At 37.1% G+C, this 144,179-nt stretch overlaps 1 protein-coding gene across 2 annotated transcripts; it reads right to left on the minus strand.

The window, feature by feature from the left end:
* Positions 1 to 18,542: 18,542 nt before the first annotated feature.
* On the minus strand, positions 18,543 to 72,333 carry KITLG (KIT ligand). Of its 2 annotated transcripts, XM_068190352.1 has the most exons (10): positions 72,016 to 72,327; positions 46,903 to 47,016; positions 37,747 to 37,809; positions 32,990 to 33,169; positions 30,988 to 31,150; positions 30,013 to 30,108; positions 23,298 to 23,407; positions 22,693 to 22,769; positions 21,134 to 21,217; positions 18,543 to 19,936 (listed from the first exon to the last, which is right to left on the minus strand). In XM_068190352.1, exons 1-9 carry the CDS (start codon positions 72,028 to 72,030, stop codon positions 21,178 to 21,180), a joined length of 858 nt encoding a protein of 285 aa, XP_068046453.1. In that variant the 5' UTR covers positions 72,031 to 72,327; the 3' UTR covers positions 18,543 to 19,936; positions 21,134 to 21,177. The 2 variants fall into 2 exon arrangements, with proteins under 2 accessions (XP_068046453.1, XP_068046454.1); XM_068190353.1 differs by lacking the exon at positions 30,013 to 30,108 and having other exon boundaries at positions 72,016 to 72,333.
* Positions 72,334 to 144,179: the final 71,846 nt, after the last annotated feature.

Here is a 144,179-nt window from a genome sequence, read left to right on the forward strand (position 1 = left end):
CATTCAAAGCTAATGGCATATTATCTCATTTACTAGAAAATCATGCAGGAGAAGAAAGAAAAAACACTGAATTTTTTTTTCCACAGACCAAATTTTTTTTATATCTTCTTTTATTTATATTTTTACATTATTGTATAAAAACACCACAAAAGCCTGTACAGCTACAAAACCTAGAAACTCTGAAAGCTGCTTCTTGAGAAGGATTGTCTGCATGGGGAGAATTTCCAAAAGGCATTAAAGCCATAGTCTGTGTTGGGGAAGACAACAGCAGAAAAAACGTGGCTCAAAGAGAGGCAAGGACGATCCCATCAGCCCAAACACCATTTCATTCTTGTGAGGATCAGAATATTTGGAGGATTTCAAGCACCTGGATGCAGCATCACCCCTCCTTCATGCAAGAATTGAGAAAGAAATCTAGTCCAGGAATATGATTTGGGGGCCCAAGCCATAAACAGTGCCTGAGCTTTCCTGAAAACTAGCAGGCTTGGGAGCCCTTGGCTCACCCACAGAAACCTTCTGGAGGTACTGAGCCAGGATGTGGTATCATACCCTTTTGGAACAAATTCTTTGGGTAGCTTTTGCTCCCTTACTAGGTAATAAAAGCCATAGTTAAATGACACAAAACTAAGCCTACCCAATAATTATTCATTGAAAAGAATTTTTCTATTTAAAGGGAAAACTACTTTTTGTATTTTCTTTGGGCGATCTCAGAGGACTACTCTTTATGAAAAGTTCCCTCAAGCAAAGAAAACAGCAGACAGCAGAAGCCTGTCTGCAAAGTTTGTTTTTGATATAAAAATATAATCCTAAAAATAGAAACATAAACAGGAACTGTGAAAAATGATGCAGACTGTGTTCTGCAGTGCCAGGTTTTGGTAAGTGAGTGACAGGTTCACAGATCTTTGGAATTTGAAAGAGACAGGTGGGCCTCTAGCTCAGAGCAAGCAGACAGCTATTCGGGAGGACAAACTGCCAGTGACTTCACTCTGCTTTTTCCTCAGGCCTGAACTTCTTTAGCACATAATAAACTTGATAATTCTTTCCTAAATTCTTGTTTGGAACAAACTGGTCAGTTCTCCCTCTGTGATGGAGCCCAGGAAGTGCTTTGGTCCAGTAATGATTTCTCAAAATTTCTCTGGACAAGGTTTGAGTCTCTGTTCCGTTCTGCCTTCAGCAATGCACCAGCAGGTTCAGAGTCCTCCACTAACTCTTCTCACCTTTACTCCACACTACAGTGTATGGAATGTGTACCGTGAGCATCCCACCATCCTGCTAGGCTCTTCAACAATCTCAGTTTGGTGGTTTCAAGGGCACAATCACAACAAAATAATACAGCTTTCAGCTGGATACTGCCTCAGCGTACATACTCACCATACTTGGCATGCATACAGCTTGTGTGCTTTAAAGTGCATCACCATCTGCAGTCAGAATGTGACCCTTGCTCAGCAACTTGGCATGGGTTTCAGGGAATGCTCCCAGGGGACATTGTCACTGGCAGTGTAGATGAAGCTACAGTCCAGTAATATGTGCTTTCAGTGAAAACTACTGTTTAAAAAGCTGGGTGCTGTTTCATGGGCAGCTTCAGAGTTCCAGTTGATACATGGTGGGGCTGAATGAAGGCATGAGAGAGACAATTTTATTCAGTGAAAAAACATCATGTAAGCTAAAGTGAATAGATACATTTCATGCTTCCTTCTCAGGCATTAATGAAATGGATTTGGGCCAGCCTGTTCTCTCTCTTTTTCTTTCATTTTCAGTAGCAGTGATGTGACATTTAATAATATAAAACTTCTAGGGATATCTACTTCTTAGATTTAGCTCAATGTGTATGTGAATATTGATGAGAGTTCTGAGTTTTCACAAGGTTATGAGGGAATTATTTCCATCTTGCATCCTCAAAATAATAGCCAACATATTTTAACAGGAAGTACATTTTGCTTTTGAAATGCAGAATTATTCAAGCAATGACTGAAATGCTGTTTACTTCATAGGCTCTGTTTATATCACATGATGCTTCTGTATATTTCAATGCTGTTTCATGTAGTGAAAGATTATGTCAATTTTGATTATTGTGATGTGATTTTTTTGGTATTCAGGTAAGACTCTGCAAAATATACTCTTTCTGATGAAAATTATTTGATTCAGCTTGTTAGCAGGCAATGCTTGAATAAAAAGAAAAAGCTGCTTCTATTTGAGGTCGAGTTATTTTTAGCGTGCTTTCCCTCGAATCTAAGTTTATGCAGCTTCATTCACGCAAGAGTTTTTATAGATTTTTCTGATGGGGGATGGGAAAGGGTGGGTGGGAACAGTGTAGTAGTAACTCCCTAGTTATTTGCAGGCTTTCTGACTAAGGTATTTATACTCTCTATCTGTAGTGATTCCTCCAGCTTAGCACATTATGGATTCAGATAACAATATTGTTCATTTAAAAATGATCCGATTATGAAAACTGGCAAAAATTGTGGTTTTCTATATAAAAATACTTTTATTGTGTTGGCATACCCAATCCTTGAGTTGAGCAAGGGAGAAAGGAGTTAACAAGCTAAACATATCTAAGTGGCTACTGTTGGCTGTTCCTCACTCTATTTCAGAAATATTCCATATGGAAGGAAGCAGATTTGATAAGGTTCCTCAAGAAGGAATCAAAAAATAAGAGGATGAAAAAAGACAGAGAATCTTCTGTCATAATTAGAAGCATTTGGTCCCTCAGTTTTGACAAGTTTGCCAAGAGAAAAAGTAAGTTTCCTATGAAGGGATGGTAAAGAGGAAAGTAAGATGACAGAAATTCTGTCAGTCTGAGATTCTAGAATCAGAAAAAGAAAAAATGTGAAATCAGTCTTTGACAGAAAGATTTTTGAAGAATAAATACTAATGTATGTGTTTGAGGTCTTTTTGTCTTTGTCTTGTTTTTAGGGTGTTTTTAAATTTTATTTTGTAGTAATTCTCCAATGAAATTATATAGATTTAACATTTGTGTGTGGAGTTTGTAAATAGAAAAGTAATTCCATATGCAAACAGTTTCATACAGACAATTGTCATTATTGCATTAATGCCATACCTGAATTAAATTTGAATTCCGTTGTAAAAGAGTTTGGTTTGATTTTGAACAGAAGGCTATGTGTATGGTCTCAGTTAATGGGTCTGTGCATTCGTCTTTCACCTGGCCTGTCACAGTTCTTTATGTTTTTCCTCACTGACTCGTTTCTGTCACATATCTCTTGCAATCCATGGAAAGTATTGCAGAATCCTACTCTCAGACTTTATATTTGCATCTCCCTAGGTTGACGCTGCATGCCTGCAAGCATCTGAGTTGATCTTGCAGCCTGCCAGAGCACGTGGAAGTCAGTTTGTGCCTCACCAGATCCTCTTCCTCATTCCCAGCTCCTCTCACCCAGTCTTGCCTGGGAAGGGCCCTTGTGCTGAGTCCACCTCACACCCTTCCACTTACTGAGCCAGCTGCTCCTTTATGAGAGGAGGCAAAGCTTTTTGGGAGCTAGAAAGAGTTAGGTGGAAGCACATAAGAGAGACATGGCGTGCTGAACAGTTTGGTGGGGATGAGCAGAGGAGAGGGCAAAGGGAGATTTTGACATGTGCAGGATGTGTATGATTAAGGGCAGTAGGAGAATAGAATGAGGGTTGGGGACAACATCATTGAGGACAGAAGAGAGGATGGTCATGGAGGACCAGCCAGAAACTCTGAGACTCTTCTGGTATTGTTTGTGGAAAGAGCAATGCTGGGAACTTGAGGCAAACTGTGATGTGGCCAGGAGTCCACCTGAGCTGAGAGCTGTGCTGGCTCCCTTCTACCCTTGCTGTGCAAAGCTTTCATTTGCTCCCAGCTTTCACTGAGATAAGGGAAAGCCTGAACATTAGCTGAATGGATATGCCTTTCTGTTTGAAGTCTGCTAACTGCTAAGCTGCCCTGAAATGTACTTTTGATCCTGTAAGCTTAGTGAAGGCAGAAGATAGGGCACGATTATAGAAAGGTCTTGATTTTCTCTTGATACTTGGGTGTTACCTTACTAAGTAGATTGCCAATTTGTAGATTCCCTGGTCTACAACCTATCTCACCCATATATGTACTGCCGTTTTGGAGTATGCCCTGCTTCAATGCTTGTTGTGACTACTAGCAATAGGTGATCATTACATATTTTTTATTTCAATCAAAAAACAACTTTTTGCGTGAGAAGTTTCAAACTTTAAGTGACAAAATTATTTACATGGTTATAAATGCATTAAAATATTAATAGAGGGAGCAGCTCCAAATCTCTAACCTGGGCTTTATGTCGAGGTCTGCTTTTCAGAAGTTATGGAGAAGAAAGCTACCTACAGTCTTTGATGGTTGTATTTGATGCTCAGCAGTTAAGTGGGGTTCTGAGTATCTAAAGAATGGGTCTTGTGATCAAGTATGACAGTTAATTTCTGGCAAACACCTTTTAACCTAGATATTATAATTTCTGGTGTATCTATAAATAAACTATATCTATAAATGTACTCCTATTTCACTTCAGAACAAATTAAAATAAGTTAATTACGTCTATTGTGAAATAATATTGCATCATAAAATTTTGCTGAAATTTTGATAGTAAAAAGTTAATTTTTACAAAATATATATTGACATTATTAGAGGCCAAAAAAGAATTCTGCTCTTTTTTTTTCCATTCGGTTTAAAAGTTTATTATATGAAACTGCTATAGTTTTAGTAAAATTTTTATTCACAATATAACCACAGTGTTTTGCTTGCAAGACTACAGAAATAAAATTACCAGCAAGCCAAAACTGCCAACAAGACATTTTTCTTGCTTAGAAATATTCAGGTATGACACATTAGTAAGATTTTTGCTGAAGAAGCTTTGGCTTCTTTCCTTCTTCCTAGCATCATGTTTTAAGTCCATCTGCCTTTGCCCTCTCAAAAAGCCACAGTTGCTGTTGATACTACCAATCCTACACTGGATCCCAGATTAGATTTGGAAAAAACTCATGATGAAGTGCTTGAACAGTAACTCTTTTCATTTGCATCTTATTTTGTTCTGGGCTTGTTGTGCAGACATGATGGAATACCAATCTAAATGAACACTTATGAAAATCCTCATTGAGTGTTAGTATCTAACATCTCAGTACTCTGGCATTTCCTTCCAAATTAGTTGTTGGTTTAATATTCAAAAGAGATTAATTGTTCTTTTGTTGAGCCTGATGATGTGTGGCTGGGAAATTCACTGGCTGTATGAATTTTGGTTCATGAACCTGAATCAAATTGCAGCTGTTTGCCCCCTTCTGCAAAACAAGATGTTGTAAATAAACATAGAAATACTACTCTGAATCTTGGTAAGATAGTAAGATTGATTCATTCACTTGTCATACATACAGCACAACACCTTACCACAATGCAATGTAAACTCTCTCTTTTAAAAGGTTGAAAGCTCTTTCTTTTCTCAGTCTCTCTAGTTAATGCACAAAATTATTTTATGGCTTGGTGCCTATGCAGAAACAAAAAGCAACCCTCACAGAAATCTTGAGTGTAAAGCAGGTTGTGCATCGGGTCTGAGTCTTACAGCTCTTCATCTGAAGGGTGAAGTATTTATGTAGTGCTTTGTATTCTAACAAATTTCCTATTAAAGAGGAGGAATGTAATCACTGAGTATGTTTCATTACATGAAATGAAGGGGACAGGGACACACAATATGAGGCAGAAAGCAACAGGTCCTAAGAATCCACTCACTGTGGATATTGTACCCCTCTAAAAGTACACTAAATGTTGGCAAGCTTTGGACCAGACAATCTCCATGCAGCCCTTCCAACCTACATTTTCATCCTGTAGTTTTGGTCAGAGACTGTGATTTAAGCATAGACATGTAACTGTTAATTCTTCCACTTTGGGGACTGAACTGTCCCTTTTATGGGTCTATTACTGGATCTGAGTTTTTTTATGTGTGATAACACATGCCTGAGAAAACAGATATTCAGTTGCTTCCCTGATAATCCTTGAGCTTTCTTAATGTACTATAGGAGAAAAATCGAGAGCAAAACAATTCACATCCCCAAGTGCTCTCAGTATTTTGCTAACAATGGAGAACTTGTCCTTTCAACCTCCCCTAAAACCCTTTCTATGAGACAGTCAGCCTTGCCTTCGCTTGCCTTCAGTTGAGACCAGTCTGCTGTGTCCAGCCACTGAAAGCTGGCATAGGCGCAAGAATATTTCATGGGGCTGTGCATGTTCAGATGAAATATGTACACTTCAGTGTGTTCTGCTGCACTCATGTCTCTGTCCTGCTCAGTCAGGAGGAGATGAGCAGCTTCCCAAATAATCTGTTCTGCAACAGCAGAAAGTCCATTTGGGGATCTGTCTTCCTGGAAATACAGTGAAAAACAGGGAAGTCAGAAAGGCATGTTCTGAATCAGACTACAATACTAAGCAACAGTCTCATTAATGGTGTTTTCTGCCAAATGCTGTTTCATTTGTCTTCAGAACTGTCTGCATTAATGACTACTTCCACTTGCTAGTTATTTAAATAAAGTATTGTTCCCATGTCACTGCTAGCAGCCAGATAGCTGCTCCTTGCTAGGTGAGATGAAAAAGCTAGATAGACCAAGCTGCAAATAAATTCAGAGAAAGCTTAATGTGCTTCTAGGAAGGATGAAATATTCCTCCCATAATGTCCCCAGCATGCGCAAGGTCAAATACATCACCACTAGGAATGCCCTGACAAGAGACTCTCACCAGTAGGTGAAGGGGATGAGCAAAGGAGTCTGTGCTTCCCTGGACTTAATCTTATGCGTTTACTTGTTTCTCAACATTTCCTGGCAAAAATGGGTGCATCTATGGGGATAAAAAAAAAGGATTATAGCAAGATTCTGGAGGAGAAGACATGGGAAGACCTGTAGACCTGCTCAGTGTCTGTAGTAGGTATCACTTTTCCAAAGTCTTTGGTGGACAAGCATGGTGTCTTAACCCTCATGACCAGCAGTGAAGATCTTCATACAGTTAGAGAGGTCACCAGACAAGTCTGGTGTTGCCACACTGCTCCCACCCATAATTTGAATCAGATTCCTGATGGTGAATAAGCAAATACAAATCAGTCTGAAACATTGAACCCCTCTCCTGAACTTCAGTTTCTTCCCAGAGAAAACCAGACCATTCAAATGCATTCATACAAATTCACACGCTTTGGTGTGATTTAAATTCTGCTCGAAAGGACCTTCTTTTGTGCTTTTGGTCTATGGCACAGAACTGGCTACAGATCCAGAGGTTTTATCTGAGAAGAAAACCTTATCATATGTATGTCCATTGATAATACAAGTCAGTTACAGGCAATTCTAATATACTTTGAATAAGTTAGAACTCCAAAGGGTGCTATATTGATGCTGCAACTTGATAGTGAGTGACTCTTCATCTAAGCAAGAGAAAAACTGATTGTAAAGCCCATGTCCAAAACCAGGTTTTACTGCAGTTTGGTGCTGAAATGTCAGAGCCAGATGATCTCATTCCAGTGTGACTCAGACAGCTCTTCATTGTTTTGATTAATCTGCCCAAAAATATAAAAACTAATGACTTAGGATGGCTGTCAAGATTGAATCCCAAAAGTTCAGAGCATTTTGACTTAATTGGACAGGTATTTGGGGACATAATTACTATATAACTTATATAATATGCACTTTCTGAAGGCAGTGAAAAAAAACCACAATATTTTGAAAAATTCCTGTAATGATCACATGCATTATTAAATCTTGATTGAATAATTAGTTCCCAGGTTAATGCATGTCTTCCAGCTTTGTACAACCCATTGATCTAAAGGATTTTGATACTTTTCCATTTTTGGCATTTTCATTGCACCAGAAATGTGTTTGCAATGGTGACTTAGCTGCAAAAATCATTCTTATCAAAGTACAGTTTAAATTAAAGCAAAAAACCCCAAAAACTTATTAACCCAATTTAATAGACTTTAAATGTATAGAAGGCTTCTGAAGAGAGAGAGGTAATAGTCTGTTCTCCATGCTTTAGGAAAGCAAGTAACACAATGCAGCAAGGGAGCAATAAGTGAGACACTAAAGGACATTATTTTAAGAATAAAGATTGCTGTTATTTGAGTAGACCCAGACAGATGATGAGCTCTTTAGCACTGGCAATTAAAAATTACTTATTTCAGAACTGATGAAGATAACACTGACTCTGTACTGGATAAAGGGTGGGTTATTCTTCTAGCCTGTTTTCCTAAAATACTAAAGTAAGAAATTGAACAATTTTAAAGCTTTACAACATAGTAGGAACTTTTGATAGAACATTTCATTTTATATTTCTGGACAAGTGGGAGAGGAGAACTTAGAGATAGTTATAAGCAGGGGGAAGAAAAGAAGGTGATATGTCAAAACCTGAAATATCTGCCTTTTATTACTTTGAGGATTATTAATATTTGTATCTTGGTTATTCTACCTACTTAATATAATGAGGTTTATCTAGACCCACCTTATCATGCCAAACCTGAGTTAGATCCACATAATATTAAGTGTCTTCCAAAAATGGGATGATTTCTTTTTAACTGAAAATGCTTTAATATTTTTTTAACATTTTCATTTGATGAAATGTTCTAGTTTTTCATTCCTACAGGTAGGCAGACAAGGTCAAACAAGATTTGAAGACACACACAACCAAAGTGGGTTAGATTTAAGAGAAAAAGATTTCAAACTATTGTGTAGAAGGAAAAAAAATGTAAAAAGAAAAGTATGCTACTCCTTGTAATAAACAATGCAGATACTATGCTTGGCTGAATTCTAAATGTAACATTTTTGTAGAAAGTAATCAGTTTTGGACAGGGCAAAGTGAATATTCCCAGTAGATGGATAAAATGTAACTGATGTTATTTTCTAGGGCAAAAACTGAGTCTTTGCCCTCAAGGTTACTGCAGGAAGCAAAATCTGCACATCAGTGCTTGCAGCAAACAACCCAAGTGACTCAAAAGCTTTTCTTGAACCCAGAGATATAATGTTTTAGAAAAATCAGTTTAAAAATAATTTCTATTCCATATCTCTTCCCAGCTGCAAAACCCAATATGTTTGGTTATTTTTGCCCCACTGGTGCTCTGAAGTCCTGGCTGCCATTGAGAAACTGTCTGGAAAGTGTGCTTCACTGTCCAGCAAAAGTGTGCTTCAAATAGCAGGAAACTAGGCAAAAAGGGAGAATTTAATTTTCTTGATAATTGTAAATCTAGTTTCTAGGGAATTATTTCAAAACTGGAGCTCGTCCTTTGATGTTTCTTAACATCTTGTAGTACGAGCAAGTATCAGCTTTTTGTTGCAACACTCAGTTTGTTCTCAGGATGGCTGATTTGCCAGCCAACTCTGTCAGCATGTTTGTGTGTTTATTTTTAGCAGTAGACTGCAAACAGACAATTGCTATTGGCTGTGGTGTGATTTCTTCACAATTTCTAGTGTCCATTATCAGTCCTTTGCTGGATGTTGCCTCTCCCTCCAGAACTGGCAGAATGTATGATGAGAGAAGTCATCAACCCTTGTAGTGCTCTATCATCCACCTCAGCTTCACTCATTAAATAGCAACAGTTTTTAAAGTGTTTCAAGTTTTCCTGGTTGATTTGGTATTGAAACAGTGAGAAAGCCTTACCTGAGCTGTTCTGCCAGTTTTGCTCTGAGAGTAGTAACCTCAGGCAGAGGAACTATGATAAATGGTGGGAAACTGTAACATACAACTAGAGACTTCTCTGCAAATAAGTTTTCACTAGAACCATAGCTTTGGTTGATTTCCAAAGTACTTAGATCCAAAACATGTTGAAACAGAAAGAATCTTGTAATGAGACTGGAAACAATTCATAAAGAAACTGTTGCAGTGGAGTTCAGTTCAGAAATGTGTTTGGTGGCTGTGAAGGCAAGTTGCTGACATTACTGGTAGAGCACAGAAGTATTTAAGGTCATAAAAATGGTTGTTAACAGAAAAGATATCTTGCAGTCTTCAAAGAAAAAACACTTGTGTTCTTTTGCTGCTTTCTCCTCAAACATATTTTTACATTTTCACGAAAAGTAACATCTTATCAAGTAGATGGCATGTTCTGATATTCCAAATGCTTTATTTAGTTGCCAAAATCAAATGATACTTGCCTCTGTGTCCTGCAGTTGAACTTTGCCCTTACCAGAGCACTGTTATCACTTTATAGAACCACACAGAAAAGTTTGAAGTGGAAATTATATATTTTTTTTACATAATGACACTTAATACTTTTCCGCATAGTAAAATTGCTCTTATCACTTTCAATTCAGATTAAAAGGTTATTTGCAATGTAAAATGTCCATTATAAATTGGCAGATTGAATTTGGGAATCCCTGTGTAAAATTCCATGGTTTATATGCAAGTGTTTTATATAACTTACTAGTAAATATGAATTAATAATTTGCTATGATCTCCTCTTTGTTTATGCTTATTCTGCCCTCCAAAGAAGTCAAAGATTTCCAGAACCTGGAAGTAATTTTGTCTAAAAAATAAATGACATTCACACCTCCAAAACTTGATCTCTTGAGTGCATAGCTGCTGTATATGACTTGTTTATTGGATGGGTTTTTTTAAGCTTTTGGGTTGCTTTCTGTCACTATTTATACAGCTAGACAGTGGAATTCAAAACTTTACCATTTTTGTAAGCGCTACTTAAATTTTCTGCTGATGTACAGTTTCTCAGAGATATTTCATTTTCCTAATGTAGAAAAGTCAATGTTTCCAGTTTATTTTTAAGCAACTGTCATGATATTTAAATATGATACTTACAAAACCATCAGGGAATTTGACAATAATCTTGGACTGTATAGCATTATACTGACTTCCTGCATTGTTGCTTATCTTTACAATTTCTTTAGAAATTATGCTTTTATTTTGCTGCTTTCATTTTTAATATTGGGCATGAGGGACCTGCTACCCATCCCACCTCAGTCCCATCATTGCACACAAGGAGAATATATTTCTCCTATTACTCAATAGTAAAATCCTTAAAGCATTTGTGAAAGAGGGAAAATTAAATAAAGGGCTTCTCAATACCCTGCTCACCAAGTTGGGTACATGGCCATGCTTCTCCCTCCCTTTGAATCTGGGTTGCGGTGCAAAATGGAATACAGTACTCCTGAGACCAGGGTAGATGGAAGCCTAGGACTGGCACTGCATGGCTTCCCACAGCCTGTGGAGCAGCCCTGCTGTTTTGGCATGAAGAAGCAGTGGACAGTGTTTGCCTCCGAGGACATATGCCTTTGTGTCTGACTGGTCAGAGCATAGATGGCCATAAGGAGGTACAGAAGGTGTTGGAATGGGTGCATTGCACGTCTTTTTTCTGAAAACATGTGCTCCTCCTCAGCCTTGATCAACAGAGCAAGGTTTGGCAATGGACACGGAGCTTTGGGTGGGAAGAGCATATAGCTTGAGTTGACCCACGGTTGGATAGGCAAGGGCCACAGGAGGTGGTGGGGATGCAGCAAGATGAAACCTAGCAAAATGGCTGCAGGCTGTAGTCAGTCTGAGTAGCATCAACACGAGGGTCACCAGAAGGAAAGGTCAGACTTCAGTCAGTCTGTTCAGGAAGTTTTATCAGCAGGAACCCTATGAGAGAGGACTGCACGAAGAAGCATCTGATTAAACTGACTAGCTCTTGCTATCTTAAAATCTGATGGGCAAATATTTTTAGAGGAAAACAGGGTTGACATATTTATTCAGCATAAACTGTTTGTTCCTCTGAGGAAAACTGTGGGAATTTTTGTGCTCGCAGCTGGCACGCATACTGCTGTGCAGTGCATTTTGCAGTCAGACTAGCAGTACCCCAGTTATAGCTGACCCCAGAAGTCTAATCTTTTGCTAAACATTTTGAAGTGTTTTCTTCCTAAATACTAACCCAATTGTTTACTGTCTACATAAAAACTGCTAATGGTAGGGCTGCTAACTGCAACCAGGATACATGATGCTTTAATTGCAGAGTATGACTCAACAGGAGAGCACTGGGAGTCAGGGTGGGGGCTGAAGGAGTGATTGGATAATAACAGGACACAAAGGTGTGTGTATGCAAGAGAGAAAACCTGGGGCTTTGCCGAGTTTCCAGTTATAGTCCAGGTTGAAATACAAAAGACCAGTTATGCAACCCTGAGCCGGATTTTTGGCTCTCAATGAAATAATGTTGGTGGCCTATATGGAAATATAGATGGATTCATTACCTGAACCCCCAGGGAACATGGTAGGTGTGTGTGGTTCTGGCACAGACATTCATGGAGCAGGAAGGGCGATGGTGCTGAGCTGCCAAAGGCTGGGGAGCAGAGCACAGCACAGCGTGGGATGCCCAGCGAACCTTTTGATCAGTGCATGGAACTTGGCAATCCTGACGCTCACTCTTGCCAAGGTTTGGATTTGTGAAGAGATTCTGTGATATGCAGCCATTCCTTCAGGGTATATGATTGAAGTTCATGGCAGTTACCTGATTTGCTAAAAAAATTTGCTACATTGAAGCACCACCTCCTCCTTCACCCCCACCAGCACGCCTCATCCCACACATGTGCACACTACATTACAGGTACATTAGCATGCCCACTTAAACTTTGCTATGTAGCACTGATTGTATCACAAATTTCTATCTGAAATGCAGTGAGTACGCAATTTTAGCACTTAATAGCATTCTTCATTCCCACAACTCTTTGTTTGATCCAAAGGTTAGAACATTTAAAATACCATCAAGAAAACACCGTGCTTACTGACTGAGGCAATTGTATCCCTCTGGAACAATATGAAACAAGACTTAACAACAAACTGCCAAGTGGTACCACCATGTCAATAAGATACTTTCTTCTCAACTTCTGGCAAAGGAGCAATTGTCTCTAAGAACTCATTGCTTTATTCTTGGGGATATTTAAAAGATTTAGATGCTATAGTCTGCCTTCAGTGATGCTATTAATTGGTTTTGAGACACATCCCCATTTTTGTCATTTCTAAAGGTGAAGGCTGTTCTGTGTTTTGTTAATGATGACAGCACTGCTGAGAAAAAGGAAGGTCTAAAATATTTGACTTTAAGAACATGACAGATTAAATAACCTGGGGGGTCCTAATAATCATCATTCACAATGTAGGAGATGACAAGGGGAAATTTCTAAGATGACATTTTGTCACTTGTGGTAGTCACTTAAAATGACAAAAGCTATACATTCTGCTCTGCAGCTTCTTTACTCTAATTGGGCCAATTTTGCTATCATGCTATTATCCTGCAGAGCAGAACTGGTGACAAACAAAGACGCTTTTGTGATCTCAGCTGAATATTCTTCCATGAGCTCAAGAAAATATCTTGCCAAAAAAGAATGAAAAGTGTTCCCACATTTTGTGACTGGCCAGAAGCCTAAGGCTCATGTTTGTCTGGAAAAAGTCTCATCTGTATTTTTAGTTCCTGCTTGCTTGTGGTGGAATTTTGCAGAAGGGTCCACAAGTCAGAGGAACTGACAGACTGACTGACTTCCAAATTGAATTGGAATTTTTCCTATTACGTGAAATAACTTACCTTGGGATATGGCATGTGAAAAAGAGGGCTAAACTTCTCTTCCTCGCTCTGCAATTTTGGCAGTCTGCTTTAATTTAACCATATTTTCCACTATGCACCATCACATAATAATTCCTTTTAAGTATGTAATGACATAAAAGTTGATTGTGTTAGCACATGTTTCTTTGTAGCTATTGGGAAACTTAATCCATTTTAAAAACGTTTGAACTTTGGGAGAAAAATTTTCATAAACAGCTACATGAAGAGTAGTAAGGAAGTGGTTCTATAAGCCGTTAATGTAGTGCAAAATCCTGAAACAACCCATCTTGTTAAGATGAAAACATATCATTTATTATCATTCAGAAGCTTTGGGCAAAAATATGTTTAGTAACACACATTTGTTAACATGGAATAAAATTACACTGGAGTGTAGCATGGAGTGTATGTGGAGTGGGCATATATCCAGCTCATCTAAAATACAGTCATTTCATGGAAGTGTTAAGCTGTTAAAACATATTGCTATCAAGAAACAGTTGTTTATTACAATAAGCATTGTTTTTCTGCATGACAGAAGTAGGAAAATGTCATTATTAATGCTGTCCATGATTAGACAAAGATAGCCTTTGTTTCCATCTACTGAACAACATATTTATATTCATTGTTTTGGATAAACTAGAATTGGAAAACTGAAGGTAAATATTTCTCTCAATCCTTTAGCACATTTAAATCTGCAGGGTTCAGATTAAGCAGTGATGGTAGTGTGCAGTTATTCAGCATTATGTAAGGCACCAAACATTGTAAAATAGACCACCAAAAATATTATCGTCATGTTACTTTGGCTGAAGAGCTGCACATTTTCCCAGACCTTCCCTCTTGCCATTTACTCCATCTGCATATGCTACAATTCATAGAATCATACATTAGTTTGGCTTGGAGAAGTCCTTTAAAGAAAATCTAGAACAGCCCCCCTGTAATGAGCAGGGACACCTTCAACTAGATCAGTTTGCTCTGACCTCTATTCAACCTGATCTTCAATGTTTCCAGGGAACATCTCTGGACAACCTGTTCCAGTATTTCACCTTTCTTACTGTAGAAAATCCCTTCTTTATATCTAGTCTGAATCTGTCCTCTTTTGGTTTAAAACCATTGCCCTTTGTCCTATTGCAATGATTCCTTCTAAAAAGTCACCATCTTTCTTGTAAGCCCTCTCTAAGTACTAGAAGGCTGCCATAAGGTCTCCCCAGAGCCTTCTCTCCTCCAAGCTAATTAGCCCCAATTCTCTCACCCTTTATTCACAGGAACATATTTCATCCCCCTAACCATTTTGGTGTCCCTCTTCTGGACTCTGTCCAACAGGTCCATGCCTCTTGTGTGCTGGGGGCCAAGAGCTGGATGTAATACTTCAGGTGGCATGTCACCAGAATGGAGCAGAGCAGAAGGCTAGAGTCACTTCCCTCAACCTGTTGGCCATGCTTCCCCTTTATGCAGCTTGAGGTACATTTGGGACCACTCAGATTGGTGTTGTCTGTAAACATGGTGAGGGAGCACTTGATCCCATTAGCTGTGGCATTGATGAAGGTATTAAACACTACCCTTCTCAATACAGACTTTTGAAGGACACCCCTCACCACCGATCTCCATCTGGACATTGAACCAGATAATGAGTTACCAGCTCTTGACTTCAGCAAGAGTTATTTTGTTAGCTGAGAGTCCTCACATCTCATTTCTAGGTACCCTGTTGTACCCTATTGACTCCTGCTACACCATCAGTGAGTGCTGTTTCATGGCCTTCTTCAAGCCATCAGCTCTGCACTTCTGTCCAGATCAGCAGCCACAGCTTTCATTCATATCTATACCCCAAATTCTGGCATCTCCAAATTCTGTTCCTCTGTGTCCCAGTCCATTAACTCTGCTCTACTCTTCTTCATCAGTCCTGTCTCTACTTTATTCTTATTTACAAATCCCTCTGTATCTGCCTACTGCAACATCCCCTCTGTCTTCCGAGACTCATTAATGCTCTCTGAGGCAGGCTGAAAGTCTCAGCAGGTTTACCTCTTCATCTTTAGCTGACATCTTTTCATTCTCTTTCAGGAATGGAGAGGTGCCAGAGCTCCCTGAGAAGCTCAGTTTTTACCACCCAAACTCATCCCATCCCAGACTTCTTACAGAAAAGCCACATTAAACTGCTGAAAACTTAAAGGAATGATGCCATCCTTATGAGGATAAGCTCTGGTTTCTATTGAAAGATCCTGGTAAATACTACTCCCTGTGAAAGAAGTGCATCATCATGAAATGTCTGCATCAAGTGAAGGAGTCTGCATCAAGTATCATATGTTCTGACAGAGAATTCTTTCAGATGATGACAGGACTTAAAAATGTCTTAACTGGGACTGACACAATGCAATATATTAATTATTTGACAGTGCATAATATCTTTATTTAGAACAATAAAGCATATATGTATATAGTGTAAATTCCAAATCTGAACTGGTATAAAAAGGTATCTGGGAAAACATCTATCTTTAAGAGGACACATATGTACATACACATCACATTTTATAAATTTTGTTGATTACCTTCAGTCAGAATGTAACTATGCAAAACTGTACTGACATTTACATTGAAATAAATGAATTTGCCCATAATGCAACCAGCAAACGTCTGTGTCTCTATCACTAAAGAGTCTGAAGTTCCACATTCCATTAATTTGATAACAAAATAGCAACATGCCACCATTACTGTAAATCTGCATTTAAGACAGTTGAATCAGATTCATGAATTGAAAAACATTGGATAATTCTTAAATATAAATCAAACTCAAAATATCAGTATTTTATGTGTGCTGTTAAATTTTCAAATTAATAATTCTGTTTTGTGTACTGAACAGTTTCAGCATATTATGCAGAGCAACAGAAAAAACAGAGCTGCTGCAGTTGAGAATCTAAAACATGTGCAGGCTGTACACATACTCCATAGTAAAGCACATTTTGTATGCTTATAAAATGACCTGGTGATGAAATGAAGTACCATTAATGCATTCACGTAAACACATATCTAAAGTAGAACAGTTACTCAGTATAAGACTATCTCCTTTTTTAATCTCACAAGGCCACTAGTAATTGCATGCAAAGTTCATCTATTTCAAAGGAAACCTAAAAATGTTACATTTCTCACAAAACCACAGATATCCAAAAGCCAAATTTGGTTGACTTTTATGCAGAAAAATAAAACATCCCTTTTTCCCCCAGTTTTATTCTAAGAGGGAGTGTGTTGCTTTTCCAACTCTGTTAATGCATGGGCTTTGTTGACCCAAAAAGAAGACTGAAAAACTGATCAGTCTTCAGAAGTTAAACTTCTTTGGAAGAAGCAATTAAAGGTCTGTTTCTGCCACCCCATCTCCAACTGGAGAGTACATTACTCTATTTCCATTGATTTCAAAGATGTTTCACAATTCAGTAGTCTTTCAGAATCTCACTATGTCCAAAGTGAAGATCTCCTCAGTGGGCACAGAAAGTTTCCAGTAAATTCACGATGCCTCTTCAAAGTGCCCTGCCACCTAGTGTATCCTCGAGTGTCCAGAAGTCTCCTTCGGGTTTGCAAAAGGATTGAGAACACCCAATCAGATCTCTCTTGTGTTTAGATCAAAGTGAGGGCAAAGAATGGGAAAACCATGTGGTCCAACAGGAGTTCTGCTGCACCAGGTGTCACACAACTTTTGTGCACATTCAAAGAACAATGTTCGTGATGTGAAGGTCAAAAGTATACATGACCTTTCTTTCTGTTCTCATATAACTTAAATTTACCTTGCTCCACAGAAGAGATAAAAATGTCTGACATTATTTGGAAGTGACTTTAAGATGTTGCTCCTGGAAAGTGAACATTTTGTCATAGTCAATTTTTATTTATGTTTCAATTCATAAATGATATTTTCTATAGTATTGAAGATTAAGAAGCCTAAAATATCATGCTTTGGAATATCAAAGTATAATTTGGGGCACACCAATGTGACCCAAATTAAATGTTATTAAGTATTTGATTTTCTGGAAAGAATGCATTTAGAAAAATGAACATTTTTTATCAACAAAGAACATTAATCAATATAAGATTTTTGTTTTACTGAAGCTAAGGAAAAAATCCAAACCCTCAAATGCATAAGCTAGCCTCAACAGTACATTGTATGAAGTATTTAAGGTTTTTGTACAACGTGCAAGGATAATTGCTTCCATTTAGTGTGGATACTTTTCCATTCAGTCAAAACCAATACACAGTTATTCTCTGCATTAGCAATAAGGTGCAAATTTCCATCAATTAGGTCATGCTGACATTTCTTTTAGGGCATCTCTTAAAAGAGTTTGAAACTCAAAGTCTGAGGACCTTGTGAGTAAAGAACTACATAAAGTCAAAGGAGACTCAGCTTTATCTGGGGAATTCCATTGTTTGAGGAATGTACTTACTTTTTAGAAGTGATGAGCAACCCTGGCTATTAACTGGTGAGTGCTCCAGCATCTTCAGAATAAACATGAAGGCCTAATTCTGACACTAAGCTTCTTCTGATCTAGTCTAAGAGAAGTTCCTCAGGTGATGCAAACCGCAAAGTTCAATATGTTCTTAAAGGAACTATGCAAATTTATACCAGCTGAGTAGGATTTGAAGACCCTTTTCTGACAAACAGAAAGTGCAAAAAGGGCCTGAGTATAAAAAAAAATTCCGCATGATCAAATCCTTCCATCAGTGAATTCATGAGAAATTTCAGCCTTATTGCAGTAGGGTCAAAATTCCACGCAGTGCAGCTACATGCCACATCATCAAGTATGGTAAGGTTCTCAGATTTTTTTTCTTTTCACAGGTCTGAAAGATAGTTTTACCAATACACACACACACACACATACACACCCACATACACACATATATATTATATGTATGACATATTCTTTTTATGCATAGTTCTCAGAAAATTGAGCAGAAGATTAAAACTTCCACAAGGACTCTTAAAAAAATTAGTAACTATACATTTTAAGGAGAACTCCAACTTTATGCAAAACTTTAAAAGGATTTGGTGGGTTTTTTGGTGTTTTGTTTTTTTTTTTTTTTAAGTTTCCAAGTTATTTAAACTAAAAGTCTTGCTGACCTGGTCAATATAATGATAGATGACAGTTTGTCACCTCATGTGAGCCCTTACCATTTACCCTTCTGAATTACAACCCCTAATACAGGCAAATAATTCATACTCATTATCTGGGAAGAGACAAGATGAAAAGATGCACAACTACATTTGTAACTTTTATCATGGTATTTTTAGGATTTACTTGAAAATGCACATCTGTACATCAGTCATGTTCATATTCTATGGATACTGTAACAGTAACAGATGCAGAAACAGGTGAGAAACAAAGCCTTTCTCTTTTGTTTCAAAATAATTAACTTTCAAGAGTGGAGAATGCCAGGATATTAAAGCTTACTAATCACTTAAAACACAATGCAAACATTAATTACAGCTGATGTAAGTAAAAGCTAAATACACTCTCAGGATCTTTCAGATTTTCTATGCTATATATTTACAGACAAGATATAAATGGCATGCATCTTCAGAATTTAAAATGCATTTCAGGGGTTTGTCTTTATTGTGACGTTTGAATGCAATTCAGACTCTTTACTTTGCCTTAGCATGACTGGAAATTTCACCAGTGTTCACATACCCAGCAGTTACATTTAATTCTTCGAAGCTCCACGAGGTACATTCACCTCCTGTTTACTTTGTCTTCATCCAGTATTTGGTTCTCCTGAACAGAGACCACCAACGCTGATGAATTCTTGAGGCTTTCTGGGGTGGGCAACCAGCCACCTGGCACCCGATAGAGACCACGTGTTGCTGTACACACAGCCTTTGACAGGCATAAACACAGCTCCTTATAAGTCTAAGTCTAGAACACGAGTTCAGGGCATGACTTTGCTTTCAAGTTTTATATACAATATTGAAGAGTATGTTATCTGTATCCATTTCTGCATTTTCTCTCAGTTCAGAGACCTTCATCTGAAGACACCAATTTAAGGTAGAGGACACAGAATTTAAATTAAGGATGCAAAGGTATTTATGACTTGCAATGATTACATACTGTTGGAGGCATTTGAAAGATGCTTTTTTTGTTCAGGACATACTTTGTTTGCCAGAGTCAGCTGAAAGTACTAATGCAATTAAAAAACCTCAAATGTCACACAAGGTAGATATTCACATAAGATACAGTCCTGCTAAGTGCACACTCTTCCTGTCATTGTTCAGTTCAGTGTTGGTTTCACAGTAACAAACACAAATTGTCCTCATTTCTGTATCATGTCTATGGAGTCATGGGCAGCAACAACAGATGCAGACTCAGTCTGTCACTCCAGAAGGAATACGGATGTGCTTAAAGCTGCTTCATTTATGAAGCGAACATTGAACTGTTACCTGCCTGAAGAGAAAAACAGAAATTCTGATTTTGCTGATTAGTTTTCCTTTCAGTATTACTAAACAGTAGATCTTTTAAAAAACATACAACATAGAATTTTTTTCTTATAATTTTGAAAAAAAAATGTAATGACACTTGCATAGGGATTTCTTTACTCAGAAGGAGAAATGTTATAAGATGCATTTTCCTGATGCGAGAACACACTTGCCTGCAAAAGCTCATTGATGTCATCTAAGGTAATGGAACCACTCTCATGTTTTACAGAACTGTTTTGGCATTTTGGTATTGGCAATCTCTGGCAGCAAACTTCCTTTTGAAGTCATCTGGACAAACCAAACTGAGTTTTACATCTTTGGAAAAATGGAACAACTTGTCCACTGCAGTGACAGCTTTGCTTCTCAATGAGCATATGGTAGAACAAAGCAGTTAAGGAGAATGAAAAACCTCTCAAGTTGTAGCTAACTCAATCATATCAAACACCTGAGAGTAACTGTTACGGGATGAACTGCAAAACTGAGATTGTCTGTTACAGTCTTATACTGCTCTTTCCACTCATGATAAAAAATGAAGAGTTCAGCGCTGTCTGAATTTTCCAGACTCTTACACAGATGCCATGGGTTAAATACAGCACAATTTCAGTGGTAAGAAGCCTCTTGTGAGAGAAGTGCTGCTCTGCAAAGGACAGCTGGGACTGAGAAACCTCACTCACCTTTGCTGCTCACTCTTACATACAAAAGCAAGACTGATGTATCTGATAAGGCTACAGAGACTACAGAAATGTGCTAAGCTACAATTATATAAAAGCTCAGCTCTACTTGGCCTGTTCTCCTACACTCACCTGCTAATTTTCCCAGATTGTGTTTTTTAGTTCACATTGCTTTGAAACAGCTGTAGTGTAACAGCTGAAGGCTTCTCTGTATCAGCTCTAACACCAAAAAGGAGAAGCAGTAGCTGTCCTTTATTCTGGAATTCTTGTAAATTTCATTTTGAAGCATTCAAGTTCAAAATCAAAGGTCTACATTAATGATACGGGATTAATGAAATTAGCTGCTAATGATCTTATACACCTACTAAATGCTAAATGAAACCTACTGATAGCAAGATTTCTTTTCTTCCTGAAAACGGACTCTGAATCACTTTATATTAAAGCAGCTGAAAGTAGTTAAGTCTATGGTAAAACTCTCACCATAACCAACTTACCAGTACATGAAACAGTAACAGTGTTCAGAGAGAAAAAGCAACAGCTACACTTGTAGATGTTCCTTTTCTTTTTGCTGCAACATACTAAAAAAAAAAAAATAGATACTTTATTACTACAGTAATAGCCTTCAAAGCAAATAGAAGTGAAGGGTTTATAAGCTAGTTAAAATTTAAAGAAGGGAGCCCAAAGAATTGTAATTTTTGTTTGATATTAGTTCTTCCTACTTATAGATGAATATTCCTAATTTCTCAGGGAGGAGAAATTTGCAATAGTCATTTATGCCATGTATTCCAAAACACATGCCATATATATATATATATATATGAAGACATCTGATAGAGAATGCAATCTGGTTCAAGTTCCTGCAAGGGCCCTCCCCAGCATTTAACTGTGTCATCTTTTCTTCATATAAAAATGTTTTGTATTTTCTGTGAAGTTAAAAGGAAGATGTACGTTCCATTTCACAGGTTTTAACACCTATGAGGATGACGTGCAGAATGAGTTATTTGCAGGAACTAATGTAATTGGTAAAATGAATACACAGCTTTCCATTCTATATACTGTATATGAAGAAATTTTTTTTTAAGAATTTATTACTTTAGCAAGCCTAAACACAGAAAATTTCAGCTCCTGTGACAAAACTGCTAGATCAGAACCTTGCCTATTTGTCTCTTCACCAATGGGCAGCACCAGGCATTTCACACAGTGTGAGAAGACTACAGGACAAGTTCTTCTGCCACCTGTATCAGATCTTTCCCTAAATCATAGTTCAAATCTGACCAAACATCATTAAATATGAAGTTAAACAATACTCTCAAAATGCTTTAACATGGACTATTCTTACTTAAACATGTCTCTAAGTCCTTTCCTGGATTTCACAGAATTTCTTGCCCAAGTCATGTCCAAGGAACTTCAAAGCCTTGAACTGTTATTTCTAAGGCATATTTGATTTGCTGAGAACTTTTTCTCTTTAAAAATCAGATAAAGCAGTGTATAAGTAGGAAGAGAGCAGTGAATAATTTCAGGATGACCTTAGGAAGTTATTAGCATTTGAACGAGTTCCCATTAATTTTTCACAAATATTAAAAAAAAAAAAACAACCAGAATATACAGTACCCTGGGGAATGTAAAAGTGAAAGAACATAAAAAATATTATTGTAAAAGGTATTTAAAAGGATTTAGGAGCACAACCAGAAAGACATTGCTTTCTATTTATTTCTATAACTTCAACCTAGCTTTACACCACACAGCAAATAACAATATTTACTTTATTTTGTTGGTTTTCCTATAGATCTCAGCAGTCCTTTCTCACAGTGGGAATAAAGACAGACAAAATAATGTCCCCAAAATAAAATGCTGTATGCAGAACTATCTTCGATATCAGTTTCTATGTTTAAACCATAAAGTCCTTTAAATTGCACACTCTAAGCACATATTTTACCTCTGCATCAAGACCTTGTGTTTGGGGTTTTTTGTTTTTGTTACACAACTAAACAGTAAGTAGTTCTCAGAGATAAAATTACATCTGTAAATACAAATTTTAAGTGAAACAATATACCTTATCTCATTTTCCTCTTGATAGTCATGACACTGTGTAGTTTCATCATTTTCTGGTCTGGATTTGGGATGTATTTTCTAGGAAGAAAATGCACTAAATATAAATATTCTAAAGCCATAAATATTCTAGAAGTATAAATATTCTAAAGTTTTCTTTAGTAATTAAACAACTGTATGTTTCAATTTGCCTCTGATGTTAACAATCAAAGTCATCTTGCAAAATGTAGGCCAAACCTTGTTCTCTAACATACATCTACTACTGATATAAATTTTACTATTGAAGTTTTTGTATTGTAGGTGGGGGCATAGGGGCCAAAAGCAAAGAAAAATCCTTTCTCAATATTCAACAGGAGAAATGGAAAATTGGGTGAGTCACACAATTTTTGTTTCCAATTAGAGACGATCATGCTGATAAAACAGAATTTGCACTTTGATGGTAGAATTCAAGAATTTGACACACAGATTTACATCTGCAAGTCACAGTTAAGTGGAGATCAAAAGAGGTATCTCTTGCTTTCAAATACAGAATGGTTCTCTTATTCGCATCTCCCTACAGCTAAGAAAAGTAGCATCACTATGTAAACAATTATATGTAGTTTCTCTTACCTTCCAATATATGGCTCCCAAAATAAAGCCAATAAGGAGAGACAGCAATGATGTCAGTGCTATGCTGATCCCTTGCAGGCTGGAGCTGCTAATGAAGCCAAGTGCTTCTTCTGTAATTAAAGATACTCTCATTAGTGAAGACACATTTATAGCAGAAAACTGTCTTCAGGGCAACACTATTAACAAGAGCATTTTCATGCACCACCTACATAACAGCATCTTAAATAGCAGAACAGATACTTCAAAGTGCAATGTACAAGAGATGCACTTCATAAAAAATCTTACAGGAAATTTTTGACCACAAGGATGCTCCAGCCACTTCTGAAACAACAGTGTTGAAAAGTACCAACACCAATTCTCTTTTTGCTATTTGTAGAGAATTATCTCTTTCTCACACCTCAAAGTTTTGGATTTCTTAATTTTTGTAGGTCTTACTTTGAAACACAAAGCAATTATTTGGAAAAGAATATATGTCAATTTGTGCATTTGCATGATTTCCATCAGACAGCTTCCACTGACTGCAGGCACTTTGCCTTGCCACTAATCAATAATCAACATGAGGGCTCTCAGGGGAGGTTAATTTAACAGAATAAACCTGATCATTTCTAAAGCTTCCTGGAAAGGTACCACTGACTTCAGCACGATGAAACCCTTGTACCTTGAGGTTTAACTTTGTGTTATTTGGTTATAACCATTTCTTGATAGCTTTTATTGTTTTGTATAGAAGAGCACCAATCCTGATCTTTTATGTATACAAACAATTCCATTCTCCTCACTGGGAGCTGCCTGCATACTGAAAATAAAATTTGTCCCTTCAGTTACTTCATCAAGAGCAGGATGTGGGAAGTCCAACAGAGTCACCTGGGGACCCTCCTTCTGAAATGCAAAGTGACCCTCAGCAGACTGGTATTTTAGATGTCATCCACCCAGGTTTGGTTCATTTCAAACTGGGTGTCTGCAGCTCAAATAGTGGGTGTATTTACAGATTACAGGAAAAGAACCAAACTGTAAGTACTGGATAAGTGTAGGTGATTGGATACATAGAAATGAAAATGAACTGACAACACTCAAAATTTGCGTGAGTCATGCAAACAGCCAATGTCTAAGCACAGTATGATATTCTGGGTCAAACAAGATGTGTTTAGTACATTATTAAACAGCCTCCAAGAAAATACGTTAGTTTAGAAAGAAGTGCTCTTATAATTAACTACCAATTCATTTTCAACTCTCAGATTTTCTTGTTGACATTTTTCAAGTTTTAGACAAATATTCTTTTTATCTCTGAAATTCAGCTGTGTTTTCAAGGCTCAACATAGAAATAACAAGACAACATGAGTCTGTATCCTATATATTCATATACTATATATATCTCTGTGTCTCATACACTGTTTACAAAATCTAGGTTCTGACTGTAGGGGCTTGATTTTCACTTATATCTGGTAGATTCAGCACACTAAAAGGAAACATCAGTCAAGCAGAACTGATGCCAGCTTACCATGAAAGAAATCTGTCTACAGAAGGGAAAGAAAGCAGACAAAGTTCTACAGAGGTGAACATCAGCTGAAAAAGAGAGGCTATTGATTAGTCTGCCTCTATCTGCTCAGACAATAAAGCCAAGCGCAGACATTAACTGGGGAGATATAACCTTTCTTTCTGTCTCAGATTAGGCACAGAGGGTGTTTGCTTGCAGAACTGATCTGCAAGAAAACTGGGCAAAATCAAGTGGATAGAGCTGTTGCAGTAACGAGCAGCCGCGTAGAGCCAGCCTGAACAACTCTAGAAATGCTCTCATGTTGTTAATCGAAACTGTATTCTCAGAAGAAAATTCTGATATTGCTCTTGTGCTCTAAGCAAGTAAAAAGCAATCCTCATTGGCCTAATGCCATTCTTCTCAGTGAGAGACTGCTGAGTTTTACAGCTAAATTATGTAAATCTTATGGGGATGGCTATGTTTTTTGGATTCCACCCCACAAACTTAAGAAAAAAATTAAAAAGTGAAATAAAAATCAAAGGAAAGACTCTTCAGGTCATGTAGAGCATAATGCGTTTGATAGCATGTTATGGTAGAGTATATAACCTCGAAAACTCTCTGCCTACCCACAATGCTGGGCAGCATGTCATGGCAAGCATGCTGTTTTTTACATGAACTGCTAGAGAAATGTTCTGCATGCAGCATACTCGGTGATAATTTTGTACCTTTGTTTTTAACAGTATATTTCACAAACTTAATGCAATTTAAGACAACAGAAGAGACCCCTTTACAATGAGGTATCTAAAACTATAAAAATATGATTTCTGAAAAGTTATCTCCAATGCAGATGATTTCTTAATCATCTATGGAAAACTGAAAGGAATTTATAATTATCTTTCCATGTATGGACATGCAATACAGGGATCAAGCCTAAATACAGCCTCATTGTGACACTCTCCTTAGCCTACCTTTTAAAAATCACAACAGATTTTCTTTTCCACAACCTGACAGTGTATGAATTAATTTGAAAGTTAAGTAATCCACAACTACCTTAAAATGCAAGCAAAAACAGATTATTTAATTTCACTTTCAAGTCCAGAAAAAATTCTCTTGAAAGATCTGGGGAGAATGAAATGAGTCATGGCAGGTTTCTTCATGTGCCTTTTATTTAATTAAAATTTAAAACAGAATAGGCTAAAGAATTTTCAATCTGGAGAACCTCCCAGGGACTTGTCTTAATGAAGAAAAGGGAGAGAAGGAAAGAAAGCTGGCTACCATAGGGACCTTTTCCAAAGTTAGAAACTTTGGAGCTCTACACAGAAAGATTCTAATTCCCATCAGTTGTAAAGGCAGAGCAGGAGAAGGAATAGCAGGAACCAGGTCTACAAATAACTTTATGAACTCTTTGGGCAATGCCAGAGGAACTGCTGACTCTATCCAGCAGAGTGAAAAAAGGGGAGTGGATGCAGGCCAGCATCTCTCAGAGCTCTCACTCTGCATCTTGTGGAAGATTCCCTAAGGAAGTGAGCTCATTTGATGCTGATTTATGTATAGTCTTCATGAGCATTGGGATGTTTAGCTGCAAACAAAATATATTTACATTAAAAGCCACTCAGCTACACAATGAAGTTATTGAGCCACTTCCTACCTTGAGCCATCTGTGATTATGATTGAAAGCACTGGCTTTTTTTTTTTTTTTTTTTGCCATATATGTCTCAAAGGAATTTCCAGTTTACCACTGCTCAGTTCCAACACAATTACCACAAGATCTTATCTGTAAAAATGCAGAGCAGCTCTCACCTGTTCATTAGGGTTTTCCATTAACTATTAAGTAAGAACAAAGGAACAAAGGCACAGAAGGCAGTACCAATTGCATTAAGCCATGGGTGAACATTTTAAAATTGTTGTGCAATTACTGAATTAAACTATGGTATTTTTTGCTTAATTAATAAAGGAGACCTTCTTCCCAAAAACAGTTACAGAGATCTCAGTTTACATATTCTTTGAGCTATTCAGTACTAAATAATAGGGCTAAATTATTGTGAGGAAATTACAGACAAGAATGGAAGGAGGCAACACTGAACTCTTCATGAAATTATAAAGAACGTTATGGCGTTCTCCTTCAATTGAAGGAGAAGTTTTAGTCACAGCTAGTAAGTTCAAGCTTTGATCAGAGCAACATGAAATTCATCTGATGGCTTCAACCACAGAAAGAAGAGATTAGGACTCAAGACTTCTTATCCTGAATCTTCTTCTTTACATAGAAACCATCTCATCTACATTCTCTAGACAATGTGTGGTATAATCATGCAGAAAAATATGAGCAAGACTGAAACTTTAACAGCTAATTGGAACTTCAGTGGATTACAGTCAGGTAACATAAACAGGAAAAAAAGAAAGCAGCCTAAATATATCTGGGATGGTGGCGGTGGTCTTTTGAGAATTTTATGAGAAATAAGAAAAGATCTTTCTGCTTGTGAGTAAAGATGAAGCAGAAACATGTTACAAGTCTACATTCAATTTACAAGAATAAATAAAGCACTATTACCATTCAAAAAACAATTAGAATAGCATAATTGTTCTATTTTTCATTTAGCTAGGCTAAGATTTTTTGTGTATATTTAGCTGAGATTCTACTCTATTATTGTAGTTTAATTTTATTGTTATGTAAGAGCAATGGAGTAATGAAATATGACTCAATAAAAATAGCAAAAAAAATCCCTTAGTTAATTTATATACAGCTTCTATGATATTTCACACATTGTTTAATTGGATGATGCACTTCAGGTTTGTCCAAGTTGAATTTAGAACTGGGGCTGTTCAAATCATCTGACTACACAGACTGTATTAATAGATTCAATATATATTAATCTGGAGGGCTTCTTTTGCAAACACTGAATGCTTCTAAATGCTCTACAAACTATTAAAACTGAAAAATAACCCAAAACTGTTTAAAATTAAAGGGTTAATTAAAAAAAATACTGTAATTTGTGTCTGAAGATGCTTTTTTTCAGGCTTCCCCTCTTCTCAATGTTTTCCTTTTTGAAATTTTAATTTAGTGGTGCTTTTCTGAGAACAGTACTGAAGCCAGGGGAATGCTATGCCAGGGAGTCTTCACAGGGGAAGTACTAAGGTTTATTCACTGTTGTTCATTCCAAGAAGGTAAGGATTAACTAAAACCAAAATTTCCTCAGCAATAAAGTCAAGACAAAACTACAGTTGGCACTAAAGGCCATTTCCAGGGAAAAAACAGTGATGTCAATAAAGATTCTACAGCTCCCTCCCTGCAAAAAAAACTCCAAATGAGTAACTACAGTGTAACCAGTCAGCATCCAAATTAATGTAATTTAATCTGATTATGAGTTCAAACTGTCCCCAGACCCAGCCAGACATGCAGTCCTCATGTCATTTCTACATAAGGCTGTTAACTGATATCCAATTTTCCAATAAATTGCTTAAGAGAATGATAATCAGTTAAAACACACCTGTACAGCATATGGTAGCCAATCAATTTACTGCATTATTTTAATTAGGCTTTTTTCCTACTTGATTATCAGTTCCAATTATAAAACAAGATTAATAATCCTGCTTCTGCACTCCCCTCCACAGTACAGACACAGGTGCCATACTCCACTGCACTGCCCAGCACCCCTCCTGTTACTGCACTGAGTCAAACTCCTTTCATCTGAACTGCTTCTGTAATTCGTCTGTCTTTTGGCTTCTTGATCCATTCTCATTGCTTCAGGCTGTGGCTGAATAGTTTTCCTCTAGCAATAGCAGCAAAAATTATCACATGTTCAAACCTGAGAGAGAGACAGGTATGAATTCTTTAACCCCTTCCTAGTGCCTCAGAGTTGGCCCTGGGCTCATCAGGTTATTTGCAGACAGCTCTGTGATATCCTAGCAAGGAATCTATGGCATTGAGTCTTCTCTTTTCCAAAGACTCAGGCTGGCAGCCAGGAGTGGAGGGGGTTTTTTAATTCCTTCTGCTCTGAGGGTTCTGGGCTATGATGACTTAAGACCTACTCCTAATTAGAAAGCAATCAAGAAGGGCTTCAAATCTGATAGCAGCTGTGAGCCAACTGCAAGGTTGTATGCATGGTGCTAAAAGCCCAGAGGGTAACTAGATTACATTCCAAAGAGAAGGAGCATGAGAAAAAACTCAGGCCTAGTAGCAACTGTGTCACCATCAGAAGCTACCATTGTGCCCACTAAACTACACCAGGCTGCCCCCCTCTGCACATGTTTCCTTAAGCACAGGGAGTACCAGTCACATACTCCAACATCACACATTCAGATAACATAGATGTTTGTGAAGTAAAAAGGGGAAGTTGTAAAGAGAGCTAGATATACACATTGTCATCTTGATGTGTCTGGGAAACGAGAACAAGGAAACAACAAGGTTAAACTTTGATCACCATTTCAGGAACCTCTGAGGAAAATCCCCTCTTGTTCACGTGGGAAGCTCCAGACAGTGTTCACCTTGTTGTACATGATGTCACTAAAAGTCCCTGAAATTTCACTGTTTCCTTTCACCTCAGTTGCCTATACCCTTTCTGACCTCATGACAGGTAATGTTGAGGCTCTTACAGCAACCATTCTGCACTCTTATCAGAGAGGTGTCATATAATACAGTGACCAAGACAGGTAAGAAAGACAGACATGAGTATGCCAGAGAGAAGATTACAGCTGGCCAGAAAGGCAGTGACTTTGTCACTGACCCCAAGCGAAAGCATGCTGACTGTGGAGGTGGCCCTACTGTAACTACACAAAACAAGCACGGGGACTGTCCTCAGGGCTGGTGTAAATCTTGGTTGGGACTGACAGTACTCTCAAAATGCAATGTACAGGTATTGTCTTTGTTCACGTGAGTGTCTTCATCCAATTTAGGATAGCTATTCTGCTCACTTGGAGCAACTTCCTTTTCTGAGAGTTAAAATGAGGTGTCTGGCCAAATTTTCTGAGGCCATATGACTAGTGAGACCTCATGACAGCCAAAACGAAGAGGCCTGCCCTCTCCAAGTTGTAGATTGCTGTCACACAATTGTAACTTGATAGCAACTCCATATTTTGATTAGATAAGTTCATTGCATTTCAGTATGACAGCTGAGAAACACATGGTACACCATCAGGAACATGTAACTTCCCATTAATTTGCACAATTAATGACATTCTTTTCCTCTGAGCTCTCACAACCAGCTACCAGAACAAAATTGAGACATATATTCAATCACTTGTACTTACTGTTACTGCTAGTGCTACTGCCAATGCTGTCATTCCTAAGAGAGCTGGCAGCAACAGGAGGAAACAAAAATGTTTTTGTGACAGCGACTCTGGAATCTAAATAGAAAATGAATGCGTCAGAATTATGAAACTTAAAATACAGTTCCCTCTATATAAAACGATGGGCTACAGGACTACTCTGATGTGGCTATAGGGCTGTTTCAAAAGCTGGCTGTAGGACTGTTCATAAAGTGGATTAAGCCAAAAAAGGCAGTTTTACTAAGAGGCAGAAGTGTCTACATGCTGAGCTGCTGCTGAATTGCTAATCTGGAAAAGCAGTTACTGCTTACATGCTCTTAGGTTATGGCACTGATTTGCTTCTAGTTACTACTGATGTAACTGTACAACTGGACACATTGCCCTAATTAAAAGTCTAATATCTGTCACTAGAGAAGAGTAAAAGAAAAGGTAATACAAACTCTCCATTTACTGGAAGGATAAGAAAGAGCTGCAGGAGCTTGACCTGAGCTTATTAAAATGTTCAGATGAAGTAAACATTTCCCTGTTCAGGAAAAGTAGGATGAAACTGAAGATGACTTGAGGCTGCTGCAATTTACAGCTTATCCTAACTTCTTCTTCTTCAGTTGTGCAATCTTAGGCTCTTTTGCCACCTTATAAAACTAAATAGAGCATTAAGAGAAGATAAGAAGAACAATGTAAAAAAGACAATTCAGGATATATTTTGGATGAATAGAAACAGAGCAGCATAATGTGAGGTTATTTTGATTATACTGAGAAATTATGTATCTAGGAGTGATGGCACTAGAAGTTGACTTTGAACAGAAACAAAACCTTTAGTGTCAGTAGTCACTTTAATTTGCAGTAAAAAGGTGACATGGAGGCATGGTATCAGATCTTTAGCATCTCTGAAATCTAAGGAAAATCACACATTTATATCTGCCTAGATTCTGCTCCCCAAAAGGAGACCCTTCTTACCATTCTCCGGTGTTCCTACTGTTGAAGGCAGAATGCAGTCATTCTTATCCAATCTGTCTGCAGACTCTTTGTAGACCTCAATGGTACTATTAAAGTGCCTAAAAAAATCCTCAGGAATGAAGTGACCCTCTTCATAAAGGTGACCATTTTCTTTCACAAAATCCTACAGTAAAATATAGAATTCAGCTTGAAAGAAGGTCAAGGGAGATGCTCATTTCAACACCTCAACAAATGATAAAAATCCCCAAAGATGATACAAAATCATTTATATTTTTAACCTGCAGACAACCAGATTAGCTGTATACAATCTTCATAAAACAAAGAAGATTTCTGATCTGAGGATTTCAAATTAGCTTTGCAAATAGAAATGAATTATTAATACAGTGTTGCAAAATTGCTAAGGAATGAAAGACAGTCTCCCTTCCTATACTGAAAACCAAGAGACTTTTTACAATTCCCCTCATTAAGAAAAACCCCTTGGTTTCACAGTACTTTGCAAAGTTTCACATGAGTCTTTTAATCTGAACACACAAACACAACAATCATTGGTATTGTCATCAAGAGAATGGGGAACAGAATACAATAGCTCGGGTACACCACTGCTCAGAAACAGGCTGAGATCCCTGATAACATACCTAAAAATAAGAGCAACGATAAACAAGGAAGCCCAGCCACTCTGAGGTCTAATAGACAAGTTTGTTATGCCAGACTAAACAACATGATTGAGATCCATGGTGATGATTGATGGTTTTCTTCTTTTTTTTTTTTTTTTTTTTTATGTTAGCAAGTCAAATTTGGCCTGGGATTTCTCTGTACTTTTAAGAAAGAGAACATGGTCTAAGTATGTCCTAGGGAAAACCTCCTGGTTTTGGCTCCAAAGTTATTTTATGTTTGATGCTGAAAGTACTAGACTTAAGATCATCACTCTCTAAGGAAATCAATAGCTAGTTGTTTTACTGAATTACAGGATATTTACTTTTCCATTCTACAAAATAAAATTCCTCTTCCCCAACCACATCCCAGCTGAGTGCTTTGAATCATCAGGACAAAAATAGAAAAGAAAAAATATATACACTGAAGATTGGAGATAATTCAGTTTGAAATGGAAAAGTAGGGAATATCTAAATACTCGCAGCAATGCAATGCAAATACATGGCAAACTTACAAGGTTATTCCGCTCTAAAGGCACCTGAGTGTTTTACTTATTTGATTCATTCTGGTGTTGAAAAGCTGCAATTACAAAAACTAAGGACTTGGCTGATAAAAATAACCGTATATGGAAGATAACTACTTGCTCTGAAAGACATGATGGATTTTACCCGTTTTATTCAGTGGGACAAAACCTACAACTACAGAACTTATTTTTAATTACTGATAGTCTGGTCAGATCTGGGTAACAGACTATAAAATTAATTTCTTCCCCTCTTCCCTGCCTGCACAGATAATCAGACATCTCTTGAGCAAGAATCCTTCCAGCTGCTGTCAGAATCCAGAAACACATGGAAATGGACAAATATCCTCTGGTCTTTGCTGTGCCTTTATATAAAAAGTTAATTAAACCATGGAGAAGCTTTCAGAGCTTCACACACTGTGATACATACTAAGAGTATATTAATAACTTTAACCAAATAATCTTTAAATTTATATTAAGACCACTGGCAAAATATATAATTTAACCGGGATACACAAGGAAGATTTCTGCTAGTTTCAAAAATATTAGAATGGATTAATTATCTTGACTTTAAATACCTGCATACACATCATTGTATATACTGTAATGCCTTCTAAGCCATTTTTCTTTGAAACAGGAGATAAAAATTAACCGATGTTAGCACAGTGCACTCAGTGCATTTCTGAACAAAGTGGGATTTCAGATGCACAGGAATAGAAATGAAAACAAATCTAATAAAGCCTTGGAAATTCCTAAACTATTACCAAATATTGTGCAACAGAAAGTATAAATAAGTATCTAGTACAAAAGCTGAAACTGTATAAAAATTACCTTGTTTTTATCAAAAGCAAGGCATGCCATAAGATCATTAATTATCCTTGTGAGATTATTGATTATTGAATAGTTGCTTAAAACATCCGACATATCTGGAATATCTGAGAATTTCTGAAGAAGATTATGTAGACTCCTTGAAAATTCAGGCACCATCAAATGCAACCAACAGTGACTAGGCTGTCAGGGGATAAAAAGAGAAAGAGAAATAGAGAAAAAGAAAAAGAGAAATTAAATATCAGGCATTTGTAAAGACTGGTTAAACATCTCAATGTGCAAAAGTAAATTAGACTGTTCTTTCCAATTTAAACTATCTCAGAAGTATAAATTACAATTCTTCTTTTTTAATGTGACCAATTTTCTCTTCAGTCCTTTTGGTAATATTTCTATTCTCACTGATACTGACATATCTATGGTTGTCTGTTAAATGCCATCCCTTCATTAAATTCTCAATGAATGCCAAGTGTCATTGTGTTGAGCATTTGAGCATTGGAACATGTTACTATGAATCTTAGTCCATGCTTTCATTAACCTATTTGTTTTCTTTTCAATTCCTACTGCCTTAACAATTCTTTAAATATCAGTTTTCATTTATTGTTGTTACCTTACATGAGTCAGTTTACCCCAACGATCCTTGATTTAAATTTCTTTTCAGGAGGGTTTCCATAAAAATTTTGCATGAAATCTCTGTATGCTTTATCAACCTTTAAAGTAGTTAGCTGAGTTAATTCTTTCTCTTCAGCTTTTTTGCTAAATGCCATTACTGGGAACAGTTTCTAGATCTAAAAGCCTTTCTTCTTCCTGAGTCTTTGATAACAAAAGTGTTCTGCACAGCCTGTCACTGTATACATTAACACCTATGCAATTAGTTTGCAGACAAAGTTTGTACAGCTGTTCACATGACTGAAACCTGGTAATTCATCTTGCTGTCTTAGAGGAAGTCATTAACTTCTTTTACTTAGATATATATATAACATATATAACAGTAGTCAAATAAGAGAAAAAAAGTCACCCAGCCCTGGAAAATCCCTAACATGGCATGATCAGCAAAAATACAAGTAATGCATAAGTCAGAACTGCAATTTGTACCTGTAAATACCTTCTCAATAAAAGCTAATTTTTTAATGGAAAATGTTGTGAGAATTTATTCCACATATGACATTATTCTTCCAATACTAAAAATGTCTCATTAAAGCCTTCCAGATACAAACATCTTGGCCCAACAAACCCTATGTACTCTCAGTATCACTAAACTAGTTTCCAATTGCTGCCCAGTGGATAGGCAGCACCCACTGAATCCACCTTCTGCAACACACTGCAAATGTTAGGCAATGTACATACACACTTCTAGGCTTAATCTCATTTATTCAGTTTCTTCAATAAACCTGCATACAGTTTCTTAAAAAATCCACAGGTGTTGTCCTGGTTTGATGTGTAAATGTTTCTGACAAGAAAAAATACACTTCACATTTCTGAAGACTAATCAGACTACTAGGCTTCCAGGCTTAGAGAACCAAATGTAAATACATTGTTCAGCTCCACCTGAATTTCCACTTCTGTGTACAGCTCTCTCACACAATGATAACCTGTGGCAAGTCAGTGATGCAACCTTTTGCAATTATCTCAACAATGACTTAAAAAAGAAAGAAACAGAAAGTAAAATGGATAGCATTTGGCTTGAGTCTGCTTCCCCTTTTTCCTTCGAGGACAACAAGGTGAGGCGGGGAGACAGAAGCAAATAAATCAGAGAAAGCTTGTTGAAACATATTCTGTTCAAGCAGCGTATGTTGTGCCACATCCCACCACCCCCACAAGACAGGCAATACATTTTCTTTCCTATGCTTTGGAGTAGGAACACTGATACAGAACTAACTACTGTGCCTTCCTGAACTGGAAACCTCGAAAACCTTTTCCTTTGAGGTTTTGTGGGTGAGCATTCTCCTCTGGCAGGGACTAGCATAAGCTTGCTGCTTCTCCTAGTGAGCATTTGGCAATTCCAGCAGGGAGTCTATTTTGTTGCTCCTGTGGTTTAGTATGCGTGTGGGAGTCTCCTCTAACTGAACTGTTCTGACCTACAAAGCTGTATTTCACAAAAGCTCTAAGTTCTCTTTTCAGTAATGTCAAGCTGTGCAATCATTTGCTATGTCAATACCTACCAAACAAAGAGATAAAACTGATCTAATTGAAAAATATGGCATTATTTGCAAAGAGAAATGGAGGCTCAACTCTGATATTTTGTGCAAACTTTGATCAAGATTTACATTCTAGGGCAACTGCAAATGTAATTTCCCTTGTACTTCCGGTTAGCTCTCATTTGGCTTTGACTTTCTACATATGTGTAAAAGTTTGAATGTTATCTCCTCTTCTGAATTCAGCCCTTTGCTGTCATCTCTGCCTTTTAACCTTCAGGTTTGACTACACAGTTTACTCTATACAAGACTACTTTTAACACCGCTCAGTTGCCTTGAGCTAGTGCATAATGCAACAACCCTTCTGTTTAATGGATGGGTCAGTCTGTTCCTGTTACATGCACTACACTGGCTTCCCGTCTGCTTTGTGTTCACCCTGCCTTCCTACCTTTAGTCATCTACATTTGGGACTTGCTGCCTTGGGTACACTTCCCACTTAAAGCATGCACTGAAGATTGAAATCTATTGAAAAAAATTGCAGAGCACCATTTCAATCCCTTCAGAGTTGAGCAAGGGCATTTACTTTAGGCAAAGCCATGGGTTTCCCAGCTTGCACGAACCAGAGCAAAGCCTACTTATTCAGCAAGCCTTGCTGTTGTATGCATAACACAAGCTGAAATTCCCAGAGAGGAATGTGGCAAAGTGGGATCTGAATACTGCTGAATACTTTCTCCTGTGAAGGCATGTGGCCAAGACCTGTACCTGCCATTACCATGACTGAAAGGAAACATGGAAGTCTCAGCTCAACTTCTCTTCTTCCTATTTATTTCTTGGCTGCTTATTGTAAATGTAAACTGGATCTAAATTTCTGAATATGATGCATCAAGATGACACAGCACTGAAAAGAATGGAAAAGAATCTGCATACTGCCAGTCAAACCTGAACCATGGAGAGAGGCAAGAGTGAGAACAACCAGGACTCATTGCTCAAGCAGGTTCCCTGGCCTTCTTCATTTGCCAGCACCCCCAGGAGTGTAGTGTAGGGAACAGCCTCAATCGAACCCAACAGTGAATGGGCTGGAAGCTGGGGAAACAGCTCTCAGGCTACAGCTGTCCTCCACAAATGTGAATATCATCACATCAGACACCAATAACAGTGAATTTCAAAAAACCCAGCAGTCAGGGGATGGTGACAGCCAGTCTGGCTTCCTTTTTCTCTAAATATTGGATATTCTAATAAATGGAAAATTTTCCATTAGTTTTATTTATAGAGGATCTAGTACCTGACCTCCATAGCATTTATTCTGCAGTTTGCCTGTCTAAAGAACCAACTTTAAACTGGGTTTTCCAAAGTATTCTAAGTTTTGGTGAAAGCCTCAAACTTCCAGCAAAACTCTTAAAAACATTTCTACATCTGACATAACCCTTCATAACCTCATAACTCAGGGCCTTTCATTATCCTGCAGCCTCCTTTTCCTCCTCCAATCTTCTTATTATTCAGGACTGAATGTTGCTTCTGGCATCATTTTCCAATACCAATAGGGAATATTGCTAGATTTGCCACGTTGTAGGGTGTGGTAAGTACATGCCAACATCTACAACAGTAGGGTAGGATGCATTCTTATATGTGTCTCACATACAAATTGGTTTTTTACAGTGAAAACTGTACAGACACAAAAACAGCTTCTTATATCTAGCAGATAATTTTTAGCTACTGATGTATGTGTACAATGATTAATTCTTGAGACAGGCACAGTATTGTTCAGTTTAACTGACAAAATCATAATTTTCTTACTTTTTTCCTTGCCTTAAAACAATATACCTTTCAGCATAATTTGTACTTTCACCTTGTTTCCTTTTCTTCTTTTTAGTGCAATGTATGCAACAACCAAGTTTTCAATACATAATTTCAATTTTTTTTGTTAAATTGAGGAAAACCAAAAAATATTTAGTAGATTAAGCACTAAAATATATGATTTTTAAATAAAAATGTTATAAAATTTTAAGATGTATAGATAAGGCTTGTTTGAAACTACCACTTATATAGAGGATTATATAGAAATACCTACTACCACTTATAATAATACTACCAGTTATATAGGGATTATATAGAAAGAATAACACAAAGTACGTCTGAAATCCTACTGGTTTGTTTAGTTACTGACGCCACCATTTGCTGAACTTGGCTGGCTACTGGCTACTTAGTATTTATTGTGCTCGAATGGCATTTACACTGGCTGAAACGAGAAGGACTTCTACAGTATGTTCCAAAGTACAATTACAGAGAACCTATTTCTTTAAGAAAGCAATATTTTTCAATTGACACAATGAAATAATATTGATGAAATAATAACACAATGAAAATTTGACTTTTCCCCAAAAAAAAAAGTTAAAAAATTTAATATGAAGAAATACTTTACTAGAATTCCTGTAATTAAAAAAGTTTTAAGGGATTGCAGGAATTTCTCTACATTTCTTTTAAATAAATACTTGGGAACCATATGAAAAGTGAAATAAACATTATTTAACTGTAATTTGCTAAGACATAAGACTAGGTACAAAATGTTACAGCCATCACTGGTTCCAGTGGGCTATTTTATTGGGAATAACTTGAAGTGGTTGTACATACCAGACTATCCATCTTCGGGACATATTTAAGGGTTATCATATAATCATTTGGGAGATTTCCAACCTACAATAAACAGATAATAAAAAATGTTATTACTTACTACACAAAGTAAGACTTCATTTCCATTCAACAAAATCTACCAAATATTCAATAGAAATTTTCAATACTTTACCAGGTGCAGGCAAAAACGGTTACTTACATACTCACTTTCCTATGGAATTGTTATTGACACTTATTTACTCACAAGTGAACCAACCATCTTTCCACAGCTCTGCAATATGCCCAGATCTGATCTGATCTGATGGGAAGCAGAAAACTCAACAATGGCTTGAGAAGAAGTGATCTGACCTTTTTCATTACTGCAGAAACTCCACTGCTCTTCCATCTTTTAATGCCTTGAAGTGTTTATACGACAACTTCTGCAGTAGACAGTAGAGGACCCAGAAATATCTAGACCTTTTTCCTTCAAATAACATCCAACTTCAACGTGCATCTGAACCTAAATACTTGCCTAGTGCTTAGTTATGTACCAGGTCAGAAAAACACTTGAGAGTTGTGCTTCTTACTAATGATGAGCAATATCATTATATCATAGCAATGTCCTGGGGCAAAGGAGAGCTTCCACACATGTAAGCTGCAGCTTTGCAGATGGAGGTAAGCATGAAGTGTGCTGCAGCAAAGACAAGGAGTGGAAGAAGGGCTCTCGCTGAATTATCCTATACAATCGGCCACAGCTGGGTTCCAACACTACTGTGAGACATGGCTGAACATCTGGGGAATGTGCTGGCTTGGGAGATGAACAGTCTAACAGTCACTGGGCTGCCACAAATCCATAGTCTTTTGAAATATTTTTTCAAAAGCGTCATAATATGACGCTTAAATGATACAATAAAACTATCTTCTATCAATGAAAACGTCAATTGATAGTTCTCATCCTAGTTTGAAATCCACGTGGTCAAAAACAGTATGCACAGATGTAGCTCCTTTGGTGCAAAAGCATTTCTACTTCAGGTTAAAGATCATTCTGTTATGGCTGCTTTTGATTCTGCTGCTATAGCAACCAGCACAGGCATTTCTTTTCCTCCTGAGAAGTTTTTAGGTACTATTTTGTTTGGCAAAACATAATGTTTTCTTTCTTAATTAAAAGTTTGTTTCAATTAAAATTAAACCACTCGTTTCAAAACATTATGGTTCTAGAAATGATCAAGGGCAATGCTTATACACAGCCAAACACAAGTGAATTACAAACATTTTTTAATTTATGTGGGCTAAGCTACAGTTTTTCAGCTAAATGACATCTATCTTTCTCCTACAGCTTTAGAACACAATTACTGTATAAATGATACTTAAAAATTCCTTCGCATAAATCAGTTTTGTTTCTTCTTTTATTTTTCTTTTATTTTTACACCTACACATTCCCAAAGCAGAAGCACCACTAAAATTCTCTATATTAATTTCTATTCACTTGGCATTTTGGGGAATTGATCCAAGATACTATAAATACTGAAAAATATTTCAATATATTTGTTCTTTCTTTAGAGCATCAGATTTATTCTAAATCCTCATCCAAAATTTTTGCCCATTATTGCTTTCTTTAAAAAATAATGGCATACTAATAGGTATTTAATTTTTTTTCTAGCTTCCTTTGCATGCCTAGAGAGGTAGGATTTGCAGCACTTTAAGCAGCACAGATAGTGAAGATGCTACTCTGTGTGCAAGGTTTCCCATATTCACTCTAGGGGGATTCCACATTTAGCAATGCCAGCAAAACCACTGTTCTTTAAGAAAGGTCACTGGAAGATTAAATTTGTTCCATATCAATGAACACTACAAAAATTGATATGTATTATGTATACAATCTACTTTCCTAGCATCAGAGCCTTTCAAGCACTTTTCACGCACAGTTAAAAAAAATTTAAGTGCCCAAGAGCTCTTACACCTTCTCAATCAGAGCTGGAGCAAACAGCTCAGCCTCAGATATTTCTCTCCTTGACAGACTGTGAATCAGATAAGATATTTTTGAATTTACTACTAAAAATGAAGATCACTGGGAGGAGGGTGTCAAAGACAAAATACATGCACTGCCTCAAGACAAAACTTGTTAAAGTTTTGTTGACTGAAGTCCACACGTCAGATGCTGTGCTGGTAAACGATGGATCTCAGTCAAAGCAAGGGAGTTACGTTTGCGTCGAACTTGGACTTCCCAATTCACACACAGAAAATAGGGTAAAGCCCCTGATGTAGGAGTGAAAGATATGTCTGTACTAGGTCTGCATTTTGTACTCCCTTGCTCTGCTGAAATGTATCTTGAAATTTTGTTGAACACTAACCACTAAGATTCTGATCCAAACCCAAGCACTGGAATGAATGAATGGACTCTGCACACCCACTTGGTGCAGGGTGCCTGACTGCTGTGGCTTCCAATAAGGAGCAGATGACAAGGTGGCTTTGACCTGCCTGAGCAAAGGTGTTTGGAAAAGAACTGTCCCTTGAAATCACCTGAGACCTGGAGTGGCTTTTTTATTAGTTCCTCTGCTCAACTCCATGAGTACAGTGACAAATCTGGGGGGCCACAAAACACCTGCCTGCACAACTTACCTTGGTTTAGACAGAAGTTAACAGTTTTGATTATTATAGAGAATGTCAACTGATAATCTTGCAAAAGAACATATAGAACCAAAAGCATTGAATTGCTATTAAAATGTCATGAAATTTTTCTCTGATTTAGTGGCTGTGTGTGATTGCAGATATCCTAACAGGATGAGAAGAGTTGAAGAACAGGGAATCTAGACTTATGCATTTAAGTCCATATAAAACCAACAGAAAGTGCTGTATTCTCAGTTGTAACAAAATCTCAAACTGGGGAATGTAAGATTACTTTTGACATAGAGATGTCTGAATATTTAATACAGCACTGTTAACATTGCATAACCCAAACATTTTTTAAAAAATGCTCACGGTCACATAGATGTGGAGATGAAAAAAGGATATAAAAGTGATTTGGGTTCCATAAAATACTCTTTCATTGCAACAGCAGACACGAGAGATGGCCTGTCTGTAGTCACATCCTTTGAAATGAGGGCTACTGCTCTTGAAAATTCCTTTTATTGTGATTGTTATGAAAATTATAAGGAGACAAGCACAGATATATTTTTTTATACACATATAAAAGATAAAGTGTGTTAATAAAGTAAAAATACTGTTTTCCATTGTCAGTGTTTTCTTTTTTACTCTGAAGCATATGATGGGAAAAAAATACTTTCCTTTTGGATATAATATCTGCCTTGAATTTCTCTATTTATTTCCCTTTTCCTGTTATTTTCATAGAATAATACAATGGTTTGAGTTGGAAGGGCTCTTAGAGACCACCTGGTTCCAACTCCCTACCATGGACAGGGACATCTTCCACTACACCAGGTTGCTCAGAGCCCCATTCAACTTGGTCCTGACACTTTTCCAGGGAAGGGCCACCCACCACTTCTCTGGGCAACCTGCTCCAGTGCCTCACCACCTTCACAGTAATGAATTTTGTACTTATATCTAATCTAATTTTTTCTTCTTTCAGTTTAAAGCCATTTCCTGTTGTCCTAGCATTACATGCCCTTGTCAAAAGTCCCTCTCTAGCTCTTTCTCACTGCTTCCCTGGCTTTTCTTTTCCTGCAGGAGCTTCCACTGTCTCTCCTTCATCTCTGCAATCCATTCTATCTCATCTGCTAATGAAGCAGTTAATAAAATCTTCATCATTTGGCTTAAGACAACATGCTAACGATTTCCGTTCACACTTTTTACAGTCATAGTGGCAGATTATTTGCAGCATAACAACTCTGGATCATTTTTTACAACCCCTTCACTCAGGAGAGTTAAATCCATTTAAAAATAAAAATAAAATGTGGCAGAGAGTGTAAAGTACATATTTACAGCAAAGATGTAATGTGAAAGCAAAGTATTTGACAGCATGTCTCAAGCAAGGAACTGGTCAGTAAATCCTGACTATTGTTTGGCCTTCCAATATTCAAAAGAAGAAAATTGCTTTAGAGAAGTAGTTCATGGGAGAAGAGGTATTTTAGTTTTTGTTAATGTCAAAACAAAAATATGTAGGTATATTCTGTAATTACTGCACAGCTCAGTGAAATTGAGCTATTTATACCGAAGAAAAAACATAAACATATAAACATATATCTAAATATAAACATAAACTTATAAATATAAACCTATTTATATGTAGGTTTTGATGTTCATATTTAACAAGCATATATACAACTGATTCCTAATTTTTATTCAAAATCAAATGCCCAGTTACAAAGATGTAGCTTTCTGCTGACCTGCTGTGCTGAAAAGAACAATGGGGACAGACTTTATTGACAGGTGCTGCAATTGCAGTTTCATAATATGGAACATTTACTCATCAAGTAATGTGCTTTCCTCCAGACATCTTCATTACAAAAGAAGCAGGAGATCACGTGATGAGTAGTGCAGAATGAATACTCTCTAAATACTTTCATTCTCTATAGGTATGAAATTATGCTCTTTTAAACTTCTTACCATTAAAAAACAAAAATGATTGTTCAATTGTTCTTTGCTTCTTAAGATCATTTTACTTAGGATATATTCTTCATATGACAAAATTATATTACCTAGATGTGAATAAATTTAATCTTACAGAATATACAAGCCATTTTTTATGAAGAGATACCAGTCTGGTTTGGTCTTACACTGATTAATGCTCAGAAACCTTATAATTACTGAATTTCTTTCTCTCCAGTTCTTTCTTCTGGTGTGAGTCTAGCATGGTGCTAGTGAAATCTAGATTAAAACCACTGAAAACAAGTTGCACCACATATCTTTCCTCAATTTATTACTCAAAACAAAGTTGATTAGGCAAATTACCCACATTTTCAGGCACTGTACAGTATGCCTTACTTATTCTCCAATAGCTTAGGCTTAGTAGACATCTAACATCTATATTCACTGAGGGTCTTGACTGAGGCATGTTCTCACATCCCTATAGTACAATAAAGTTGAGCAGAACATAGCCACAGTCAAGCTCAAGAGATTTCTACAAATGATGTAGAGGGTTTACAGTACTTGGAGCAAGCCCAGTACTAAATAAACAAAGACTAGGTAGGGAATTGTGGCACTGTTTAGCAAGCTGCAGGTGCACCGCAGTAGAAGTGTGTCTGTGGTGGGGAAAACATGCTGGACAAAAAGCCAAATGACGGATATGGATTCATAATGCAAAGAATTTTAGCAGGAGATAGGAAGAGGATGGGAATCTACATGGGGTTCATCAAGGAGCATTTTTCCTACGATCACAAACAGTGTAACAGATACCATGGAAATAATGAAGAGAAGCTGAGGGCAAACTCAGCATGTGTTATGACAACACAGGTAGGGTTAATAGTACCTTTGAAGATAAACCCAAGAAGCTTGCCATTGATAGTGGGGAAAAAAGAAGGAACAGCTTGAAGGAAATAAGTAGAAGATAAAGGGTCAGAGCAGTATGTGAACAGACAGAAGAGCAAAATTACAGAAGCTGAAGCTAGAAAAAGATTTTTCATAGACTGGATTTTTACCCACCAAGACTTTGGAAGAAAAATGTACTTGTCTGTCCAGAGAACTACAAAAAAAAATTCTGCTATTTTGACAAGAAAAACAATGAAAGTGAACTTTGAAGGGTCCATGAAGCATCATGAGCCAAATCAGACACCTTTGTTGAAGACCTGAATGGCTGGGGAGAGATGGTGATGCAACTTTACAGTGAGGAGAAGTGGCCCAGGACAGACTAACATTTTGGGGAGATGAAAGAGGAGAATCCTCCTCTGCCTCTGAGAAGGATTCATGCCAAACTGAATCTAGGCTCTAGACTAGTTATGTTTGATAATTTGTGATGAGACAGGAGGAAGAGAGGCCAATATTCTTAAGTGATGGGATTTGTGCACTACCACTGAACAGACAGTTTATTGCACACAGAGACAGGACTATACTCACGAATGTGGACAAAAAGGGTAAAGAAAATGACAGTCTGGCGGCAAATAAAGCATTTAGGAACAACTACACATTGTATCCAAATGTGACAGAGTTTGTGGATAACATCATAATAACTATGAGCAATAACTGTATGCATAACACTTCTGTGAAATCCTCCGGGCTACAATTTGTTCTCAGTGTGAAAGGGAAGGATTTTTATTAAAGACCCTCTGTTCTACAGGCACAGATTCTTTGGATGAGCAAAGAAATAAAACTTTTACTTAAAGGCCCATAGAATCTCCAGACAAAGGGAGAAGGCTCTGGATGTTGTCTACCTGGATTTCAGTAAAGCCCTTGATATTATCTCCCACAGCATACTCCTGGAGAAGCTGGCAGCTCATGCTTTGGACAAGTAAACCTTTCACTGGGTAAAAACTGTCTGGATGGCTGGGCCCAGAGACTGATGGTGAATGGTGCCAGAACCAGGTGGTGATTAGTGTTCCCCAGGGCTCATTATTGGGGTCAGCCAGTATCAGTTTATTTACTATCTTTATTGATGATCTGGACAAGGTGACCAAGAACAGTCTCAGTCATTAAGTTGGGTGGCAGAGTTGACCTCTGTAGAAGAAAAGAAGGCTCTGCAGGGGGAGCTGGACAGGCTTCATCAGTTTACTGGGACCAGCTGTCTGAGATTCAATAAAGCGAAGTGCCAGGTCCTGCACTTGTCACCACCACTCTACCCTGTGCTACAGGCTAGGGGAACAATGGTTGCCTGGAAGAAAAGGACCTGGGGGTGCTGGTTGAGAGCTGGCTGAACATGATCGAACATGTGCCCAGGTGGCCAAGAAGGCCATTGGTATCCTGGCCTGTATCAGCAATACTGTGGCCAGCAGGACCACAGGCCAGGGAAGTGATTGTCTCCATGTACTTGGCACTTGTGAGGCCACAGCTCAAGTCCTTTGTCCAGTTCTGGGCCCCTCACCTCAAGAGGAACAAGAGAGAATGGCAACAAAGCTGGGGAGGGGTCTAGAGAGTGAGTCATATGAGGAGTGGCTGAGGGATTGGGTTGAATTTTGAAGATACACATCATCAGAATATTACTCCTTAATTCAATGAGTATATTGTGTTTCAAAAAGCAGAAATGGTACAAAATTTTTACTTCTATTTGCAAGAGTTATAGGGTCTCCTGAACCATATTTTTAAGTAATATAATGTTGGAGTCCTTTTTATATGTACTAAGGATATAGTTCATAGAGCACAAAAAACCTGCACGTGCTACAAAGTAGTGTGATCAGTCAGTATTCTCTGTAGGCTTCTCCCTTCTCATATTCACACTGTCAGCTAACAAAGTTTTGTTTTAAAAGTACTTTAAAACTTATTTTGTATTTTTAAAAATTTGTTCTTAATGTATAGTTGCCATGTTGCAGAATTTCAAAAGAGAATGATCAACATGCAATTTAGTCACATTAATTGAAACAAAGAGTTATTATACTAAATTGATGGTACTAAACTTATTTTCACCTTATCCTTTTAATTCTCAAGTGACTTTATTGAAATTATTTCTGCAAATATTAACATAGACAAAATAGGAAGACAGACTTTCCTCAAAACATTCTCAGAACAACTCATGCAACTCAAGACAGAGAGAATCTATGTGTCTGGGGCTTTGTCTTTTCTGCATCTCTCTGTTATTTCTTCAACCCAAAGTATCTTTGAACTTGTTTGGAAACTTGACCTCAGTTTTGCATTTGTAGGATGATCTGCAAGATATGGGTCTAAGTCAGGAGAATGATCACACAGCATCCTCATGGAGGAGTGTCCAAAGAAGCTCAGCCCAACCCCACTCTACTCAAGCTTGGCAGTAGCAAAAGAACAGTGTAACCTGGACAGTGTGATTATTCAAGCTGCTTGCACATTTTTTGAAATCTGTATTTATACGAACTTGAAGTATAAATTGTACTAAAGGGAAAGTTAAAGCATTTATTCTCAGGACACAAAATTGACAAAAAGTTGTTACTATCCCTGCACTACACAATTTCATCAGCCCTCACAGGAATTCTGTTGTTCTTGTATGCTTTCAACAGGGTTACATCAAAGCTTAATACTCTTCCAAGAAATGAAATATTACCTGGAATAAATATGCCAGTACTTCAAAATTCTGCCTAAAGGGACTAATTTAGCACTAAACATTTAAGTAGGACTATAGAGCACCCCTAGAGATTTACACTTTGTGCCAATGTATATAAAAAGGACCAAAGAAAACAAGTTAAGAACACTGCACAGGCAGCAAATGCTAGGGGTTTTAATATAAGTGCTTGATAATAGTAACACTGATGTTGCAACTTTTTTCCCACAATGAAGCCACAATTTTCAGCTAGATTCAACATGCAGATGAAGATATGTTTGCTAATATATTATTTCTTAGAAACTTTGGTGTTATATCCTGCATAATATTTATATAGCATGAATATTTAAATAGCATAATTATTAACTTCAGTGGAGGTAAACACCAATTGACTTCACAAGCAGATGCTGTTTTTCAGGTTAATGCAGTGGTACTTAATTTACATTAAGTAACAGTTAAAACTTCCTTAAATGAATTTTTATATGAAGCTGTGAGTCCTTCAGACTTAAACTTCTGGGTACAGCAAGCAGAGAAACATGTAACGCGTGTAACCCACTCACACCCAAAGACTGCAAAACCTGTACAATTGTTATCACTTTGATTGTTACAATGATGTCTAATATCACACTATTTTTATATATGGCACTTGTTTTTCATATATCCGAGGTAAAGACTTCTGCTTCAATTCAGCTCTGTTTGCTGCCAGTCTGCTCCATGCAAGTCAGTAACACAAAGACAATAATCTTTCATCTTCATAGGGAACAATCTGCTCTGAAAGAATGTGTGAGGAAATAAAGATTTTTGGCAATTTTTACTGAAGTTTGGAGTCAGGAAACTACATATGTACATTTATTCTATTTTGGTCAAGGTAATCTCATCAATTAACACTGGAACTACTTTCACGGCAAAAAAAGGTTTTGTTCAAGTGACAGGTGTTGATGGATTTTCTTTTAATATTCCCCTATTTCCAATACAGATTTACTAACTTTGCTTAGAAACATAAGTACCCTTAGACACTGACTGTTTTTTAACATACAGAATAATGTAAAATAAAAGGTACTTACCAATTTTGCAATGTCATTCACATCATCTGTGACTGGATTCCCGCAGGAACTCTGGGCTTTGACAAGAGGATTAAGTAGGAGGAGTTGAAGACAAAAGCAAGTGATAATCCAAGTCTGTTTAGTAAAAAATAAACAAGAAACAAGAAACCCCAAGTAAGCAATCGCCAAATATGAAGTAACAAGAGATTGTAGTAATGTTTTTTGTATGTGCAGTCTAGAGGCAACAATACTCTTTATCCTTCATGGAGGCATAATTGTACCATTACAGTATCATCTCCATGGCAGGAATCCACTAAAATGCACTTAAGTGATCTTTTCTGGAACCAAATATCTTTAGAATGTTAATGGAAAACCTAGTGTTGAGCCATTAGGTTACTTGCACAGGATCATGCTTAGCTGGGTTTTTGCGAAGTTTATGGATATCAAAGAAGAGAAAGATACAAACCTTGCAATATTTTTTATCATCACAATACAATTGATTACATACTTGTCATTCACTTGATAGATCTGTGGCTCTAATGTGATAAATGATAGAGACAAAATTACACCTGACTACATCAAGACAAAAGGAGAAAGTTCATAATCACAGCCATTTCATTTGAGTACTTAAACTGCAAGCAAACCCACAACTGGACTCTGCCCAAATACTGAATCTCAAGCAGCAATACAGTACATCTTCTCCAAGTGACGTGCTCTGGCCTCTCAGAAGTGCCAGCTTGGCTTTGGCACTACATTCCCCTCCTAAATCCTGTTGGAAACAGCAATGCTATGTACTTACACAGGCTTGTGAGACTCACACAGAAAAGCACCAGATAACTAGCTGCAATGCACCTGGGTGTCTCCTTGGCTACACTGCCTGAACTTCCTCGCCTTCTGTTGTTCCTTGTGCTTCACTGGTTTACCACAGAGCCCTGTGCCAAGTTTAAGCTGCAGATCTTTATTTCCAGAATGTTAAAGCATTTAAGTTATGGATAATCAAAAGTTGCCTCGGGTTGTGAAGCTTCTTCTGCCAGCTGACTGAAGCTGTCAGCAAAAGCCGAGGATGGTGTACATTTATGGCAAGTATGGAATTTGCCTGTGCAGGCTCCTCAGCCTCCATAAGGGCAGGACTGAGATCAGGATTTGCTTTTGCACAAAGATACAGCTCAGCCCCATCTGTTCTGTGTGACAGGTAGAGAACTCCAGCCTCCACCCTTGCCATCATGTGCTCTCCAACCTTTCAATTTAAGACCAAAGCAAATGAAACAACAGCAACACAATTCTCTAGGGAAAACAAGAGAAAAATCACAGATTAAAAAGATGTATCATTATAGTAATCTAAAGGGCCTAAGAAAGAATGGTAATAAAGATTGCTCAGGAATTTCATAAATTTGACAGAACAGTGCCAAGCAGTTTAACTAAAAGAGCTGTTAAATGACAAGAGTAATCTCTTTCTTGTATCTTTTATCTCTTAAATCTTGTACCTATCCTACAAGTAAAACTGGTTGTTTGCTTTCTTAGAATACAGCTTCCTGACATATTTAGGTAAAACCCATGTGGGCTTCTGGTAGAAAAGACAATCCAGCTTCCTCTCCCTACCTCTTGCACTGGCAGTGATGGTTTAGTCAGTTGTACCAGGCAGACAACTTTCATTTTTGTTTTCCTGTAGTATTTTTCAGCTTTCTGATCCAAGTAACTGACACAGCTGAAATGCTCTGTCAAAGATGAGACAAGCCAAGACTGCTAATTTCAGTGGAGCCTGCATTTGCCTTTCCCTAAACTGTACCCTCAGACACCACAGAGGAAGAAATCAAAAGTATTCTGAGCAAAGTGTATTTACAATATGCAACATGTCTTTCAAGAATGTCTTTTGCTTCAACAAAACTAGCATTTAGAAACAATTTTAATATTTGTACAAATAATTACTGAGAATAATTACCAATGTGAAGGATTGAGAATAATTAATAGTTCATCTTACAAAATCTCTGTGTTTTAAGCTACAGAAAGTTTGCAATTATATATATATGAACAATTTGAGCTCTGGGGAAATGCAAAGATGCTGCTAGTTTTAGAAAGGACCTTCGAGAGCTTCTTGCAGTGTATTAGAGCTCAAAGCCTTTTCAGAACTGGTTTCAAGTGATCAAGAGAAACGTCTCCCTCTCCTACATAAGCTCCAGAATCACAGAGGAAACAAAAGGTGACATCAAGTTAACAGGCTACCTCCTCATTCACAATTTTTGGAAATAAATTGCTGTAAAAAAGGCAAGAAGTTAATGACAACTAAATACTATAACCATACTATAATAATAATGTTAACTATACTGCTTTCAAGAACGAAAACTGAGTAGTTCAAACTTTGGAGTAAACCAGTGCATTAGCAGTTACACTGGCAGGGACTTTTCCCTGACGTGTTCATTGGAGATGGAGTTCACACCAGAAGCTGACAATTTCTTTATTGGATTTGTCAGTATTGATTAGTATGTGAAGATGGAATTTGTTGACTGAACTGTGACATGGTCATAGGATGATGTTCAACCCAACAGTCTAATAATTAAAAAAGTAACAAAATTCTTTAAATAGAAATGCTTTTTCAGCATATCAACTAAGTGATATTAATAAACATAGTAGCACACTCCAAATAAAACCAGAACTTTGATGCACCTTGTCAATTTTTGTACTTCTGAATATAAAGACAGCCCATACATGAAGCTTAAAATAACTCTACATTATATAATTTTGTAAATAAATACTTTTTCTCCTATGTAAATAATGGATGGGATTTAAGAGCATAATAATTTTATAACTGCTATTAAAACCAAATGATTTGTAAATTTTGAGATTATTTAGAGGTTTTTCTTCCTTATTTTCTCCCTGTGTTATCCAACAGGAACTGAAAAATCTTCAAAATACTGCTAGTTTCAACATGTCTATTATACAAAATATTTTCATTATTTGCACTTACAAAATATTTACATTACGCAAGCCTTCAGGCACATTATATGTAAGGACTCTACAGATCAAAGGGCTGAGCTATTTTTGTGTTATTTACTAATGACCAAACCTGCTGTTTGAGCAAAACTTGAATAGACTGAATTAAATCAAGGACACAACAAATGGGCACCATAAACAATGGCTTTATAAATAGAGATGCCCATTCTATACTTTACTAAGCATAAATAAAAGTTACCTACACAGCACTCACAACAGATTTCCATATTTAATTACCCCTAAGTTAACATGGGATTTTGCAAAGCTGGCCTCAGAATTTAATCACATATCATTTACTAGCATTAAATTGAAGATATATAGCAGACAGGAGGCAGACCTGTATACCACAGTGCCTCTTCCTATTTTTGTCTCAAAAATTATTCAATTGTCTTTAGATTCTGAAGTCTCTTAAATGCTGAATATTTAAGTTTGTGCAAGGAAAAAAATAATGATGAGACTCAAAAGGATAATTAAAACTAAGGATTACAAGTATAAACATTTGTTTATTCTGCAAATGATTTGCACTATTGCTTGTAAACCATAATCTAAAATTTCAGCAAACAGCATTTTAGAAATATAGCTAGTGATCCAATGTGTTGAAGACCACCCTTTCAGTTGTAAATCAACATCCTTTTCATTTATTCACTTCATTTACAATCTGAAGTGTTGACAAAGGCTGCTGAGTGAGTGGTTTAGCATCTCTTTCACAATATGCTATGAAAGATACTCAATCATATTGATGTTCAGCTAATTCCTTAAGTGGAAAGAAGCAAGGGGAATACCACATTGCTAAATAAACCATACTTTGGAAATTCTGGACATTCCCAAATATCTAGTTTGTCCTGATAACACTTCTAATCACAAGAAGGGAGAAGACATTTTAAAAAAGCAAATAACAAACCACAAAAAAACATTAAGCACAGGGAGAGGTAGTAACTACATAGATGAACGGGCTCTCCATTTTAAAATTTCTTGTATTCAAATCATATTAGCCATGGAATTTTTCAGCTCAGTTTCCTGAGAAAATCACTCAATTAACCACAACCAAGCCACAGCTGAAGGAGGTTAGCTGACAATGTGGAACAATGTTCACCCTGGGCTAGGCTTCCCGAATTTATTTTTCACTTCTGTTAACGTTGGAGTAGAAACATCTTTCAATATTAGCCCCTCAGACAGTGTTTACATGCTGCTTTGCTGAGACACAGCTTGTGAACTTCTGCCACGGATAACACTGGTTGGTCAGTCATGGACAATTAACTTAATGTTCATACTTACGCCTTGAAAAACCTTTTGTAAGAAGATTTAGAGAAAATGCAAATAGCAAGAAAATATATTTCTCTGGTTTTGTTTTTTTTAAAACCACAAAGCATCCAGATGCATAGAAGCACAGTAATTCTTTCCTATGTCTATTTAGTTATTTAGCTGTGATAGAGATTAAATAACTAAAGTCATGGAAGAACTGTCTTAAACCAATTAAGAAATTAACTGCCAGCATAGAAAAATCTTTAAATGAAAGAAGAGCATTTATACAGAATGTAATCCAATTACCATTTCCATGGTATTCAGTGACACCTTCACACCTGCAAATGGCAGTGCTAACTTTAATACCCAACTTGGCCATGCCTGAATACTGTTCAAGTGCTAAACATTGTTCAAGCCCCCAGAAAAGTGAATTAAGTGTGGGAAAAGAAGTCATTCACTCACTACCACCTAGTTCTGGAATAATGAAGTACTTGGCAAGCACATTTGGAACTGGCAATGTCCCTTGCACACTCTCAAGTACCCAGGAAATTACTTCAGAGTAGCTGAAGGAAGCACTGCTGAATAAAGCATAGTTAAGGATTAAGTGTAGTGTACACCCTTTGACCATCAAAACTGGCACTAGTCTCACCAAATACAATAGCCTATCACCTAGAGTGCTCTCTAAATGACAGACCTGGGTTACATCTCCTGCAACCAAGGTAATTCCAACTCATGGGAGTTGAGCTGAGATCCTCTGATATATCTACTTTGTAATTACCATAGAATCATAGATTCATTTAGGTTGGAAAAGACCTCTAAGATCATCAAGTCCAACCATAAACCCAGCACTGCCAAATCCACCAGAAGACCATGTCCCTAAGTGCCACATCTCCGCATCTACCACTGGAGCTGATTTCCTTTCTATCATGGCTTCCTGGCTAAAAGGGGCAAACGAGGGGTACACTGGTACTCTTGACCCTTGTTTTTCACAACATTTATGCATTTTACATTGTCAAGCCAATATGTAGAAAAATAGACATGTTCACAGAACAGGTATCAGAATGTCTGTGTGTAACCTGTGTTTAACATGCTCTTCTGTCTGGGCACCCTAACTTCTGCAAAGCTCCCCAGTCAACTTGTGAGTTTTCTTGAACAACCTTTTGGCAGTCCAATGAACAAAATGCATAACTCCAGCTCAGTGAGTCACTCCACATGGGTGAGACACCTAAAAATCTCTGGATCACACCCTCCATGCTTTGTTATGGTTACAAAATCCAGATACATACTTTTCTAGTGACTGATACCACTCATTTTTTTTAACAATGATGTGTAATAAGGAGTATGATGATAAAAGTAAGCAACAGAGAGTGTCAGAGTTATTTTTCTGCATTTTGATTTAAACACAGACTATAGAAACAATAATCACTCTTTTTCACAGTAAGTTTTAGAATGTTTTGGACACAAAATATTTGAAAATATATTTGGTTGTTTACAAAACACAGTATATTTTCTACTCAGTTCTGCATATAATATCAAAAACACATAACATGAGGGTTAAGGGGAAGGAAATTAACATAACGTAATTAATACATAACAAGGAGTTAAGGGGAAGGAAATTAACAAGTTCATGCTACAAATATAAGCAGGGAGGTAGCCACTGTTACCTATATTCAAATGAGTTCAACAGGCAAGCTTCTTTCATAGCTGTTTCATCTTTTTGTGGCAATACTGTATTTGCCTTTCTGTGACTTTCCCCAATCCTAGAAGCTCTTCCCCCATACCTTTACAAACACTTGAGTATCCACAGGGGACTCCAAGAATGACAAGAATGGGAGGTTTCATCTAACTTCATTTGGTGGCATAATATTAAAGTGGCACTTGCTAGAGTCCACCAGCCTATGTGCAAAAGTAAAGCCAATTGCTGTATTCAAATGCTTATAGGCCAGTTCCCTTCCTAAGGTACACTCTTAAAGAACTGGAAATAATTCTATTCAAGTCAGTGGATAAACGGTAGTCCCAAACCTGTTAAGTGCTAATGCAGAACTACTTTTTCTCCAATATTTTTCTTTTTGAGCTGGAAGGAAAAACCATTCTCTAGTTCTGCCAAGTTATTCACATCTTTCTCCTGAATCAGACAAATTTAAGATACATAGTCTTACAGTGCTGAGAAAATGATGAGTCACACCATTCTTTCCCACCATCCAGACCTTGGGAAAACCAGGAAGCTGTTTAAGACTATATGCCAACTTCATTTCATATGACTTCAGGCCAGTTGCTATCATCCCCTACCCCTCCCAGCTCTTCTTGACAGATGTAGTTGGCTGCTCCAGCCAATGTGCTACTGTTGCACTTGGTAAGGAGCACCCAAACTCCTGCTGAGTTTGGTTTGTGTGTTTAGCTGAAACCAAGATGAACGTGATAAGCAAGAACTGTAAATTGATAGAGAGTTTTCCTTGCAAATCAATGCAATTCAGGTATTTTGCAACTACATTCAGTAAACTTCAAAAAAGTATTTTTAATGTGTAAATTAACATATTTCTTTTCAATCTCTATAAGGATACCGTTGCAAAATATTTGTCTGTTCTAAAAATATAAGCTCTGTTTCTTTAAAAATGTTATCTGATCCATAATAAATTTTGTCCACTCTTTAATCTCACTTGACAATCAGGGATTCAGGCAGTTTCCATGCATCCTAAACTTGTCCTGGATGACAGCCAGTTTGTTTAGTTCCCAAGTACTGGGAAGTGAAGTTACCAAGAGACAGGTAATTATACATGAATGTTGCCTCTGGAACTTGTGTTAAAAGCGTCTGAATAAATATTTACTGATAATAATCCATCAGGTGGCATTCTAGTTCAGTAAAAGAGCCAGAAGATTTAAAGGACAAAAGTGTTTCAATTGGAAGGATAAGAATTTTAAAAACTTCAATACTTGGAAAGAAATCTTCCTATTAAATCAGAATCAGAGATTATTAGGATCTCCAGAGGTCCTGCACTTAGCAGTCTTTTTAGGACATGTGTACTGGCAAGAGAAATTTTCTTTTCCACTTGTAAAATTCCACAGCAAACATCCAGGATTGATACTGAAACTTTTAATCTTTCTATCTGTAGATTGATAAAGGCCAATACTTTCTTGTTCTGTAACAAAGACACTGATACATGCACAATCAAAAAAGAAATTAGCAGAAGACCAGATTTCAGCTGAGAAACAAAAATCTCAACAAAACCTCCCATAAACTTCAAAGAGGAAGTTGTCCTTTTTCCCCTACTGGGAAATTACAAAATTCTAGCATAGATCCAAAGGCATTTTTAAGTAATTTAAAGGGGAAATCAACTTAAGATACAAGATTATCTTTGCAGGGAGGACAAGCTCCTCACACTATATGGAGGTGGATGATCTGACTTCCTCAGGGAATGAAGAGACATTCTCTTAGATAAAATACTTAATTAAAGATTTTTTCTAAAGATCTATTTCAGAGGTCTTGCTTGTTTGCCAAGTTCATGCAAAAAAAAAGTTCACTATATTGAATATTCTTTTGAATTATAATGAAAATATATATCAAGCAATCTTCTTTAGTCTTGGACTTTCAAGCACCAGTAAAGGAAAGGAAATAAGACTTGTTATATAAATTCTGTACTGGATCTTTAATTCTTACCATCTGCTACAAATTATATGGTGTTTGAGTTGGAAGAACTATTACACTGGCAAAATAAATTAAAATAAATAAAATCAACTAGAAAAGTGAAAACAGCTATTTAGATACTTGGCATATACCAGAACCCATGTGAATGATGAAAATGTCCTCCCTTCTATATCATTCTTAGTATGAAGCAAATCATGTTAAGTGGATTCTTACTCATTCATGCACAGAAACTTTGCTAGATAATAAACTGCATTATAAATCTGAAGAGTTTTCAGTTCATGCTCAAGCCTGTAGAAAGCAATCATCAGGAAAAAAAATCCTTATACAAAATGAAAAGGAGTTTAGGTACTTCTGTTTTTTCTTTCTTTTGAATTCTTTTATACTTTATATAAGCAGGGGATGATTTTTGATATTTAAATCACAGAATCATCAACTTGGTTTTAAATCAAAGACATTCTCAGAAAGACACTGTTCTGTTTCTGGACTCTGAATTTTTTGATAACATCTGTGACAGGCTGTATCTTTATGGGGATATAAATCCAGAACTAATTTCTCTGACCTGCTTGATATGAGTTACAAAAGGGTAATTGCTGAACACAGACTGAAAGTAGATGCCAATATAGTCAAGACTGTGTTTCATGCAGCTACCTTAACTGTATTACATTTTTACAATTACAAGCTTAGCTGTGATTAAAGAATGCTGTTTGGAGCTCTTCGACATGCCAACACCAGTATAAGCTTTGATGTGTTGACAGATTACAATTTTTCACATCAGTATTTTACTACATATTGTAAGATTTTTCATTTCCTGACTTTTTATAGTTGCTGTCTACATTAGTGGTCTACAAGAACACTCAGAATAAGGTGAGGAAATAGAGCTTGCATTAATGATATGGTTTTTATCATGATAAAGATCATGGGATCCAGCCCCAGAAGCTTTCCTCAGTCCCTTTCTCATTGTGAAGGTCTCATGACCAACATCAGGCAAATGTGGTCCTCTGAAGTCCATTCAGAATGGCTTTGGCATCATCTGCTACTAAAGGCAAATGGTATCAGTAACCTAATTCCAACATACAGGGATAGGTCTAGCCAGTCCTCCTTGACAGACATTCGGAAGATTGGTATTCTTGGAGCATGAATCTCTTCACTGACTTTATCTGTGCCATGCCACAGCAGGTATCCGTTTTCAAAGGCACTGTGGGCTTCAGATAACACCTGAGATAGGTAGGCTCCGTATAACAGTTTTTTGTATCCCACTCCTTTGATAAAATAGCTTATATTTTTAATAGGACTGGATAAAGCCAAATACAAAGAGGGGAGTAAAGTGGGATTGGAGGGAATAATCAGAGACTCATTCAGTCTGGAAAATAAGATTAAGTCCAACTGTAAACTGAGCATTGCCACCACTAAACCATGTCTCTAGGTATCACATCTATACATTTTTAAAATACTTCCACAGTTGATAACTCAACCACTTCCCTGGACAGCCTGTGCCAGCGCTTGGCCACCATTTTGGTGAAGAAATTATTCCTAGTGTTCAATCTAAACTCTCCACAGCACAACTTGAGGCCATTTTCTCTTGTTCTATTGCTTGGGAGAAGAGATCAATTCTCACCTGGCTACAAACCTTTCAGGTGACTGTAGAGAGCTTATCACTCTCCTGAGCTTCCTTTTCTCCAGGCGAAACAGCTGCCGAGCTCCCTTAGCTGTTTCTCTTAAGACTTGTGCTCCAGACCCTTCACCAGCTTTGCCACCCTTCTCTGGACACATTCCAGTACCTCAGTGCCTTCCTTGTAGTGAGGTATTCAGGACTGAACAGAGGATCTGGAGTGAATCTTGAGAAATTATCCCAGATCATCACTGTTCTGATGGTTAAAACCTGGTACTGTTCAGTGTAAGTGACAGTGGTTTATATCAATGCATTCTCATGGAAACGCTGCTCCTTTGCTTGTGCATTTATACTCCCATCTTTCTGGTGTATTGTCTTCATGTACTTATGAAATTCAACCCTACTATTTGAGTCTTTGCAATGCATAATGAAAAAGTCTTTTTGATTTTCATTGCTTCATGACAAAAAAGCAACATAAACTCCCCCCAAACCTCATGGAAATAAACAAATGTTTCTCTCTTACCTCTTCTCAGATTACAAATATTATTTATTTGATTTTTATAGAACCTTAGTTTCACAGATGCTCTTCTCCAGAAAGTGTAAATATAGGATTGCCCTAACTCTTACTAAGTATTGTTACAACTGTCACAGTGGGTGCAGCATCCAACCAGGTGGTTGCCTCTGAAGCGAAGACAAACAAACCAAGTCACGCAACCTTTAAATGGGATCTCTCCTCATTAGTCAGAGCAGTTTCTCCCATTGATAAGTAACTGTTGACATAAAAAGTATACACAATCTACTTTTCACAAAAGCTGGCTTCTTTGGATATATTCCAGACAGCAGCACCTGCGTCAACTTAAAAAGGTTTGAAATGGGAAATAAAAAGTTTTCACTTTGATCCCCCAAAAAAACCCAGCTAAGAACTTTCCAAATTATGATGTAACATGTATGTTGGTGAGGAAAGTGATTTTGTATTTTGAAGACTGTTGTGGTTTAACCCCAGATAGCAACTAAGCACTACACAGCTGCTCATTCACTCTTCCTCCTCAGGGGGATCTGGGAGAGAATCGGAAGAGTAAAAGTGAGAAAACCCAAAGGTTGAGATCAAGACAGTTTAATGGGACATAAAAAAATAAAACAATAAGGGTAGCAATAGTAATGAAATAATTAGAATATACAAAACTAGTGATGCACAATGCTCACCACCTACTGACCTGCCAGTTCCCAAGCAGCAGTAGCCCTCAGCCAGCTTTCTCCCATTTATATGGTGAGCACGATGCTATATGCTATGGAATATCCCTCTGGCCAGTTTGGGTCACCTGTCCTGGCTGTGTCCCCTCCCAGATTCTTGTGCCCCTCCAGTCTTCTCACTGGCAGGGCATGAGAAGCTGAGAAGAAGTCTTTGACTTAGGGCAAGCTCTGCTTAGCAACAACTAAAAACATAAGCATGTCATCAACATTCTCATACTAAATCCAAAACACAACACTATACCAGCTATTAGGAAGAAAATTACATCTATCCCTGCTCAAACCAGGACAATGAGATTTAATAAAATAAAGCAACAAACCAATCAGATAGTTAGCCAGGTCTGTGGTGAAAGTTTTCAACACCGATTAAACCACTGATGAAAGAAGGTCATTCTGCTCTACAGCTGCATTAAATCTTGGATCTTTTGGGAAATAAGTAAGCGATACTTTAGGTTTCCTTCTATCATCAGTAGTGATACCTAAAATTTTAAACATAAGTAATAAAAACTGTTATTTATTCTTTCAGAATTCAAAAGATGCTTTTACAAGCATTATTCTAAACCTAAATTATTACCTTGGGGTATTACCTTTTCATCAAGGATGAAAAGTATTTTGAACACATTGATCTCCTGTAGCACGAGGGAGTGCCATTACACAACTCAGCTGCAGAAATGGGGCAAGATTATGGTCTTCCATAGTGAAGCCTCTGTTTCTGCTCCTTTTCACTGATTTTCATCACAAAATTTACTTTATCCCACATAATGTCTATTAATGATGTGCCATTCATGATTTAGAAACATGACTTAACAGATTGAATGCTATATTTTACAAGCACCTTGTACATTGTGCCATAAGAGACTGAATGAGCAAAATTGAATAAAACAGTGCCTTTTTTTGCCAGAAAGAGTTTGAGATTTAAATAAAATCCATAATTCTTTCCACATCATGTTCTGTCTGTTTTGAACAAAACATGTTGTTGGGCAATGAAGTCAGCTTCTGACCCCATAAACAGCCCCTGTGGACATTTTAACAATTATCCATAGTCAATTTTTACAAAAACTGCCTAAGGTTTTAGTAAGATACTTTGGTAGGGGAAAAAATTAAAAGCATTTACAGGCAAGCTGCTTAACAGCCAGCATACTAAAAAACCAAAAAAGTGAAAAATGAAACCCGCATCTCCTGTCCTTGGTGTTAAGTTTTCATCTTCCTTCCTCAAGAGATACAAGAAAACCCCTGAGGACTTTCAACATGTTGAACATCTTTGTTACAACAAAAATTCTCTTCTTTGTACAGAGCATTTCTTGGTACAGTAGTTACCTGACCATTAGCCAGCGTAATGTCAAGGTATTTCCCTGGGAAATGTGTAAGTTTAAACCTTACCATTCAAAAACTTGGAGCCCATGAGTCTATATTTGTCAATAACCAAACACAGTTTCATTGAGCTGATCACAAAAACACTACTAGGCTTCCACTTCCCCTAAAACTATACATTTCTGAAGTTTCACTAGATCTTGAATGTGTACTTCTTATCAGTTTACCTGAGAAACTGAGCTGCAGTAGTAGTGCTCCAAGAAATGTTTTTGAGAATCACGCAAGTTTGTCTTAGCTGTTTCCAAATAACACAGAGTAAAAAAAAATCAGGTTTAAAACACTTTCTGACTGGGAAAAAAGCCCTACAAAATGCTATAACTTTTTCCAGATCCTGATTTCAACTCAGTTCTCTCATATGTCAGACAGCATTTTATTTCTTACATAATTTGAATTGCATGTCTTGCTACACATATACAAAACCAAAGTGAACAATTTAGTTTTAAAGTAATGATTTGTAAAAGGATACACTGTTATTAGAATATAAGTACATTAAGAATGGATCTATATTTTTGTGAAAAGAATATTTATCCAAAGCAATAGACCAAAGTATGAGATTATTCTCAAATGCCTTGAAGCTTGTGAGACTGCAGAAAAATCAGGTAAGAGACACATCAAATTAGAAACTAATCTTCAAAACATTTAAGTATGCTTTCAAGACAACGTAAGCACTGGGCAGCCAATAAGCCATTTACCTCAGCAAGCTGGAATTAAAAACACATTATGCCTTATCTTAAAGTAATTACATTAGTATATTAGTAAGAAAAATCAACTATATTTTTTTCAGGTTTTCAATCTCAACCAAAAGCATTTTCATATGCCAAAAATACTTTATTTGTTATTATTATTCTAACCACACATTTTTACAGTAGAAAGCAAGCATCCATTCCTTTTTCAAGATGTACTAAAATGCATCATGCCATTGTTAATTCTAAAAATTCTTTCTGAAATTATTTCCTGGGGCATATGTTGCTGGTTTTTTTTAAGAAAACAAATTGTCAGAATGGCCATTTTAAGAATTTCAACCCATGTATAACGCTTTTCCAGGAAAATGTAAGTTTAAGATGGCAAAAATGGGGTGGGACTGATCAAAACGCTTCCCTTAACACAAAAATTCAGCAACTGCATTACTGCATCAGAAAATCAAGCATATTTTTAATTCCTATGCACCTCTAAAAGTGGACACACTTTTAAGTGCCTTTTCCCGCTAACATTGAAGTGCTGTAAAATAGTATCTTTCAGGGATGGTGCATGGAAACTCCACTGGTTTTCAATGGCTAGAGCTGTGCAACAACTTTACACAAAATTTTGACTTCTCTGCATTGATAGTCACATGGTAAAAGAACAATCTTTCAGTATAAACATCTCAGCTGTCATTGCTTTCACATGTAATTGAAGTTCAGCTACAAAACATCTTAAAGTGTTTTCCTTTCCTCTAAGCTAAAGGCCGAATTGTTACAGATGGTAATTTTGGCAGATGGTTGTATATGAAACTGAGTTTATAATTAGGCCAAACCTGACTTGTACAATTAAGGCAATGAAGATTTGGAAAATAAGAAGTGTCAGATCAGTACATGATTAGTCTGGTGCCCACTGAAAACTGAAGAAAGCTGATCATTCAAATTTACAGAATACATTGCCTATGTGAAAATTTCTTCTGAATTGCATGAGTTAGAAGATAAGAAACATTTCATGCACAGAGTGTAAACTGAAATAACCATGGTGTTTTACCTACTTAAGTGTATAATCCCTTTTTCTTCAGTCGAGCCTAATGAGATGGTCTGAAGCCATCTAACAGCTCTGACAGCATCTAACAGCTCCCTGCTGCTGAGAGAGGGCTCCTTCTACACAGCTTCCCTCCCTCTGACATTCACCCGACCCCTAAGCAAGCCAGTAAATTCAAAGACAGTGACTAGCCAATTCAGCTGAGAGACAAAAAGTAATCCCTGAGGAATGAGCGGAGGAGGAGATGAAACGTGCAAGGATGAGAAGACTAGGACTACCACTTTCTGGATATGACCCCTTGGGCTCGCTCTAACATGTATCAAGCTGCATTCCAAGCCATATTATATCTAGTGTCAAAAACCTTTCCAGACTGGTAATTTTGTGTTAAGGCGGCATTGCCAGTTTTAGCCTCTTCTGTTAAATATTTATTTATTCTTGTACCAAGAAAGGTACAATATAGGAATTTTTCATTCATTTTCCTGACCAAGCATTGCTACAAGAACACAAATAAGAGCTTGTAAGTAGCTTTTAGAAGTAATTGAAATGGCCATTATTAATTCAGTTACAATTAGTTCAAAACAGTCCTTCTAAAATGCATCCCCCTTGCTCTTCAACACAACAAACTCCACTTGCCATCAGGCCATCTGTTCTCCCATCTCCTCTAAACCTTTACAAAGTTCCTCAGAATCTCTTTTAGTTTCAATTAACCTGAGTAATTTATGTAGCTTGCACATGTTGTCATCAATCTGTGAACCCTATTACCAGATTGAACTATATGAGGTTACTGACAATTAGAGAACATTACCTTTTAGGTGTTTGCCATGTTACAAATTAATGACTTGTTCCTACACTTTACTTTCTGTCCTAATTAATTTTTTTCCTCAAACTGTTATGATAAGAGAGATACTCTATGAAGCTACTTAGGTTTTTTTATTAGGTTTTTATTTTTTAAAAATCTAAATAAGTAATTTCCATTCTTTCTCCTTGTTCATCCATTTTGAAACACAAATATACTTCGTGCATTGAATGCATTTCTTTTACAGGAACTGGGCTTTTATATTACCTTTCACTGAACTCTGTTAATACAGAGTTCCCATCTGCCTTCCACCAAGCAAATTAAATACGGCAAGATCTGCTAGCAATGCAACAATAGAGGCAAGCTGGTAAGAAAAATTCTTTTCAACTCTGGACACATTCATCAATTCTAAAGACAAGAATTGAGAGTTAATGTGTTCAGAGGTACTGTATATTTAAGAAAATGAAAAAAACACCATGTTCATCTATTTCTATGAAGTTATATTCACCTTGTCTTTACCTTAAAATTAACCCGACTTAAATTTATGTCCTGCCCTTAACTTTACATCTGTTCACACAAACTGTATTTTTAATATGCTGGTGGTTTGTGGGTGTGTTTAGAGGTTTTTTGGGATTTTTTGGTTGGTTGGTTGGTTGGTTTTGCTTTTGATTGGGATTTGTATAGACTAACAACAACAAACTCCATCAAAGTGTTTCTGGTATTCCACTGTTTTCCCCACAATTCTTCTATGTGTCCAGGAAGAACAGGCACATTACTATGATACATACCAACATGCAAGTGCTCTCAGCTTACAGTTAAGGGACATAGGATAAATCCCAGATAACTTCATCATCACAGAATTGTGACCACAGAATTAATATGGATGTCATTTACATGATATCTCAATGCTTTTGTTTGAGTTATGCTAACTAGAGAGAACTGTAAATATCTAATATTAAACCTGAAGCTCTACTTGTGGCTTTCCTTAAAAAAAACACAGAAAATGTGGGGTAAACATTCCAAAAAGAAGTTGTCATTCAGCTTACACTACAGAAATGCACACATAACTGGATAGAAAAAAATCTAACCAAAAAAGCTCCCTAAGTCTGCACAATTTTGAAGAAATATAAATGCCTCTTAGATACAAATGTCTATAAACATAACTCTCACAACAGTAACGCAGTATTATGAACTTAGTTAAATAACTGAGATTAAATGTTAGGTATTCTCACAGCATCTGCAACAATACAACAAAACACAACACTTTGAAAAAACAGCTATTTTACCTTACTTTTACTGATAACTTTCACAGAGATTACTCATTAAAAAATGGAATTGTAAGTCACGTGTAGTATGATAAAGAGCTGTACATTTGGTCAAAAGTATTCATGTGAATTAGAAAGAATGGCAGCTGTCAGTAGTGATATTATTGTGGTACATGTTCAACAGCATCCTTGTTATAGATGTGCTGATAGAAAAACTCATACAAATATTGACACAATGTATTATGTTTCTAGGATTATTTTTACACCTAGTTCTCAAATGCTTCCTAGGATCATTCTTATTAAAGAAGACGCATTAATTTGCCTGGCCTATTATGAAATTTCTTTGGCTTCCATAATTAATCTCACAGAAAATAAAACCCATTGTTGAGAAGATTAGTGTAAATATCCTCAGAGCATATACTTTTCAATGTCTGCACTCTAAAATTCCAGTAAGACTAGTTATGCATTTTCATAAGTGAGTCAATTTTTTAGCAAGTTTACTTGAGTGACACATCAATTTTTACAGGAAAAAAAAATCTTCCCAGTTTTACAGGAATTGTGCCATTTACTTTGAAATAAGTAATGAAGTATATATGTTAAGAAGACGACTCCATCATAGTGAATAAAGTCAAAAAGAAAATAATTGCTTAACAAATAGCACTTTGGACAGGTACTAATTCAACAGTAACTGAAACAGTGTTCTTGGATGCAATGGACTTGTTTCAATAGAAATAAACCAGATTTTAGTAGACTAAAAGCAGATTCACATATGTCTCAGGACATTTGCAAATGTCAACAACATTCTGTTATAGTGGGAAATGGCCACCAGTACTGTAGAGAATCTGACCATTACTGGCAAATGCTTAGCTGATTCCTAAAACCTAGACATGAGAATTTTTTTTTTTTAATGCACTGAGGAGAATTAGAAGACAGAAATTCACTTCAATTATTTAAAGAACTTATTAGACCAGAACTTTTTAAAAGTAAAATGAAAGCCCCAAATCAGGCATTTCTCACTTGGTTAGGTAACAGAGCTGAGAGACACAGGGGAAAGCAATAACACTTACTTCTAAAAGGATTTCCTTTAAAAAAAAATAAAAGAGCAAGAATTTTCTTAATATATTAAGAAAATTACTGACTTTACAGAGAAATAAAAAAACTATTATCACTTCTAGAAATGGCAGGCCAGTATTTCTTCCTAACTGTAATAACAGATTGCAAGCACTGTAAAACAAAAAACCCAACATATTCCAGAACAATGGATTCATTGTAATCCTATCCAAAGAGACACTTTGCTTCTACAGATGATACAAAATATGGTAACAACAGGTTATTCAGTGGATTAGTAGTTGAAGTGGGCCCCAAAAGGTAACAAGAAATAAAAATGCCAGAAAAAATACAGAGAACATACACTGGAGATGAAGCTTAAGGTGTTTGGGAGCAAACAAGATGCTGACAGACACAGCTTCAGTACTGTGGATACCAGAAGTGCAGAAGTTCTGTTGTCAGAGGTGAGGACACTGACTTAAACACAGTAGAAGCCAGGAAAGCTGCACAAAGAAATGAAAGTATTTTTCTGTCTTAAGGGAAGGAGGCGATAAACTTGCTGTCATTTTCGCATGTGGCACTGAGCTATGATGATAGGAAAAAATTCCAGAAGAAAATGGATGGAGTATTATGAACATCATCTGAGATTGGAGTCAATTTTTAAAAATAGCAAGTTTTTCACTGATTTTAGTAGCATGAAACACTGCCTAGTATTACACTGTTAATGGAACAAACACTGAAGAAATAAATCTAAACAGTTTGGAACAGACTGCAATTATGGCCAGAATTTTTAGAGAGTGCATGCAAAATCTAGGGCATATTCTTTGCCAGGGATTACAGAAGATCAAAGCACCTTCCATGACAGTATTTAAATTTACAGTCTATAAGAAAGGTTTGCATTTCCTAGAAAATAAAGCAATGCCCATCAGAATCATTTAAACTGATGTCAAATACAGCACTGGTAGTTTTTGCTGTCAGAATACAAATGCAATCCAGACATTGCTGAAGCACAGTAACTTGAAAAATACACCAATTATGAATACTGGAGATACATTTTTTCCCTCGTTTTTATAATAACCACCAAAAAGCTCTGTTTATTCAGGAGCATGTTTTTTAATCCAAACGAAAGAGGGTGCCAAGCAGTGTTATACAAGCTTCCTAAATTCATTTGGCTGACTAATGCTCCTATTCCTGCATGCTTCAAAGTAATAAAAGAAAAACAAATCTCAGGAAGAACTGACATTCAGATCTGTATCAGTTTAAAGACATAATGCCTAATATTGTCTGCTTGCTATTTAATGCAAAAGACAAATTTTGCTGAGTTCACTTAATAATGAGCAAATGGAGGGTGGAAATTAGAGGGTTGGAACTTACAACAGACTATTAGCATGTTTAAATTTCAACCTCCCTAAATTTCTAAGCACTTCTTTTCATTTAGTGAATTATTTTGCATATATACAGCATATTAATTTAAATGTATCATGACTGACTCCTTAATGTCTTACTTCAGTTAGACCACAAAAGCCAGCACCTTGGTATCATACTCCCATTTTATACAATTATGAAATCTCCATAAAGAGACAGGAATATTTTTGGACCAACATGAAATGGAGGAAGAAACTTTCCTACACACTTTAAACCATCCACATTTACAGGCACTTTACAACATTAAACATTACATATTATTTTATATCAGTATTATACACTAATATAATAATTAAAGTTTAAATTTATTATATTAATTTCTTTTAAATGAAATTTTTATATCAGTGTATTACACCACATTTTCAGAATGTGTTATATACACATCATCAAGTTCATTCTTTTGTCCTGGAACAACTCTTACAAAAAGAGTTGCTGTATGCTTTGCACAGAGTTCATTTTGTGTTCTAAACAGAGATAGATTGCCAGGACATGCAAAACTTGGTTTTACAGTCTGACTTATACTGCCAGAATAACTTTTTTCCAAAAGTAATTAAGAGGTCATGTGTTACTAAACAGACCAAAGAATCCATCCAGTAATGATGTATCATGCTGCAAATATAAAAGGAAGTCATACCTTGGTCTGCTGATACAAACTAAGCATAAGCTAATGAGAAAAGTTACAAAACACTGTAATTCATTTAGGAGGAAAGACACTGGAAGGTTATCAGTACAAGTCATCCTGACTACATCAAGTACAGAGATACCAGCCATAGCAAATGCAGAATTTAGGTCCACAATAAATACACCGCATACACTTCACATATCTCTAAAGCTGTATTTAGGCTGCTTCTAAAAACTTCTCAAAGTATATCTTAAGAAGAGATGACAGAGCTAATTGGACTAAATTTATCCCTGGCCTTAACTGTCAGTGAACTGATGTCCCTGGAGTTGATGGCAGCAGAACAAATGAAAGGCAGAAGACCTGCTAAATAAGACACCAGATAAGGGTTTATTGTCCCTAAGACATTTACGGTGATTGAAGCCAGGTTCAGACACATGGGATTGGCCAAGCTACAAGAACAGATATGTCAGACAGACTGATATTTTCAGACTCTGACTTGAAAATACTTAAATCTTTCTGAATGGAGGTTCAGAGGGTGGCATGATTCACAATCTGTGAATTAGGAGTTGTGGTCTGAAATAGTCTCCCCCACATTCTTAGCTCATGTGTAAGCCACCCTCAAGATTGAACAAATAAACCTTCAACAGAACAGCTTCAACAAGATAAACTAGATAGTCAGAAGCTTCCCAGAGACTTAGGATGCTACCCAAGAAAATATGTGAATGTGTGTCTCTCTCACTTTAGTGCGTATGCTCACGTAAACTTTTCTAGATTAGCTTTGCAGTCTGGATTGAATCAAAGTTGTTCACAAATTCAGAGTTAATTGCTGTAGACCATGCATGCATCATTTATAACAGCCCAGACTAAACCTGCATACTTTGCAGAGCATCAGTCTAAGCTGAAGAGTGTAGCCCACCGCCTGGCCTAGCTCCAAGGCTGCCAGGACACAACATCTCTCTCTGACTGCCCAGCTCTGCTGCCTAAAACCAGTGAGAAGCCAGTGAGGGTAGAAGAGGACTGAAATGCCCAGCTGGACTCCTAGAAATTCTTCACTGGAACATTAACAAATACATGCGAATGTTATACAGGTGCCAGATCACAGGTGGGAGAAAGGGTGGCTCTTGTGGCTTGGGCTAAATATGATCTTGAGGGTCCTAAACTCGATTTTCTCCATTGAGTAGGTTTTGCAGCAAAACTGAAGGAAAAGAAAAATAACCAAGTGTTCTTTAGCAGCAGTGAAAGTTTAGGGCTGGGAGGTAAATGAAAGGTGACCTTTCAGAAGACCTGCTTGTGAGATCCTTCCAGAAGCACTGACCATTGTGAAGCAGCAGCTAGCTATTGTCCCTGCAACAGAGGAGCCTGCACTCAGTCCCCCAAGCCTGCACCACATGGTCTCACTTTTACTGTTGCTTCAAGTGATGATGAAATAGCTTGAAGCTAAGCATTTACCTCTCCACTTTGCAAAACAGTGTGCTCCACAGTATGGCTGCAAAGCAGTGAGAACCATAAGGGACTTCTTCAGGCAATACCTGCAGTGGTATCTTGCTGATGCTAGACCTGATGCTATTTTCACCTTGCACCCAAAATTAGGTCTGCTCCACACAGCAACAATAATGGCAAAACACATATAGAGCAGAAAATTCCTAATGAGATTTAAAATCATTACTGTATCCATCTACCTTATATAATTTAAACCTGGTTTAAATGGAAATAGTAACCAATCATTCACCCAGTGGTTATTAGATAAGTGTAGGAAATCAGATGACAAACTATTTCCTATACTAATATGATGCAAAGTGTTCATAAATCTGAACTCCTAAACTGGCTTTTATTCAGACATACAGTAGAATTAATGTCTTCATTATCATACTATGAATGATCTCTGATATTGTACATGCTACCATCTTTAATAAAATAAAATACTTAACACCATTTTTGTTTTCTCATATTTTCATTCACATACTAATACATGTCTGATACTATTTACATTTGTCAATAAGTAAAACCATCCAGCAAAGAAATCTGTATTTCATGTGCTCCCATGTGCAGCCAGTTATTTCAGCATCAGTAATATTTATGAAAAGTCAGTTTTGTAGGTTTGCATATGACTGGGTAGGTAATACAAACATGGGCCAAACAACAAAATTAAAAGAGCAGCGCTACCCCTTGCCACTCACCTTACATTCATCCATCTCCTTTTCCCACAAACACATGGAGAAAAACACAACCAACAAAAACAAGCAGTTTTACAGTGTGTTTAAAAGGCTGACTAATCTCAGGTTTGGCACACCAAAGACCAGGGCGAGAACAAGCACTTTCATTTTCATGTCAGCTCCCACAACACGCAAATGGAATTGCGTAGAGAGATTTTTCCTTCCTTTACTTCTAATAAATGGGTGTTGTGTTTACATACTGCATACTGAGCATTGCCCATCCTAAGCCAAGGGCTTCATCTTGCCAACTCTTAACTTTCATACAATATGGTGATTACATGAGCCAGCATACCATTAAATCACATAACAAAACTTGGAGAATGGCACTGTCAGCTTGCAGAGCCGTACCTGAAGGACTGACATGCAGTGCATAAAGGGGAAAACCAGATTTCCGTGCAATGGCAAAACTGGGTCAGGAGAAGACTGGGTTAATGGCGTCACTTTAAATGACAAAGCCAAGCGCCAAATAGTTCACAGAGATAAAAGCTTGGAAGGCACATAATAAAAAGCAGGTGAAGAAAATAAATAAATAAAATATTTAATATCATATATAAACAATATTCATTTATAATATATAAAATAAAATAAATAAAATATCCTCTTTATTCCAGGATGCTCTTTCCAGCTGCAGTCCTTGCAAACTGGCTTCCCTTGAGCAAAGTCAAAACCAGGGGAACAGAGACCTTAGTCCATTGCTTAACAAGAATAGCACAGCATCTTTCTGGCTACAGCAAATTCTCTTTTTCTATTTAATGAGCAGCAGATCTATAGCTGGCATGAGCTCCAAATATCTTCCAGATCCTAGTGTTCATTTTTTTTGCAGAATGAGCAAGAAGGACTGATGATCAGAAGTCACTACTTCCCCTAAAAGCAAGCTCACACCAAGGTATCAGGTATCTGATTTGCATTTCTGATTTAGCCTGCTGGTAAGAGTCTAGAAGTGCCAATTTAAGTACTAATTCTTTTTCCAGGTACTGGTCCACAATAATTTCTACAGAGGCTTCCACTTTAGTGACACAAACATACTGATAGGACAACCTAAGGTGGTAATTTAACTGCCAACAATAATGCACACCTTCAGAGGTAGAAAGCTGTGCTGAAATCTAAGACACTTTCAATACTGAGGTTTCTAAGAGGATGTGTATCTAACTTACTGCAAGAGATAAAGTGCCTGAACCATGTATCTGTGATACCTTATCTGCCTTCAGAGCTACCCCATAGATGACCCCTCTTTGCAACATATTTCTTAGTAACTTAATCCTATTTAGATTGTCTTCAAATCAAAGAACAAGCATATCAGAAAACTGCTACATGTTTCTGCAAGATCATATCACACTGGCACCACTAACCCTGTTTTATTCAAATTGTAAAAAGCTGTCCAGATGTCAGTGACAATTTATTTGTTGTCATATTAGCATGCAAAAGGACATAAACTCACTTCTGATAATAGTTTTAATTACTAAGTATATAAGCCTACAAATCTTCTCATCGAAGTAATCCTTCAACAAGATTAATTCGTGAAAATAGCCTCATTGAAAAAGGATTTGTATGACTGAACCCTAAATGCTTAATCACTTCTTTAAGGAAATCATGACTTACAAAGAAAAATCCAGGTGTTGGTATGTTTAAAACAGGGAGGTTATGTATCCATCAAACCACGTAGTTTCATAAACATCACTTCTAGGACTGACACTGTTGGGGAATGTGCTTCTGCAGTTCCTGTGGTTTCTCAGGTTAAGACTGATTTAAATAAACGGACCAACTTGCTCACATTGAGTCTAGTGCCCAACACAACTCTTCTTTCAGCACTTTTGTTGTACTGACGTATGACTCAGCTACTCCTCCAGCTGCACTAGTTATATATTATCACTGTGCAACATTACCTCAAAGATCAAAATCCCTGATTTATTTTAAACAATATCCAGGCATTACCAAGTGTTTGCAAGGCTCAGTGAGTGTGTGGTTCTTGTTTTCTGTACTACATGTATTGCAGAATATTTTATTGTAAGAAATATTAACCTCCTTTCCGGTTTTCCCATCTTTTTCTTTCCACTACAACACTTACCAGTCTAGACAATGGCTGAAGTAGCCACAGGAGAGCATACAGATTAAGATTTACTTTAATGTGTCGAGTGCCATCATGTGCTTAAGTCCTCTTTCTTGTAACCACTTCACTTGCTCTCTCTCTTTTCACAGGGTCTTCATGGCTTTAATTGGCAAGTCTTCTTTAAGTATCTCCTGCTCTGATCCCCTTGGAGTGACTAATGGTTTGGTATCACATTTGTTTGCTACTCCTTAAAATATAGCAAACAATCCTTTGGAGAACTAGGAGTCTGTCAGTGCCTCCAAAAAGCAGGAAGCATAACTGCTTGAAGGCTGACAGATGCTTCACCACCATGACAAGAAGCTGTTCCACAGGCTACAGCTTGTGAGCCCCTGAGTCAAGCCATATGGTCCTGAATGCCAAGACTGCCTGTCTTTCCCAGTTTACTGGGAGAGCGGGATTGTTCCTGCTTTGCTCTGAATTTGCAAAAGTAGTCTGCTGACTTTTATAAGTTTACAGTTCAATGTAATCAAATGCTTGACTGCTTCCACTTATAAATCCTCATTTGTAAACACATAAACACAGCTCTCAGACTTTAAAAGACCCTTCACAATTAATAATCTATTCAGCATGTTTAAATAATTGTGTATACAGGGTCTGAAATATCTTTGTTCAAGGCATCTATAGTAAACTAATGTGAATAACAGCAATGGATATGCATTGCTAAAATTGAGAGCTGATAATTTAAGATAAAACTCTGGTGTACTTCAGCATCACAAAAATTAAGTCTCCAAGTTTTAAGTTCTCAAACATGGGTACATTCGCCAGTGCTTTGGCCAGGTGAAATTTAAATATTTCAGAAAGTGAGTACTTCTAATTCCTCTCATCTCTTGAAAAATTATTTAACTACCCAAAATACTTTTGGTAAGATTTTTTTTTTTAATATGCTTTATGTCTTTTCCAGTGACTGTATTCTGAATGTCTTCCCTGGTGTGGAGGTGACCCAGCAATTGCCAAGAAACAGACGAAGGCAAAAAGTATCTCGCTTCTAACACAGAAATGTAGAAGGGAAAAGCCCCCAGCGCAGAGGCAGCAATGTGCGTGTCCATGCATTGTTCTCTCCCGGAGCAGTCCTGGCTCTCGCTGGGGTTTGCCCGGATAGAGGGTATCTGCACCTTGCGAAGTCCGGCCTTAAACTTTCTCCCGTTAAGAGTTTCCTTGAGCCACTTCTTGTTACAATTTTCCACTCGTGTCTGTCCCTTGCTTCCTTCTAAAAAACGCACAGCATAGTGACTGAAATATCTACACAACCTCCAGAAATAATGGCAAGGGCTCCCGCAGCGGCACTGAGCGGCACTTCCCGGCAGGATGCGGGAGGACGAAGGGCGAAATACCGGGGTTCCCACAGCCCCCGCCCGGCGCCGCACGCTGGAGTGGCGTGCGCGGAGACACCGGGAACCGCAGCCACTGCACTGCTGCCCCCGATTATTTCATATTCTCGCACTCGTCAGGGTAACTCAGACAACTGATTTACTATGGCAATTTTTCCCAGCGCCTTCCAAGACTCGGCCGCTGGTCCGGCCGTTTGCTGCAACTTTTCCACGGGCTGCGGAACGCCGAGGGCAAGACCGGACGGTATTTTTTTTTTTTTCTCCTCCTCGCCTCGCTCCCCCATCCCGTCCCCCAGCGGCAGCGGCTGCCACTCCCGGCGGGTACCCCCCACCTCTCGGACAGTCCGGGAGCCGCCGCCCCCGCGGACGCGCACTCCCCGCCCGGCGGCTGCCCCGGCCCGCGCCCCTCTCCGCGCCTGCGGCCCCGGCCCCGCTCCGCCGGGGAGCCGCGGGGCAGCCCCGCCCGCGGGCAGGTGGGTGCCCCCCGCCGCCGCCTGGACGCACTCACTTGTGCCTTCTTCATAAGGAACGGCAGCGCTGCAGTCCAGCCCAGCCGGCCGTGTGCAAACTCCCTTCAGCGGAACTGTAGCTCCAGCATAATGCAGCAGCCGATAGTCCACGCATTGGGGTTGCCCACGGCGAGCCCCGCGCTGCCTCCGCCCGTCCCGGCGCCGCTCCGCGCGCCCCGCTGCGCCCCCTCCCCACGGCCTGAGTGTCCGCGCTCACTGAAGCCACCGCCGGCCCCCGGCCAGGTCTTTTATATCTCCGATCTGCCTCCAACAGCGGCGGCGGCGGCAGCCCAGGCAGGACACGCCTTTCCCCTCCCTCCCGCCCTCCCGGAGGACCAGGAGCCCAGGCAGACCCTGCGGGGCGGGGGAAACCCGAGTTAACTTGGGGCAAGTTGGAGGCAGGAACAAGCCGAGCCTGCCCCTCGCCAGCGCCGGAGGGGAGCGGGGCCGCGGGCGGGCCGCTACGGGGAGCGGCGGGCGGGGATGCGGAGGGGGGGTGTGGGCATGGGGGGCGGGGGGCGCTGGGTACCGGCCCCGGAGGGGTCGGTGCAGAGGACTCCTCCCGCCTGGTGCCGGGGCTTCCGCGGTGCCCGGGACGGCCGATCCCAGCCGAGCGCGGGGAGCGGAGCGGGGGTCTTTGGCCCTGCCCGCGGTGGGCTCTGGCAGCGTGCAGGGAAGCCGCACGCCGCCGCGGCATTTGAGGTCAGCCAGGCTGCGGGCGCCGAGCCAAGTCCTTGGGTTGGGTCCCCCCTCCCACGCTGGGGAAAAGGGGGGCGACCCCCGGCTGAACCCGCCGCCGAGCGCCGACTCGGCCCGCGGTGGGGAGGGCAGCGGGCTCAGAGGCTGGCGGGGCTCCCAGCCGGTGCCCGGTGCTCCCAGCGGAGCAGCCGCTGCAGCTGCGCGCACCGCCGAGGTGGCAGCCCTGGGTTTGCCATTGTCATTCCAGTGCTGCTTTCCCATACTCGGTGAATGCTAGTTAAGCGCTGGGATAAGCATCTCAGCTGGAGCTTAGAAACTCCTTTACCTGCTCCAGACAGAAAAATTGTTGAGCAGTGCCTCCTAACGCTTCTTCAAAGGTGATCCTGCGGGTCTTTTCACATGCTGTTACAATTTGCATCCCGTGTAAATAATGCATTGGTGTTGGGTGTGGAAAAGCGACTTGACTTACTGCTTGGAGTCTTCTGGCCAATCCATCACAGCAGTAGCCACAGAATTTGAGTCCTGTTCAGAGAAGGCAGCTCCCAAGGTTAATATGAATTAAATTTTGGGCGTGAATTAAATGGAATGTAGAGCAGTTCATGGAACTAGTATCTCCTGAAACAGCCATACTAGGTGAAAATTTAAAGAACATTAAAATGAAGAAAGAATAGTCTGACCCAGTCAATGGTCATTTCCTAAAGGACATTAGGCATGCTCAGAGTGTACAATAAGAGATTTCATTAGAAAAGTCAGTCTAATTTCCACCTAGAATTAATGATAAGTTTTGTAAAGACTTGGTTTCTGCCAAAGTAAAGGTGAGTTGTTCAGGTACAGAAAGGTTTTGAACTCATCCCCAACTTTGCTATATATTTGGAGTTCATCAGATAAACATCTAATATAATTTCGCAGATAAAAATCTAATATCATTTTGCTTCTGCATCAAATCGAGAAAAATGGGTCAGTAATTTTCTTTTACAGCATGACAGTACTGATGGATTCATTCCCTTTGTGTCAAGTTTTTTTTTTTTTTTGCATTTCATGATTATTACTAAGCTGAATTTGTCAGACTTTGATATGCATATAGTAATAATCTGTTCCTGTAAAGCTATAGATAAGCAGTGAAAGGGAGGAAGCCTGTAACAACAAAAGAAACCAAGGACCTTATTCACTGAAATAGTGGTTTGTGTATCATCTAGCAGTGATCAACCAAGTCACTTTCACTGTCTACACATTTAACCAAACAGGTCCAGGAAATTAAAATGTTATGGCATATTTCCTCCTTAGAACAGATGACCAGTTTAGTCTCCTGGGGGGAAGGCCTGGAAAGTGTGAAAGAGCAGTCTGTGGCAGCAGTTACCTATCTTATGGAAAACACTTCTGGTCTTTCTCCATGTTGAACTCTATCACAGTTCACAGTTAGTCATGACAGGAAAAATTTTGTGGATGCCCTGTATCCAGTTACATTACTGGAAATTGTGCAGAGTGAATAACTCTCTTGGGCATAATTTAGTTTCTTTACCACCCTGGCATCATGCACCTTTTCTGTCCATTCCCAATTCAACTACTTGAACTTGCCCTTGTGTTTAATGCTCAACTATAGTGAAGTAGTGCCCTTTTCATCTCTTCCTTTTGTGTTGGCAATTTTCAAGTGTATTACTGCTGACACTGTCCTCAGTTTGGTTTGGGAAGACTCTTCTATGAAGTTCAGAATTTAATAGTTTAAACTCATTAATATCTTGTGCCTGTGTCCCATAGGAAATCATGTTTTTCTTGGTCTTGCCCATTTCCAATATAGTACCGACTTTTGATTTCCCAGAGGTGAGAAGTGATTAGCCATGGGCTGTTAGTGCATTGACTGGTAGCTTTCCAAAGCCCACCTGCAAACCACATTCAGTCTTCTACTCTACAGCCTACCTTATTTGCATTTCTAAATGCTTGGGGGTGAACACAGGCTCTGTCATTGTTCTGTGCAAACCTGTTCCTTCACAGGGAAGCTATGGAAAACATTGTTAGTTATCCCAGCTCTTCACAGGATTTAGTTCCACCCATTCAGCAGGATTGTCCTCACCAGGAATACTGTTTGGCCTGTATGGAAATACCAGCCACTGAAAATTAAGCCTTTCCAGTCTAACATGAATGGAAAAGACTCACCATCTTTACCAGCTGAGAAATGGCTGTTAAATGGCTCTTAAATATTTTTTATTCTGTAATTTTGTGGAATATCTGCTATGCTTTCCATGGCTTCAGTTCTGCGCTCAGTCTGTTGATAACTTTGGGTGCTGGCTGGAACAGCTGGAATTTGGGAATATGCAGGATGACATCCAGCCTCAGCCACTGAGATTGCTGGACTAAAAAGTGTTCTGTGCCAACTTGGAAAATTGAAAAAATTTCTCCTATGAAACCATTTAAGATGTGAAGGCAAACACCAGTGTGTGCATACTAGAAAGATAGCACACTAATCCCATCTAATCGGTTACAGACTGAGTATGTGGGCTCTTTGCTGGCACATAGACCTGGCCTGTAGCATCAGTTTAGTTAAATCCCCTCTCACCAGTCTTTTTTAAGGACATAGAGTACTAAGTACACACACTCCTAACCTACTTCAGACACACAGAATTGAAAAAATTATATTTAAAATTGATGTATGTAGAGCCAAGAAACTCAAAAGATGGCCTCAAACTTCTTTAGGTTTTATTTACAGAAGTACATGGTTGTAGAGGAATTACTTTCTTCAGAAAAGACAAGCCTTGCAAGATTTACAGAAAATTATATTAATTACTTTGACATTGAGAAGTACTTTGGGATAACAATCTCCTAAGAGGTCTTTATCTTTGATACCACAAAATGTTCTAGGTGTTATTCTATGGTTGTGAACTTGTACACTCTAATTTCAGAGCACAACCCAAACCAATATTTAGTATTCTGTCAGAGTACATATTTTGAATTTTTAATTGAGCCTTATGCTCAACAGTTACCAAAGGGACTGTTAGTTTATTCTAAGCATCATACATCTTTTGTTCTGTATACAAGTGACAGGGGGAACTTCTGCAGATATTCAATATCACTGGTAAATGAGTAAACAAATGACTCAATTAATACTTAGTCCATGAGGACCTGCACACCACTAATGAGCCACTTTTTATCTCATTGAGCACCATAAGAGCACAGGATTCAGGTGTTTTTTTTTTCATTCACATGACCTGCCTCTAAAGATTTATTTGTGAGAAGCAGTTTCCATGGAACTGATTCTTCATAATATATTAGTACAGACTCAGATTTTAAGGATAATTTAGTTTATCAAGACTGAGTTTGGGACTTAATAACTTTAGAAGTGAGGGAATAATTTGACCAATAGAATGAAAGACTTTTGTAGCCAATGAGTATTAATTCTTTTGCTTGTTAAAACATATAAATAGTGAAGTTTTGAATGACCTCAGAATCCCCTCCACGGAGAAGCCCAGGGTAAAGAAGGACAAACAGAAACATTTGTTGGATCCATGGTGGTGATTATCTTCTGCTTGAACTGTCTCTCTCTCCTCCCACCCCGTGCCTCTTTTCTGTTTCTTTCTATCTCTCTAATTTACATTCATTGATAAATCAAATCTGTGTTAATGACTTTGGCATATGTTCTTCTTTGTACCTTAATTTAGGAAGGGGCATCTCTCACTAATCAGATCTTAACACCAGCTGAGGGAAAATGCAATATTCTGGATGAACAGAGATATTTCCAAAGGAAAAAATAATTGATTGAAATTGAATTATTTATTAAAATTATAGAATTTGTAGCTCAGTATCTCATTATGATGCTTCTCCAAAACCCATCTAAATGGAAAAAGAAGAAGCAAGCAGTATGTCATAGGAGTGGAGCCAGGGAGCTTCAAACTACTAGAAATCTGTTCAAGAGATGCCAGTGAAGGAGGCTGGAGTTACATGATTGTGTGTGAGATTTATTTGCCCAGAAGCAGATATGGAGACAAAAAGGTAGAAAAAGCTAGAGTGTAGTCTTTGTTGTCAGTAGAAGGAAGGTGGGCTTTGCTTATTTGAGTATGATCCTGGTCTGAAATACTGATGGAGTGAAGGAATGATGGACTTCTATTGGAAGTTTAAAAGTGCTTCTGTCTATTGGTGTCTTTACTGGTTTACTTTCCAGTAAAATGAGTTTAATTAGCATGCAAAGGGTACTCTGTTTTACTAAGAGAACTTTTTGGCAAGGAAGACAAGCCCAAAATAAGAAGTTGCACTGATGCTGTTAAAACTCAATCAGTAAAAATATAGTTGTAGATAGTAAAGAGTAACCATTATCTGACTTAGGTGAAATCTTATTTCTACTATTCTTTCAGTATGCTACAGTTTTAGCCTCTGAAGATCTCACTGGTATGGGTGGATTCTCAGCTAGGAAAAAAAATGTTACTTGGAGAACAAAACCTGGGAAAAGCTGATGCTGCTGAAGTTTTGTGATCCTTGGCAATCCACTCTTGGCTTCTGGTGACCCTCATGATGGTCACAGATGTTAGCAGAAATGTGAAGCTCCTTGAAACTCGTGTAAAATTTTGCAGCCACTAAAGTCCCAAGAAGATCAGAGGATAGCAGCATTTCAACGATTTTTTTTTTTTTTGGTCTTAACTCTCAGGGTTTCACTTCACATGTGTGCCAAGAGGGGTCTGAATCTGGGATTGCACTAAAAAACAATATTCTTTTGAAGAATTACTTATATGTGTGCTCCTGAAAGATCAGGGAGACTCTGATGGCATGCTTCTCTTTCCTTCTGTGGGGGGGGGAGGTAGCAGGGATAAATGGTGTCCATCCAACTCTGATTCTTGGCATTCAAAAAGAGACTGGAGTATACCTGAGGATGGACAGATCAGCTGTTTTCCAAGACTCAAGTCTGTGTACACCATGCTGTGGTAGTTGCTAGTGGTTATGTTCAACAGTGTTCAGCATGGGTCAGTTTACCAGAGTACAATCAACACCTTTTTTCTTTTTCTGAAATGATGGTATACCAAGACCGCAAGGACGATTTGCTCTTCCTTGCAGAGTTTTTTGTGTTGGATTTGGTTGGAGTTTTGGAGAGCAGTGCTCAAATCTCTGATCAGCAGATGTAGTTATTAGCCGTAACTCTGAAAAATATTCTCTTGCTGAAGTTTACTTGCTGCCATCTGCTGAGGGGTGTCCCCAGAGATGTTGAATAAAAAAAGAGCAGTTATTGTATTCTACAGACAGCTATTTCTTCAGAGTGCTGTAGTTAATGTGACCACAGCTCATGCTTCCAAGGAGCACATCCAAGGAGAGTGTTAAACACACTGCCTACAGCAATCACAAGGACTTATAGTTACTATATTAAATAATCATTATTTCCCCAACATTCACATGATTTTTCACTTTCTTGGCATTTTGCTCATTTTCCAATTTGGGAGAAAAATAACATAATTATGTGCTACAATCACCAAGCCAGGCAATGTTGGAGGTAGGCAGATTTAAGCTGATACATCCCCTTGAACAACTACAGTGCAACTAGATGTTTATTACAGGACAGGACAACCACTGCTTATTATGTCTAAAATTCATGTTTTCTGCCTCTCATGAGATCATGCCTAATACATAAATTATGGCTATACAAGCTCAAAAAAAAAGGTGTTACTTTGCTTGTGCAATTCTTTCTCCAAAGAAAATAATGGTTTATAATTTGTACCGGAATTAAGTAGCTCCTTGTTATAGTTGCATTTTGATTCCAATAATTTGGAAGTGATAAATATATGAGAAATAAATATCTTTGTTCCTAGATTTGTTGCCTACATATCTTGATTTGCATTAGTCTGTGTCATCCTAGTCACAGTATTTACAACCCTAGGGAGTTTCACAATAAAATGGGTTCATTTGGAAACAAAATGCTGTGTAAGTGGTATTGGATGTAAATATTCACGTTTACAGGGAAAACTGAGACTTTCCTTTTCAATGAAAAATTGACATCTTTTTTTCATAAAATACATTTAGTCTGAAGGAAGGGAGAGGTACAGTATCAGGTAAAGTAACTTCACAGCCATATTATGTCATCCCTTTTCTCTTTATTTTATAAAGTCTGGTTTTGTTAGGACTGTAGCAAGGATTAAACATAGGTAGGAGTAGAAGAACTTCCTAGGCTGAGATTCATGTCATCAAGAAGAACTGCATCATTCAGTCCTTGATTTGAAGGTTTATCCATTTCCAGCATAAAATGAGTTAACATTTTTGCTCTTGCTCTTCTATGGGAATGTTGCTTTAGAATTTGACTCATCTCATGGTTGGAAACCATCTTTTAATTTGAAGCCTAATATATTCATTGTTAATTTATACCTGTTTGTTCTTGGGCTGAAGTTATGCTTTACCGTAAATAGCTTTTTCCTTTCTCTACTGCTTTTTGATCCTCCTCCTCAGCCTACTGACAATATGTACACTAATAAATGAAGCAGAGACCAAGCCTGAGCTCAAGTACTGGCATGCAATGGTCTCTACAGCTTAACTTATAGCACTCATTTTGGCACGTGTTCAGTCCAGCCAGCATTGTGATCTCCAGGCCTGAGCTCAGAGAGAGAGTACAAGCCAGGACCTGTTTTGAGCAGGCAGTTTCTGGGGAAGGAAGAAAGTTTTGTTGTGTGGATGTAAACCATCCTCTGCCACTTACCCTGGGGCCAAAGAATGTGTCCAGGCCTAAAGCTGTGGTTTGGACTTTCTCTTCTAGTGCAAACACTATAAATAGTATTTGCAAATTATACTGAAAAAAAAAAAAAAAAGGTTGGTAAAACAGATGTTCAGGAAATACCCAACCACAGCACCTGTGCTGTAAAAGCCAACTTTAATTCTGGAATTTCCTCTGTTTTGAGGTTTGGAAATTCAATCAAAGCATTTTATTGACAAGAAGAAAGGGAAGAATGCAGAAATGACCTTATGCTGAAGTATTCTCTCCCATAATAAGGTCCTCTGCTCTTGGAGTTCACTAAAGGAATGAGATCTTGCTGTACTGACAAGGTGTTATGGTGCACTGAGAAACTGTCATCATCCTGTATTGCTGCAAGGAAACACTTGGCTAAAGCTTCTAAAGTGCTGAAGAAGGGAGGATGGGGAGACCAGTCAGTGAATCCACACCCTTTGCAGGATAAAGAGGGAAGAAAAGTAGAAAGTTAAGGATTTTTTCCATTTACAAGGAGTCACTGTCACTTGGGTATTTTTAGTGCTGCTCTAGAGAGGCAACCTCTACAAAACAGGGGTCCTGGTAAGAATGATAAGAAATGTTTGAAATGAATTTTTTGTCCAATAGTTTAAATCACCCAAACTGATGGTTCAGCTTACAGCATAAGTAAATACAGAACTAAACTTTTTTAGTTTGATTTTCATTTTCATTAAGAAGGCAGTACTAATCTATGCAAAGCCCTGAGATCTGACAGGATACGTCAGCAAGAAATGTGAAGATGACATTTTTCTCCCACCATTCAGTTTGAAAATAATGCAAAATGTAGAGCTGTGATACATGAATTAGCCTAAGTCATTCCTCAGATAGATTTCATGTGGGGTTAACCACCATATTTCATAAAAAAATGTGCCACCTGTATGTTGAAAAGATTATGTATATTCCTGTTCATCTTTCTTAAGATTTTGTGTAAGAGTGGTGGTTCTCATTTAATACATTCAATCTGTGAAATGTATTAATTTAATACATTTAATAAGTAATTCACTCATTTTAAAAAGTGGTTAAAAAAAGGAAATGTAGTTCAGCCTGTTTTCATTTATGAAGTAATATGAACTCAAAGTATTATTGTTATAAGGACAAAATCATATCGCAACTCTTTCCCCAGAGTTTACAGCTCTGGTTGACTGTATTAAATGACTTTCACTTTCTTTCTTTCTTTTTCTCTCATCCTGCAATGCTCTCTGACAGTCATCACCCTCAGCCGTTTTCAGAAAGGTAGTTTTCCATATTTCTTCTATAGTCATAGATTTGGTAAAGGGTTATTTCAGAAAGCATTAGGAAAGCATGAGTGAAAAAGAGAGGAAATGCAATGCAAATATTTTTGTTATCCACTTCATTTTAATCCTAAAATTTTCTGAAGTTATTCTTCAATTATTGTATTGCTATCAATTTCACAAGCTGACTATGCATCTTGTAAAACATAAACACCTTTCTATTTTAATCCAACTGCCTTTCAATATCATTTAGTTACCTTGTGTTCTTTAACTATTGTAGAATTTGCAGAAGTGCACTTAGTATACTTTTGGTGCTTAATTGTTTGTTACACATCTAACACATCTGTTTATATTTTCTCTAGACTAATAATGTAACCTTTTAGTGCCTTTTTACAGGAAAATCATACCATGATTTAGATAAATTCAATTTTCTACCTTTTATCGTAGCTTATCCTCTTAAAAAGAGGCTGAATGAAGGCATGCTTTTTCTGTCAGACAGGAAAGGAGTTCATGTAGTGATGCAGACAGCATACTTCAGGCTGGTACTGGAAATTATGTGCTTAAATCTGACGGGAGCCAGCAGCTAAAAATTCCTATCAACAATTTCTGCTGCTCCTAATGTCAGCCTTTCCTCAGGAGCTTTGGCCCTCTGTGCTTGAATGGCCTTTCCTCCTCCTTCTTCTCAGACTTAGCCCTAGCTGTCCCCACTTCCCTGTATATCCATTTGTATAGAAGGAGAGTGTATCCTTGCCAACTTCTTGCTTCCCAGCCCTGGCACAGAAATTGGTTGCTGTTCCCTTGGCAGTGTGGGATCCTGGAGCTCTACAGCTGTATACTGCAGCCAGTGACAAATAGACAGCTTTGAGCTGCCAACTTTAACTTCTCTAAGACATTTACTTTCTCAACACATTTCTTTTCTTTGTAAAATGAACTATTAAGTCCAATCCTAAGAGACAAAAATCACAAATATGGAAAGTAGAGGTTTTCTTCAGCATTTGGAATAAAATTTTTCAGTGGACAAAAAAGCTTTGTAAAGGAAATAAAGTAATATCATCTAAGCTTTTAAATATTTCAGAGTCACTTGTAGATATGGAAAACATAGATAAGGTAATTGGTCCCCCCCATACACCCTGCAGCAATAAAGAGCTGTCAAGCTATGAGGCTCTCCTGAGTTCTCACCTTTAATAATGGGTGAAGAATTCTATTAATACTGTCTTAAGAAAAGTTTATTAATTTTAACACCTGTGGAGAAGGTTTATTTTGGAGAAATAAAGACATTGAGGTGCTGGAGCAATTCCAGAGGAAGGCAGAGATGTTGATGAACGTCTGGAGCATTTGAGTGATCTGGGGGTGTTTAACCTGGAGAAAAGGAGGCTCAGAGGAGACCTTATTGCTCCCTGACAGGAGGGTGTAGCCAGGGGGATGTTGATCTTTTCTCGCAGTTAGCAAATGACAGAGCAAGAGTAAATATCCTTAAGCTGTACCAGAGGATGGTTAGATTGGATATGGAAATACTGCTGCACCAAAGGGGTTGTCAAGCACTGGAGAAGGCTATTCGGGAAAGTGATTGAGTCAGCATCCCTGAAGGTACTTAAAAGAAGTGTTGATATGACACAAGGTGATGGTTAAGTGGTGAACATGGTGGTGCTGGAGTAATGGTAGGACTTGATGATCTTAGAATTCTTTTCCAACCTAAATGCTTCTATGATTCTACGAAGGGGTTGATATGTTGTGCTGGCAGGAAAGAATAATAGGTGACAAGAGCTGAAGAACAATGCCATCTCTTGCTTTCCTGCCAGAAGGGTAATAATCATAACTTTCTGGTGAATATTAGTGCATTAAATTTGTTACCATCTGGTTTTTACTAATAGCCAGTATGCCTCTAAAGAGTGCTGTGTAATATATCTCTGCAATGAGAAGCATTTCCCTCTCAAGCATTGTCAGTGATGTCCTTTATAATCTTCTGGTTGCTCTTTCTACGATGGAACAACCTGATGTGATTTTATGTGGGATGTAGTGAATGATACAAAGGAAATAAAGTCTAAGAGTGTTGTCCCTAGCCTGCACAAGGTAGTGGCACATCTCTTGGCTGCTGTAAGGATCAGTATGTGTTCTAAGTTCTTCATATTATATGTTGTTATGCCATGAATCAGGATAAATACCTAATCAGACAGTAAAGGTAAGCTAGAAATGAAATAAATTGTGTTGGAAGGAGCTAGGAATATTTTAAACTTGCCTTTTACAAGACAGTAATGCCAACAAGAAGTAATCTTTTAAAACATGTATGAATGTGTCAATATTTCATATTAAGAGAGGCTGATCCCATGCTGGAGCTGTGACATAAACTAGATCCTCAGCCTTCTAAACCCCTTCTCTCTGTGCTTTCTGTTTGTCTGGGGAGACATCACATCTGCCAGGCTTTGGATGTTCAGACATGTTCAGGTGTCCTCAAGCAGTCCTGCCTATTTCAATGCTCTTAGAGGGTGGAAGGGTACTAGAAACTGAAGAACTAAGAAATATACTGGAAACTGATCTTATCTCTGATCCAGGGTAAAATGTTATGGGCAGATTTATTAATGGGTCTCACCTCTGTTCATTTTTTAAAAAGACTTCAATAATCATTGGCCAACATACAGGATTAAAAAGGACTGTGCTCAATTCTAGATCATAATTGCCATTTCTCTTGGATTAAGGGAATAGTGAAAAAACTGCAAAACTAAACGAAATGGTTTAGAGTGAAATATATTCATCCTATTGAAAAGTTCCTTTACCCAAATGAAGTTTTTATTTCAGGCAGTTTAGGCTTGATATTGGATTTTCTTGTAAACTATTGCAGAATGCTGTCATAGTCTTTATCTTTTGCCACTTGCTTTTTAAGAGAAATCTAATATTATAGCAAGATAGTGTTATATATTCTAGTCACTGTATGTGTGTCCATGTGTTTATTTCTAATTGCTATTTCTGTGAATGCCACAGTAATAAATTAGATCTTTGGCCAGCTATTCCAACAATTTCATCTTACTCAGTGGAAATATTCTTTATTTATGTACATAGTCACATGATCAGAATTTGACATTCTGTTTAGAATTGTGTTATGCTGTATGAACAATAACAATATAATGAACTTCTGCCATTTCAATGGCTGCTGTGACATTAACAAATGATCCTGGAACACAGCAAAGATTCCTCAGCAAGATAAGATATGATAAATTTAGCTACTAGAGCACTGCTAGTGACGATGCTGAGGTTTGATTTTTAAACAGAATAGCTGTGTTAATCCAATCGCTATTAAACGTATAAAGGAAGAATTCATGATAATTAGGAAGAGACAAATGGCAGCATTCAGTTCTGGAATTCTGTACTCACATGAGCATGCAGTAAACACTTTAGGTCTTTTGCTTTCTTACTTGGCAGAAAAGGAATTATATATAAGGGGAACTAGCATACTGGAAGGAGGCTCCACTCTGTCTCAAGACATACAGAACTTCTATAGGATGTGTGGAAGAAAGTTTATAATAATTATACAGGGAGCTGAAAGCAGCCTGGTTGCCTGCTATGTCCCATTTCAATTGTACATTTTCCTTATATTTGTGTTAAATCTTCTAATATCTTCTCTAGGGATGCTGCAAATCAACAATTAAGCCTAGATAAATGTGTTTTCCTTTGTGTCATGAACAGTCTTTGAGTTAATCTAAATTAGAAGCTGCAAAAAATGCAGGTTTTTTTCTGGGACTGGTATTCCCCAGGAAAACCTTAGCAATCTGGTAAAGTGCTAGCTGAACACGAGCAACATGGATATGAACCTGTTCTGCTCTGTAGAGGTACATGCAGAGCCGCAACTGCCCTAAAGCTTTCAGAGCCTAGATAATGGAAGCAGAAAGTGAAGGAGAAAGATGGGTTTATTGTCTCTGCTTTTCAGCCTCAACAAAGTACAAGATTCTAATTATGGGACAGAAGAGGAAACAGGACGGACTTGGCTTTCAGGAATGGTGGTGGCAGTGGTGGCTCATTTTCTGATGTGTAGTAGAAACTGGCCCTGGCTGCTAGCTGTTCAAATTAGACTGGCAACTTAAGCTCAGGTCTGCTTGTATGCTGAAGAATTGAGTTTAGGGGTTTTCCCTGGTCATGTTGCTTAATTTGCAAATCAGAAAATTCTTTATCCTCTCCTTTTAAATTAAGGATAGAAAATTCCCTAGAGAAAGTGTGACCATTAGACTGTACTGTATCAAAGTTCCAAAATTTAATAAATGGTACATATACTGTGTCTGTTGAAACCACACTTCTGTGTCTTTGATGAATAAATTGTACTGAATGTCTAATTATATGCCCATTTACTTCTCCTTTTAATTTACCATGTAACAGATGCATAAAGAGATAAAATGTCCTGACTAACAAATGCAAAACTAAATATTGATTTGGCATTTCCTCAGATTTTTAGTCCTTTTGCATTCTAAAAATATTTTAATAAAAGCAGGATAACTTTGGGTTTAGTATTTCATAGGCTGGAAAATGAATGCCAGAACAGCTGTAATCTCTGCATATGGTTTAAAGAGATAACTCAAACTTTGTGATTCTGGAGGTTCCTTATATACTGACACTTTGTATTAATGTTTCTTGAGGAAGCAGACACAACAAAGATGCTTCACTCAGTACAATGTTTCCCTCCCTTTGTATGTATATATAACATTTTAATACAGTCTCAGAGTATGTATCATTCACTACAAGCAAATACTTAAAGTATATTAATTATTACATAGATGTATTAGTGATTTTGAACAGAGTTAAAACAGAGAAGAACAGGAAAATTGTCACCTTAGAACAATTATCCCCAGTAATCAGAGCTAAACTCCATAATTTGACAAATTTTTACACAGGAAGAATTTCTACTATACCAGGTGTCAAAGACCAGAATACGGTAACATAAATGCACTGAAAGAAATTAATTGCCTTGCATGTCAAATGAAATCTGAAATGCCTCCTGAGCACAGAAAGAGTGCTCTATTGCCAAAACTCATTCAATTGATGTGTTCTAAACCCTGCTTGTGTGTTGATCTTAATATATTTGGGGTTGAATCCCATACTTTGATCCTGGTGTAGAAGTTCTTTGAACTTTTAAAATGCAAAATACTAAAAACTGATGCTTTAAAAAATTCTGTTGAGGGCTTATATTCATATGGCCTAAATTCCAGTACCTTGCTCATGCTTGTACTGGGAAAGAGTCTTTAAATGTGGAGTGTACAGCAGCTTAATGTTTGGTCTTGCTTGCTCTTATATTTGGGATTAGAAATCTCTTAAACAGCCAGGAAGGGAGGGTGAGTATTTGTCCCTATACTTTCCAACACTTATTAATTGGGAGTTATTCTTATGTAACTACTGCTGCTCACCTTCTGTTAACAGTAGTCACAGAAGTGTTTATTGTTTTAGATTCTTGAATTGTGATTGCAAGTCTGTTATAAAAATAAATTAAAAACTGACTGTAGCCTAGCTACTATTTACATGCACTGAAATGGGAAAGAAACAGTGAAAGAAAACATTTGTTTTGACCTAAGCCCATGATACCAGACCATCTGAGAAGGATTGTATCTTCTCAGACACAGAAAAATAATCACCTGAACATACCTATTGTCCCTAATTAGGAAATAAAGTGTTCTCACATGGGTATGCTCTTTAAATTCTGCAGTGATTACAGCATGGGAGCAGAGAAAAAAAGGCAGATTCAAAAATCCTTCTCCTAGAGCATCAAACATCTCCTTGTGAGACACTGGGAAAGAAAATAAAAGACTAATTTTAATAGCAAAAAATTTTAATAGGGAACTACTCATTTTATTCACATAGTCTTTCAAGGTGCTAGGAGCTTTTAGAAACCTAGTCTAGTGGAAGGTGTCCCTGCCCACAGCATGGGGCTGGAACTTGATGATCTGCAAGGTCTCTTCCAATTCAGACCATTCTAACATTCTATGATTGTGTGATTCTCTGAGATTCTGTGTCAGACCATTCTAACATTCTATGATTGTGTGATTCTCTGAGATTCTGTGTTTTATTCATGAGGAATTTTAAACTTAATAGTACTATTTGATGTTGTTGCCATTGAAAATTTACTTCCATGACTTCCATGGAAACAGGATGAGGCCAATAATATTGTCTTTGTTTTTTCTATTGATTAGGTGTATCATTGATTTGATTACCTTTTGAATGAGGTCCTAAGCATCCTTTGGATCTGCACTAGTGGCATACTTGGAAGGAGAGATCTGGGATATCACTCTGCTTTTTTTTCATCATCATGGCAAGAATCAGCAAAAAGACACCTGAGAAGTGAATTATAATTTAAAAAAAACCTACAAAGCTCCTCTCTGATATCCCAGAAGAAACGCTTGGTAAACATTATTAAGAAAACAGTATAATTAGTGCTATATTCTAAAGTCAGATTATAATTAGTGCCCTATTCTAAAGTCAGCTTTGGGAAACTCCCGATTTAAGTCTTGGAATCTTCAGGCTGCTGACTTGTTTCTTCTGTCCAGGGAACACCAAGAGGTCTTGTAAAATATTTTAAGAAAACTTTTGTGTCAGAGGCATATGTGATTCTTTTCTAATGAATAAATCAATATACTTACTGGAATTAATGGAATCCTCAAGCTATGGTGCTCTTTGTGCCTCAGTAGAGAGCACAGCCTGGCTATCTACTGGAAACCTAAAAAAATAATATACCTATCATCACCAGAACTGGTCTTCAACTGCCTGTTTTCATTCTCTTGATTTATATTCCTTATGAGTTCATTCCCTCTGGCAGAGACTCAAACAGGGAAATCTGTCTCTCCTCTTTCAGGTTATATTTCTTTAAAAAAACATTGTAATGTTTTCCTCCTGGAATGCTACAAAACAGCAGCCAGAATCTCAACCAATGTAAATTGTCCTGCTGTGTTGACTATGATAAACTTTGTTAGTTTACATTTGCTGATGATCTGGCCTATGTTTTTTAACTTTCAAAATGCAGAGAGCTTTTTCAGGGACCAAAAAAGCCCTACTTGACCTTTAAAATTACTTACACACAAGTGAAACAAGAGGAGAAATGCATGTGTTTGTTCTTAATCCCTTATGCTTTAAAATTTAAACAAGAGCTTTAAAAATAGTTAAGGCCAGTGCTAAGCACTTTGGTCAGGCTAACAACATTCTCACTTTTTTCTATTTTTTTTCTGAGACCTTCTCCAATTTCATTTTAGCCAAGGTTAGACCCATAAGTGCTGAGCTAACTGCACTGGGGAATAGAGAAAGTCATATAGCAAGAAAGATATTTTGGTGTTACTGTCTAAGTAAGGCTGTAAGTCAATAAAACATTAGAGCCATTGACTCAGAAAAAATTCATAGATAAATTCTAAGTTTTTCTAATCATGCTTCTCAATCTGAGAAACAAAACTTCTCAGCAACAATCCTGTCTTTTTCTTTTCCTTACCTTTCATTCCATCGAGTCTTCCAGTTACAACTGTTTTATTATACCTCAGGCCTTTAGCACCCACCATTCTTCTGTGACAGTGGCAGTAATGTATGTCAGACAATTTTTGTTGCCTGTTAATACAAATTGAGTTGCCTGAGTTGGAGATTTGAGGCTTTAATTTCATTACCTTGTGCACCATTTAAATTCTCCTCCTGGTTTCCAGGTGAACATTGCTTGGCCAGGATCAGTTGTGCCCCAGGTTAATTTTGCCTATGCCTTGTTTTCACAGCAGAGTCATCTCTATGCAGAGCAACTTTTAAAGTCCAAAAATCACAGAATTTTATCACTCAGTAAGTTAAGGATAACAGGCAACACCCTTACAGTAGTTTTAGGGCTAGGTGCCTGAAGCTAAGAGAAGCAGGAGTATAATGGCTTGCTACAGCTGATTATTTTCCAGATATTGTCATCCTTAGACAGGACCAAGTGGTTTTTCTTGTTCCAGTAACAGTCAGCCATAACGCTGCTGCTTGCAAGGATGATCCTGCACTTCTCTGATCTCTCACTTTCAACCTGTCCTCCTTGTGCTGGGGTAGGGAGGTTGTGCAAATTGTGAGGTCCTCCAGCAATGGAAGGAAGAACACAAAGCATGGAAGACTATGTGTTTCCTGGCCATAAGTTCTCCCCTCTTCTCTTCCCCTGCAGATGTCTGCATTGCAACCACACCAGCCCTTTCAGCAGGTGTGGTTTTGCTTCCACCCTCCAGAAAGGCATTGTCAATGGAGTATGTCCATTTCCCATACAAAGGCAAATTTTGCTGCTCTGAAGATGAAAGTAGAATTTGGTTTCACTTGCACAGAGGAAATTCTGAGCTAATTCATTTATCAGCATAAGTTTTATTTTATATGCAACGTTATGTGGTTTATGTTCAAATCATAAGACTTTTGGCAGTCCCATATTGGAGATAGGCTTTATGTGCTTGAACTTGTTGACTCAGTGCAGTAGTGTAGTTTTGAAACTAACTCTCCATCATCCCTGCTTGATGCATATTGACTTGGCTATAGAGCAGCTTTAGTGCACAGGTACTAGTTTTTTATGTGTGTGAAATTCATCCAGAAGCTTTTCTGCAGGAACTTTCAGATGTGCTCTAACCCCTAGTGAGGGTCCAAATAATTGACCAGTCCTTGGAGCAGCTATGAATCATGGATATGATGAAGATGTTCAGTTCAAGGCATCAGACCAGGTCTACTCTGAAGGATGAGCCCTGAAGCACACATAATGTGGATGTGGGGACACCAGTAGCTTCAATCTGCCAAAGTACTGTTTGATAAATTACATGTTAATATACATGTAGGCTTAGATGCCTGAAGAGAGATTTATGGGCTCTTCAGACTTTCTAGGGAACTAGCCCAGAGCTAGAAAGAGGAAAACTAAATAGTCTGTGGTAGATGATGTCTATGGGAATACCTAGAGGCTTATGTTTTATAAAGCTGTTTGGTGGGAATGCATACTTTGTGCCTTCATTTCCCGGGAAGCAAAAAGCACTCCACAAAACAGAGGCTCTGTTTTTAGATGCTCTTCTTTCCTTCCACATTGGGAGCTTAAACTTTGATCAGTTCTTGAACTCGCCAGTGGATATAAAAAGCTCAGAGGCATAAGACTCCATGTACCTTTTGAATCTTGTTTATTGGCTGAGTTCAAAGTGATGAAAGTGAAGAAGTCCATGCCACAGAATATAAAAGAAAATAAATTCAAAGACAGTATTTTTATTTACTCTGCTTGGTTCCTGAATGTCTCTGGTGCTTCACTCCCCAGTACCTATATGAATAATACCATTTTTCTATCCCTATGTATGGAATTATACTTACTGTTATACAAATGTATTAAATATATCCTGTGTTTGCCTGGTGCTAACAAGACCAGAAGCCTTTTTTTCCTAAACAAGCTTACACAATTCTGCAGTTTACAGTACTGCATATTTTATATTTGAGTGAGATCTTAAAGGTCATTCTAAAATATGTTATCATTTTTCATTGTGACATATCTTAATAGTTTCATGTGTATCAGGGATGTATTCAGAAAATCCTCAACTTCCATAAAACAAATGTGAATGAAAGACTTCTATACACCCATGAAGTAAGCCACATGTTACTGAAACATATTCATGGATGGATTAATCAGTCTACAAAAAGAGTATCATAATTAAGAGTGCTGCAAGTAAAAACAAAATAAAGACTGTTGGATTTTGATTGAGTCATTCCTGTATTGGGCTGAAGCTACTCTGGTTGCAGTACTGCTGCATAACTTTTGTGTGGCCTTCCTGTAGAAACCATTTATGTGTGCAGAAGTGTCTGTTTCTCCTGTGATGTGATAGTATGAATGTTCTTTAAGATATAAATGCAAATCACATCACCACCCCTACCACAGTACACCCAACCTATGCTTTTGTCATTCCTGGGGACACCAGCTTTCAGCCAGTAAAGGCCTGAAAGGCTCATCAGTGAGTGCTGTAATTTCTGTAATGAACATAGTCTAGCTACTCACCAACCAAGCTACTTTGAACAGATTCAGGAGAACCTGAGACAGATTATTTAATTTACTGTGCTTGTTTTCAAGTCTGACTGGGTTCACTTTCTGCACAAAATGACACAAATCCTGAAATAGTAAAAAACCAGCATATCCTCAATATGGCTCAGGTCTGCAGTTTCTATACAGGTCCTGATTATTTCCCATCCCAACTCCTGCACAGCCAGTTTTCTGTAGGATTGGGAGTTAAAGGATATGATCAAGGACACTCCTCTTTTGGCTTCCATTTAAAACCATGTTGCTTTGTCTTCTATCACCCTGCTAAATCCTTTCTGTTCCTATCCACCTTGCTTCACCTGCTACTTCTCAGTGATTTAACAATAACACTTGATTTACCTCATACACTTCTGCTGTTCCTTTATACTGGTTCTTTCTGATGTGTATTTTGATGTGTTCCACCTCTTGCATGATTTGTTTCTGCTTCAGTTGCACCTAATGAAGCAAAAGCCATTCCTCCTCTCTTCTTTGTGTATCAGGTTAATTGTGTGTTTCATAAGGTTTCTTTCATTAAGTACTTGCTTCTATGCTTTACTTTCCCTTTTATCTACCTTCACAGGAGATCAAACCCACACATGGCTGAGTTAGATTTTAAAACTACTGACTTATTGTCATTGTTTTGTTGTTTCCATTCCATCCTTTCCTTGCTGTTTTTAAAGTAGTACTGCACTATTTTCTGTTCAGTTGCATGCAAATTATTTTCCATTTTCATATTCTCAACCACTTCATTTATCTATTTTTCTTCTCTGAAGCAGTAGCCCCCTAATAATTTCCTCTGCCTTCCAGATAAAATAGTAAGCCTGAATGTATTTCAGTATCTTGCTGGGGAACAAAACTTCTTTCACATTTAAGGACTCAAATAAGATATTTGGATCTATATTATTTGTGAGGACTTCAAAATTATTTCTTCTTGAAAACATAAAGTTAAAAGTCAGAATGTGAGTCTTGTTTCTTGAAGCTGGAAATATTCAGCTTGCAGAGATGGTGAGTTCCTACAGAGCTTGAGTTTGACCATGAGTTTTTAACAGTGTTTCTAATGCATACATATGTATAAGGTGAGAACTAGTACACCAGATTGGACTAAAGCCCAGATAGCCAGTGGCATGTTTCTGGCAGTATCATAGAAACACAGAATCATTCAGGTTGAAAGGCACATCGGAATATCTCTAGTTCAATCTTTGTCTTCTCAGTAGCCTCTCTTCAGGTATTGAATGAAAGGAAGAGTGCTATTAAGTCCATCCTAAGTCTTCTCTTCTCCAGGGGCAACAAATACAGTAAAGAGTGCTTACAGTATTACTTCCCTGGAATAGTCTCTGGACTTCCAAGAATTTGTGGCTCAGTGCCTAAATTGTTGTGTCAGTGATGATATTTCTTTTAGTTGCTCTTGATTATTTTGTCTTTTATTAGCTCTTTGAAAATTTCTGGGATAAAACTTAACTCAGCTACATTATCTTTTTTGTTTTGACCCAGCCAATTACAAGTTTTATTTGATGATTCCTTTTGTCAAAGAAAGATGGAATAGTCTATTCAGTAGCATACTGATGCTTTCTGTTTTCTTCTTAATACTTTTAAACATTGTTTTTTTCCTGACAGTTACTGAGTACTGAGCACAGAAACATTTGCATCCTTGAACTCATGGCTGTGGGGTCCATCAGCATTTTTTATCTTGTCTTGTGCAGCACTTCACTGAGTTTTGTCTGCCTTTTTAGCATCCAGTCATTATGTCTCCTGCTTTCCTTCTACATTTCATTGCTAATGTTTATTTTCAGTCTCCTTCAATGATGTAGTAGTCACATGAAATACTGTACTGCTATTTTCTAAAAGCTTAAGCAGAACAATCTCAGCACACATACATGTAGACCTTCTTCCAAGTATCAAATTGATCCTACACTGTTTTTTGTCTTCATCTTGTCTTTAATTCATGTGTAAATATTCACTCTTATTCTATGTCCCTAAAAAGGCTTTTAATGGAGCACCTCATTCAATGCTTTTTGGAAATTCAGGTAGACTACAGCAGCTGTGTTATGGTTTAACCCCATGGTAACCAAGTCCCATGCAGCCACTTGCTCACTCCTCACCCCCATAGAATGGGGGGGAAGAGAACTGGAAGGGTAAAAGTGAGAAAACACATGGGTTGAGATAATAACAGCTTCATAATAATAATAATAATATTAATAATAATAATAATAATAATAATAATAGAAAATAACAAAGGGAAACAAACCCCAAGACAGAGAAGAGATGCAAATTAAAACAACTACTCACCACCAAACAACTAATGCCCATTCAGTCTCCAGCAGCAGCTCCCTGGTCAACCTTCCCACAAATTTTTATGCTAAGCATGATGCCATATGGTGTGGAATATCCATCTGGTCAGTGTGGTCCATTGTCTCAGCTGTGCCCCTCCCAGCTTCTTGAGTACCCCAGGCCTCCTTGCTGCTGGGGCAGTATGAGGAGAAGAAAATGCCCTGATGTTGCTCAGCAATAGCTAAAAGATCCCTGAGATATTGACACCTTTTCTAGTACAAATCCAAATATAGGCCCATACTAGCTACAATGGAGAAAATTAACTCTATCCTAGTGAAAAACAGCACAAGCTACATGTGGCTAATGAACAAGCTTGTTATCTCCTTCATAGAATGCCAGGAGGCTTGTAAGGTAAAGCCTCCCTTTCCAATAGTGCCTCGAGCTCTTCTGCACTATGTTGTATTTGTTCATGTGTCTGCTGATTTGGTTCATTGCTGATTTTACCAGCAATTTCAGAGAATGACTTGGGTTGGAAGGAGCCAGTAAGATCATCTACTTCCAACCCCTCTGCCATGGGCACAGGCAGTTTCCACTAGACCAGGTTACTCAGAGCACCATCCAACCTGGACAGGAATACTTCCAGGCATGGGGAATCCAAAATTTCTCTGGGTAGTCTGTTTCAGTTCCTCACCACACTCAGTAAAGAATTTCTTCCTATCATCTAATCTAAACCTACTCTCTCTTAGGTTGAAGCTATTCCCCATTTGCCCTCACTACATGCCCATGCAAAAAGATCCTCTCTACCCTTCTTGTAGGCTCCTTTCAGGTATTGTTAGGCTACAATTAGGTCTCCTTGGAAGCTTTCTCTTTTCCAGGCTGAACAATCACAATTGCCTTAACCTTTCCTCATAGGAGAGGTGCTCCATGCCTCTCATCATCTTGGTGGCCTCCTCTGGACTTGCTCTAACAAGTCAATGGGACTTCCTGTGCTGAGATCCCAGAGCTGGATGCAGCCTTGCAGGTGGAGTGTCACCAGAAAAGAGAAGAGGGGCAGAATCCCCCCCCTCCCTCCCTCCCCTGCTGGCCATGCTGCTTTGGATGCAGCCCAGGACACGTTTGGTTTTCTGAGCTGTGAGTGCTCGTGGCTGGGTGGTGTCCAGCCTTTGATCCGCCTGCAGCCCCAAATCCTTCTCAGCAGGGCTGCTCTCCATCTGTTCATTCCCCAGCCTGGATTGGTAACAGGGGTTGCCCCAACCCAGGTGTAGCTCATTGCACTTGGTCTTGTTACACCTCATGAGATTTCCATGGACCCACTTCTCGAGTTTGTCAAGGTCCCTCTGGATGGCATCCTATCTTTCAGGTGTGTCAAAGGCACTAGTCCAATTTGTCCAGTGAAAGTGATAAGCTTACTAGTCATTAGTTAATTGGTTCTGTCATAGAACCCATTTCAAAATATGTTATCACATCTGCTCCCTTCCAGTCTACAGGCTGGAACACTTCAGACATTTCTAATTCAAAGGTTGTACATCATATTTACTGGCTGAACTATTTTATTCTTGAGTTCCTTGGTGAATGACACTTGGTCCTGACTGTCTTATAATATATATTCTTTTTATATATTCCTTCCATAACTAACACTTAAATTTCGGTCAACTCTTCAATGAATTCTCAGTAAAGAAGTTTTCTGGGCTGAAAGTCTCTTCATGTGCATCCACAGTAAACAAAAAAATTAAGGTTCAGTTTTTTGTTTTTTTTTTTTTTAAGGCCTTGTCTTCCCTCAGTACTTTTTTTTATCCTTTGACTATCTGCTGGCTCTTTGGACTCTCTGACAGATTTCCTGTGCCTGATATATTTGAAAAAATATTTACTGGTTTTTTGCATTTTTTTCCCAGTGGTCTTCTGGTTTGCCTTACTCTGTTTTTATATTTAACCTGCCAAAGTTTCATCCTCTCTAGTTTCCATATTTGGACATCACTTCAATGTTTTCAAACTTGTCTTCTTGCATTTGCTAATCTTTCTTGTACTGTTGTTTAGCCATGCTGGCTTCCTTTAGCCTTTCTCAAATCTTTCATGACAGGAAGTATGCATATCCTTTTTACCTTCAATGTAGTCTCTAAATTGTGTTCATTCTGCTGGCAGGGATTTAACTATTTTAGTCAGCTTTTTGTCATCTTTTAGCTACCCTCTTTAACATATTTTTAACAGGCTTCCTTACTCTTAGGTAATTCTTTCTGAAGTTGACTGCAATCATTATTTTTCTACTTTGTTTTGTTTTCTTTTGTTTTGTTGTTGCTGCCAATGCTTTAGAGCATATTGTGGTCACTTTCATAGAGTTCTTTGTCAGTAAATCAAGATGAATATAGCTCAGATGAATTGAAATAGAACATACCTCCAGAGGGTAAAAACAAAATTTTGTCCAGTTTCCTAAGTACAGTTATTTCTCCTATAAGTTTTCCTAGAATTCTTCATTTTTGGACTCAAGCTTCCCTTTAAGATCCAGCCTAGAGACAGGCTAAACAGTTTTGTGTAGTGCAATCTACTGCATCAGCATCTGTTTAAGAGCATAAATGGAGCATACAGACAATTATTTTTTAAATGTTTTAGTATATCTGGTTAGACTCTGATGCAGAAGCATCCTGCCTGTGTCTTGGCACAGTCATATGCTAATAAATGTCAGAATAGCAGAATAAAACAGTCTGCTTGGACCCTAGGGATTCACTTAACCTTCATGAGACTCTTTAAAACACAGTTATAGCCCTTTTGTTTCACTGCATTCAATCTCACTAATATAATTTAAATATAATTAACAGCATATGTTCAAAGTACATAAAAAGCATGTATGTATTTCAAATGGATTGATCATATCTACCTTTACCCTCACTTTATATACCTTCTCTTGTCTTCCATAACTGACTTGAAATAATATACTGAATTTACTCTAGCAAGCACTATGGTATCCCTCAGAACAGCAAATTTCACCTTTGTTTCCAATGAACCAAAAAACAGTTGTGTTAGTAGTGCTGGCCACCCTTGACTAATTTTATCAGTATGGGATGAGATTCACTGGTCATTGAACATATGGTACAGAGTACACCAGCTTGTTTTCTTGCTGTTTCTCACAGAATTAATAACTCCTATTATTTTTTCTTTAAAAAGTAAACTGCACAGCTTTGTCTTTTCTGTTCCAAAAAAATCCAATAGGTATGTTAATGCTTTCCTAGTACTATTGGTCTAAGAAGTTTATTCTTCAGCTAATCAAACAATACTATATACTATGTATATTTTTAGCACATATTCTTCAGCCCAGTTGGAGTCCTTGCTTAAATAACCATTTATAGCCCCAGGAATGAACAAATACTAGAGTGTTTAAGTTAAACTGTAGCAGATATGTAATTCTGAGGATGTCAAGCAGGAGCATAAGGCTGTAACATAATTTTTAAGCTAACATCTACTGGCATTTCCAGGATTCTATTTGTCCACTCCAGCTCCATACTGCATTTCTTGTCAGCATTGGCAGTCATCTGATTCTGTAAAACAACAACAAAGAAATGCTTAGCTCAAAATTTGGGTGTTTTTATTTAAATGAATTAATTTTATGCTGGGCTGGCTTTCAGATCACCATGGAGTTAGAAAATAGTGGGAACTGGTGGAGAGCTCAGAGGAGGAAACAGTAAAAGCAGAAGTTTCTGCAATTATGTATCCAACATATGCAGACACTGTTAGCTAGATCTTTGTGACAATGGATATTAGTAGAACATTTGAGATTGTTAACTGCTGTCTTCCAAGGCATCATCTATCTGTACTTAATGGCAGCCACTACAAAGGAAAAGAACCTGAAACAACAGAAAATACCTGATTTGTTGCAGCGAATTTGGTAGAAAATTGTATTTTGAAACATGGAGCGAGGTATTTTTTTAGAAGAAAAGGAGAGGACTAAACAAATGTTTTCAAAAGTACCTTGCTCTCAGTTACAGTTTTTCCTACCTGCTTTATAAAACTGTAAATTTTGCCAATTTCTGTATTTTCTCACAACTCTTAGAACTGCTATATTCAGTGAGACACCACAGTTATTTTCCCTGTATCTACAGTTGGCAGAAGACATTTTAGAGTAAATCTGGGTGAAGGGATTGGCACTGCCATCGTTTACACTACATGTTGTATTTTTAGGAAAGAAAAAATAAGAACATTTTCTTTCAATGAAAGAGCAAGCTATGAGAAAATTGCACACCAGAAGTTGTGCAATTCAGATGATTATGAAATCTTCACATTTTTGTCCGGAATGTGATGTATTTAGCTGCCAAGTCTGGAACTTGTGTCTTTTTGTCACAGAGGAGACTAACTCCCTATTTGACACAGAAACTATCACACAATGTACTTCAGAAAATTGAAACTGTTCACTAAAATTGAAAGCTCAGAGACTAAATATCAGATCTCTCTTATTTCTTATCATGCACTACCTTTGCGATCGCATATCACAGTCTCCTATTATTTCAGTTTATTGCCTATTGAATCTGTGCCTTCTCTTTTTATATTAAAAATAAAAATTGTTAATTCTTTTATGTTCCTGGTTTCAGTGGCTGGACCACATTTGATCAGAGCCTATTGCTGCTGAAGCTACTTATCTACAACAGATCGTGTTTGAGAGAAGAGTTTGCAAAAAAATTCCTTCTTCCCACTTTCTCCTCACATGAAGGAGTAATAGTGTATGTTGCCTTGCTCTTAGTGGATGATTCCTCTGTCTTTCTTGATGAATGGGGCTTCAGCTGAATGACACTCTAGTGATTGAAGAAGAGGACATGAACTGGTTGCATTAAAAACACTGTTGGCTGTACAGTGTCTCTGGTTGGAGTATGGAACCATTAAATAATAAACCCATGTACAAGATCATTACCTGCTCATTCATAGTGTGTGTATCTGCTTGGGTTTGGCTGTTTCCGCTCCCAAATATTTTGGATTGGATCTTCACATGTGGTGAAGAGAGAACATGAATCTTTCATTTACGTATATCTTCCTTTCCTTTCCTTTTTTTTTTCTATATAATAAAACCTCTTGCTTTAGCCTCTTGTTCTTAGAATTGGAAATTCATATCAGAGACCAGTTTACCATCAAGATGTCTGTGGGAAATATTTCAGATATTTTAGTTTGATTAGCTTGATTGTTTACCCCAAAGGTAGTGTAATCTTTTGCATTGTTAGATTGCAATGTACTGCCAGAAATGAAAAAAATTTTAGTTTTCAACTAAGCTATCTTTGTGGTACTTTTATGATTGCAAAGAGTCAGAGGAGGCTGAAAGAAGGAAACTAATGGGGAGATGCATTCAAATACTTCAAAAATCTTAACGGGATTTGATTAATTTTATTTTGGAAGCAGGACAAAACAGACAATAGAAGACACAGTATTTTTTTAAAAACACCCATGAATTCTAAGTTGTAACAAACAACAAGTTTTCTTAAATTTCAATCAGTCAAAAAAAGGATTTTTTTTTTCTTATGTTGTTGCAGTAATCCTGCTAACCTCAGAAGGCATTTCTTTGTCTCATTCCTCTGAAAAGAAAAAAAGAAAGTGGCATGGGGATTTTAAGGAAGCAGCTTGAAAGGAAGGGGACTGTGGGGACTGTGGTGCTAGTGCATAGAGCTTGGGGCAGACCTGAGAGGTAGGAGTTTGGTAGATTGGAAGTGGGACTCCTGATATAGTTGGAAGAGAAAAAGAGCTGAAAGAGTGTTGCATGCTGGGTGGGTTCTGTTAGGGGTTTCAATAAATGTTAGTTAGATCGGTTCTATGTACCCCTATTTTCCCCTCAAAATAGTTCGCTCCGAGCCGTCTGCTATAAGAGCTTTCACCTGTCAATCTTGTAACCACTCCCCTTCCCCACAGAAAGTTCTGTGTCAATCACCCCACCTCTGTAATCCCATCTGTCCCAGAATGCTGTACCCACCCCTGTTATGTTCCCGTAGGTTGCCGTGTTCCGCGTCACTCCCCTATTGTCTGTCCCCATTGGGCGAGGGGGGCTTCCGCCCCTGTCTGCCCACCCCCTATTTAACCGCATGCTCCCTTTGTCCCGGCCGCCATTTTGCCCATGCAGGCTCGGGTACAGCTGCATTGTCCACCGCTGCAGCGACGTGGGAAATAAAGAGTTCTCAGCCACGCAAGCAAAGTGCACCTTCTCTCTGGCTCTTTATCTCGCCTCAGCGTGCGGAAGCGGCAGACTCACGCGGAGGCTCAGCCCTAGAGCTCTGCACACACACAGTGGCCCCAGTCTTGCCAAGAGCAGCGCCACTAGCCGGACACCCCCAGCTGCCCGGGACCGGGTCAAAGAAAAACCGAACGCTGCAAAAGAGGAGGGCTTAGGCCTTGTGAAAAGCAATTTTACAGCCTGCTAGTTGTATAAGCAATCTTGCTAGTGATCGGGGTTTGGTTTTTAAGTTGATGATATAGCTAGAGACCCATCTCTACCTGTGATGTCATCACAGACTGAGATGGTGAATATTGAAAATTTAATTAACAACAAATGGTGCTGTGAATTTAACTAACGAGATGTAACACTTCAAAGTGTTCATTGAGGGAGTTGTTTTTTTTTTTTTTTTTTTTTTTTTTCTGATTGAGGATAAATGCTTGTTCTAAAATTTCAGTTCTGGCTTCCCTTATGTTACCATAAGACTACACTGACAATAGTTATGTTGTTTTACCTAACCATTTTTAGGGTGTTGGTAATTGTATTGGCAATACAGAGTCCTGGAAACTGCTGTTAGAGAGATTTGTAATTAAAATTAGACTGTAAAAACAGCACACTAACTCTCTGCATCTGATTTCCACATATTAGAAACTAATCCTTATTTCAATGTCAAAGCTGTTTTTATGTGTTTTTAATAAGTGTTGCTGTGCAATTTAAGTATCTGGTTTGTAAATTCAGTGATGAAAATTTGAAGATAAAATCACATATATTAACATTTTGTCATTTCCTCTGCCCTCCACATGTAGTTTTTCTACGGTTATAAGCACTTCTACATAGCGGCTTTGGATTGGATGGCACCCCAGGCTGTAGTGCTGTGTGAGGACCGTCAAGGCAGCTCTGAGGATAACGACATCATTCTGGCACAACGCTCAGAGGAGTTCAATCTCTGCCATACAAAGTACAGTGATTTTCACTGGATCTTGTGTCTGTGGCTATGTTCTGATTCTTGTTTACAGCTAGGTCCTGTGTCCCATCAGCACACTGTCACCTGTTTTGTATATCTGACTATTTTTCTCTGTTTGTTCTGGACACTTGGACAGTTTGTTGAGATCTAATTGGATCAGGGAAATAAGCATACCCATATTTAATATTTATCTTGTCTATTGTGACAAAAAAATGTTAATTCATGTTACACTGTGAAATTCTGGGATTATTTACACCTATATAAATCACTGAAATTACTTGTATTTAGATTAAAATATTGTCACTGGAACCTTTAAGTCTAGTCTTAAACCTGTTGAATATATTTCAATGGATATATTCCTACTAACTTCAAGTCACTTTTGTGCCAGGGCTTTGACACACACATGAGACAGCCCACAGTGTGACATTTCAGAATGAGTATGCAAGTTTGGCAGAATTACAAGAACGTTTATTATTTGTAAACTGAACAGATACAACACCAAAAAAATGAAGTATGATGACAGTTCATCAATTTATTTTTTAAGATCATTATCATAGTTTTAAAACCACGAATCTACCTTTATGATTAGATAGGAACAAAAACAGTATTTCCTTTCATGTGCAGATATAAGAGGTGACTTTTAACAGCTTCTGTCCTTAACTTTCTTTTGGAAACGCTAGATTAAGATTCCTGATATTGTCAGTGTAGGGAATTACTTCATTTCCTTCCTCCGAAGACAATAATGACAAAAATATTACATATAACCTTTCTATATAGGAGAGGAGGAGGAAGTTACACCTATTAGAAGTGTAATGAATAATATAATCATCCTTGGCTGTTCCACCCTGGATATGTCTTCAGGGACAGAAAACTGTAAAAGCAGTTATGACTCTCCTTTGGCCATCTGAGAGATTAAATCAATATTTAGTTCTACCTCTGTTACCATGCTGTTCACATACAGCCATGCATTTTGCAGCAAAACTAAAGGAAACCTTTAAGATGCATACTAGCATTTACTGTGTAGCCACCAGAGTTCTGTTGCTAGAACTGAACCACTTCATTATGAGATTTTATTTAACTCTGGCCAAGAGTATAGCAAAGCAGATTGTGCAACATTCTGTTTTTACGATTTCTGTTTAAACATATTAAATAGATTTTTAAAAAGAACTTCATGATACAGTCATTTATTAATAACAAACAGAGAGTTATTCTTCTGATTTGTTATTGACTTTTAGAAATTCTGATTATAGGAAACTTGCAAGATTAAACCTGAATATTATCATTCTAAACACTACCAGGATTAAGCTGAGTGAGGCTTAGGCCATGCCAGCTGCACTGAAGGCTTTCAGAAAATATATGTCTTGTGAATACATATGTTTCTGCCCATTCATTCAAAGCCTGTTCTCTTTTCTTTTTTTTTGTGTGTTCTCTAACTTGAAGCCAGAATCATTCCTATCTCTTTCCCACACTTGATTCTCTTCCCAGTCCCATTTTTCTGGCACAGAAAACTCTGCTTCTTTCTGGGTTTCTTCCAATCTACATGTCTCTTCCTTACAACTGTCTTCTGCTTACAGTCTTTCTCTCAACTCCACATTCTACCCCATCAATACTTCTTCCACTCCTCAGATTACCTTCCTAGTCCCCACCACATCTTGTCTTGTCCCCACTGCTTTGAGAGTTGTCGCCCTCCTACTTCTAGGTTCTCAATCATTCCCTTCTCTCTGTGCTACACTCCCCCAGTTGCAGATGTACATTTCAACCTTTCCTAGTGGCAGACTTATCATAGAATCATTAAGGTTGGAAAAGACCTTGAAGATCGTCAAGTCCAACTTTTGACCAAGTACCACCATGCCCACTAAACCACATCAAAAAGTTCCATGTCTACTAATTTTTTTAGTACTTCCAGGGATGGTGACTCCACCACTTCCATAGGGAGACTGTTCCAATGCTTAACCAGTGTTTCAGCAAAGAATTTTTTCCTAATGTCCAGCCTGAATCTCCCTCGGCACAAGCTGAGGCTGTTTCCCTTTGTCCTATCACTAGTTGCCTGGGAGAAGAGACCAACCCCCATCTTGCTGCAACTTTCTTTTAGGTAGTTGTGCAACTTCCTTTTTGGCAGTTGTAGTGAGTGATAAGGTTTCCCTTAGCCTTGTTTTCTCCAGGCTCAACAAGTCCAGCTCTCTCAGCTCCTCTTCATAGGATTTATGTTCCAGCCCATTCACTATCTTTGTTGCCCTTCTCTGGACATACTGGAATGCCTCAACAATCCATATGACCTGCTTTCAGTTTTCCATTGTTTACTCATCTACAGGTTTGCAAAAAATGTGAGTACTTCACCTAGTATTTGAGCCAGTCAGCTAATATGGTTTGATTCAATGCATAAACAGTATGCACAATGGTAGAATTTGAACTCAAGTGTGAACAGGGAGCTTGTGCTAATACAGCAGTGTAGCGGTACCTACTCAGTCTCTCCTGTTGTGTCTTCCATTTTGTAGGGAACAGTTATATTTACAAGGGCAGAGAGGTAAGAAAGTGAGTGAGTTGAAAAACTTGTGAGTCTGCCAAATGGAATGGCACCCTATAATACATAATAATAATTCCTAATTTATTATTATGAGAACAAAATAAAAATTCCTAAATGACATGACTGTGACACAGGGAGTGCGCCCTCCTTTTAGTACATGCCAGAATTAGGATTGTTGTGAATAACAGTGCTGCTGTTAGTTCCTAATAAACTATAATAAACACTTACAGGTATCAGACAAGGCTGTCTAGTGGGGCTTTAAAATATTTTTTTTGTAGTTTTCTAAACTATGATAATTTGGTTTTGTTTGTATAAATGTCAGAATAATAATTTCAGACACTATGAATCTGTGGTGCTTATTGCCATATATGGCAATATGCATGTAAAAAGAAAATCGTATCACAGCCTCAAAATCTTGCAATTCAGTCTTTTTGTTTATCCCCAGAAATTTGAAACAGGGAAGGAAATAATCACAGTCCCATTGTGTTGGTCTTCACATGTGCCATTAAGAATTGCAATTTATACCTTTCACTTTCTTAGTTATAGCAGTCATGATTGGTCAAATTCTTTTGTGAATCTGCTCTAAAATATAATGGTTCTTTACAGTTTGGGTTTTTTGAGTATGTTCTACTAAAATGCTCTTCCTTATTCCCCATATCAATTTATATTTCGCTTCTTTCCTTAGTGCCTTACCCTCCACAAAAAAATCAGCATAGCTACTGTGTTCTCAAATAAACTGCACAGATTTATATGAAATGAGATTTTGTTTCTAAGCATTTAGACATAAATAACAACTGTGAATAATAATTCTTTTTTCTAACCATATCGTAATGAAAAAAAAAATGCTCCCTTAATTTCTTCTTGTGAGTCTTCCTTCTTCAAGCACATAAAAAATTGTGGTTCTCTGAACACCTGCTAGTCTGTCCATGTTTTTATTTTTTTGACACACATTTTATTACACATGTAGTGTCACCATGTGTCTCCACACTAATAGAGGATAATTCGTTGTAGTGTGACAATTCTTCTCTGTGTGAAGCTCAGATTGTGCCAGTATTTTTGCTGCCAAATCTCTCACATTTAATTTATGGAACATGGCATCTTTCAGTCATACAACACATCTCAACAAGTAACTTTTCTCTGTATTTTCTTCTCCAAAATTTATTGTAGTTATTTGCTTTTGGATAAGATTTTGATAATTCTAATAAAGCTGGTATAATTGGCATTTTATTTCAGAAGATTTGATAATATGATATTGAGTGTCAGAATGTCTAATGGTCTGCTTCTTGAGATATTCTGCTCATGGTTATACCCCTACTTAGGTCTCTGTACTAATCTATTATTTTCAATTGTGTTGAAACTTCTAAATTATTATAACCTACAATTTTTGTATTTTATTTTATATATTGCTGATATTGCAGTAAAATGGTATTTGTAGAAACCTCAAAAGACTGAGATGGATGTAATACACAAAATTAAGAGAATTCAGCTAATAGATGTATGATTATATATTTTTATGTATTTTTGTTATAGATCATGGGAAAATATTATATGACTATCCTTTCAGTACTTCGGAGTTTTTCACTTTCTTAAAGATATCATGAGGAGTGTTAAGGAAAACACTGATGAATTCTTTAAAAGATATTGGAGTGTTTCAATGGATTAAATAAATTTAAAATAATCCATTTTTTTGAGTGGAACTGTAGAAAATGGAAAGACACCTAATCAACTGTTGTATTTCCAGAAGAGCAGAAGGTGTCTTGAGATATGGCTGAATAACGTTCAGGATACTAGATTAGCAGAGAAAAAAAAACCTTTGATGCTGAGAAGCAACAGCTTGAATTTTATACAATGGAGAATTTAGTACAGGCATAGAAAGGTCACACTGGCAGGAAAGAAAATTGTTTGTGTTTAGAGTGTCTTGAGCAAAGTAGGTGCCAAGGTACTTTGACACCTTCTTGTTAAAGAATGTCAGAGATGAAGATTTGAACAAATGTCAGATTTATTTCAGGAAGAAATAAAAACTGTCTCCTTAACAGTAGTTGAAGCCACTGTGTAGTAAAAGAACAAGACTTTTAATAGAGCAGTGGTTTCAGTTGGCCTAATGAATTTGGTTAATAATTTTAATACCTAAGCTGACAAATGTACTATTCAAAAGGTATGATGTTATAGATACAAGATTTCCTGTGAAATTTAATTCACCATTTTCTCCCTTTATGTCTGCATATAGAACAGCATGCCTTTTATTAATTTGTTTTTGTCAGCTAGAGGTAAGGACTTCTGGAATTCTAGCAATGAAGGAAACAATCCTTTATTGAGGAATGAAAGACTAAAGTATTATTAGCAGTCTTAAATTTCCTGGAATAATGTAAGAAATTTTTATTTGTGTTGCAAAGGTAGAAGGATAGAATCATAGGTTTGAGTTAGAAGGGGCTTTAAAGCACATCTTGTTCCAAGCCCCTGCCATGAGCAGGGAACTTCCCCTTAGATCAGGTTTCCCAGGGTCCCATCCAACCTGGCCTTGAACACTTTCAGGGGTGGGGCATCCACAACTTCTCTGGGGCAACCAATTACAGTGCCTCACCACCCTCGCAGTACAGAATTTCTTCTTAATATGTAATCTAAATCTACACTCTTTACCCTCTTTTAGAAGTTGAGCAGAAAAAGATATTGAAGGGTGTGTGTCAGTGATTGACAGTGTCAGGCCTCCTGTGTGAGGCTGAGAAGAAAATTGTGTAACTGGCTGTCTTGTCATCACTGGTTTTGGTTTCTGGTGATACCTAGCAAAAGAACAGGACTTGCTGTAAGCACAAAAGAGCTTAACATTTAACAGATTAACAGACATATTATATTTAACAGACAGCAGAAGAGAAACCATGAGCAGTAAGGAAGTTTTGAGAAAGAATGTAAAGAAAAGTCTTCAGAGATGAAAAAAAAGTCACAGATCATGATTATCATGACAACCAATGATGACAAAGATTTTCTTAGCATGAATACCTCATCCATAAAAAGATTCTAAGTGCTTCCTGCCCCTTTCTTCTCACCTATTTCAATCCTTGTCTTTTATCTGCTTTTGGACACTACAGCTGAAGGTTTCTTTCAATGAAAGCAGGGAAGAGAAAGCTGTCTGGCATGCCTCCTACTCAATCTTTCAGGAAGCAGGGGTAAAAATACCAATAACATAAGTTAGATTGGAAAGCATTCAACAGTATCTGGCATAATCAGCTAAGTGTAAACAATGGCAAAGCAATAACAAGGATAAATTGGCTAGAAGGGGCATTGCTGAACAACCTCAGAAGGTGAGCCAGCTTCTCTACAGGGACTGACTGGGCACTATTCACCATTTACTAGTCACCATCCATGGTGGCAGATGAAAAAGGCCCAGGAGAAGACAAGGACAATCTAGAACATGAATGTCTGAATTCTTAGATTATGGTACTGGGAAAGGCTTTGGCTTCTTCAAACAAGAGTGAAATTCTGAAGGAGTAGAGGCAGAGAATGCTTTTGTACACAGATTACCTAAACTTGTGAGAACAGCATTAAAATAAGACTAGTGGTTACAAATAGCACCACATCATCAGTGTTAACAAGGCAAATAGGTAAACAGAAGTAAGAAGTAGGCATACTTATAAAGAAGACACAAAGAAGAAAATATAATAAAATTATATAATAAAATGATAATCTGAAATATCCTCAGTGTTCAAGCAGCACAGTCAGTAAATAAGAAGACTTTAAGATCTTGAAACACTATTTATTTTCATTATTATTTTCCTCATTTACACTTAAAGACATTTGATTTGGAAGAAGTACTTCCTGTAAAATCTCAAGCCTATGACAATATTAGTAAACAGTCCCAGAAGTACTCTGGGACACAGGGACACAGTCACCTCTTTGAAATTAGCAAGGTCTTTGGCATGGTATTGGCTTTGAGCATGGCTGCAAGTACTTTTGATAACTTCAGAGTAGTGTCCATAGACAAGACACCCCAGTTCTGAATCCTGTAACAGCTGTGGAATAGGAAAACACCCAGAGCATGGCCAGGACAACAGGCAAACATCTCTTGGTGAGGGAAGTGATGAAAAGGAGGAGATTGCACACCCATTTACTTTTATGGAAAGAGGGAGAGAGAGACATACATAAGGACAATGCTGAGGGAGGACTGTGGCTGCAATCACTGGGGTGTAGTATCACCGAGTAAATAACAATTCTGTCAAGACATACAACCCAGTGTGGTTGCATCCAGGGCCGTCAGACAACACCATGTAGGTGGCCATTGACAAGATTAATTGCTGACAACTGCCCAAGAATACTTTGATGGCATCCCTTGTGTGTGGATAGTGTGGCTCACAGTTATAGGATGTGGCATACTTTGTTACCAGGAGGAAGGGCCATGCAGTCCCTGGGTCCCAAGCTTTCTCAAGTCAGGCCTGGATTTCCCCTTTGGAGCCAACAGAGAGAAGGGAGTGGTGGGGAGAGGCAGAGGGAAAGAAGCTGAAATCTTCTCCGTCTGCCATGATATTACGGCTTTTTGTGTCCTGGCTGCCAGACGGGTTCAATGAGTCATTTAGGAGGTGCCCCTGAAGAAAAGCTTGCATGCATCATCTTTGTCATCTTCCAATACCTTTTTGCCCCAGTATAAGTGTATTTACCTCTGTGTGCTCACCACAACTCATTTTGCAAGAGTTCCACTGTCCTACTTATCTGGAACCCATTCTGTGAAGAAGGTGTTAAGGGAAGGGCCCCATGCTGGGCTTCCAGTCATCTCAGCCTGCAGGTGGTGAAGAAGGCTCATCCCTGGTGCTCTCAGTCTTTCTCATGTCATGTCCACTGGTCTTACTGTGAAGTGGATGCATGGGAAGAAGAAAAATTAGGGGTTTTAAAAAGTTGTCAGTATAAGTGTTTTTGTGGGCTGTCCTGTTGCAAGTAGAAGCATAAAATCAGTTTGGGGTTTATGTCTTTGTTTTTCTATAAAAGAAGAAATATTCCTTTCCTCACATGCGCTTCCACTACAAACAGATCACAGTCCTTACTCAATTCCAGAGAATAGTGCAAAATAATTAAAGAGTAGAAAATCAAGGAGCAGGAAAATATTATCAATTTTTATAAATATCTAGACAGTTGGAGTATTTACTAGCAAAGGGAAAATTCATGTCATTGAAAATTCCCCAAAACAATTTAGAAGAACATGCATCAAGAATGTTTTTAAGGATGGTTGGTTTGGCTTTGGAACAGTGGATTGAATTAGAAGATACTTTGGGTTTCCTTGCCCTTCTTTCTTTGATATCTGTTGTCCTAAAGAAAAACATAACTTTTTTTCCTTGTTTTAGCATTATTTTATTTGCACAGTGCAAAAAAGTATTACCAGAGAACAGCTAAGAATACTGACTCCTTCCAGAAAGACCAAATCCTTATGTGACAGCAACATTAAAAGAGGCAAAAGGATAATAGTATCATTTAGTATTGAAACACACAGCAAAATAAAGAGTAGAGAAATTGGAGAGCAGTTATTATTTGTTATCAAAAATATTCAGAAGAAAATATTATGAAACAAAGCTCTGGGTTTTGTTTGCATAACCAAAGCTGGCTGTCATGTTCAGGATTATTAAATGAGAAAAAGCTTTTAAGTGTATAATACCAACACCCTTTTTAAACAAGGTCTTACAGAACCTTTGATAAAGAAAAAAGTCAATAAGCTTGTATAAGCCTCTGGACATCTACAATTAGCTAAAGAAGATTACATACCTAATGAGGGACAAAACATTGAAGGTATTTTATGTGTTTGAAGGTATTTTATGTGTTTGAAAGTGAAATCTGTGTTTATTTAATATATACTTTTGATGCTAGATTATTACTATTATCATATATCTAACACTTACCCAAGAAGAAAATATTTAAACAGAACAGTATTTATTAGCCTCTGTAAATAAAATCTGAAGTAAATAATACATAAACTAAAGGGCATTTTTATTTGAAAACAACATTTTTTCAACTTCTTTGGCTTTAATAACTGAAGAAAACTGAAGACTTGAAACTTAGATTTCATGGAAGTATATGAAGATAGAGCTTCATCTCCCTTGTTTAATATGAAAGTCTCTATCCTGACCTGCAGAAGCCCTGTTTTAGTTTTTAACTCATTCTTTGATTACTTGATTCCTTTGATTATTTGATGAGAACAAGCCCATTAAAAGGGGAAATACAGTTTTTTGAATTGAATGAAGACAATGTAAAGAAGGAACAAGGCCCCATTTGTGATATTAAGCAAAGACAGATCTGTTTTTCAGCTGGAAAGGTCAGTCATGAACACTGTGAATCTCAGGTCTAAAACCTGGAAGATTCTACATTACATTTTTTGAAAATATGTCTCTATGGGACATGAGGGCATTTCTTAGCCTACAGCTAGCAGCTAACATATGGTAAGCCATATTCATTTTCTTCATAATGATGAAAAATGTATTAAAAAAAGAAATAACAGAGGTTAAAAAGGCCTTTTATTTATGCAGTTTATGTACATTGTAGAAAGAAGAGTGTTTATATTCTAAGAAAGTACTGGATTTAAATTAAAAATATTTTCTGGATGCAAGTCTGAGCAGCATTTACAAAGATATACTTTAAATAAGACCCTCAAACATAAATATTAATGCACTAAAATAATGTGTTGTCTACTACTCTGCCAAGGAATATTACCACGATGGAAAGTAGATGGTTCTCCTTCTGCTGAGAAGAAACTAAATCTTCCCAGACATAGTTAGTTATGGTATGGACAATAGGAGAGACTTGAAAACAGAATGACCTTGAAGCTCTGGTTCATGCAGCTGCTTTCTCATATCATGGTGGACACTGCAGAGCAAAGATATTAGCTTGGAGTTCCATTCTCTACATCTTCCATGGTTTGTCTGGACTCCAGTAATCTCCCCAAAGTGAGCACTTTGACTGGATTAAGTTAGGGATCTTTAACATAAACCTTCCATTTACAAGTCTTTTGTCTGGCTAGACAAATATTTCAGGAAAATTAGCCTCTGAAATTAGGTATTTAGGGTTAGATATTTAAAGGACAGCAGTGTAAATACCTCCGGTTTAAGCTCTTTTAAGAAGAAAGAACAAACAAGCCTACAATATTAGGGTTTTTCATACTTGTGAATGAGTATACATAAAGTATAATTTCAACGTATTTGGTTTCAAATGTGTTGAACTAATTTCTAGTTACAATAACTACTGAGTTATACTAGTTATACTGCTAGTTACACTAACAGTGTCCCGAAGCAAAAAATTTCTGAAGTGCAAAGTCCTAGCCAGTGTTTTAAAGATAAATCCAACCAAAATTTGGCACAAGGATGAGTCCAGCAAATAATCTCCTCTCATATATCGAACATGAAAAACAAAGGAGAATGGGGCTACAAGAGTTGCCCATCTTAAAATATATTCTTGTTGAAAAGCCACTCCTCCTGATCGACATCTGCTCCCCCTGCTTTGACACATACAGAGTAACTTTCTCTTTTTAAACAATTTGATCTAAGAGAAGAACAACAGATGTTCAGTGAATTGCATTTTCTGTCTATTGGTAATTTGATTTTAAAAAGGAAATAGGAAATACACACTTTTGTTTAAAAGCAAACACTGGTTCAGCCCCTGTTTCATCTATATATACAAATTCCACTGATTGGAAACCTTCTTCTGCTGAAAAAAATTTAAAAACATCTGATATGTGTTTTCATGGATTTTTTTTTGTATCTCCCTTTATATAAGGGTATTTGTATGCAAGTACCTAAAGACCTAAACAACAACAACAACAACAAAAAAAAAAAAAAAAAAAAAAAAAACAAAAAAACAAAAACCCATCAAAAAACCAAACCAAACCAATGCTGTCTGGAAAGAAAATAGTGACATTGATAATTAAATAATTTATTAAAAGTTTTGGTTTAGAATGAAATTAAATTAATTGCAGTAGGAATCTGGAAAGCATCTCCTAATTGTTTTTATAAAATTATATTTTCCATTCATTTTAATGGGTTTCCTCTCACTAAATGCCTGTTCCTCTAATCCAATGCTTTTAGATGTAGAGAACAAATGACCTGGTCAATTATGAAATACATTAGTGACTGCCAGACTCTCATAACTGCAGAAAATTATATTTCTGTGCAGCTAGTAGGGAAATCAACGTACAAAAGTACATTGTCAAGTTTTTATCTGAGTTCATCCTGTCATCCCATACCTACTGAGGCTAGAGACTGTCCTGAATTCATAAAGGGAGTGTAATTATATGTAGAGAAATAACTACGCAAGTAGATATAGAACAGTTTTAAGCAATGTGCAATGACTCTCAGAAGACTGTGAACATGATGCTTTAAAAAAATCTACCTGTGCTAATAATTCACACATTATTAAAATGTAATTAATTTATTTTACAGCAAGTAAGGTTAACAGTGAAAATTCTTCTTTGGTGGAAATTTGTTAAACGAAACCAAGGGACTACATTGTAGATTTAGTTACATAAAGTCTACCGTGTGTCTCAACTTCTTGTGTTTAGTGTGATTTTAATGCAGCAGATCAAAAGTACTTTTACAGAAAAACTAAAGTGAAAATATCTTTGATATTTGAAGAGTATAATTTGCATAGCTGTCTTACCTTTAGAACTTGCCTTTCAGTATATTACAATCTAAGCCATGAAGGGTCTGCTATCAGTCTTCCTCATGAAAATAATGAGTTAAACACATAAATTCACCTTCTGGGTAATAACATGCTTTCTGTAAGGTGGGAGGCCAAATGGGAAGGTATTAATTATTTTGCAGGATGTCTAATTTAATGTTTATTATTTAGAATAAAACTTCATTTCACCATTGACTGGATATTAAGTGTGTTGGAAAGCTTAATCACCTTGTAGATTAAAGGCTTAATAACTTTGGAGAGGAGATAGCATATTGCATGTAGCTCAAACTTGTTATTAACTCTCCACAACTTTTCCTTCATCCTTGTCAGAGAGTAACAGTGCTTGCATTGCATCTCTCTGGCTGACCTTTTTTGGTGAAACCATTTAAGTGCTGCTGAAAGAAGTCTGAGGTTCTGATCTTTTCAGCTGTGGAATGGTGAGCTGGTCAAAGGCCAACAACTCGCTTTTGCCTGTGCAAAGCCCTTTGATGTTAACTTGCGTATTCCCCTCCAAAAGTCTTTCTAGTCTCACATCTCCTCCCAGCTTAGTTTTAGTGGAACCCTTTTTTGCTCTAAGCAAATATAAAGAATATTTTCCTAGCTGCTTTGATTGTATTTATATTTTCTGTCTGTACAATTTATAGTTTTCTTCTCTGTGGTGTATTTTCCAAGGAAGAATAAGGCTCAAGATTTTAGAAGGCAGTGTAATCTTAAAATGCTTCCTTCTCTTGGAGTTTTGATTGCCCAAATGGATTGCCTTTATTAATTATACTCTGGATAAATGCCAGTTATTATACCTGTAATGGAGTTATTATTTGTGCAGTCTGTAAGACTCATTGATCTAATAAATTTTAATAATTTAGTTAATTTTTGTAAGCAAAGTAAACACTTCTCTAGGAAATATAGAATGATGTCAAATATTTATTTCTGATCACTGCATTCTTTGTGTCCCAGTCATTTCCAGTATGGCAAAATAGTCAAGGTATCAGACATTATTTCATCAGCCATTATGTTTTTCAACATCAGCTTTCTTCTTTCTTTAAGCCATTTGATGCCTTAATTCTATGAATATGGGTGGGCTTTTCTTTTTTTTACAAAGTGAAGCTATGTACTAATTTACAACAGAGCCTTTCCAAAGGAACAGTCTGCATATTCTCACTCTGTGGAAACATGAGAGAGCTTATCCTCTGGAGAGAGGAATAACCTCCCCATCATTAACTCAAATGTGCCTCAGGGTAAGAGCATTGCATATGGTAGTTCCTGAAGAGAAAGTGATGTGGCGAAGTTTCAAACATTGATGCACCTTGGAATAACTTGTTTGTCTGCTCACGTCTTTAATTTTCTAATTTCAGGAATGTTTTCAAATGCATTTTTTCACAAGCAGTATGATGGCTACCACAATCCTGTGAGTTTGGAGAAGGTATATACTATGAAAAAATATTTTTGATAAAATGAGAGAACAATATGCTTTTGTAAGTCTGTATCAAATAATCTAAGGTGGCTTTTTTTTTTGTAAAACAGAAAAGAAAAAGCAACTTTCTCCCCATGCCCATTTAATCTTCGTATCCTCATTTGAACCTCATTAAATCAATGAAAAGTTAGGTGTGAAAGCAAGATTTGCTCTTCAACATCCTGTTGGTCCTATGGTGCTTCTGGTCTTAATTTCTATTTATTAATTCAAAATTTATGCTGATATCTTGAAGTGTTTCAAGATGTGTGAAGATGAGGTGAAACTAATAATAACAATAACAATAATAATAATAATAATAATAATAATAATAATAATAATAACAACTATTTCACCTTGAAATCAGAATAGTGCAAAATTCCTTGATATTTTTAAAGGAAAAAAAATTCCTTTTGTCTTTGAGAAATACATCCTATTTGGGCACCTGGACTATTCAGTATATATATTTCATCTCTCTGCCTAATTAACTCCTTTTGATTTGTGATTTTTTTAGCTAGAATACTTGACATCCTTCTTTTATGGCTAAGCAATTTCCCTCTGTTTTTTTTTCCCTTTTAATTGACAGAGGTACTACAGATTCAGGATGTTAAGTATATCTTTATTTTAAAAGGTTAGTTGCTATTTGCTCATATTTGTGCTTTTAGGTAAAATTAAGGCCTTCACTGAAGTCTTTTATAAAATTAAGTTCAATATTTTTATTAATCAGTGTCCAGGACTTATTCTTTCCAGTCTTGTCTCCTGTAGATTTTTGATCTCTAAAATTATGAGCCTTGATGTAGATTCACTTGAGCAAAGTCTTATAGCCTAAGGGCATTCGGCATTAATAATTTCAAAAGCAGTTTTTTAAAACTGATTTTAAAATTACACACTGCTACTCACAGTTTTCAGCATCATACAATAATACATTGTTATCCCTAGTGTGAAGGGAAATCCATGAGGGTTGAGAAAGGATAAAGCAAAGGTCTAAGTTGGAAAAGCATATTTCTGTGACCTTGCTTCAGATTAATTTTCTGACCTTGCTTGGTGTTATAATGGCCTCTTGAACGTAAAAAGAATTCCCGGCAAAATTCTACAGATTTTGCAGGAGTTAAGAGCTCACAGGTTTCTCTGTAAAATTTCTTTCTAGTTTGTAAGAGACTACGGGGGGAAAGTTTATTATCTTGATGGTTCAAGAGATGCATATATCTCACAGTCCACAGGTTTTGTGAAAGCTCCACTGAACAGATTTGGAAATGCATTTTATAAATATGCTTTTTTTTAATAATCTCTGTAACACTATGCCATGTTAGAAATATTGGTTTAATTGTTACATTTTTGCAATTTACAGTATGACTGAGTGTTTTGTTAGCATTTGAATTTCTATTTATAGGCAAGGAATGAAAGTAAATTATGATTTTAGCAGTTGTATCAAATCAGTAGAAGGGCTTTTGAAAGCCATGTAGAATATTTTTTCTGTGATCAGAAAGTTAGTCAAGGCAATCCAAGCCTAGCTTCTTTCATTAAGAAACAGAAAAATTATTTGTTTTGCTCCTATGGACTATTAAAAAAATATTATTTTTGAAAATGATTTCTAGTAATGTAGTGTAAAACTTCACTTGCCAAAATGTATATTGTCTAATTTTTCTATACTTTTTAATTTACTTTTTTTTTTTTGCATTTAGGTAGCAATTCTGTTTTCAGATGTTAGCTCTTTAATGTTAATTGTTTGAATGTCTACAAGGATTCTAAGCTTCTTTGATGATGTCAGTTTTCGAGCATTTTAATTGCAAATAGTCTAATACTGTTGGCACCTCTGTGTAAGCAGCATTTTTTCTAATGTAGCAATGGGAAACCAACTGACATGTAGATAACTGTAGCAAGGATCTTAATGGCTGGACAGAGAAGGGGTGCTCTTTAAGAGCCTCACTTATGAATCTCAACTGCCAAATCTCTGTCCTGTGATTGAGATGAGTCAGTAAAGAAACTACAATTCATAAATAAAAACAAATATAATTTTTGTTGTCAGTAGAGAAGAAATGCCTGGATGGCACAGAATTGAAGAAAGGCTTGAAAGGAAATTACTGCTGTATTTGGGGGCAGTTGGTCACTTTAAAAGAGGCATACTCATTCTGGCCTGTGAGTGAAGCCAGAGAGGTAGTATAAAGATTTTCCAAAAGGACTTTGCTGCTGAGGTCCAGTGAGATAGTTGTGGGAAAGACTGATACCATAACATGGTTCATCTTCCTGTCCCATCCAGGAAAACTAGCTTTCAGCCCAGTCAGTATTCAAGAGAACAGCAAATAGTTCCTCTTATCAGTCCTCATCAACTCATTCATTTTCTGGAGGGACAGGAAAAGCACTAGCAACTGCCAAAACTTTTGGGGCATCCTGGAGAGAAAATTAGCTCTCCAGGGTATAAATGCAAAATCTCAGACTCTTTCAACCAAATTAAGAGTTCAGACTGGCAAAGTAATGAACAGTTGCTTATGATTATGGATAACAAGGTAATCTGTTTTACAGTACAGTGAATTCTCACCCCATGTCTTTGTTACACTTTACCTTTATTAGTATTTGAAATTCAAAAATTTTTTAGCTGTTTTTCTTTTTCATTTTGATCAAAGGACATTAAAATATTTCTCTTTGCCAATAGTCCTGTGTCTGTATTCCCACACATACACAGAAGTAGTGTCTTTGCATTCCCATCAAGCAATGCCCTTATGTACCTCAGATACCATTAGCTGCATATCTGCTGATGCATTTTGCAAACTCCTTTAGAAAGCATTTTTCAAACCTATGAATTTAAGTTATTTTATGCTGTGCCGGCAATAATGCTTATTCCATCTGCTCCAATAGGTATCCCATTATTAGCCTTAGTATGGGAGCATCTACTGCTAACAACTCCAGCCATCAACAAGGACAAATGTGAGGAAATTCTTCCTGCTTCTTCAGTATTAGGAATCTCATTTAAAAAAATTCTCAATTATTGCGGCAATTATATCAGTTTTCATGTTAACTCAATTTCACTCAGCAAAGAACTATGCATTATACCTATTTTGACCTCATAAGAAAAACCTAATACCATCTAAATCTAATGCATAGCAAGAGAAAACACAAGTCTGATATGAAATCTACAGATGAAAAACCTATATATCTATGCTAAAGAGTGATTTTCATTTCAAAACTGACCTCATCTAAGGAAGAGTTACTTAAAGCATCATTAAAGTGTTTTAAGGATTTGGGGGGGGGGGGGAAAGAAAAAACCTCATATCAATAGAAATTAAATACTTTCAAGTATTATTAATTTGCCACATTTCCTCTTCCCATTTTTCCTTTCTAGTTCAATATGAGCACATCCCCAAATTCCACTCTATTGTTCTTTGGTCTATATTCTATCATTAATAATGCCAATTTCTTTTCTTTTTTAGTGTGTTTGCTTAAATTTAAAGTAAGATAACCAAAGGTAGATGTTTATGTTCTTTCTAAGCCTGTTTTCATTAATTTTTCCCTGTACCTGCTGCTGGCAATAGTAGTGCTTTTAGATGCAGCAATATTTTTAGTTAAGGTACTTTCTTTCCTACACAACTAGACATATAAGCTTTATAGAAAATGTAGTGATTTTTAAAAATTATTTATTTCCAGTATCTAAATGTACCTAACTGCCTGACTCTTACCCTGCTGTTATCACTGCAGTTGCCTCTTGTCATTAAGTAAATCTGTTTGAAATATTGTGCTGATCTCAAAGCTTACTATTTTTGCCATTAGAATTCTCCTATGAATGAGTCGCATTATCATATTTTACAGTATCAGAAATAAGCTTACCATTCCTGTTTTGAATACCTTTCAAAATTTTGCTCCTAATTATTAAATAATGAATCTTACATCTCATCAGGTTTCCCAGACCCTCTACTCTGCAAGTGTTATAACTGTAGCTCTTTTTAACTCGTTTTCCCTCCATTTCCTTATAATTGTTCCCAAAGTTTCTCAAAAATTTTGTTGTGCTTCTCATCAAAGATTATCCAGTTCATTAACATTATATGCTTGTCTATATCTTTAAAAATAAATTTACAACTTTGTCAAAAAAGTGTATGTAACTAATCCTCCCAGTTTTAGGGCATTTCATTGAAAGTTGGTTTTGGTAGAAATACAATTTTGTCTAAAAAAAAGCAAAGCATACTTTGGTATTCCTAGAAATTTTCAACTTTTCATCAAGAAAGTGAACTCTTCAAAATCACTAAAATTTAAGGTATTTCATAATTCAAATGTCTGCCCATGACTATTTCAGTAATCACTTCTATACACTGAATAAGATACAGAAGGCTTGCAGTTTGGATACAAAATGAAGTTGCTTTGACTGGGGTCGGCTTGTGCTCTCTTTCCTTATTCAGTGTTGGATGGTGGGCCACTACCTTCAGAAGAAAGCCTCTGATTGCATAATCCTTTTGACATTTGGAGTTGGTTGCCAATTTTTAACATCAAGTTGCAGAGGAAGATTACTAAGAAACAGCTACCAGTTTTGGAAGATTATTAGGACAGTGTGAAGTAGTCAAGTCACCAAGGTATGCTTAAAAGAAAAGAAGGGGAAAGTACCAGAAAACTGGATACACAAGTGAGACGGGATCAGATCAGGAATCATGAGCTACAGGGGCAGAGATCAAAAAAACCCTAGGGGATTCTAATCTGAGATCAAAGAAGTGCTTCAAACTGCTGAGGAAACTGAGACAAGGGAAAGCATGTAGGTGTTTTATCTAGATTTGTATACTTACCCTGGTGTCGGAGGTGTAGAGATTTGGTATCCTTAGAGAGCCTGTAAAGCTGTTTGCTGTGGCTATCATTTGCCCTGAAGAAACGAATTATCCCTCTTGGCTTCTCTTTTCTTTCTTTTTCGTTTTTTTTTTTTTTTTTCCTGCATGTAGTCAATGCTAGTCTAACAGTTGCAGTGATCTAAGATTGTGTGGTCTTTGCTCTGTGAAGAGTAATGATGAAGACTGTGTTTCATAAAGTCCAGTGGTAGCAGATGGAAACAAGGATTCATCAGCACTGTGCAAGGGTTTTTATTGTGTCAGAACCCATGAACATCTTTTTGAGAAAGCAGTAGCAAAGCTGATTTGACTCAATATGATTGTGGTAGTCCTTTATGCACAGATTCCCATCTGGGTGGATGCTACCCCAAGTATTACTGCAATACTTCTCGTGGGGGAGGAAAATATTGAAAAGGTAAAAACAATGCCAAAGCACCAAACCTGGGCATTTTTGATGGACAGACTTATTTCATTAACATGTTACTGAAGCAATATCCCATAAAGTTCCAGGGATGATGCAGTATTTTAATTTTGTCTTTTCAAACAGAATTGAATGAAATTGTTCATTCAGCATGTCCCCATCTTATTTGAAAACACATATTAAAAATATAAAAGGCCCAAACAAAATATATAGTTTGTAATCATTCTTTTTGTTTGCAGGAGGAGCCCCCAGGAATTAGCCCCCGGGAATTCTAGCATTCATTTTAGCATCTGGTATGTATGAAAAAGAAAGAAACTTGTCAGAATATAGGTGACATGAAGATGTAATTCCCTAAATCTGTTTTAGCCTGTGGAGTTTCTTTTTGCTTGATAATAATCTCTCTGTGATTTAGAGAGAGAGAGGTTATAGTTTGTAGTAGTTTGAGTTCTGACCCAACAACCAGGTTCTCCTTAGTTCTACCCAGTAGAACTGGCTTGGTATGAAGTCCTATTCAAAAGATTTTATGGGTTTTGTTTTTCAGAAATCAAGTCACATATATCTATGGAATATTGTAAGACACAGTGTTATGTATGTTTGCAAACTGTATCCTGAAGCTGCAGACGGGCATGTGTATAAACTCTGTGCCTTATGGTACACGTCAGCTAGCAGGACCGGCTTAAAGAAAATTTTCACAAATATTTTTTAAGTTTTAGAACATGTAACAGGAAAAAAAAAGTCCCCTTTTCAGTGAAATAGCAGCATGGCTTTTTGGGAAATAAATTAATTTTCTTCACTATTGATCTAATAGACAACACATTTCCACCTTGAAAAAATTATCTAAAAAACCCATCAGTATTCTGCATTGCTTATTAATAATTACGATAACTTTTTTTGTGAAGTATTTATTGGAGTAGAAAAAAACTCATACATCTAATAATCCATTTATAAAATTCCAATTAGTTAAGAAAAGTATATATTACTGTTCATTATTTTATATTGAACCACTGACTCTTTGCAGCGCTGCAGAGTGCACTTTTAAGGGAACTCTTTTAGCAGTGTCCGAGAAAAAGTGAGAAAATTGTCATTTAAGAAAGACACATCATAGTGCTTTGAAAATGTTTTGTTTACTACTAAACTTCTCACCATGCAGATAAGCCTGCACATTTTTATAAAACTTTTATCTTCTTTTTGATTCCTTGATAAGCTTGTAATAATATGAAAATTTGTTATAGGATTTATAATTCCTTTCTATAATGACTGCTTTCTGTTTCTTTATACCCCACATTACACTGCAAATATGTGAAGCAAAGTTATTAAAAAATCCAAACTAACAGAAATATGCATTCTTAATATTAATATTGAAGTTTATTATATCAACATTAAAAAAACCCCAGTAGTGGAACTGTTTCCAAAATAGTTCTATTACTACAGCCAGAAATATTCCCAGTGTTCAGAAACTACAGCTACATGTCTGAAAAAATGCAAAAATATTTGGAAGCATATATGAAAGTGTTTGCTATAATTATCAAATTATTAAATGATCATCATTAAATATATTCAATTCTGTGTGCATCACTTTTCACAGTTATATTAATAGTCAATGGTATGATGTTTCAAAGATATTCCAGGAGAAAAGAACCCCTTTACACATTTATAACAAGTTTTTGGAAGGAGATCAGATGTCAAATAAAGAAGATCAGAGGTTTCCATATTTTAATTCTGTTAAGATAATTATGGTAGCAATAGATTCAGATCTCTCATAGCATTATGTGAAGAATTCTCTACAAGTATGTTCTCATATTTAAAGTGTTACTGGATGTACATGAATTTGAAAGTCTTGATAGATTGCAGGGAAGTCAAATGGTTGTTGAACATGACGATATCTGAATTATTGATTGTCTAAATTGCCCAGAAGTTTAACCCCAATTACCACTCCTTGTTCAAGAGAATGCATCAGTACAGAAACACCCTGCAGTCTTGGGCCTCCCTTAAATAACTTTGCCTTATTCTACAAAAAGAATAAGCAGGAAAAATCAACTCTTTAATGATTAAACTCTTTTATTTGACAAGGTGGTCTTGCTCAGAATGAGATGCCATTAATGTATTACAAAAAAATATTGTTAATGCATCAATCTGTATCTCTTCCTTTAATAGATAGTATAAAATATATGAAGGAACACTGCTGATTATTAAGTGTTCAGCTTGATGTCTGCAGAAGTACATAATATGTTAATAGAGGGAACTGTGCAGTTATTTGGACATCTAAATCTGAGTCAGAAAAATTGCTGAGAAGCTACATGTAAAGTTAATAATTAAATTCCTTTTTTATTCTGATTTTTATTAGAATATTTAGATTACAGTATCAGATTTATATGCTATATATGTGCTTAAAATAATAGAGTTACCCTTTGATATCCTCTTGCTGTGAAAACATTTACCAAAGAGTGTTGACACTATTATTATTTTCTTCAGATAGATATTGAAATAATAAAATATGTAAACCCAAAATATAGCATAATTTTACTTATATAAGATGTGGTTTCAGTAATTAAATATCAACTGAAATGGAGAACAAGCCCTTTTCATTTATTCAGCTGTTGGCACTTTAACACTTCAACTCTTGTAATATTTTCTGCCTTAAACTTCTTTTCCTTATACCTTCTGTGTTGAACTTTCCTTGTATTCTTTATAGTGTCTTCCCTCGCACAGTGCAGCTTCTCAGCTGCTAATTCTTTTGCTATTCTTACAATGTCTTTTTTAATCTTACTTGTTCTTCATTATACTGAGAAATCAGGAAACATCATATTGAGATACCTAGGACAAATATAATGTATCCTCCCTCCTCATCTATAAATATATATTAGGTGATGTAGTCTTTAATTTGATGTTCAAATAGCTTTTTTTTTCCATATTTTCCATCTTCCTTCTGTGTGTAGGATGGCTGATACCTTTAAAAGTGGCCAGCCAGTATTTTACTCCATTACAGTAAATGGGACTACATTAAGGGTCATTTATTAAAGCCTTAGTTCTTAGAAGAGAATTCAAGGTTCCACAACTTGATTTATGCATGTGCCTAAGCCTGACATTCTAGAAATCTCCCTCAGGTGCCAAAAAAAATTCTGAAGCACCAGAAACCTACCTCAGGGAACTCTCTGCACAGTACTGTGGTTTTCAGGGCTCCTGAAGAAACTAATCCTTTGCTTTTATTCTTTAGGGCATATTACCTACAGCCACTTCAACAGACACAAGCTCACCCTGCTTCTGTTCCAAAGGAAGCAAAGCCAGGAGACTGCACAACACACTGTGTCACCAAGCCTGATCAGCCCTGCTGCAAGGCAGACAGCCTCATTTATGAGGAAAGACTGAAGATTTTCACTGAAACCTTCACTGAAGTTGTCAAGATGTGGTTGGACACCATGCTAGATAATCTCATCCAAGCTGTCTTTCCCATGAAGGGCTGGACAGGGTGATCCTTTTAAGGTCCCCTCCTGCCTGGGCTGTTCCAGGATTTTGTGATCCTTCCAAGCTCTCTGCCTTTTTCCCAAGGTCACATGACTCTTGGATGGCTCAAGGCAGTTCATCTTGTATTTGCATTCGCTGAGTATCAAGACAGCTTTTAAATACCAGCATTATACTGTACAAGTATTAACTCTGAGAGCTGACTCTCCTATGGGGTTCAGCAATTCAAACTGGCTTGGTTTGGTGTCCAAGCGGTCAGTTACTTCTTTGAAAATGTGTCTCTTTTTCCCCCTCTGATTGAAGAGGCAGGTGGGATCCCTTCCATCATGAGTTATGCTGTCATCCTTTGCCTTCTACAAATACTAATTCTGCAGATGGGGAAAGATTTGTAGCACACACTTTAGTTTCAGGGTTTCTGAAGCCTTGTCCTTACTGAATGCACTGCTTTTACACACAGCAGTCTAAAGCATCTAATTCTCCCTATGCTTTTTTTGAGGATATTAAATACAAATTGAATTGTCTCACAGAAGCTGCAAGCAAAATATCACACACAGTAAGTAGGAGTTTGCAGAGAAACATGTATCCTTCTAAAATCCCCTCCTAATGATACACAAATAAACTATGTTGCTTGGCCTGTTCAGCTATTTCTGATATTTTTTCTGATATTTTTCTGATATTTTTCTGATATTTTTCTGATATCAGAAAAATATCAGAAATAGCTGAACAGGCCAAGCAACATAGTTACTGGATATTTCTATCCAGTAACTTTCTGAAATTCATCAATGTACTGTAAAATAAACAAAATAATAATTTTTGACCCAGTGGAAGAAATACATGATTTTTAATGAAAATAGGTCTAACATGTTTTGCACATTTAGTTAATGAAAATATTTTAGTCTATCATGCCTTCATACTCTATGGAAAACACTGGGCAGATGCACTATGAAATCCAAATATTAACATGGTATCTTGGAGAAAAAAATCTTCTTATTGATTTAGGGCAAATATGGAGAGTAAGATAACGTCATTTTACTGGAAAAGGTTGTTCTCAGCTTTTGGAGCTGAACACAAGATTATCGTTTCACGAACCACTCTAAAGGTATATTTTAAAGAATTTTAGAAGGAAAAGCATAGAAATCCTCTCAGAAAGCTTCTCTCTGCAAGATGACCTTTCAGAATGGAAAAAGGTCAAACATCTTAACTAATGCTGTGAACCACCTTCTGTTTCCACAGGACATGTTCTCATTCAGGAAGTCTGATGCTAATTACTTTGAATCAAAGAGCCGGATGAGCGTAACCTTCCAGTTTGGGAGATATGCATCTGGTAAGAAGGGATTCTGCTAATGCTCAGGTAACTACTACATGGGAAAATATTCCCACTCATTCTTCTGTTTAGCAAAAGTTATTAGTCGCGTGTGAATCACAAATAAATGGAAGAGACAGAATGACATTTTAACTCTTTATCTTCTTTTTTCACCTGTTTGTACAGGAAAATTTTCTGGGGTGCTGGATGTTGTAAAATAGGAAGAAAAAACACAACAACACAGAAAGGAAAAACAATTGGATTTTTTTGGTACATTTGCTGGTGATTTGAACAAAATTAACTTGCTATGCCAAATCCAAAAAATGTGGATTTGATCCACAAGATCTTGCATCTAGCCTTGAGGAATTCCACTGTGAGATGCTAGTAACAGAATCATAGAATCACAGAATCGTTCGGGTTGGAAGGTTCTCTGGACGTCATTTAGTCCAATCCCTGATGCCAAAGCAGGTTCATCTGGAGCAGGTTGCACAGGATTACGTCCACCCCAGTGATTGCCTACCTCTATATTCTACTCAGTCCCAAGTGGACTGAAATGAAATGTATTCCTGTGTCACCATAGGCCTTAGAAGTTGCTATAGTATAGTAGTAGTACAGTAGTAGTAGATATACAGCGATAGTAACTTGAACCTTTGTGCTCAAAAAAATGTAATTCACGTGCAACATGCAGCTTTGCCAAGAGCAGGGCTTTCATAAGTTGCTGAGTTTCTCTTAAAAACAAAGTACCTGCAGAAAAAGAGCACAGTCTGTTCTCTGTATCCACAGTGGATGGAATCAAAAATGATGGCCATAAACAGCAAGAAAAAGTCTGGTGTGAGTTTGGGGAAAAAATTTTATCTCTGAGGAGAGTAAAATGTTGGAGCAGCATAAAATCTGGATTCTTAAAGCTATGTAAGTAGAGGTGATGAGAAATGGTCGTTGGCCTCTCAGGATTCTTTTCTAATTTAACTGTAGGTATGTATATGATATTCTTAGTATGACATGGTTCCAGATTTCAAAAGTCCAGGAGAAAACCCATGAGTTTAAAAAATAAACAACAGATTTTTAAGAAGCAAAATGGTGATGAATCAAGGCATCTTCAGAGTCACTCAATATTTTATAAACAATTATTAATTTTAGGTATAATATTTTGTGGTCTTTATTATATTTAAATGAAGGGGTGATGTTATTGTTATTTTTATGGTTAGGCATGCATGTCTGATTCTATTTGAAGAGAGTCAGTCTTCTTCTTGTACATCTGTCTATTTTCAAGTAAATCTGTTTTTATTGCCTATTTTTCTGTCTCAGAGAAGGCAACTGGGAGTTTTATGAGCTTTAACTAAAGGAACAGAAGCACAGAAAACTTTCGCATAGGTACCTTTGTTTCTGAGACTGTTGTTTAAATAGGCTATAAGCAAAAAAAAAAAAAATGAAAGGCTTCATTTATAGACATCTCACTTTGCTTTGAACATATGAAGCTTCACAGAACACATAGGAAAATGTCTAAAAGGATTAGAAGATTATTTTGATGACGGTCATGTCAGAAGACAAAGAAACCCATTCCTGAAGATCAGTCTAAAAACTGTCTGCAATGGCCAAAGTAATGTGGATGGAATTAATCAATTCAATTAACTGTAATACCTAGGTTGCTTTACTGTAGGAAATGAACTATTGTACCTTTGGGCAGCAGTGATTCAGTGGAACAGAAATGTTGTCTTGTTAACTGACATTTCTCTATAATTTCTTAGCAAAACTGAGGCCAAGCATGGCACAGCTGATTTTCTGAATCAAACAGTTTCACTGAACTGAATAAAAATCTCTTCTGCCCTCTGCTAATTAATTTTAGTCAGCAGATGCTTTAATTTCTTAAATATAGTCGCTTGCTCATCTTCTGAGTGTTCCTGAATTCATAATACCTTCATTTATCTTGTGAAAAGCAACCTGGAAATAAAATTAAGTTGATTCTTTTAAACAGAAAATAAGAAATGTATCACAATTCTATTAGTAAAATAGTCATACAGCACTTTCTGTGATCCATTAGAAGTTGGTGCTGAGATGGTGAGAGATGAAAAAAAAATTAAGTGTATTAATAATTCTATTTTTGTCTAGAAATCTTTTACAATTACTGGATTTCTATCATCATTCTTACTGAAGGGTAAATGACAGCATCAGCATTGCTATTGTGATATTTTCGAGGGGGTTAAGCCTTAAAAAAACCAGTCGCAGGAATGATTCCAATATATTTTTCTACAGTTTTTAGTATGTTATTTGTCTGTTGTATGCCAATCCTGAACATGTGTTTAGACAATATTGATGTCCTTATATTAGTTATTTAGCTATTCTATTTTCTTCACCACTGGAAACTAAAGGCTGATATCTATATCTCACCAGCTAGAGCTTTTAGTAGAGGTTTGTTTCATTTAACTTCTCTCCAGTACAGTGTGAAAAGAGTTCTTCTAATGTTGTCTAAGTAAACCTTTTGAAGATAGAATTTTCCTTACTTTTTATTGCTCAAAAGACAGAAAGTTTGAAAAAAAAATCAGTAACTAAATATTTAGCAAAATGTTAGCTTAAAGGTTGTACCTGGTATTCTTTTTCATTTATTCCATAATATACATTGTAATTATTTGGGAAATAATATATCTATAACTTAAATAAATTAATCCATAAATTTGGTTTATGATGCAATATTATCTGAGCATGCATTCCCAATAGGCACACATGCACACCCACCCATCACAAATACTCATGTGCATGCTGCCAGCCATGCACATAACAGAAAGGCTCAGCACTCATACAAACAGGACCAATAGCCTCATCCAACTCCCCTCTCTGGCTGAGCAGGGTGGAGGTGCGCTAGTGGGAATATATGTACAGGATGGATCCCCCTAGCAGCTGAACTGAGATATTCAATCAAGCCAGCAGTGGCCCTGGCTCCCAGTACCCTCAGCTGCTACCAGTGGGACACACGAACCCCTGAGTCTGCAGGCCCACTCCAGCTGCTGCTCCAGATACATGTGTACTGTCCAGCTGATCTCACCCCTCAGAGCCCCCAAGACCCTACAGTCCCTCTGACAGTCGGGAACACCCTAGTCCCTTCCATAGCCAGGTCCTCTTGTGGTCTCACCCTTGGAAACACACACACCTGCCTTGCTCCCAGTCCACGTCACACACTTGCAGCAAGTCCAGCTTGTCCAAGGCCCTGCTAGTCTTCACACACCCACTTGCACACCCTCACTCACACCATGGACACATGGGCTTCTGAGCCCTGATCTCTTCTCAGGGGTTGATGCTTGCTTTCACTCAGGTTTTTACAGATGTTGTACCCAGGAACACAAGCCCTTTGTGCAGAACATGAACAGGCAAGTCCACTGATCACCTACTTTTTATGTTCTGCCTGCTCAGTTACCACTTTATCCCTTTATTTTTCCAGAATTCTTCCTGCTTCAAGCCCTGTTGATCTTTTCCCCACCGAGCACAGTGCTAAACCATAGTGACTTATGACCAAAGCTATTTTTCCAGCTCCCATGGTTCCACCGGGTGGGACACATGTGGATTGCTCAGATGAAGACAACAATTTAGTGCAAAGCTCTGGTCTGTCTGTCATTGCACCATCATGACTAGCTGCAGCACTTGCATGAGAAGACAGGGTGCTGCTAGGATGGTGTGTCTGACAGTCAGCATTTTCCTACGAGATTGAGCACAGCCACTCATAAAGTGTATCTCTGAGATATTGCGTGATTAATTTACTCTGAATGTATTATGTTAGAAAAGTGAGGAATCTTCAAAGAAACAATGGTCTACTGGACATGGAGTCTAAAGGCTGGATACCAGATACAGCAGATGAGGGTATCACCAAAGTGGTTATTCTGTTGTCCTTGTGTCTTCCAACATTAAAGTTCTCATATTCTCATATTCTCCTGTTTCTTTACAGGTTTGTTTTTTTTTATTTATCTGCAGATGAGAGAGGATCCTTTCAAGAGAGGATTCTGGTCTTAGCCATACCAAAAAGAGGTGTGTGTTTTCCCCAAATTTCTGGGTAAGGCTTTAGCTACTGGTTCTGTTAAATTTAGTTTAACTCTAGATATTTAAACCCAACCTTGTTACCACCATCAATGCCTGGCTACAAAAGCACAGTTATACACTTGTGAAAATGAATGAGCAAATGAATATTAAAACTTGAAAGGCAATTATTACATGTCCTCAAGGATTATGTCAAGAATAGCAAAGAGTCCACTGATACTTCATGGTATTAATAGTCTTATATTTTTTTCATGATACTTTAGAAATTAAATGTGTTGACACTTCACCTTTTATTCAGCTAATCTTACTCTGTAAAATACTGTTTTGATATCCAGCCAGACTTCCAAGCAATCCTTCATCATAATTTCACTCATGAACAATTTATTATTTTACCTGTGGCAATATTGTAAAAGAACAAATTATTTTTAAAAGAGCCTTGATCTTTCTTAAGACTGTCTCAGCTCCTCTTATTTGCTTGTCAGTTATAAATTGTGGCTGCTCAGTATATGGCCGTAGCTCTCAAGCTCACATTGACTCAACATCAATAAAATATAACTATGGTTTGGTTGTTATTTAGAAGAGTAACGTCCTTTCTCAGAAATTATTAAATTAGTTTCCATGCAAAACATTTATGTCAGATAGATATAGGAAAAAAATTGTGGTTTTCCTCTGGGAAACAGATATCCATACTGATCTTTCATGAAATCTGCTGATCTTTTCTGCTGATTAGCATTAAGATGCACCTAAAGACCTTGACAGAAGCAAAGAGTATAATTATTCATTATTGTCCTTAGATGAAATCTCAGCTACTAGTCTAGCCTGAGATGTTTCATAGACATAGATTCCCTTTTTTGTTGTTAGTGTGTATTCCCATTGTTGGGGGGGCTGTTAGGAGGCAGAGGAAATGATGTTGTCAGTGAACTGCTTGTATGTAGTCCTATGTCTGAGACCTGGACATTGCAGAACAGGACTGCAGACATTATCTTGGTATACTGGCAGCATGAAAAGGAGCAAGTTGTATGCAACTTGTATGAAACATAGACCATGACTGATATTGTCAGAACTCAGATGTCAAATAATGACTTAAGGAAACAGATACAGCAAAAGGAAAAAGAGGATGACTGAGAGTAAATCTACCACTGCTTGCTAAAATTCATGAAAATGGGAATTTAAGACAATTTTAGGCTTCCTAATTACTGTTTGGTGATCCTGTTGTGTGAGTTAGCCAGTAAGGATATTATGAACTGTGTTTGGTCAGTAATCTGCCATCTTTTGAAAGTAGCTTTTTGCTACTGCTTTCTATTCTTTTGCTACTTTGAAATTCAACTATTGATCAAGCTGATATAAGCAGTCAGGGACTGAAACTGATAAGGAATAGAGCACAGAAATTACTGAGCTATCAAATTGTGAGAGGCAGGCAGCATCACATCTTCTAAGGTCTGCACTAGTGGCTTAATTGTTTTCAGAAGCTATTTAGGATGATGTAAATCACATAAGCGTACAAAATATTGTATTATCCAATTTCATATTATCACAGCTGCTGCTAGGAGAGAGCTCGATGCTGATTTCATTGTCCCTTCACTTTCTCATTTTCTTTTGCCTTCTCCCTGTGCACATATATGCAATCAGGTATGATCTCTGTAACTGCTGTAGGACTATAAATATTGCCTCTAGGATCACCTTAGTCTGTAACTGCCTGATGACAATAATCTTCTTTTTCATCTTCCAGAAGACATAATTTTGAAATGTCAGACAAAAGGTGTTGGAAACTGTACATCCCACCAAGAGGTTGGAAAGTAGTGTCTGAATCTTTCCTGCTTGCTGAGTTTCCAATTAAATTAATGTTGATGTATTGTGTTTCTAATAGTTAGCCTACTTAAAGCTTTGAATAAGTGTTTATTTTTATTTACGTTGAGTAGATATATCTTCAATTCTAGTTATAAGAACAATTTAGAATGCCATTCATTCTTAAGTATTTACATTGAGCTCTAGATGAATGCTTAAAGTTGAAGAATAAGTAAAGTTATATTTAAGTTTCATAGCTTGTACTACATTATAATTGCCATATGGAAAAAATAAATGGAGTATTTTGTATTTGCATTTCCCTGGTTAAATTTATTAGGCACAAGAGATAGCAGGGTTTCAGTGCATATGAAACAAATGGTGTATGCAATGAAGATCATTCACTGGTTTGCTTTACTAAAATATCTTTTCACAGACCATGAAAATATTTAATAGTGAATATGTTACGTTCAAAACCCGGATAACTATTATGATGATAACATAAGACACATACCCAAGAAGATGACAATGGTGCTAGACAGAATTTTAATTCTCATCCCTTCTACATGTTAGTATTCTTTTACTGTTGTTTTATAGAACATATTTACAGCATATATTGTAATTTTGTATTTTATAACAACATTGGATTAAATGAGCAATGAAAGTCATAAATAAAAAAATTAAGACTGGTTCTTGCATCTAAATTTACTTGCTATGTCAAGGTTTTTGTAGAACAGAGACAGCAATATTTACAGTTGAATCTATCTCACCTGTTAGTCTTTAAATCTACTCTATGTAAAATTTCGAGGCTTCCTCTAGAGTTAATGGAAAGGGATAAGCACACTCACCCGAGCCTTATTTTTTATGTTTCTATACTGATATTTATAGAATAGAAGGAATTTGATTCCAAAATGAGCACTAGAGAATCATGGACCTGGACTGAGTTCTTAGTTTTATACACCATCAAATATGCTGACTGAGCTCCTAAAATTCCAAATATGATTATAAATTATGCAGCTGTGCTCTGGTTTCTACTGTTTGGATACATAGAAAAATTCTTATTGAATGAAATATTATCATTTGAAGTTACACCATTAGAACACCTGCCAAATATATCTTCAGCTATTGAGTTATTTGTTATGAAAACATACATTTTGCTATGTATATTGGTGACTATACTTTAAAGCAAAATATAATGGCTGAATTCTTATTAAAGCATAAAACTTATTTTGAAATGGGAAAGAGACAGATATGTGTTTTGTAAGTAATTATGCATAAAACTCAAATTGTGGCATGGGAAAATACTTTTTTTCAATATAGCAGATGCCTTTCAGTGTCTTCAGGGGAAGTTAAATTATTTTACTGACATCAAAAGAATGTAATTAAACACCTATGATGGCTAAACAAAATAATAGCAGGTAGAGACTTCTTCACATTACATGAAGTAACTATATTCTCACAAATTGTTTGGGCATTTCCGCTGACAGCTTATATATGAAATTTGATTTGGACTAATTAAAATCTGTGGTGAACATTACACATATATTTATTCCACATCAGAAAAATTAAAATAATTAACAATTGATCTCTAAGTGTGGGCTTGCTACTTTCAGCAGCTTCCTAGTACAAAATGTGCTGTCCATCTACTAAATGTACTGTAATTGAAAGCACAAATAAAAACACAGAAGAGAGCCTCATATGGCTAACCACTCCTGCTAGACAAGAGTCCTTAGAAGAGAATTCAAGTAGAGAAGACATTTAGGAACCAAAGTTTGTTTATCTAAAATTTTAAGGCCTGAAATTTTGATTCTTCAATTAATAGTAGCTATAGTTCCCATCTTTATTTGATCTTCTAATAACCATATTTCATTGTTTTTTAATTTCTAGTTTGTCTCTAAGTGTACTCTCATTCACAAATTCACTCTGTGTGTACCTAACCTGGAATATGAGATGCAGCAACTTTTCCTCACTACCAAATATTTAAAGAAAAGAACTATGTGTCAGAAAAATTATTTAAATGCCTAGCTTTTAGGTGGCTGAAGTTACTTATGACTGGCATTGCGGCAATATGATTTTAAAACATCTTGTCTGCAACAATTACTTGAGAAGCTAGCAAGAATGACAGGTTAATAGAGATGCTCCTTTTCCTGTATTAGCATGAACTCTTCATTAGAGAGGAATTAAAATTTCTTCTGATACATGGTCATTTCCCCAGATTGTTTTTTTCGTTGTTTTTTCAAGTCTTTAAACTTCAGATATTATTCCCTTTTTAAATCTGCAAGACACCAGAAGAATGCAAAACTTTCAACACTTTCTGTTTCTGAAAACAGACAGAAGATGCTTAGAGAAAAATTATATATGGAGTAGTTGGATGCAAATTCTTTCTCCCTGTCTTCCTTTCCTCCCCTCCCAATGCATCTACTAGTAAATAAGCAAGGGATTTTCATTTGGCTCAGTTAAAGGGTTCTGATGATGCAAAAATTATTTTGTCTTTCATTACATATAATTTTACCTAGTACTGTTTGAAGAGATTCAGAATCAAATAATCAATTCCTTGGTTTTGAAGGCTTTGAAAGCAATGCAGAGATGTAGATCTGAATCTACTCTATACTAAAGACAATACACTCCTTATTTCCCACAAAGAGTAGTGGTTTATGTTTTTTCATGATGTGAAGGAAAAGATATAAAAGGACAGCTGAAAAGAAGATCCATGTCATTAAACAAAAGGAAATAACATTTACCAAGATACTTATGTTTATTTAGGAAGTGCTGAGAGTGTGCTTTTGTGCATGCAGTGAAAAAACATATTTTCTTGCATTTTTCTTATGTCACATTGTAAAAATTCAGCTATAAGTTATACCATGATCCCCTTCAGTTTACTCCCAGTGTACATAGAGAAAATACATAGTGACTGTAGATGTTGAATTGTAAAGCCAAGGCCTGGAGAATTAATGAGCACTATAGTAATGTATAATAGACAAAATCCTGCAAAATTATAGGCCAAGTCCTGCCAAATATCTTCATCTCAGCTGTCAGACCATGTAACAGGAAAAGTTTTATGCTTCAGCTGTATGCAGCAAGTTCTGTCTGGATTATGCTAATACAGAAACACTTTCCTATCCCACTTTTAATACCAGCTTCAAAATAAGATTGCTAGTGTGATTGGTTTTATGGGAGAATCATAAGCCTACAGGCATATTACTGATGTTGTTTATGGCAAGGAGTTACGAATTCAGACATGAAAGCAAAGGAATTCTCATTAGCATGAATATTTTAAGAAGTTACTTTAAGATTCAACATTAACACTGCATTGAAAAGGTCAGTATTATGGCAATAATTATCTTTAAGGTGTTAGCTTTAAATTTTATCAAAAGGCATGCATATTCAGACATTTTTCTGATCAATGGAAAAAGACTGATTAGAAAGCCAAGCAAAATGACGGTTTGGAGAAGAGATAGTTGGAGTTTTTTCTTTTGAAATCATTAAATCCTGAAACCGAAATTCTTTAGTAGCACAGAGAACTGAGTCTGTACAATTTGGGCCCTCATCATGTCAGCAGAAAATGTTTTTGTGTATAACATTCAGTGCAAGGGAATATTGTATGTTCAATATCAGCCAGCCTGTGGCCTACAGGATATAGGAAATAGATTTCAGCCAAATTACATAAAGGTTAAAGAACTGTCCTAGACTTGAAAACCAAGTAATTTGTATCAACATATTACTGCTCAACCTGTGTTACCTGAACTCCTCTAACAAGTTATTGATACAACTGTTGAATGTTAATTTGTGACTCTATCACAGCTTGCTATTGGCAATGTACACAAACTTGAGTTTTTAAATGATTGTTTGACAAAACCCTACTGCACATGCAACGGTGATTTTATGTTCTAGAGAATAGTCCATCTACTATACAAAACAAAGAACAAGAGAAAGGTTGGTAGAGGCATTTGCATGTTTAATGAACTTGTGTTATTTTAGATAATCTACTCAGAATGACAAAAACTGGTCTCATGTGGCTAATTCTAAAACATCATAGAATTTCTAAGTATCTTGCTTTCTAAAAATTGAAACCTAAAGCATGGTCATAACCAACCCAATGGAATGCTAACATTATCCTCCTTCAGACAGGTAGAGGCAATTGCAAACAGAATTAAAAATAAATACTGGCACAGTTGTAAGTGATCTTATTGCAGAACTGGAATCATTCAGGCTGCATGGGACGGATGGAGATCCACCCTCCTGCTTAAAGCAGGATCGACTCTGTGATCAGACTGGGCTGTTCACATCTTCATCTAGTCAGACAAGCCTCAAAGGACAGACATTACCTGAGCTTTCCAGGCATTCTGTTAGTTATCCTTGGTTAGTGCCATAGTTATTTTTTTCCATATGTAAAGGTGGCATCTAATTTTTCCTTTTTTTTTCTGCCATCCTCATTAGTAGAGAGTCTGGGTTCATCTTGTTGGTAACCTGCCATTAGGTACTGGAAAGATGCTATTAAGTCTCCACAACGCCTTCTTGTCTTCATGCCAGGCAAGCTTTTCTCTCAGCCTCTTCCCTCATCTGTCATTATGCTCTAGTAAATCACATTTATAATGTGCATAGAGAATAGAAGTATAAAAGTAAGATATATATGTAATGATTTAAAAAGATCCTATCATAAAGGCTTAAAAACATAGCTAAATCAGATAGTAGTAAGAACTTAGCACGACTGACATTTGGATACTACTTTAAAGCATTTTACTAGGTGCTGTCAAGCTTGCTATAAGTCCATTAGGAAAGTGATTCTTATCAAAACCAAAGAAATGGAACTAAACAAAAGGCATCAGCAGGTAGAGTGGAAATGAAGAAATTAACAGAAATACTTATAAGAAATGGAAGATGGGAGAAGCTAATGCTACTGAACATCAAACATAAACTAAGAAGTATGGGAAACTATTGACAAAGATAAAAGGTACAAAAAGGAGGTTTTGGTAGAAAGTACAAAGGTAAGTAATTATTTAATGTACAATAAGAAATAAAGGATTCATACTAAGTTATCTTAATATATATACACTGGAAAAAATTTGCTGAAAAAACGTTCAAGGATCTGTCTGCTCAAAAACTGTTGAATAACTAAACAAAATGATCTGCATATTTACTGGCACACCCATCCAACTTTGATTAAAGGCAGAATAGAACGTACCTAAATTTAGACATTATTAACAAAATACTTGAACGGGGTAATCTAATAAATACCTGTCAAAATGGATTTATAAATAATGACAGTCATATATATGTACTGATACTTCTCCCTATGAGCTAAAAGCATGGTTTGTAAAGATATTGATGCGTTGTCTGTGGAGACTTATGATTAACTGTGGCACTATATTTTCATAAGGTGGATTGATGTGAGAGTAGAGCTCAGTGGCTTACAAATTACAGACCTGCATCTGCTGGTATTTCTAATGAGATCTCACATGAACTTATTCTTAGTTCAACACTTTCAACATATTTTATTAATTATGTGGTGTGAAATTACTACTGACAGAGCTGTAAGCATGACAAAGGTAAACACTTACAAATTAAACACTTGAAGACAAATCAATGCTATGTAAGAATTTAAATCATTTAACAACCTGGATGCCATCAAAACATTTGTGTGAAGCACAACCGAGTATGAGATTGTGCTTCTGGATTAAAAATGTCCTAGAGGTATGAGGAGAATATAGTCACCCAATACAGAGGCTTAAACTGATTGTCTGTCACAGTGAAAGCACATACTCATGAGAACAGCTCAGGCAGCTGCTGGATACAAAAATCATGTTTTGCTTCTCTTTTGTTGCAAAGAGAAGCGAGACTATTTTATATCACTCCCTTTGGCATTGTGTCACTGGAATGCTGCAGCAAATTATGGAATTACTAGTTCAAAGAAGAAGCTGAAAAATCAAAATTTTAGAAAAAGCCATGACAATTCTAAGCTAACGCAGGTTTTATCTCCAAAAGAAGACAGAAGACCGAAAGATGACGTGACAGTATAGTCTTTCCTGAAGATAACCTCTTAATGATAAATAATAAATCTGTTCATGCTCTTCATTCTAACAGCCAAACCAATATCTAAAATCAAGAATGGAATAAAATAATAAACAAATGTCAGTACTGACAATAATTTCTCAGTGGAAAAGTTTACCAAGATATTTTGTGGATCTTTACTCACTTGAAACTTTTAAACTGAGTTTGCATGTGATAGAAAGAGAGATGCTGTAGTTCTCCTAGAGCTTTTCAACAGGACGCAATAACTGACTCGAAATTCTCACAGTTTGTCACGTGGGACAGGTTAAAGATGAGCAAAAAAGTCTTTCATAGCCTCAAAATCAATGTAATATGATGATTCAAGGTAACAGGTTCATATAGTCCATTCATTAAGATGAGGATATTGATCTGTGTTGTTTGTGGAAGGAGTGCTCTTTACTGTTCCATTGTCAATTAAAATAGCTTTCTATCATGTTTTGATACTGGTTGCTAAATGAGCTTACCAAATAGCAAAGCTGTAAATGCTGTGCCTGTTGCCTGTCAAGATATTAAGGGTGTGCCTTCTCTATTACTGATAGTACTTGCTTTATCAAGCAGGTTGATGTATGAATAGCTGACAGGGTTTTCTGGAAGTTAGATTTGGCACATACTGACTTGATTGCACAAAACATAGTCTTGTGGACAAGTTAAGAACTGTAATTTTGCTGAATGATTGAAAGAACAAATAATACAGATTTTGAAGATTTTTTAATCTCGAAGATTTTTCTAATGAATTATGAGAATGTTTGTGTTTTCTAGCTTGTTCGATTTTGAAAGATTATATCCTCTTATCTTATAATAATTCCTTGCAACTGAAATTTCCTACTAACTAAGGGATAATTAATTCTATTTTGAAAAGTGAGTTGCTTAAAGTATTTGCTTTGAAGGTGGCTGTTGCCTACCATTGTTTTGTTATGAGGTTAAGCTTCTCTTCAAGTCAGATGGTGAGTCTAAAAGCATAAAAGCAGTATTTTGTGTTTTTAGTTTAAGTGAATGTAAAAACATGTATGAATTAAATATGACAGAGAGTAATAGCAGATAAGCATGAGAGTGCAAAAAATGCTTCTCAGAGTGGTAAGGCGGAATTTTACTAGTTAATTTTTCCAGCAGATTTAAATAAATTAAAAAGGAAAGAAGGAACGCTGCTTTAGATCAGTTATAATCACCAGTGCACTCCATAGACTAAAATGACTGTTACAATGTAGAATCTCTAAAATAACAAAAAAAATCCATTTAGAATATACTTATTAAATATGAATTTGTTTAAGGAGTCTTAAATATTAATCTTTGGTTATAATAAAATAATATCTTGCTGTGCTATGAACATTTTTTCTTCTTAGTGAATAAGGTCAGGGTTGTGCTTAAATTTTCTAGGGCAATTTGTATTGCATTAAATATGGTTTACCAACAACACTGGAAAACAGCTAACAAATATACTTCAACATAAAAAAACTTAAACATAAAAAAACTTAAACATAAAAAACTTAAACATAAAAAAACTTAAACAGTTTTGGGTTTTTTTAGAGTTTCTTAGTGCATGCATTACCCTACTTTGTAAAAATTAAGCTCCTGTGTGTTGGGTTTGCAGGACCAGCTTTTGGTACTGGGAGAATACAGGGGTGGCTTCTGTGAGAATCTGGTAGAAGCTCCCCTCCATGTCCAACAGAGCCAACGACATAGAGCTCCCCTCCTAGCCAAGGACAAGTACCTCAGCAATAGAGGTAGCACCTCTGGGATAACAGGTTTACAAAGGAGTAAAACTTCTGGGAAACAGCAACTGGAGAGAGGAGTCAAACTACATGCGAGAGAGCACCCTGCAGATAACAGTCAGGGAAGAAGGAGGGGTAGGTCAGTGGTAGGTTCTCCTGCTGCTCAGAGGAGGTATTGCAAACTGGGAGTAGGCTAAGCCCAGGAGAAAGAGAGGGGTGAGGAGAGAGTGTTGTGAGATTTGGGTTTATTTCTCATTAGCTTATTCTGAATTGCTAATGTAAAAAATAAAGCTAATTTCTACAAGTTGAGGTTGTTTTGCCCATGACAGCAATGGGTGAGTGATCTCTCCCTGTTCTTATGTTGAGCCAGGAGCCTGTGGTTGTGATTTCTCTCCACAACCCCACTCAGGATGGGAGGGATAGAGAGGCTTTTGAGGGGGCAGGCACCTGTTGTGGTTTGGGTTTATTTAGTCAGGTGTTTTATTAATGTTAGTTAGGTTTGTTCCTTGTACTCCCCCATTGTTCTCCTCACAGTGGTTTGTTCCAAGTTGTTTACCCCGAGAGTTCCACCACTTGGATCCCTGGGTACCTGTCACTCTTCCCACCTCTCCCTGTTTTCTCCTTATTTGGTCTCATCAGTCAGGGTTGTTCGCTCCCTGTGGGTTGTCAATCCTATCTCTCGTTTGTCCCCACTGGACAAAACAGGTTTACACCCTTGTCTGCCCACTCCCGATTTAATCTGCTGCCACCTTTTTTTATTGGCGTTTGTCACTGCACCTACTCCAAGAGCACCTTTGTTCCTGCCCCACCTGGGGGAATAAAGACTCTTTGAGCTCGCAAACAAAGTGTCCTCCTCTCATCTCTTCGTCTCCTCTCAGCGTGTGAAGCTACCAGAGCTGTGTTACCCACGCCGCAGCGCTCAGCACTACCAGGGTGGCAGATGCCATTCCCCTGGAGTGCCCACACACGTGGTGGCCACCCGGCCTCACATGGGCAGTGCTAGCCGGAGCATCTCCACTGCTTGAGGTCGTGGCAGGTAGCCACCGCAGGCACCTGGTGTCCAGCTGGGGTCAACCCAACACAATCTTGCCAAGGAAACACATACGATTTTGTACTACTGTCAGTAAGCTGAAGTATGAAAGTATTTGATTATGGAACATGGAAATAAAATTGAGGGCATCAAGAGAACTGAGATGCTAAAAGAGCATTTTAGAGCATAAGGATTTGTATTAAGTAAGTAATATCACTAAATGAAAGCAAGGTTAGTGAAATACATGTTATCTTGAAAATTATTCAATATGTATATATGACTAAGTGCTCCTAGGGAAATGTCCTGCTATTTCAGGGAATAGCAATCAATATTTGTGACCTGAAACACAACCCTTGAAAAAGATGTTGCACAATGATATATGTATACAAAGAAATTTAATAATTTGTTATTTGCTGCTTTGTGGTTAGCACATGAACTGAATGTACAATGATAAGAATTGCTAGCATTTGACTGTATGCTTAATGTATGGATAATAGCCAGTTAAGAAGGGCTTGCTAAAATTGTGAAAGAAGGCAGTAACTACTGGAAGACTGTGTAATGGGAATAAAATGTACTTGCCGGAGGAAACAGGATGTTTTACTCTTTGCATTCCAGCCACCTTATTTTGGGCTTTGATAACCAATACTAGTGTTATGCTTGCTACCTCTGGTACACTCTATTTAAGAACCTCAGTCTGATCACAAGGCAAGCTTTAACAAGCATTAGACTCTAAAGCACAGTTACAAGCAGTCTTGTTACTTGTTACTGACTATCCCTTGTGATGCCCGAATGACAGTGGAGTTCCCCGAGTGCTCAGATTGGTGAGTGTATACATGCTCCATATAAATGCAGCATTGTATTTGCATACTTTTGTACCTGCCCTTTTCTGGGACTTCTCAACAGGTAAGTCTTCCATTCTCATGAAAGTACTTTATTAAAAGAGTATTTTAAAAGCTATTGTTGGCTAGTTGCCCGAAACACACTCAGTGTTGGCCTGAATTGTGTGGATGTTTATAGATGTGCATACGATGATTTTGAAATAGTTTAAAACTTACTCCATTTCAACACAAAAGAATTAATGCACTTCAAGCTGATGTGTTTAAACTCACTCCAGATATTCCTTCTACATGTCATACTCTTTGCACACTGGATCTGGGTAAGTATTTCTGTGTTTGTTTTCTAAAATGACAGTAGTTATTTGGTAGATAGTGTACAAACACTTCTCTTGAAGATAAGTTTCTCCAAGATTGTAAATGTTTATTTTCTGGGCTAACTCCCTCCCTAACAAATTAGTTCCAAATAAAAATTACTATCAAATACAAGATGTTTTTTTAAGGTGTTATAATTTACTTAAGCTGAGTGGGTGAAGGTGCCTGTGCCCAGTTAAAAATTATTATTCTATGAACAGCTACCTACACAGTATATGACTTTACAGCAGGTATTTTCTTTATAATTGCTCTCATCAGAACAGCACTCGGTGTAGCGTATATCAGGCATATTGGATTTTGCCAAGGAATTTTCTTACTCCTTACAAACAATGAAGGAAAGCATTGTCATTGTATTATCAATCACTTCCTCCATTTTTCAGCTCTTAGGAAATTCACAGCTCAGGAAACCTCTGATGTGTGCAATCCAGTTCAAAAAATTTACTACACAGTTTCCCAAAAGAATCATTTATATGCCTGTTTAGATTAGTTTTTTATGATCTTGTTTCTAAATTCCCATGCACTTGAAAAATAATAGTGATCCAAACAGTTGGAAATCTTTTAGTCATCTATAACCAAAATTAAGAACCTTACCAGTAATTTAGCTTAATAAAGTGTGTTGGAAATATGCTGTTCTTTTTATCATGGCTGCATCTGATATATATTCTTGTTAAACCATACATTTTTCTCCAACTGAAATAATATGTCACAGTTGCTAAAGTGACTATAAACAGCATCTGAAGAGCTAAGTGTATAAGGTAAGTTACCATGTAGTATATTTCTGACTTAACAAGCTCGGTTTATCTAAATTAATACCTTCACTCAGTTGTTTATAACTTACCAGTTGTGGTCTTTTGCAAGCTGTGTGTTTGCACTGTATTTGCATGCAGGGAAATTTTGTTTCGTCATATAAATTCTGAAAATTCATTAAGCAGTGACAAGCCATTCATTTAAGTGTTTGCATACAAAATAAGAATATAAGTACCCATCTTCTTATAGGTATGAATTTTCATGAAGTTTTAAATTCAATTTTGTATTGATATGTATGTGAATCAGTGCAATGCATATGTAGTATTGACTAGAAACTGCCTGTTTGTGGATATTGCTAGTGTACCTATTTAATTACAACAAATGTTGCCCTTCTGTGAGACTTTGGTTTTGCTAGTTAAGTTCTGAAAAAGAAATCATAATTTCCAAAAGAAATGAGAAAAATTAAAACCACAGCACTACATTTCACCATCTGAAATCTAGACCCTAAAATGGGTTAATGTGACTTCTTCCCCATTTTCTTACTTCACTTTCTGCATTCTGATTTCATGCACCCATGCCATGAGTATTTAATTCAATGTGATTTTCACACTGGAATTTCCTTTAGCAACTCTAGCTTGAGCCCTACTAATCAAAACCATTGTACCCAGAAGATAACATACAATGGGGGGCTTGGTTGAGCTTGGCTGGCTTCCTGACACCCACCTAATTACTATGTCACTCACCATACTCGACAGGATGAGGGAGAAAATAAGATAGAATAGGTGAAGATAAAGATGAAGATAAAGATCTTCAAAGATAAAGAAGGAAGATCACTTGCCAATTATCATCCTGAGCTTAAAAGATTTGGGGAAAAGTAATTTTTTGGCAATTAAAATTGCAGCAGGTAGGTGAGATACAAAGACCAAAACTAGACCACCCTGCTCTTTTATACTTTATACACTCTGAGCAGTGCAAAGAGATTGGGAATGGGGGTTGCAGTCAGCCCATAACAGTTCCTTCCTCTCTTCCTCCTTGTGTTTCTTCCCTTCTGCAGTGTGAATCCTCCACAGGCTGCAGTCCTTCAGGATAAACCTTCTGCAGTGTGGGCTCCTCTCTGCAGGCCAGTGTTCCTTCAGGGCATATTCATCTGCTTCAATGTGGGCTCCTCAACAGGCTGCAGGGAAATACCTGTTCCACCATGGCCCACTCAACTGCCAACAGACAAACCTGCTCCAGCACCTGGGGCACCTCCTCCCACTCCATCTTCTCAGACCTTGGGATTTGCAGGATTGCATCTCACACATGTACTTCCTCAGTCCTCACTGCCTGTGAGGTATTTTTTTCTTTCTTAAATGTGTTTTCTCAGAAGTGCCACTAGCTTAGCTGGCAGGATCAGCTGTGCCCTGGGAAGGGTCCATTTTGAACCTGGCTGGACCAAGCCATGTGTAGCATGGAGCAGCCTCCAGTTTTTCAGGTCACCTGCTGCATCTCCCTCATTACCAACACCTTCACACCTACATCCAATGCAAAAAGTAAGCTAAAAATATCTAATGAGAACAAATAATAAATAGGGTCACTTGGCAACTTGAAAAAAATGAATATATTCAATCAGAACTATCACTCTAATATTTAATCTTTTATTTCTCTCATAATATAATCTGCACTATATATTCATAGATTTTAATTATGTTAAATGTTATTGAAATAAAGTTTCATTTGATGATAATAATGCAAATGGATTTGTGTTCTCTATGGGTAATATTAAATTGTCTCAGTTAAGTGTGTCTGTGATAACTTCACACAGAATCCCAAAGGTGCCAGAAGCAATGTAAGAAGTGATGACTAGAAACTCAATGAGGTTGACTTAATCTGTTTTCACCGAGACTGTTAATTAAATGTTAATAATATTTCTGCAAAGTACAGAAATTACCTTAGGAAATTTTTGTTAATCCCTGTAGACACCGTGGCCTTAGTAACAACAGTCTTCCCTTTCAAGAAAAATAAATAGAGGACAGAATGGAAAAAAAATATTAGCCATTTCACCTTACAAATAATTTCTGTATTCATATCCAGAGTAACCCTTTCGATTTTTGTTTGTATGTATATGTCTAATTTAAATTAATATTTTTCTATCTAATTAGAGTAATAGCTGCATGAAAAGGTGTAGTTTGTTGTCATTGCCTCTTAGAGGGATACATAGTGCACAGGAGCTGGGCTTTTTTGGTAGTATTATTAGATCTTAGTTTTTGGGAAAAACATATCTACTTGGCTGTGCTTATAAATACACAATGAATCATAAAATAATTTTCTTTATTTGCCTTTCTCATTAGAAATACTTTTCAGAACAACTATTGATTTATTCATTCATTAAATGTCTTAACTATTTTTCTTTCTTTTTTTAGTAGTTAGCTTTTGAGCCAATTTGAGTTCTTCTTAAGGTATTGAAGGGTGCACTACAGGGCCAAAGTAGACACTGTCTGATTTTTCTCTTCTTACCTGAAGAAATTCAGAAGTGGCAGTTTTTGCTATAGAGGGGTACGAACTATTTAATTGGCACAGACACTGATAAAGAAATGTAAAATATCGATGTAACTGCTATATGACTTCTCAGCAGAAATTGGAAACAATTCCCTGAAATCAGAGTTGGTTTCAGTTTACACATATGAGTGCAAACATAAAAAATTTCTGAGGAGAAGGAATATATTATCATATACCAAACATGGCTCAGGCATATATATGTGGGGTCCCCACTTGGTGTTCCAAAGAATAAAGAAATCAAATTATTTGAAGCTGTCATCTCACTCTAGGGAGACTAAGACTATAAGAAGGCACTGGGTCTTGTATTTTCAAGACTAAAAGGTGTACATAAATTAGAAGTTTCCAAGAATATTCACACAAAATAATCAAAGGATGAATAAATATTCAATATATGGAAATCCAGCCTCTATAGTGTTGCTTAACTACAAATGAGATAAAGGCTTGATCATGAATTCAACAGGAGAGCTTTTAATTTATTAAGCAAAGTTAGAACACTGACTGTAGGTTAACACTAGGAAGAAAGATCGTTGAAATATCATATGTACTTTTTGCCACCATTGCAGTAAAAATTCTTCATCATTAATAGCTTTAATTATAATGTCATTTTATATAAAACTTTAAAAAATCTTTTTCTAAATTCATGTGATCCAGTTCAGCCCTAAATTACTCTGAAATGTCATATGGCTCATGTCATACAAGTTCAACCAGGAAGCACTTTTCCTAGTTTCACAGTCAATAGAGTTATAAAGGTCACCTAAAAAGTAATGGAATTTCAAACAAGATTCTTCAGAAAGTCAGGTAATACTGTACTTTATGGACACAGGATCGTGCAGCTAGTTCAGTATTTGTAGATGACTTTTTACTCTTAAATGGGCAACACTGATAATAATGGGAACTGAGATTTATTCACAGAAAGAGTATTTTTATTATGAGGCAGAAATAATAATAAATTAGAAAATGTGCAATGAAACATTTGTTTTATTGAAGGTAATAAGCGTTTATTTACAAGGGTGGCAGAAACCTTACCCTGCTCTTCCTGAACCCTACCCTGCTCTTCCTGAGAATTCTGTAGCTTACATTGATTACACATAATAGTGGTAAATATTAAGGTACTCTGAGGCATGAAAATAACGTATTCAACACCATATCCCAATGAAAGTGTTAATTGTTACCTGCTTCCTGGTTTTATCCTTGTGGAGGCAATGATATAAGACTGTATGACATTATTGCAAAGGTATTCAAAGCATTTCTGCTCAGAAGCAGGTAAAACAGCCTTGTGTATGAACATAGGTAACAGAGATAATTGAGATAAGCTTTTTCTTTTTTTTTCAGTCATATTGATCATGTTATAATGAGAAGCTTACTTGAAAACTGAGAAGAAAAAGATCATGCTTTGCTTGACAATAGATCTAATGAACTTCAGATGCCAAAGAACGATGGGTAGGTCTTGAGTACTTACAATGAGGAAAAAAAAACATTGCAATGAAGCTGAAAAGGAGGAATAATTTCTGAGGGAAAATTGTGGTAAGTGTAAACATAATAGTATCCAGACTATTGTTTACCTGTTCTTGTGCGAAGCAGATATATAGTTTCCAGGAACTAGTGAAATCATCATCTTGATGATTGACTAACTTTATTTTTTGTGTTTTATAGGAATAAAAATACATGTCTGTAACCTAATGTTTGGATTGCTCTATACTCCCACTAATGATTTTTATGTCTTCAGTGGGAAAATAGGTAACTCTTCCTATATTATTCTCATTTTTATGAAAATACCTGTGTATTTTTGCTAAAATAAAGGGTGTGTACATATCTGGCAATTCTTGTAACTTGTATCTCTTCCTAATTTTTCTAAATCAAGACAGAAGCCAACAATTTTATCGTTCACCTATTGTGCCAAATTTCCATTTATTTTCTTTATTGGTAACTGTGAATAGTAAAACTATGAAAAATCAGACATATGAAAAGACTGACACTTTAAAGATAAACCTGTATTTAAATATGCAGCTAGGTCAATAGTCACAGAGTTCACAAGGATCTTCATAAGAATTATTACATCCGAAGTCTGAGTCTTAGACTGGCCTTTCCTAGCTAATAGTTCTGATAATCCAAGTTTATTGGGGAGAACTATAACTACCTGGTTCCCAGAAGTTCTGGTATTCATAATTAGCATCTACAAAAAACAGATTTAAAGTATGTTTGTGTAAATACGTGTTCCGGGACTCAGAATACCCAACCTAATATCTCCAGAAAGGAGGCTATGCATTACCACAAACCATGTGTCATGAAATAAATTAGTGCAGCAGTGCTTCTTTCCAAAGTAATATTTCTGACTGGTTTTGCTGTATTCAGTCTCAGCATCCATATGGAAAGCACACTGTGGGTGAACCCCATTGAAATTGTTTTCTGTCTAATAAAAATAATCTTCTTAAGAAGCATCTGAAATATTTGTTAGACAGAAT

Source organism: Anomalospiza imberbis, chromosome 5 (genome assembly GCF_031753505.1).
Source record: "Anomalospiza imberbis isolate Cuckoo-Finch-1a 21T00152 chromosome 5, ASM3175350v1, whole genome shotgun sequence".
Lineage (NCBI taxonomy): Eukaryota > Metazoa > Chordata > Aves > Passeriformes > Viduidae > Anomalospiza > Anomalospiza imberbis.

Bases quoted from the DNA above. Each gene is read 5' to 3' on its own strand.
- KITLG (XM_068190352.1), bottom strand. The intron at 30,109-30,987 runs GTAAGAAGGGTC...TTTTCTATTTAG, and splicing joins AGTAGGAACACCGGAGAATG to ATTCCAGAGTCGCTGTCACA. The intron at 22,770-23,297 runs GTAAGAGAAACT...TTTTCTTCCTAG, and splicing joins TGGGAGCCATATATTGGAAG to AAAATACATCCCAAATCCAG.